Source organism: Rhinolophus ferrumequinum, chromosome 23 (assembly GCF_004115265.2).
Source record: "Rhinolophus ferrumequinum isolate MPI-CBG mRhiFer1 chromosome 23, mRhiFer1_v1.p, whole genome shotgun sequence".
NCBI lineage: Eukaryota > Metazoa > Chordata > Mammalia > Chiroptera > Rhinolophidae > Rhinolophus > Rhinolophus ferrumequinum.
In genome coordinates this window covers 6,607,380-6,751,558 of record NC_046306.1, presented here as the reverse complement: position 1 = coordinate 6,751,558, position 144,179 = coordinate 6,607,380, and the positions used below count along the sequence as shown (strand labels likewise).

The 144,179-nt window shown below is 43.3% G+C and overlaps 1 protein-coding gene across 14 annotated transcripts; it reads right to left on the bottom strand.

The window, feature by feature from the left end:
* Window positions 1-31,937: 31,937 nt before the first annotated feature.
* Window positions 31,938-116,268, bottom strand: BCAS1 (brain enriched myelin associated protein 1). 14 transcript variants are annotated; one of them, XM_033094930.1, is made up of 15 exons: window positions 116,011-116,264; window positions 107,063-107,139; window positions 104,650-104,722; window positions 89,667-90,238; window positions 73,290-73,445; window positions 72,245-72,289; window positions 69,690-69,824; window positions 67,210-67,263; window positions 63,650-63,826; window positions 58,414-58,455; window positions 52,112-52,285; window positions 45,132-45,197; window positions 42,779-43,042; window positions 38,847-38,917; window positions 31,941-35,762 (listed from the first exon to the last, which is right to left on the bottom strand). In XM_033094930.1, exons 2-15 carry the CDS (start codon window positions 107,132-107,134, stop codon window positions 35,690-35,692), a joined length of 1,974 nt encoding a protein of 657 aa, XP_032950821.1. In that variant the 5' UTR covers window positions 107,135-107,139; window positions 116,011-116,264; the 3' UTR covers window positions 31,941-35,689. The 14 variants fall into 14 exon arrangements, with proteins under 14 accessions (XP_032950829.1, XP_032950831.1, XP_032950824.1 ...); XM_033094933.1 differs by lacking the exon at window positions 45,132-45,197 and having other exon boundaries at window positions 31,939-35,762; window positions 116,011-116,268; XM_033094936.1 differs by lacking the exon at window positions 69,690-69,824 and having other exon boundaries at window positions 31,939-35,762; window positions 116,011-116,266.
* Window positions 116,269-144,179: the final 27,911 nt, after the last annotated feature.

The following is a 144,179-nucleotide window of genomic DNA, read 5'->3' as shown; positions in this document are numbered from 1 at the left end:
CTTAACATTATTAGTTATCAGGGAAATGCAATTAAAAAAACCACAAGGAGCTACAATTTCATACACATGAGAATTGTCAAAAACAACAACAAAGAAAGACAGTAGTAAGTGTTGGTGAAGGGAGGAGCAACCCGAACATTTACTAGGCTGTGTCAGTTAATGGCTGAAGGAAGTACAACTACTTTGGAGAACAGTTTGGCAGTTTCTTATACATTCTACTCCTAGGTTTGACCCAAGAGAAATGAAAACAAATGTCCACACAAAGACTTATGCATGAATGTTTACAGCAGCTTTATTCATAACAGCCACAAATTGGAAACAACCCAACCACAAAACACACTTTTTTCTTTCCCCCCTTCTCCCACCCCCCTCCCCCCACTCTGGATCAAGCCGTTGTTTCTCAGTCTAGTTGTGTAGCTCCCTGGCCCAGGCTGGTAATATGAGCCTTGTCCCCCCCCACCCCTGGCTGAGGCAGTTGGTCACCACTCACAAAATACACTTTTAAAAATAAGGTACACTCCTATGATAGAAGGCAACTGAGTCATAAAATGGAATGAACTACTGATGTACGCAACAGCATGGACGAATCTCAAAATAATGCAAAGGGAAAGAAAACAGACACAAAGGAGCACAGGCCATATGATGCTATTTACATGAAATTCTGGAAAAGGAGAATCTCATCTACAGCAACAGAAAGCAGATCAGTAGTTGCCTCTTGCGGGGGTGGGTGGTGTTCGTTGGGGTTGCCTAGAAAAGGGCATGGAGAGAATTTTCCGGAGGGAATGAACACATTCCATAATTTGTTTTGGGGGGATGGTCATTATTATGGGGTTGTATATAATTGTCAAAAGTGAGAACTAAAACACTTAAGATCTGTGCATTGTATTGTATGTCAGTTATACTGCCATTTAAATTATGGAGTGGAACAGCTGACGTTGAAAGGTAAGGAAATATCCCTGTAGAGATGGACAGTACTCGAAGTGTCAGCCTCTCCTTCTGTTCTTGATGAGCAAGGGAAAAGAAGAAACCAGGGTGCCCTGATGTCTGTCAGCTGCAAATGGCCAGAGGACTTATTTCCTGTTTTAACCAGAGCGCTCCTCTGAAGGAAATAACAGCAATCACTCTCTTAGCCCTGGAACTTGGACACTACAAAGCCACTTCCTGGCCTTGCAAAAGGACGGTATCCTCCACTCAGCTGGGATTGGGGTCCACCTGTTCCCTCGTGGAACCTGCTGGTGGCTGGGGCCCACCTCAGGGCTGTTACTCCCCATCTCTGACTGGCCAGAAGCCCACTCCTCCCAGTGGGTTGCAGAGACCCCGTGTGAGCACACCCCTTCCCGACTCGCAGGGGAGGTGGAGAAGCAGAAGCAGTGGGTGTTTTAGACTTAGTTTTATTTTTAGTGGGCGAGTGAAACAAAGCTGCCTCCATGAGACAAACTGTCAAGACCTCTGACTTCCTGATAAATCTGAGGTCAGAGTCTGAATCTCTCCTTGCTGTACGAGTTTCTAATGACTGCTGTAAAAAATTACCTCCACCTGAGTGTCTTGAAACACTATAAACGCATTATCTTACAGTTCTGGAGGTCAGATGTCCAATGCAGGCCTCGCAGTGTTAAAATCCAGGTGTTGGCAGGGCCGGGGGTCCTTCTGGGGGAAAACCCACTTCCTGCCTTTTCCAGCTTCAGAGGCTGCCTTCACCCGTTAGTTTGTGGCCCCTTCCTCCATGTTCAAAGCCAGCAAAGTCGGATCTGTGTGCTTTCCTCCTATAATCACATTTCCCCTGACTCCCCTTCTGCCTCTCTCTCCCACTTTTAAGGACCCCTGTGACTACATTGGGCCCACCTGGCTAATCCAGGATTGTCTTGCTACTTGAAGTCAGCTGATGAGCAGTCAAGGTGCTGCCTGCAACCAGAAATCCCCCTTGCCATTCAACGTAACGTAGTCACAAGTTTTGGAGACGAGGACATAGGCCTCTTTGGGGGGTCATTATTCTGCCAACTACACTCCCTGATGGTCAAGTCTGACTTCAACTCACAAGGTCCTCCCTCTCTTAAAATGGACCTGGATTGATAGTTTGGTGCTGAGAGTTACACGTTGTATAAATAATAACAGCAAAATAGCAACAGCAATAATTGTAATGATCACACAACGAGAACATGATAGACAGCAGGCACAGGGGACACACAGGGTCTCACTTGACCCTGCTAGGACCTCTATGGAGTAGAGATCATCCTCCTCATTACAGATGGGGAAACTGAGGCCCAGGCAGTATAAATAACCAGCCCAAGCCTGCTTGGCTCTTAAATGGCAGATCCAAGATGGGAACCCTAGTTTTTCTGACCTTAGCGTCTGTGGTCTTCATAGCAAAGGTCTTTTTTAAAATTTACTTTAAAAAAATTTTAAATTACAGTTGACATACAATATTATATTAGTTTCAGGTGTATAACATAGGGTTAGACATTGATATAATTTATGAAGTGATCACCGTGATCAGTCTAGTGCCCATCTGGCACCATAGATAGTTATTACAAGATTATTGACAATATTCCCTATGTTAACAGCAAACATCTTGACAACAAACCTCTACTACATTGCCAATCACACTTTCCCTGAGCAGGGACTTTATATGAAGATTAAAGATACTGTCTATGCAATGCCTAGCACATAAGAGAAACTAAGACATGGAACTTCTTTGGGGAGCTCAGAGGGTCGCTCTTTATACCTCTCCTGTTCCTTCCTCCTTCCCTCCCTCTCTCCCCTTCCTTCCTTCCTCCCTCCCTCCCCCCTCCCCCCCTGTTTCGCTCCCTCCCTCCCTCTTTCCTTTCTCCCATCCAAGACATCTTTTAAAGTGGATGCACTTGGTGTAATTGTGAACATCTAGGCTTGAAGATCAGGCTACCTGGGTTCGACTTCTAGTTTTCTCTGCTTCCGCTTGGGCCCCTATTATCTCTGGAAGCTTCCAATTCTTCCCCATTTGTAAAGATGGGTGTGTAATTACGCTTACTGTACCAAGCTGTTGGGAGGGCCAGAAACAATTAGGCATGGACACAACACGTGGCCCACTGTCATGACGAAGCCACAGCTGCGTGTCCGTTACGGAAGCAGGCAGTATCAGGAAAGAAAGGATGATCCTTGCTCACGAGGATCTCTCTTTCACCTCCCCCCTACCCCTCCTTCCACAAACACACCAGTCAATGACATAAAATGGGAAATTAGAAAGGACTGAAAGCTGGAGACCAAGACCGTTGATAACATGGTTCTTGTTTGTGGTTAGGAAATCCATGAAGGACGAGGTCAATGTGTACTCAGAGAAAGGAAGGATTCAGTAATAAAGAATGCAGGGTGAGTCACACAAACCGTCATTGTCTGCAGACCTTGAAGAGGCTCCCTGACCATCTCGCTGAGCTATTTTAATCACCAGATGTGGTTTGACCACAGCCTCTCTCACCCAGCTGCTCACCTGCGGACTTCACGATTTTCGCCATCTCTGTCACCGCCTTGTCCAGTAGTTACTTCATACTTTTCTTTAAATCAACCCACTACTTACACTTAGTTGCAGGTCACTGTAGTAAGTGGGACACTGATCTGCTTGCCTCAGATAGAAGCTGTGGGAATAAATACATGGCTGCTAAAAGTACTAACGAGTATTGTCCACACACGGCCTAATGTCATCCTGTACCCGACCAGTGGTCGGCATAACCTCCTTTGGGAGGCACCATTCTTTCGGAAAGAGCAGAGGATTCTGCACCGTGAGCTCCTTCATGCCTAATTTTTCTGTTTCTTGTCATTAGGATGGGACTGTTCTTCAAAATAGCCACCATTATTGCAAAAGGACTTATTATTGTGAGTGGAGAAGTTCACGTCCAGCAGCTCACTCAGTGCTCGAAAGGTTCCAGAATGACACATAATTATTACTGAGGTGGTATCGACGAGGAAACTGAGGCACAGAGAGGGGAAGTGCTTCTGCCCCATTACACAGCTCATGGCCGAAAGAGCAAGAATGTGAACCCAAACCCATCAGAATACAGAGCCTGGACTAGTGTGTATACAGGCTTTGCCTCTGCGCTATGCACTTTACAGGGGCTGAGAGCAATCAAATTAGCTGGGGCTTAAGAAGACGCACTGGGGGAAGAGACGAGACGGTATTTAATGGCCCTTAGTATGGGCCAGACACTCTGAAACACCTTTTCTATATTAACTCACCTTATCTTCACAGCAGCCTGTGCCGCAGGTCTTGTTATCATTCCCACTTTACAAATGAGGATGTTTGAGACACAGAATGTCATCAACTTGGCAGCTAGTAAATGGTGAACCTGGATTGGAACCCAAGGGGTCTGGCTCCAGAGCCTACGGACCCATAACCAATAAAGCCATCGAGGGAGGGCACGACTGTTTATGTCATGGCCTGTGACAGTTTCAACTCTGCAACTGAACATTTATTCGTAGGCCCCAGGTCTTCCCTAGCTCCTGCCAAGCCCCTCCATGCTTTCTTTCCTGTTTAAGATGGGATTCAGATGACCTTGGCCTTCTCAGAAATTAACCTGAGGCCAGGAGGTTGCACATCCATTCATTTATCTAATCGACGTCACGGATGCTACTTGATGCCAGGCGCTGTGCTCTGAGTCACAGGAACAAGAAAGCAGTTACGCGTGATGGCTCAGGGGGGAGATACTGCAGTCCTGCAGACCTTAGGTCCATGCCCGGCACTAGCATGTGTCATTGTGGCACTTTCGGTTGAAAAGTCTGAGCATCTTTTTCCTCAGCTGTAAAGTAAGATTACTACAACTGTCCATAACTTATTTTCCCCCCCTAGTTCAGTTCTTTGGAGAGAGTTCTTTTGGGTGTTTACTCAATACATCCTTTATTCACTTTATTTTGTTGAGTAGAAGAGCTTCATGATTCTTTTCAGATGGATGTTGTTGTTAGTTTGTTTTACTGACTGTAAAAGTAACGCAGGTTCATGATCCTATGTCCTCAAAGGGGCCAGATACATTTTGTAAGCCGGAACTTTTTCAGATTTGAGATGTGTTTTGTTTCCACTGAATCGCAAATAAAACATTACTATTTCTTCAGAGAAATATATGGATAGCACACCACCTGAGGTCATTACAGCCCTCACATAAACTCAGAGGAGTCCAGATTTGCTGTCAAATGAGCTTTGTGGATTTTGGAATTGCGGGTGAAGGATTATCAATGGGACCTGCACATGGTTATGGTGGAAAATTTGGAAAATTACAGAGAAGTACTAAAAAGAAAATAGTCACATTAACGAGAGGTAATTACTGAAATTTCCATGTATCTTTTCTAATCCATTAAATTATTTAATATTATCAAACAATAGTATATGTCAACTATGATATGTTCTAGGTCAGTGGTTCTCAACCAGGGGTGCTTTTGTCCCCCTAGGACACTTGGCAACATCTGGAGACATTTTGATTGTCACAACTGGGTCGGGGGAGGGATACTACTGACATCTAGGGAGTAGAAGTCAAGGATGCTAAACATCCTATAAGGCACAGGACAGTTCCCATAACCAAGAATTATCTAGCCCCAAATATCACTAGGGCCATGATGGAGAAAGCCAGGTCTAGGTTCTGGGCATACAGCAACGAACAAAACAATGACAAACTCATCTGCTTACTCTGCCTTTATAAAATGTGTAGGATATATAAATACAAATGTATGTTTTACAAATTTGGTAGTATTCAGTACATAGTTTTTTACTTAACACTGCTTCATGAACATTTTACAATATCATCCAAAATTCTTCACGTGCATGTTTTTATGCCTGTGAAATCTTCCTTCAGAGAGATGTGAAATTATTTTGTGAGCAGTTCCTTGATATCAATATTGATTTTTTTCCCCCATGTTCCCTGTCATTTAAAATAATTCCGTGATGAACGCCTTTCCGCTTATGTCATTGGTGGCGTCTCTGAGTGTTTCGTTAGATTCTAAGGCTTGGGATTCATTCTAGGAGTGAAATGATCGAGCCAAAATGGGCATAAACTTAAGACTATCCTTGATGTACATGAAATTGCTTTGCAAAAAGCTTGTCCCAAGTTTTACTTTGTGTAGGAGTTTACATTTAAACCTCAGGAGTCTTGTGGTATTGAGTAACAAACATAGCCCAGTTCAAGCTACCAATAACACATCTAGAAAATTCTGATGACTGGAAGAAGCCTTCAGAAAGAGCAGAGAAGTCTGTTGGGTTCAAGCTCAACTTGCCATCTGAACCTGAATGGACTGGGTGTATTTTCTCTCAGTTCAGTCCCGTGACACTCATTGTAGTCTAATCATCCCAGAATGCAAACAGACTGAATACAGTTCAAAGACTGGGTAACAAAACATAATTAAGAAGTGACTGACTTATGGGAAAAGATGAAAAGAGCTCCAAGTCTGAAAGCTGTGTGGCAGAAAACCCTGGAAGGAGGCGATCACCGTTTCCAGGCATTGCAATTCTGTAAATAAAAGGCTGGAAGAGGAACTTCTTGGTGGGGGGTAGGGGAGGGTTCAAAAGGTAATGGGATATCGCTGAACAATGAGAATTCCAGAGGGAAATCTCAAGAGGAAGCTTCCGTGTGGTTCTCTGTAAGAGGAATGTGTTGAGGAAACGATAGAATTCCTTTTAAAGAGCTTAGTAGGTGAAACAGCCAGGGCAATGATGGCCAACCTTTTTGAACAGCGCTTATCTTGACTCAAAAAAGGGGTTAATCGGAATAGCTACCTTATGAATTTGTTCTCAGAATCAAATAGAACAATGCCTAAATAACGTCCAGCTTAGGTCTGGGCACACAGACGGACTGGAATGAGAGAGGGGTAAAGAAGGAGTGTAGGTTTTGTTCTGGCTCTTCTCCCATGGCACGGGAGTTTGGGCAACTGTTTTCTCCACAAGCCTAAACTCCTTAAGTCCAAGGACCACATCTTGGCTTACAGGTATCCCAGTGTCTATGCCTCTGCACAAAGTGGGTGATTGATTATCTTGTAGGGTCTCGAAAAGCAGAGGTGGGGATGGAGATTTGGGTGCAGGCTGTTGAGCCAGAAGGGCAGGCAGGAGCAGGGGAGTGAGGGAAGCAGGACCAGGCAGGGGAAGAAGCGGAGCAGAGCTTTCTCTCAGCTGGAGTCTGGCACGAGCCTGGTCCTACAGGGTCGCTGAGCACACACTGCACCACTGCACCCGTCTCACCTGGAAGAAAGGGGCCAGCCTTCCAGACCCTGGGACAGTCAGTTACTGGCTGCGGGCCGTCCCCATTAAGGGTGAGGGACAAACTCTCTGGTGAATTGGCTCCTGTTGTGCTGAGGGCAACTTTGACAACAAGCAGCTGGGAGCTGTTAGCCTGCGGCAGCGTCAGCTACACGACAGCCCACGAGGGCGTCCTGCCCATAAGGGAGATCCAAGGGGGGACATAGAGAGTCTTCCACACAGCGCCCAATTATCGCTGGCTATGTAACAGCCTACGTGTTCTGCGGTTATGCTCTAAGCCACCCATGAAACACAGCTGGCTTATAGCAAAAAGCAGAGCCAAGGTGACTAAGCCATCATCTGTCACCCCAAAGACAAATTGTTTAGCTTAGAGGCTGAACCCAGGGATGGTGAGAACCTTGGTGGTGAGGCTCTCGTCCTGCAGGGACAGGAAGTGGCTTCTTTCCTAATGGCCTGTGGCATTTCCTTTGCCCAGAGGAGTGAGTGGCATCATCCAGATGATCTAACACTGTGCTTGGCACAAGTGGCAGTAAGGTCACTCTTAACACTTGCCTGGGGTTCTGATGTCTAGTGGAAGTGGGGTTGAATCCTAGCTCTGCCACTTTAGCCATGTGACCCTGAGTCAATGACTTAGCATCACTAAGCCTCAGTTTTCTCATCTGTAAAATGGCAATAGCAGTATTTCCTAACTCATAGTTTTTTCGTGAGGGTTAGAGTTAAGGCTTATAAGCGAGCAGTACAGTGCCTGGCACCAAATTAAGGTTTAAAACATGGTAGTTTTTATTTTTTTTAAAATCTTTTTTACTTTCTTTGTTGTGCCTTTTTTTTTTTTTTTGAGAAATGGTGTTGTCCAGTCAGTGCACTGTTTCTCAATTGTCACTTGCATGTGACTTTGGACTTTTGCCATATCTGTTAGCACCTGTACTGTTATGTACTTAATATACATTAACTGGCTCTAGAAAAAGAGAATCTTAAACGCTATAAATTTGCAAATAAGACCAGTGCAATCATGGTGCACGTGAACTGCCTGGCTGGCACAGGGTAAGTTTGCTGTAAGTAAGAGTCGTAATCACCATCTGCACTGATATTGAATGACTGCCAGTTTTGTCTCCTACCTGAGAATCTGCATTGACTACGTTTCATTCCTTTTAGAATCAAGTCTCTTGCACCCCCTCCATGCAGTGAGGTCACCTGCTTGCTCCTGCATGAGCTCATCGATGTATTCTTGCTTGGCTAGGAATTTTATGCACAAATATCAAGGGATTTTTTTTTTCTTTCTGTTAAATAACTTGGACTCTGACAGGTTACAAGGAAGTGGTTACTCAGACAAGTGTGCACAACTGATGGCAGGGAGCCGTGGAAATTCCCCTTCCTTGCCTAAAATAACTGGAACATGACAATATGAGCTTTGTCCAGGCTTGAAACAATATCCTTTCCAAGTGAATTTCGTACGGAAGTCCTTACTGATATATGGCGGTAGTTTTCACTGACAGTCTAGAAAAGGTTTAGTCATTCTGTGTTCCACAGCTAAAAGGGCCATTGTTAGTAACATACGTCCCAGAGGGGTGACATTTAAATATGTGGACGCGGTAATATTGGATTCACCTGACTTCTCCCTGCCCCTTATCCCATTTGATTTCTTTACTATCAGAACACAAAAATCCAATTCCGGAAATAGACGTGCTCTCCAGGGATTTGATTATTTTCATTGCCAGTCGGTTCATGACAGCCTTCCCCCCGACACTCCAAGCAGATTTTGAGGAAATGAGAGAAGGAAATGCCCAAATCCTCATGGTGAAACAAAGTTCAGAGTGGCTGAGTCAGGACAAATGTCTGTGAGTTCAAATTCCACTGCAGTTTTTAATCCCATGGCTTGAGCTGGGTCAGAAGGTCCATAATTAGAATGAGGGCAGGTGTCCAGTCTGTGTCTGACTCAGGATGGAAAGGTCTGGGGGGAGGGGTGTAGGAAAGGGTAAAGGGAGTCAAATATATGGTGATGGAAGGAGAACTGACTGTGGGTGGTGAACACACACAATGCAATATACAGATGATATGTTATGGAATCATACACTTGAAACCTGTATGATTTTATTAACCAATGTCACCCTAACAAATTAATAAAACCATCCTGAAAAAAAAAAGACCTGGGATTTGGTTTGGATGAATATCTTAACATTGAAATATTATTCTGACTATTGTAAATCTTACCTGGGACTTTTGTTAGAGCTATTGAGAAAAGGTATGTGTGTGTGTGTGTGTGTGTGTGTGTGTGTGTTTCCTTTGGACTCAGAATCCATGAAAATCATCTAGGCCTGAAACTATAGGTGATTGCTTTGCAGTGACATGGAGAGAGACTACCTGAAAATAATGCCACTTGGAGGAAAAGAGAGCCAAGAAACGGAGAATGACACGCCCCTGCTGATCATATTTGATACCTAGATCCAGCTATGCCTGAAGTCAGCAGTAAATTTGAATGCTTCGGTTACATAAGACGATAAATTCCTTTGTATTCTTAACCCAGATTGAGTGAAGTTGCTGTCACTGGCAACTAAAGTAGTGTTGGCTACTTTACACCGTCCTTCTGCTGACCTGACTCTGAATGGATAGGTACACACTTATCTTGGTTAATGACCAGACTTTTCAAAAGAGAAGATCCACCAGTCCAATAGCCTCGTCTATACTCAAGGTTGGACATTCATCCTAAGGACATGGCCTGTTTCAATTGCAGACAACTTATCCAAGGGGAATCAAACAGGTATTTTAATTGCTATTGAACAGCTTATGCACAACTCGGCATCAGTCAACGCTATAAAACGTTGCTATCTGTGATGGGCGCAAAGGATTTCTTTAACAAGCAATTCCCATCACAGAAGTGTAAACTCACCCCCCAAGTCACTGGTTGGCTAATAGTTCTTTACCCCCTTTGTGATGATCATTTATCCACATTTTGTGTTTATGACAAACACACACTCTCAAATATCTGTCCTTAATGATCTTCTACGTAATGCTCTGGCATGTCTGGTTTTGTCCCATGGGTTGGGTATAACCAGGTACCCATTTCCCGTGGCTGCCCACTGAGCAAGAAGAGTGAAGTAACAGAACCATCACTTGATGGGGACCCAAAGGAATTCAATGCGTGTCTGTGCCTTCGTCCTAGCCAGCAGCGTGACCTTGGGGAAGTCACGTCACCTCTCTGGATTTCTCCATCAATAAAACTGCAAGTGTTGGGTGATAGTCTTGTAAGTTCCTCCTACAACTTTATGATTATACCAGTTCCATGTGACTGGTCTAGGTATGAGGGCTACAGTGGTTGGAGAAAACAACAACACAACCTTCCACACATACCCAGTCCCTGCCTGGAGGGAGCTTACATTCTACATGAGGATGGAGAGGAGGAGGGGTGAGTGTGTGTGTGTGTGTGTGTAAGTGTGTGTGTGTAAGTGTGCTGACAATCAGCAAAAATGATACACATACAATGTCAGAGAGGGTGCATGTCATGCAGAACAATAGAGCTAGAGAAAGGTCAAGGAAGGCCTCTCCGGAGAGACGGCCATTAGCGCTTCCCTACTGATGCGATACTGTTTTAGCAGGACGCTGATAAAGGCTGTGCCATAGAGGTGAGTGGAGGACTCCGTGGGAAGAAGGGCCATTGAAGGATCTAATGGATACAGGAAATGACTCCCTGGTGAGTCAAGAACAGGAGAGGGGAAAGAAGAGAAAAGAGAGAGCAGTGATGATCAGAATTGGATTTCTGCAGCACTTCTGAGCATGCTTGAGTCAGGCAGGTCTGGATTTGAATCCTAACTCTAAATACTTACCAGCTGTGTGACCTTATGTCCCCTACCAATCTGATCCTTAGCCTCTTTTTCTGTAAGAGAGGATTAAAAGTCCCCCCTTGTGAGGGTGAAATGGGAGAATGTCTCTAAGGACAAAGCACAGAGCCAGGCGCACTAATAAATGCCCAACCTGTGATTAATATAATGCTTGCTAATATTTACTGAGCCTCAGCCAAGCCGTACTTCATCTGTATCACTTCCTCTCCCCCTGCCCCAGACAAGCCTAAGAGGCAGGCACTATTATGATCCCATTTTACAGAGGAGGAGGCTGAGAGAAGTGGTTGGGTCAAGGCATGAGTGTTAGTCATCACTATTATTTGTCCTCTGGCAACTCCAAAGGAGGTTACAGTGACCCAACAGCTTCACAAGAATGTCAGCAGGCAGGCGAAGGCTGCCGAGGCTGGCGCTTTTCTGGAGGTGGAAAGTAAAGAAATACCATCTTATACAGGAATGCATTTCTGCGTCCCACATGCATGTGTTTTATTGAGGTGTAATTTACCATTTACACAACACCATTCATCAATGTTGTCTTGTTTCAAATCCTGACAGATATATATATACAGTCACTTAACCGTCGCTGCAACCATGGCAATCGCTGATTTGTTTTCTGTCCCTATAGTTTTGCCTTCTTTAGAATTTCGTGCAAATGAATTGTACACTTCTTTCACTGAACATGTGCTTACTTGATATTGTGTCTTTTTCTTGAAGTATCTGTGTAAATATTTTGCCCATTAAAAAATTGTTTGGCTTCTTATTGAGTTGTAAGGAGTTCCTTATATATTCTGAACTTCCATCTGACACATATGCACTTTGCAAATATTTTGCCTGTTTGTGACCTGCTTTTTCCTTTTTCTTAATTGTGTCTCTTGAAGATCAAAAGTTTTAAATGTGTATGAGGACTAATCTGTCCATTGTTTTCTTTTGTACGGGCAATCTTGGATCCTAAGAACTATTTGCCTAAGCAAAGGTCACAGAAGTTCTTCTCCTATGTTCTTCTGGGAGTTTTGTAAATTCCTCTCTCACATTTAGGTCTATTAGCTCCATTTCAAATTAATATTTTATGTATACTGTGAAGAAAGGGTCAAGGGTCATTATTTTTGAACATGGATATCCAGTTTTTCCAGCATCATTGTGGAAAAGACTACCATTGTCCCATTAAATGAACTTGGCACCTTTTTATAAAATGAACTGATCATATCTGTGTGGGTATATGTCTGGGTGTTCTACTGGTCTATAATTTATCCTTCCACCAATAATCATACACTGTCTTGGTTACAGTAACTTTACAGTAAATCTCGAGGCTTCAGGTCATTGAAGCCTTCTAATTTTGTTCTTTTCAACATTCATTTATGGAGTACCAACTATGTATCCGGTCCTGCTTATTTGTTCACTGATTTATTCAAGAAATACATCTGGAGCATCTATTATGTGCCAGGCTTAGCTTTAGGTGCTGAGATACAGTGGCGATAAAAATATACACATTCCTCGCCCTTTCGGAGTTTAGAACCTATTGGGTGTGGGGCTGGGGAGCTGGGATGATGATCAGAAATACATATAACATTTGTCAGATATAAATTTTGTGTGCATAAGTGCTGTGCAGAGAAATAAAGCAACGGAAGGAGAGGAGTGTGGGAAGGGGTCTCAGAGGAGGTGAGAATTGAGCATAAGCCCACATCAGTGAAGGGATGAACTGTGCAACACATTCTCTTCAGGACAGAAGGGAAAAAAAGTGCCCAGAGCCTGAGCAGGGTGGGAAATGCCCAGCTGAGGTTTCTGCACTATCTTTGTACGGAAAAAACAATGTAAGTTTTAAAAAATTCCTCTTAGTGGTCATTTCTGTGAACAAAATAAATAAAGAGAGCTGCACAATATTTGAGGTGAGACCTAAATGAGGGAATAAAGGCAGTTATGGGAAGGACTTATCAAGAGCTTTCCAGGAGAGGGAACAGCAGGTGCAAAGGCCCTGAGGTAAGAAAGGGCTTGGCGTGTTTAAGAACCAAAAAAGCAGGCTAATATGGGAGAGTCTTTGAGATGAAATCCCACAGATAAGCAGAGACAGAATGCCCACAGGATTTTGTGACCTCGAGTAAAAGTTTCGATTCTATTCTTTGGGGCAATGGAAACCACAGAGAAGCTTTAAGGAGGAAGAGTAACAAGACTGTTTTCTGTTTTGAAAAGGCTGTGTGTGCTTCAGTGTGACTTAGTGGCCTGGACTGCAGAAACTTCTAGAGTCCTGAAAAACCATTGGCATGTGGCGGCGCCATCTGGCAGCTTCCTGTAAACCCCCAAATTTGGGAGAATTTATGAAAATTATAAAAAATTTGTGATAGTTGTACCTCACATTTTGACTGTTGAATTGTGTTGGGTGCAAACAGGAGCTTGTTCTATTACAATGAAGAATGAGTTTTGATACATGGGTGCGTGTGTGTGCGTGTGTTTGAAAGTCTTAACCTCACGAGTCATGAAGTGTATTTTCACATTTCAACTAAATGAACATTCTGTTTGTTGTTGATAGTCTTTCTCTGCCCTCCCACTCTTAAACACACTTTTTATTTGAAAATAATTTCAAATTGACCGAGAAAGTTGCAAATATAGAAATATTATAAAGAATACCTGTATACCTTTTATCAGATTTATCTATCAATAATATACTCTACTTGCTTGATCGTTTTGGTTTCTCTCTCTCTCTTTCTACACACACACACACACACACACACACACACACACACACTTATTTTCTGAATTATCTGTTGTTGTTATATTCATCATGGCCCTTTACTCCTAAATTCTCTCAATTTGTGTTTGCTAAGAATGAGGGTGGTCTCATACATACGCCCAGTAGACCTAACAATGTCATATATTTATACTAATGCAGGCCTTTGACCTAATTTATCATTCACACTCCCATTTCATCAGGTAACCATACACTATTATTTCCGACATGCCCCCCTCTAGTACAGGGTCTAGTCTAGGGGCAGGATTTGCGTTTAATATTGTTGCCTTTAACCTGGACCGTTTCCATGGCTTTTCTTTGTCTTTTGTGATATTAGCATTTTAGAAGAATACAGTACCGCCCCTGCCCCCCGTCCCATATAATAGAGTGTTTCTCATTTTGTGTTTGTCTGATGGTTCCTTGTGATTAGATAGAGGTTATGCATTCTTGGCTGGAATGTGGGGCATAGAGGATGTTTTATCCTTCTCAGGATATCACCTCTGGAGGCACATGATGTCTATCTGTCTGTCACTGGTGATATTAAATGTCCTCAAGCTTTTAGACAATGTTTGTGGATGACATGATGTTGGAGGAGGGAGGAAGAAAATTGCAAAAAACAAAGAGGCATATGACTCAGCACTAGTTCCGTTCCTGAGTCATCTGTGTTGCTGATTTCACCACCCAAAACAAGTTTTTGTATAATCACAGGGGTGGGCGAATACACACACACACACACACACACACACACGCACTCCACGCACAAATGCACAGACACAGACACAAGCTCAGTTCCACTTGCATTTTTTAAAAACTATCACCAAAATCCAAAATCCTACATTAGTACGTGGAGCATCGGAAGAAATAATTTGGAGAGATTTTCAAATTCTGCATTAAGACTTCACACATAATCATTGTTTCCTAATAACTGCTTGGGTCCTAAAGGATCTGGTGCTGTGGTTGGGAGGTTAGTAAGCACCAGCCAGGTGAACGCATTAGCTTAAAGCAGTGGTTTTCAGCCTTGTTAGTTCGTTCAATTCTGTTGGGTACGTTTAACTCCCGGTGCTGTGCAGACCCCACCCCAGATGCACTGAATCAGGACCTCTGAGGGTGGGCCTTGGGGATGGAAGAGTTTCAAAAACTATGCAGGAATGTCTAGTGTCCTGCCAAGGTAAAGAACCACCAGCTTCAAGGTATGATTCAAGAGCGTCGGGGATCCCCAAACGGTCCTTACCTTTTGGTCAAGGGCTCCGTTTAACAGAGAAAGCGTATTGAGCACTTGCTGTGTGTCGTACACATCCATAGGTTCTCTTTGCCTTCACTTTCTTGTCTCTGGGTAAAAAGCTCCCTGCTGCTCTCGGGCTAACCACCGGCCCCCCACGGCTCATGTGGTTTTGGGGGGCTGACCTGGAATTCTGACTTCAAGGCAGGGTAATGATTCCTAGGTTTGGCAAACTGATCAGTTCACGAAGGGTCTAAGTTGTTCAGAGGAGACATGAGCCAAGACTTTGCTGGAATGATTGGCAAAGAGATATTTTATTTTTGCTGGGGCTTAAAACTGAGAGAATGTAAATGTGCTATCATTACCAGGGGCTACTACAAAAAGGAGACCTATCCAAGAGTGAAGTCAACACAGAAGAAAGCAGAAAAAGAGAGGACCTCGGGGAACTATGGTTTGAGCCCCAGTCCTGGATCCAGCCATGCCTGAAGCTATGAACTCCTAGATCTTTAAGTCATATGAGCTACTCAATTCATCTTTTGCTTAAGTCACTTGGAGTTGAGGTCTAAGAAGCAGGTAAGACCAATCTTAGCCAAACGGCCTGTAACTTCACCTAAGGTGGGAAGTTATCAGAGGCAGGAAAACCTTCCAGAAGGAGGAGAGTTCAAATATTGGTTCTCTGGCGGGTGGCTGTGGGACGTCAGCATCATTGAGTCTCCCTGGGCTCCAGCTTCCTGTTCGGTCGGGGCAAGGGGTGGGATAATGGGGTCGGCCCCACAGGATTCAATTGCACGGCATGGTATGGCCCTTTGCAGTGGGTGGTTATTGATGCCACTTTTAGGAGCCTGTCTAAAATTCAAGAGGGCATTTGGGATGTCGATGGAGCAGGAGATATGGAGGTTTCTAAAATGAAAACTGTGCCTCCTCTGGCCACTGCTGCATCCACCCCGTTTGGGGCGTACGTGAGCAGGGCACGGGCAGGAGGTCTGGGCTCTCATTTGCAAGGCCCCTCTCTGTGCTCTGTCTCCCCTACCCCTCTCCTGTCCCCCAGCTTAGGCGGCAGCCATTGTTCCATCACCTTTGCCCCTGTTGCATGGTGTTCTCGCTCTACTCAGCCCTCACCCTCCTGGCCTGATGTGTAGTTGTCACTTTCGGTGATGCCTAATCTAATAGTTGTTGGCAGGTTGAGCCCTAACCGTTTGCAAGGCCATTTGAGACCTTAATGTACTGATGGGGTCCTCTCCCAAACCCCAAAGGAGGTTCAAAAGCAAAAATTGATTAAAGCCTAAAATAGAATTACATTTTTTGAAATGACACACATTATCTGCTACAACTCAGTTATTTTTTTTTTTGAGATGTTCTTTTTCTTTCAGGGGGAGGATAACCCCTACTGCCTCCACTGTGGGACTAGTTAGCTGCCTGTTGGGAAATTCTGCACTCAGCACCAGCCATTCAGCCAGCTCAACTGCCCTGGAGGTAAGTGTACCCACTGATGCCTGAGTTCCAGATGAAGAAGTGGAGACGCAGAGAGGTGAGGTGATTTGTCCATGGTCACATGGCTGCTCAGCTCTGGAAGCAGGATTTGATGCCAGGTCTTAATCTCCTGACCCCTCCCCCGTCCATCTATCTACCTACCTACCAATCTATCAATCATCTGTCTATTCATTTACCAATCTATCCATCTATCTACCTACCTATCAATTATCTATCTATCTATCTATCTATCTATCTATCTATCTATCTATCTATCTGTCATCCTTTATTTATGTATCTTACCCCTGACTTTGAACTTACGCAGGTCTGGTATTATATTTTCCATACAATGACCTTATTTGTCATCTAATCTAGGACACTTTGGGGAGTGAAAGGAGTCCCTGTTGGTACTGAGGTGTATGCTGGCTGCCGCAGGCACTCTGGGATGTGCGTGGGGGTGGCCAGGTATATATTTCTCCCTGCTCCTTAGCTCGTCACAAGAACGACAAAAAATTGTGTTGAGTGTGTTTTATTAACAGTCTCAGAGGAGGTGGTCGGTCAAGCTCCTTTGCTTTATTCAGAGAGAAACTGAATCACAAAGCGATGACTTACAAAATCACAGAGAGGAAGTCACAGGTGAGGTGGGGCCCAACCTCTCCCACCAGGTTCAGGTAGTGCAGAGCTCCCTCCCGCACGCATTTGTGTGCAGAAACTAATCTCCAGACTTCCTGAAGGGAGCTCGTGGCAAAGAAATAATAAAATACTAATAGCTGGTGTTCGCTGAACACATACCACGTGCCTCTGCTAAGCCCTTCACGTGCATCGTCTTATTTATTCCTCAAGGAAGGTGCAGTTATTACAGAAAAGGAAAACAAGGGTGCTGCAGACATATCACCTGCTGCTACGCAGCTGCCAGAGCCCAACAGAACGGCCACAGTCTGTTCTCTTCCGGAAAGGTTTAGTGGAGTAATACTGGGTGTTTGCCATTCAGAAGCCACTTCAAAGTTTTCTGGCAATCTCTAAAAGATGAACATCCATTGAGAAGGAGCTTTTTAATCTCATAAATATGTTCAATGCACCAAAACAGGCAAACAAAATAACGCAAACTCAACTTGCCTCAGCACCTCACCCCTTCGCAAATCACAAATGAGGCTTGGAAAGGAATTAGCTACACTGAGGAGCTGAGCGCAGGAATCAAGTCAGCTGGGACTTCAGCCCCCTTCTGGAGGGGAGGAGAAGGCTCCTGCAGAGGACAGGGCCAGGAGAATGAGGGGGAGGGAAAGGGGAGAGAGAGAAGGAGGGAGAGGGGGAGGAAGGAGCAGGAGGAGAGGGAGCGGGAGAGAATGAAACAGAGAGATGAAAAATTGGGGAGGAGGAGAGAGAGTGAGATAGCGAAATAGAGTGGGGGAGAAAGAAACGGAAATTGAGAGAGACAGATTGAGAGAGGGGGTGAAAGAGAAAGAGAGGCTGAGGGAGAAAGAGAGGCTGAGGGAGACAGATAGATGATCAGATAGATAGATAGATGCTAGATAGATAGATAGATAGATAGATAGATAGATAGATAGATAGATAGATGATAGACAGACAGATGGACAGACAGACAGGGAATGTTGACTCATGGTGTGGAGCAGAGCTGCCAAGTAAGCTGAACAAAAGTCCACCTCTGGTCCCTGTAGCCACCCTTTTCGAGTCACCACCATTTTGTTGCCTGGCAGGAGCGTGAGCTGCAGGGCTGTTTCCCGGGCCCCCACAAAGAGCAGTGCCATCATCAGGGGGTCCTTCCTGGGGGCAGCCCCGAAGTACTGCAGGCCGACTCGCTGGGCAGCACGGATTGTATCTAACAGAGGTTAGACCTCCTTTCTTAAGAGTTCTGCAAAATGGTGTCTGCCGGTGTTTACTCTGGAGGCTGCTGCGTCCCTAAGCCGAGTGGGAGCCAGCGTGCGGTTCCCTAACGAGCTGGCTGCCGGCCGGAATGGCTCTTATCTCCAAGTTTTGACGACATGTCCTTAAAGTGACCTATATTATCTAGTACCTCGTATTGCTGCTCACACAAAAAAAGTATCACTGGAAGGGAAAAAAAGAATCGCTAATGATTGTGTAAATATTCTTTCCTAAGAATATTAAACTCAGATGCCCTCTGCTGGGCGAGACAGGTAGGGGTGAAGGCCAGCGAGGGACCGCGCTGGTGGCCAGACGGCGGCGAGCTGAGATGCCCTGGAACAGAGGCTGTGCCTGGGATCATCAAGGAAATGCCACAGCGCGGCCTGCCTCCTTCATCCACGACCCACGGGCATCATTCGGGGCAAAGGGGCCAAGCTGAGCTCTGTCAGGCGAGGGGAAATAAAAAAACAAAACTGAAACTGCTTACAAGTAAATCATGCATTTTGGGAGAACTGACATTTCCTTCACCTGTTTTTCCCCCCACCCCCTTCTGTTACTAATATTGTTAGATTTGATAGGTGGGAGAGAATCAGGAAAAAAAAGGCAGAAGGATTGCTGACACTGTCAGCTTTTTCTTCAAGACAAAGGGTTTGGGGTCTCAGAAGTCCTGGCTGTGGGTGGCTCAGGGGGCTACGCAGAGACCGTGGCCAAGTTCATTTTCATTATTAAATTATATTTCCCAACCAGGACATTTTGAGACTGAAAGAGGGTGCTATTAATGATTACACCAGGTCAGTAGGTGTAATCAGAAGTATCCCAGGCAAGTGAGACTGTCTAGTCAGATTATACCAAAAGAACTTTCTGTGATGTTAAAAATTCTAGATCTGTGCTGTTCGATAGGGTAACCACTAGCCACTTGCGGCTATTGACCTTTTGAGATTGTGGCTAATGAAACTGAGACGAATTTGTAGCTTCCTTTAATTTTTGTTAATCTAAATTTAAACAATTGCATGTGTTTAGTGGCTAGCGTACTGGACAGTAGAGCTCTCTGGTTATATTAGTTATAGAAAAGACCAGAACCCTGGATGACAGCAGCTAAGGCCCCATGCATAGGACTGGCTCAGAGAGACCCTCAATGAGAATTGCTTGGACAAATAACTCAATAATCAAGTTACTATCATGTGTCTCCACCATGGCGGAAATTCACACCACTTCTCAGAGACTTCCAGGAACTTTGAGAAACACACCTTCGCTGGGAAGACCCAAGAGCCCAGTGACATTTCCCATCAAATGTCTAAGCCTAACTCCATGGCATGTGGCACTGGGACCAGCCAGCAGTCAGGAAGATTATTTGCCACTTGTTTTCACTACTTTCCTGGTACGGTCCTGAAAGCCAGCAGGGTTCCTGTCTCTTCAGAAAAGACCTCTTTCATTTGGGATGTCACCAGCAACTTTTAAAATCTCTCCAGTTGTCTCTTGGTGTTATAGATTGGGAAAGAGGCATTTTTGTTTCTAAGTTCCTTGGGTGACCTCATTCAGTCCCCAAACACCCGGTAGGGCTATACTGAATAGGGAGAGCCAATATGCTAACCAGTTATCTTGAGGTGTCCGAAAGAAATGATGAAAAACAGTATAGTTTGGGGAAATGTTTTCCAGCTTTCTTTCTGGTTTTAGCAACTGTGCTGGAAGAGATAAGATGCACATAGCTTTCATGGAGGCAGCGGGATCTCCAGGGGACATGAGGCAGGAGAAAGGAATCAGGCTGAAAACATCCAATCGTCACATGTTCACTGAGAAACTGATTACAATACAGCAAAGGGAGCTTTTTAAGGAAGGGCTCCTATGGGGACCTTTGGGGCAAAGAGTCAGTGGGCTCTGGGACAACTTGACTTCAACTGGATGGTATTTGAATAATCTGCCAGAGAGAAAACAGATATAGCACACACTGTCACATTTAGCGTTGAAACTCTCAGTTTGGTTATGAGTAATACTCAGTCATGCCCAGAGGTCAGGCCTACACTTACTCAGAAACAAATCGGGAATCGAAGCAATTATTCAGATATCCACAGATGTAGCTACTGGCCAGAGTTGCATCCCTAATTTAGCCCAGAAACAGTAACACTATTATAAGCTATTTGCGATTTGGGGAGCGATCTGGAATTTATTAAGGAAAGGAGATTACAGAAAAATCCAGAATGCCAACGGGAGTGCATTTGGATTGAGTCATACAAACAGAGTAAAGAAATTGAGGGCCTTTCACCACCCAAAGGAAATCTCTTGCTTTCAGACAAAATGGAAATAAAGATTCGGGTTTCCATTTTTCAGATGGTTCAGGTCTCCCCACGTCACTGTTTATTATATGCACAGTTGATAAATTTTATGTTGGTTTGCAATTGGGCCAATAAAGAGAAGACAGTAAAATAGCACATTAAGGATCCTGAGATACTACGAACAAAGTAATAGTATTTACAACAGTCCCTTAATTAGTCCCTTCCTGTAATTTCTGGTGGGCTAGCCAATTGGGGACATGTGTCCCCCTGCCCCAACCCTGTTGTTTCAAGTAGCTTTGAATAGAAGGCAATTCACTTCATTATAAGGGAAAACCCAAAGACCAGCAGCTTAAATAAGATTTATTTTTCCCATTCAGTAAGAAATCCAGAGGTAAGTGGCTGGCTGGTGGTGTCGTTATATGAACATTAAGGCCAGATTTTTTTTGGCCTTTTTCTCATAGTCATATAGCTTTTTAGAAAGCAGAAAAGGAGAAGGGAAAACGAGATCACCTGAGTGTTCGTCTGCCCTTTCCCCCATACACCTTTCAGGAGATTTTTGGGAAGTCCACCCAATGACTGTAACAGCTCCTTGGCCGGAGCCATATTAAATGGCTATGTCTACTCGCAAAGGACGCTGGGAAATGTAGTTTTAAAGCTGCGCCGCCTCAGTGACGTTGGTATTCTGTTAATAAGAAAGGAGGGAGGCTGGGTATGGCATCGAGGAGACTTTACCACTTCAAAGAATCTTAAAACAAAACAAATTAGAAATACGTTTTTTTCTTCTTTCCCCAAAATAATTCTAACTCATAAAGAAAATTGTCTTTATGAACACCTTTTATTTATAACTGAATTACCATGTAATATGATAATGATCATGCATATTATTAAACATGTATATATCAAGGAAGAAAACCAGTTAGTTAAGAGGTGTGTGGCTGTGTGTATTCTCCACGCAGCATGCTTACTGGATGGGTGATCTTCAGTACATTTCTCCTGAGGGTTTACATGAATTAAGGGTGACTGTCCGTCAGCAGTACAGTCTCCCTCTATTAGAATCTGACCTGAGTAGGGCACTCCTGAGAACTAAATAAAGAGCTTCAGTAGAAGTTTTTTAAACCTCAAAACGCACTGTCTAGAGCAAGTTCAATTTCATTAGCGATTTGAAGAGAGATGTATTGAGTCAAAGGGAAGACCTCTCTGAATGGAGTGTGTCTATCTTGATTTAAGTAATGAAAAGAGTCACTGCATTTGAGTGGTGGTTAGGTTCAGGTCTGAAACAATTTCTTTGTGAGTCAGCCATTATTAGTGGTAGAAAAAAGGAAAGGGGTGAAGGGAAGGGCTGGGGCCAGATCATGCAAGGTCTTACGTGCACATTAACAGGTTACATTTTAGCCTGTGGTTCAGAGGTTGCAAACTCTTTTAGGGCCAGGCAGTAACACATGTGCATGAGGCTGGCTGCGGTAAGGAAATAAAGAAGGGAGCAAAGCACCTAGTTCCCCAAGGCTACTGGGCTCCAGCCAATTGATTCTGTGTCAGACTGCAGGCCCAGTGCTGTCAGCTGGTCAGATCTTTCAGGAAATATTTAAATCCAGTATCTGAATGTTTATATGAAATCTGATTTGATAAGGTTGGATCAAATTTTATAATGCTGGGCCAAGTGCTGCTCAAATGTGGCCATTGTTGGCAACTTTGCTCTATGGGCAATGTGGCACTAATAAGGCTATCTGAGCAGGGGAGGGACATGGATACTTGCCCCTCCTTCCTTCTTCTTCTCTCTCTCCAACAGCCATGGGGAGACAATTCTACAATGGAGAGGAAGGTAATGCAAAGGTCGGGGGGGAGGTATCAACCAACGGCAGGAACTGGCCAGTTAGGATGCTACAGTCCCAGCCAGGATACAACTTGGTGAACACTGGAATTAATGGTATGATGTGGTCCATATATACAGTGGAATACTACTCTGCCATAAGGACAGATGAAATACTGCCATTTGTGACAACATGGATGGATCTGAAGAATATCATGCTAAGTGAAACACGTCCGACGGAAAATGATTTCATATGAGTTCACGCATATGTGGGATATAAAACTGAAAGCAACAAACCAACAAGACAAACAAACAACTCAGAGACACAGACAACAGTTTAGTGGTTACCAGAGGGAAAAGGGGGAGGTAGAAAAGGGTGAAGGGGATCAAATATATATGGCAACAGAAGGAGATTTGACTTTGGGTGGTGAACACACAATGTAATATACAGATGATATATTATGGAATTGTACGGAAGTGTATTTGAAACCTATGTAGTTTTATTAACCAATGTCATCCCAATAAATTTAATTGAAAAAAAAAAAGACAGTGGCACTGAGGATGGAAGGGTGGGCTGAATTCTGGAACACATTCTCAGGTTGAATCAAAGGATTAGTGATGGATGGGATAAGGGACAGGCCCAATTTAGGGAAAGGGGAATTTGAAGAAGGGAGTGATTTTTTTTTGAGGTAGAAGTTACCAACTGATATTTTGGCAGCTGAATCTGTCTCATCAGTGTGTTTTATGGACCACATGGGATTCATGTTTCTTTTAAACTTACTTCCAGCTATTCAAAAATGTAAGCATTTACATACAACTCTAGATTTCCAACATCTATTGAAAAAAATATACCTGAGAATATTAGGCATAGATTCCAATAAAGCTGGGGTTGGGGGTAGGGGTGGGGTTCAGGTGGTGGAAGAGAGAGTGTTTGTGAGGACTCACAGTGTTTTTTTTATTCTCCCATCTCCTGTAAGTACTTGAGTTTATGCCTCTGAGGGAGCCGGTGGTGCAAGCCATAGAAATATACAAGATCGCTCATTCAGAGCAGAATTCCAGGCTGCAACCACATTTCAGGACAGATAGAGGAGGGGAAGATTGCAAAGGAGACTTAGAAAAGATAGGCTGGGGGGATGAAAAAGCAACAGGAAGGAGCCATGGCATAAGAAATAGTAGCGGGTACTGCCCAGTACTACTAAAGAAATCGGTGAAGGGAGGGTTGACATAGGCCCATCATGTAAATCTGTGCTGCCACCTTGAGGGGGACTTTCAGTGCCCATTAAAGATAAAAGGAGAAAGTGCACACTCCGTGGCCTGGAGGTGCAGTGCTCTGTCGTTGCCTAGAGAAGTGAGATTCCCACAGAAGTGCGTGGAATATACTGCTCCTTGATGCACCCTTGTCTGTTAGTGACGTACTAGGAACACCCCAAGTGTTCAGCAAGAGAGTTCCAGGTAAATGGTACACCTGTACTGTGGAAACCCGAGGACCTGTTACAAAGAAGATACACTGAAAAACTTCCCAGCAAGGACCCCCCAGCTCACTTACAACAGTAGAGGTCCTCGTTGAAGGGAAAGTTTCCAAGATCAGGGATAAATGGTTAAAGTGGTTAAAAGGAAACTACCTTTTTGTTCAAGTTATTAATTATTTTAACCAGGAAAAGGCATTGCTGTATTACTTATGCAATTAAAAACTAATTGAAAGCATAGGACCCTGCATTTGGCATTTTGCAAGGACTTTCTCAGCGGAGAAGTGGGAGTGAAAAACAGATTACAGCATCCTGCGGAGTAAGTGGGAGGTAAAGAGTCAGAAATCCAGGCTAAAGGAAGGTTAAAGACAGGCTGCGGGGTAGAGGGAGAGCCCAGGGGAAGGTCTTTGTTGGTTTGCTTTTAACTAAGTGACTGAAAGGCTCAGTATCAGGGCATTTTGGCTTCTCCTTACAAGGCCCTGCTTTTACAATAGAGCACTGGGGTTTGCTTCTGAGCGGAGGTCACGTCTATGTTTTGCATCTTGACTCTTCTGATGTAGAAAAATTTAGACGGATTTTGATGATAAATTAAAATTGATTGGTGGGATAGGAGCACAATACCTGTGTAAAGCCGAAATATTCATATAGGGAAAATGCTGCTTGAAATAGGATAAAAGGGATGCCCACCAATGGAAAAATAATTAAATATATTATAATGACCGCTGGGGCAGACAATTAGGTGGTCATTAAAAATCATGTTTTTCAAGTTCTAAAATTTAAAACATAGGGAAATGCTGGTGATACAATGTTTGATTAAAAAATGCATGCTACAAGACTTTTTTATGCAGTTGAGTCCAATTGCACTTACAAAAATATGTATCTATGCATAAGGAAAAAGGAAAAAGCACTCAATTATTAACAGTGCTTCTCTCTGGCTGATGGGGAAATTGGTGATTTTATTTTTTGTGCATTTCTGTTGACACAACAATTTTCTATCGAAAACATTATTGCTTTTATAATTCCCCAAAGGAACCGTTTTTTAAGACTGTAGTTTGAAAATCATTTATAAGGGAAGACAGCCAAGGAAGGATTCCTGTTTGGCAAAGAATCAGGCAGGCAGGCCCAAAGCAGCCTTTTGGAGACTTTTATTTTTGCCTTTTATCCAAATGTCAAATGTCAGGCTTCCATATAGTTAAAAGGACCTAGAACTATGATAAACTTCCCCAATGCTGGGTGACAAACGTAAACTCCTCCCTCTCCCAACTCAAGGACTGTTGCATGTTCTTAAATTTACAAGAGAAAACACAGAACTCAGGCTGGAGCCATAAGCTGGCAACTGTTTTGGCCCGTTTTCTTAGGCTGCCCCTGAAAGTGTGATGTAATACACTGCTTCTTTACCCCACACCAAATCCCCTTCCTTTCCACCAACATGGCAGGAAGTTATGCAGCCCCATGATTAAGCCTGTAAACTTTAGAATCAAACAAACCCGTGTGGAATCCTTGCTTTTTTACTTAACAGCTCTGTGGCTTCCGGCATATTCTGTAACTTCTTTGTATTTCAGTTTTCTCATGTGTAAAGAAGGGGAGGAAGATTTCCCCACCTCATTGGGTTCCTCTGAAGATGAAATGGAATAAAATACGTAGAGTGGACATGTAACAGTCATTGACCTGGTAGCTTTGTTCTCAGGTTACTTAATTTTATTTTCTTCTCACCCTACCTTACAGCCGTCATTCATGGGATGAACACAGAAAGGACAGTTTGGGGAGAAAGATACTCTTGTTAACCTGCAGATTTTCCTGTGAAAAGCAAAGGCACCCAATTCCACGGGGGTATGATACCACGGGGAGCCAGTGACCCCATTTATTGGGCACTATGAGCTTCCAGGCAGAGTGCTTAAGGCCCCTTCAGGTACAGGACTGGGTTTCATACAGATTATATTATTCTGTCATGTTTTATTCAAATAAGACCTCAAAACATGCACTTCCTGCCACCTCTTAAGTAACCATGCTAATCTAAGCTACCATCTTCTCTCCGGAAAGGGCGATAGCCTTCTCCCCAGCTATTCTTCCCATGCGACATTGGAATCAACCAAAATAGGAGAAGAACCACTCTGGAGAGCGTAGCGTTATTATGTGTGGAAGCCCAGAGACTTTGGAGGCTGGGAGACTTGGGATGGAACCCTGCCCTGGTCAATTCTTAACTTACTTATAGTCACAAGGTAACAAGGGGCAAAGCAGCTTTTCAGGCCCACGGCTGCCTGACTCCAGCGACCCCACCCTGCACCACCAGGCTTGCAGTCGCCATCACTACTATGAGAAGTGGGTATCCATGTCCCGCCGCCTTCGTTGTAATTCGCCCTTTCTTCCTGCTTCCCCAGCACCACCAGGGAGAAATTTACCCCCACCCCCCCGAACACCTCATAAGCTGTCTGGGGTCCTGCTTCAGGAAACATAATACATAGCTGAACATCTTTCTCTGCAGCTTTGTCAAGCTAATCTTGGAATGAACCACAGATCTGATGCGATCTTTCCTTATGTTTATCTCTACTCAGGGTAAATTTGTCTCTGTTCACCAACACATCAAAATTTTTATTGATCTGTGTTGGGGAAGTTGTGGGTTTTAATACTTTTTTTTTTTTTTTGAAAGAGTGAAAAGCAATGCTTCAAATGAAAATAGGATCACCCCCAGGGTTTCATCATCCCGTGGAGTTCATTTTATTGCAACCTGATTTTAAGGAAGGTGTCCCATTTTGGGTTAATCTTTTTGGGCTCCCTTCTCAGCTAACTTAAAGGTTTGTCTTCGCATGTTTAATTCCATATTCTATGATTGTCTTAAGAAATTTTTTAAAAAGGCAGAAGATTGTGTAGAGAACTGTTTGCTACGGCGGTATGGTCTGTAGTAATTCTATGTATAAAGGCACAGCAAAAGAGAAGTGGCTTAGCCAAAGGCTGCACCTTGATACAATGCCGTATCCTGGAGCCATACCAATTATAATCATGTGGCTTATAACACAATGTAAGGGTAATGTGTATGTTATAATTATACTATAATATATTATAACACATATTATATCATATATTTATAACTCAAGTGTACAAAGTATAAAATAAAATAGTTTGCATTGAATTGGACCAACAGTATGGATTTTATTGAGTACCTGCTATATACCAGGCACTTTCATAACTATGAAATGAGCAAAATAAAAAACATTTGAAGGGGCTATGTAAAAATAAGATTGAGTCAGGGAGTTGGAATTATGATGGACTGTTTCACCTATATTGTCCCCTAACATTAAAAAAAAAGTTATAGGTTCATAATAAAAAAAAAAGGGAAAGAAATGTTTGAAACAGCATAATGATAAAAGTTGCAAATGCTAATTTTGTGCTGACTCAAACCCAAGCACTACCCTGAGCAGTCTGTACATGTTAATATTATCTGATTTACTTCTGTAATGGTGGTACTAGCCCTACCGTCACTCCCATGTTACAGTGGAGAAAGTGAGACACGATGTTTCAATGAAGCTCAATGTCTTAGAGCTAGTTTGTAGAACTGGTTCCAAAATGTTCTTGACTTCCATCCCAAACACATCACACAAGGGTACATAACCCATGCATGTGTGATTTCTTACAGTACTTCCTTGATATTTGGCCTTTGGAGTGGATGCCTCCTCAGCTATCTTGGAGTGGTCTCTGTTTCTCTTGTTTATCAAGCTCCCAGAGCCAGACTCACAGCTGATACTCAGGCCGTGGAAGAACCAGTCACACTCTGATAAAAGAGGCCAGCAATTGGGTTGAGGCTTTGTTTTTTCAGTAATATCTGTCAACTCCGTGGGACTTTCATGGAGTGTTTGTTCTGTGTTCCCACCATTCCAAATGGAAACAGATGATGCCAGCCCAGTTCATAAGACAAGCAGACACTTAAACTGAGAACAGGGTGATTAAAGCAGGAAATTATTTCACCCTGGGAATATTCTAAAAACCAAGTTTCAATAATTGCTTCATGTTCAGTTGGACACAGGTTCGCTCCCAAGTTGACTCACACATGTAAATAAATACTCCTGACTACCTTATGAGTGCTACACACACACAAGCACCTGTCTATCTTTCCAAAATGCTAACTGTGCAGCATGAGTTAGTCCCTGTTGATTTCAGAGCTCTGATTCCATCATCATCAACCTTGATTCCCCTTTCTCTCACACTCACATCCAACCTGACAGCAAATGCTGCCCACCTCATCTTCTAAATTAGAGACCTACTCTACAGGCTAGCATATGTCAGTTTTGGTAAATATTCTAGGTGCCGTTGAAAAAAGAATATATATTCTTCAGTTTTGGGTTGTTTGTTCTATAACTGTCAATTAATTCAAGCGTATAAATAGGATTGGTCAAATATTTTCTATTCCTACTGATTTATTATTGTTGATTTGTTTATTAGTTACTGATGGAGTACTATTAAAGTTTACCACTATCATCGTAGATTTCTTTATTTCTCCTTTTAGATGTAGTGGCTTCTGCTTTATATATATCAAGGCTATGTTAGCAAGTGTTTGTTGATTTAGAGTTGCTCTATCTTTCTGGTAGGACTGACCCTTTTTGTTATTATAAAATACCTCATCTATTATACTACTCCTTACCTTAAAATCTACTTCATCTGGTACTAGAATAATCAGCTTTTCTGTTGTTGTTGTTAGTGTGTGCATGCAATATTTTTTCCCACTCTTCTATTTGCATCCTTTCTGTATGCTTATATTTAAGATTTGCCTCTCGTAAGCAGAATATGATGGGTTTTTTAAAAATTTTTATTTAGTATGACAAACTGTCTTTTAATTGAAGTATTTAGTCCATTTACATTTAATGTAATTACTAACATAATACTAATATATTACTAGCTGTTTTTAATTAGTTCCATCTGCTATGAGTTCCCTTTTCTCTCCTTTATATTTTTTTTCAGTCATTCTGTTGCTCCTATTAGCTTCTTATTGTCATATTTTCTTTTCTTTCCTTTTTAAATTACCCTACAGAGTACAAGTATGATCCTTGACTTTTAAAGTCTAATAAAATTAGTGCTTTTAGAACTTCTCAGGCAACACAAGGAACTTGGGACATGTTTAATTTCCTTTTCTTTTTGCCTACATTTTGTGTTATTGCTGTCATATACTTTAATCCCACATATATTTTAAACCCCACAATAAATGATTATCTTTTAGTAAAGTCACTATTTATTTAGATTTCCCAACATATTTATCCTTCTGCTGCTCTTCCTAAATTTCTTTCCTAAATTTTTAGTGTTCCATCTGAGATCATTTTTTTTCTCCCTAAAGAACTTCCTTAGTCTTTTTTTAGTTAGAGGCTATTTGTAATGTATTCACTAAGATTTTGTCTTACATGCATTTATTTCATTTTAAATTTTGATGAATATTTTTTACTGGGTGTAGAATTATAGGTTGGCAGGTATTTTCTTTCAGCCCTTATATATATTTTTAAAGAGTTGTATCATTTGACTTCCATCAGTACTGCTGAAAAGTCACCTGCCAGTCTCCGTTTTGCTCTCCAGTGAAGTGGAAGTGGAGCATTGTGTCTGTTCTAGCATGCTTTCAGACCTTTTTCTTGCGGCGGGAGAAGGGTGTCTAGCTTTTGTAGTTGTTTTCAGTAGGCGAGATGGTCTGCAACTAGCTTTTTGGCTAATTTTCTAAAGAGAAGATTTACATACTACATGGCTTTGGTTTTCCCCAAAAGAGTAGCTGTAGTCTGGGGCCAAAGGAAAGATACAGGGGTCAGAATAGCACTTTTTGAAAATAAATGACCCCAGAACCTCAGAGATGGCAATATCCAATATCACATTTTATATTTCTCTTTATTGTGTTGTACTTCCCTGAAGTAAGTGAGCTTTAGAGATGTTAATCAACTTGTCCAATCTCGCACAGCTAGTACACTTACTGAGATTTGAATCCATGCCAGTAGACTCCAGAGTTGACACGTTTAGTAATTAATATTATCCATATTGCCTGTAATACATCATGAGGTATTCTATTCTAGTCCATTCCATCCCATCCCATCTCATTTCAATTTATATGCTGGATCAACATTAATGGTTTGGTCTCCAGTTTCGGATAAAAATCACTGCTAAAGATAATAAATTACCTTAAGGATTAATAAAGTATATAGCTCTGATTTGCCAGGGCAAGCTCAGAGAAAGTGAGAAGGAAGGGCAAAGGAAGCCACTTATTACTGTCTTTCAGGGACTTTAACAACAAACAGCTTTGGATCACCCACTTTAGATTCTCATGGCAGGAAGCCTCCAGTAGGTACTTTAACTCTCACCTGACATTGAGAAAGCAGGGAAGTTTTTTGCCTGTTCAGGAGCCCATCTTAGTTCTGTTTACACAGTACAGGGGCAGAGTAAGCACTCAACAAATGTTTGCTGCCTGAGTCAAATAAAGGGTCAGATGGGAACTCTCAGAGTCTTCTCTGCTCTAACATTCTCTGCTAAGGCCCCTGAATGAAGACTACACATTTCCCTCTAGGTCAGTATTGACAGCAAAAGAATATCCTCGAATGGTCATTTCTTCTAGAGTTGCTATCTTAGGCTGCTGTGGCACTGAGGGATTAAAGAAAAATGCCCCCACCCCCAATTCCACAATTTCCTGTCCTGTCTTGTGGTTGACTTAAAACATTTTCAACTCCCGCCTCCCTCTTTCTCACCATTTCTTCTTCGTGGTTAAAGAGGTTTATACATTTGCAAAGGAAATGATTAAGCAAATCCAGAGATCTTGGCTAAGGAACCTGACTTTTCAAGGCCCTGGATTTTAAGAGCTGAAGAAATCTGTATGATGAAGGGTTTGCACATGAGTTTTTAGCCTTAGTCAGGACTGGTGCATAATTTCCTGTTTTTGTATCCTCAAAACTGCTAAGCTACTTGTGAACAGCTGGCCAGCCAGGAGAGGGCGGGGGTGAGGGTTGCAGAGAGAGGGTTGGGAGCCAAGAAGGGAGGAGAAGGCTGTTGTTCCTTCAGTGCTGGCAGAACTTCTGTGAAAGTGGATTTTTTTTTAAATTTTTTTTTTAAGGCAATGAAGTAGAGACTAGAGGTAGATTCTAGACATTGGAGTCGCGGGTTTGAGTGGCAAAGAGGAGAAGAAACAAGTTTGAGCAGGAATTTTAATAGACTGCCAGATATTCGCAGAGCAGTTGAAGCTCCAAATGTTCCGATAAGAATGAACCTTTATTAGGCGCTTATTGTGTGCCAGGCATAGTGCTAAGTGCCTTACATGGAACGTATCATTAAATCCCCATGGCAACCCCATGAGGTGGATTCCACTATCACTTCCATTTTATGGATGTGAAAGTGAAGTCTGAAGACATTAAGTGATTTGGGATTCTAACCAAGGCCTTTTGGAGCCAGAGTCTGTATTCTGTTCTGAAGATAAAGGAGGTGACCGGGTTGTCCCTGGGACAATACGACACATGCTCATTGATTTAGATCCAGGGTAGGGGGGTGGGGCCCTAATTAAAGTTTCTCCCTGATTTTTTTTGTTTTTTTCTCAAAGCAGGGCTTCAGAATGTGCCAGCCTTTGCCGCTATACTTCTACCTCCTCTTCCCATGTTCCCCTTCAAACTGCGTTACCCAGGTTCCATTGCTAACTGGCTTCTGGTTAGGTTCAGCCAGGGGAGGGCACTGGCATCCAGATATATTTCTCACATCAGCAGAAAGGCAGTGCTTCTGGATAGCCCCCTCTGGTCCCAGGTACCCCCATGCAGCCCCCTCCTGGGGCTCCATTTCTCAGAGGGCATCCAGGTTCTCTGGCTAGGGTAACATCACGGCTCCCTTTTGTCTGTCTGGCCCTAATGGTAGCTGTGTCTTCTTTCTCTGTCTAATCTCTAGATGGCCTCCTTGTTACATGCTTGCCTTTTCAGCTCTTCCAGCACCTTTAAAACTCGTGTCCATATTGATTTCCCTCCTTTAAACTACTGGGCACGAGGCTAGGTTTTCCTGACAGGACCCTGAGTGAGACACACAGACGTTTATGTCTTAGACACAGACCCTGAGACAAGAACATGGATGCAGATAGTTTATTTTGGGAAGTGATCCCAGGAAGTACATAGGAGGGAGAGTGCATACATGAGTATGAAACTACTGTGGGCAGCTAGGGTTGGTTCCATCTTGCGGGGGACCCTTGTGGGAACATGTTGAGGACACCTCAAAATTGTCCCAGTGAGAGATGGGGAAGCTAAGATATTTATCTGCCATCTTCCATCCCTCATTGGTTGAGGGTTGCCCCGGGGATATAAAATGTCAGGCATTTCCAGGACATCCTGCAGATGGACTGAACAAGTTCCCACAGCCCTCTGGAAAAAGCCATCAAGAAGGAGAGCAAATAACCAGGGGTGGGGGTAGGGGGCCCTTTGAGGTGGGAAGCTCTCAGTGCTAAAGGTGAACTCAGAGGTGGGCTCAAGAGAAATGAGGCGCAGCAGCCACAGCCTCTGTTACTATGGCAACCTAATATTATACACAGATACAACCAAAGGAAGCCAAAGGCAGTCCCCTTCCCGGAAATTCGGCTACTTTAGAATGGGATGGGCACCAGGGCAAATCAGCGTTGTTTGTTGCTTCTCTCCTCCCTTCTTTCTCTTGCTTTCGATCAGCTAGCCAGTCAACTGATTACCAGGATGGGAAGAGACTAGGACACAGTCTAAGGGTGTCCCAAAGATTGGGTGGTCTTTCAGCCCATGATAAAAAACACAGACAGTCCATCTTGGGCAAATGCCATCCGTATCCCATCAAAAATGCTCAGGAAGCACTTAGCACTCACTAGGCACTATAGGTACAAGCTAGAAATCCATTGTCTCATTTACTCTTCTCAGTAACTCTCTAAGTACTATGATTATTCCCATCCTATGGAGGAACAAACTAAGGCTCTGAGGAATGAAGTAACTTGCTCAAGACCTCCCAGCCTTGGGTTACAGACGTGGGGGGATGGGCCAAATTCCACCTGCACATTTATGACCCTTGGAAATAGGCATTTACATATCCTCTTACGGGCGAAAGCCATGGAGAAGTTTTATGTAAGTGAGCATTTCTTACACTCTTTAAAGAGGTTAGAAAGAAAATGATTATACATTATCTAGTCAAGAGTTCGGGTCACTCAATGAACATTAGTGGAATTGAGTCTGTATTAAATCCTACCTGCAACCAAAACAAATCATACTCTGTCCCTCTCCAGCTCAAATCTCTCCCAGGACTCCCTACTTACTGCCCTTGGGAGAAAGTTTAAACTTCCTACTATGGGCTCCTTACCACACATCCTTGGTCTGGTCTGTGCCTCCTCTCCAGCTCCCACCATCTTATGTATCCTCGTCACAGCCTCACTCCAGCCATGCGGAACTACTTGCTTTTACATTCCTCTTCTGCTGGGAACCCCTCTGGCAAACTCTTATTCATTCTTTGTGAGTTAGCTCAACTGTCCCGACCTCACATAGCCAAACTCCATTCCCTGTGGTCTTGTGGCAGCGCCTTCCTCTGAGTTCCACAACACCCTGTATTTACGGCTCTTACATCATATTATTATTGTCTTTTTGCCTGCCTGTTTCTCCCACAAACATGAAAACATGACTTGAAGAGGTTAGGCTGAGTGTTCAACCTTGGCTCTGCCATGTGTGACCTTGGGCAAAACTGCTTTTCCTCTCTGAGCCTTAGTTTCCTCATCTGTAAAATGGGCAGAAAACAAGGTAATTCCTGTGACTCACAATATCTGGCATTCAGTCAGGTCCAGTGTGAGCTGCTACCTTTGCATCGTCAGGGCTGGTCTTTTTCAGTCCATGCTCAGTGAAGCGGTAGCTGTATCTAGATCAGTGGCGTTCAACTGCTTTCATGGATCAGAACCACCTGGAGGGCTTGCTAAAACACAGATTGCTGGGCCCTAGCCCCAGAGTTTTGGATCCACTGGGTCTGGAGTGGGGCCCAAGACTTTGCAGTTCTACCTAGTTCTCTCTCAGGTGGTACTGATGTTGGTCTGATGTTGATTGTTAGGAGGATGGCCACCTGGGAGGGGGACGATCTGATTAGAGGGACCAAATACTCGGGACTGAAATAAACTCACACTAGAGGCAAATCACTTCCCAGTGGATGTGGCCATAGAACGTTTATCTATCAATTTATCCGTTCGACCAATAGTTATTATGTATCTACCATGTCCAGGCCTTCTGTGATCCCAGCCCCCGGAAACAAAGATCAAGTTGGTTGGTTGGTTTTTCCACTCCTCTCAGCCCAGTGTTGGAAGAAGCTTAAGGTCCTTCCTAAACAATGGGCTAATAATAGTACCTACTTTGTGGAGTTGCCGCGAGCATGGGGGGAGTGGGAGCACAACCATTAGCCCTCTGGTTCTAGTTCTTTTCTTTGAACTGGACCACTTTCTAGAAGTTAATCAACAAACATTCCTAAGAACTGCTTCCGCCCAACCTCCCAGTTAGGCAATCAGAGAAAAAGGCCTGGCTGGAGATTGTAGAACCCCAGGTCCTGGAACTCCCTCATGTGGCCAGGTTTAAATAAAAACATCTCTCATGAGAGTCAATCACGTAAGCAGTAATCTTTGTCAGAAATGCAGCTGGGGGCCATTTTGTCAAGAAGTGATCCTTTGAGGGGAAAAAAAAAAAAGCCACACAGGTGCCTGCGCCTCCCCTCATAACAAAATATAACAAAGGAAGAAATTAAATTCAGTTAGGTGCATACAGCTTTAAATTAGATAATACATTCAAAAAGCATTCTATAAACCGTGAAGTGTGATAACCTAACGCATTATTATTATTACCCTTGTTTCAGTGAAGCTGCTTGGGTTGCTGCATCTGCTGTGGCTCCTTAAAGGGCCAGGGGATGGAGACGCTGGAATAAGTAGCTTTCTGGGGAAGAGAAACAGAGGCGAAAGGGTTAAACTTCCCAGAAAACCAATTTATGCAAAGGGTTGGATCCTCACCGGGATTCAGGCCTGCACTAAAGATCTGAATTACAAATTTACAGATTTTGCTGCTCAGTAAGTAATTTCTTTTCTCCCTAACGGAGCCCATACTTTCCAGCGGGTCAGGACCACTTTATTTTCACAGATAGAGTGAATACGGTCTAGACCACAGAGGAGCCTGATTCTACTCACCATGGGAACTGCCTTTTTAAGAAAAGGCTTAGAAAAGGGACATTGGGAGGATGGTTAAAAGCAACCCTTATCATCTTACGTTTCTGCAAAGCGCGTTCTCTGTGTTTGCAACGTTGGTGAGCTAATAATTGAAATCACTTTCCTTCTCTTTAAGGCAGGTAGGCTAGCTGATTTAATTTTTTAAAGCTTAAGATGAATTCGGGACTATCTGATATAAGAAATGACAGTTGTCAGGTCCAGTGTGTAGAAATCTGCTCCCTTCCAGGCTCTTTGAGAAGCAGCCAGCCCAGCGGGACTCCTGAAAGAGCCAGCAGACGGATTCTAGCCTCTTGGAATCTAATTTAAATCTGGACTGTTTGCAAACAAACAAGGACAATCCAGCTACAGTGTGTATGTGTGTGTGTGTGTGTGTGTGTGTGTGTGTAAATCCCTGATAATTTGTTTAAAGAGCAGGGGGTACAACAAAACACAAGAACTTCTTCACTTTCTTTCTCTTTCTCTTCCCTTTTGGCATTTCTTTGGGTATGTGTCCTCTTCCCCAAAATAATGAATTCATGAGGGATTTAATGGTTGCTGAGAACAACTGCACTTTTCAACGAATTCATTTATGCGTATCAGTCAAAAGTCACCATCAGCTGAAACTGGAAAGCAGAGTTTTTTTGCTTTTTGTTTTCCCAATGGCGGCCATTTCAGCTCAATAGCTCAATTCTTGGAAAAGGCCACTTCTTCTTGACATTGGAGAAGACACACTTCCCTGTGCACCTAAAAATAAATAAGTAAATATGTAAATGAGGACACAAATTGTAAAAGGTCACTTTTGCCCTTTCCCCCAGGTCTTAATTTCTCTTTCAGTTTCAGGGTGTTTTTAATGTTTTGCTGTGTGCAGTTTTGCTGTCCCGAATGGCATATCTGGGATCCATATTTTGAGGAACTTTAGTTTCTCTGTGAAACCTGTTCCAAGAGCTTTGCTGAGCTCACTTGGCGGGAGTTTCTGCTCTTTTTCACTCTAGGTCAGATTGAGGCATGGAAATTAGTATTTATTATAAATGCTCAGGAATAGGTCCCAACTCAAGAAAACAAACAAACAAAAAAACACACACACAAAAAAGAGAAAAACCCCGTAAAACAAAACCCACACAAAACTCGAAACTGGAGTTTTAGCTTGCTTCTTAGGCTACGACTGGATTTAGCATCCCCAAATAATTCAGTTTTTGAGTCTGCTCTGGCTTAAATTTTCTGGCCTTTAAAAACAAACAAGCAATTTCATTAAAAGATTGCTGTCTTTTTTGGCCAGGAGGATGGGAAACCAGTCACGGAAACTGTTGGCATGCTTTTCAGGGAAATTCTCAGCAAAAGAACCTCTTAAAAAAAACACAAAACTTTATTCCTCAGGAGGTGGGGGATGGGAGGTCTGCTGCATTAGTGACTCAGTCCTGTGTGTGTGTGTGGGGGGCATTTCTCATCAGGGCAAAAAGCCCCTGTGCCCAGTGAGGTGAAACTTGCAGATGATACTGTCCCCTTTCTCAATGGATTGGTGTGGCCTGGAGCTCACCAAAGGTCGCAGCAGGCAACCCCCCTGGTGTTTGGAGACAAAGGAATAACCAGCTGCCTGGTTTCCTTGAATCAACTCGGTGTTCTCTGATGACCCTGGCGGAGGGAAAGTCAACCCCCCCCACCATGGGCTTCCCCACAGGGCTTTTTCCCCCGATTCGTGCCAAGTTAAGTATTGGGACATGAAGTGGCATGAAGTCATTGTCAACTGGGTGAGTCACAGATCCTGAGTAATCTCCAGGTTTGGACAGGAGTTCTGAAGAAGCTCACTCAGCTGCAAGGAAAAGGTCTCTGGTCTTGATTTGAAACTGAGCCTTCAGCCCATCCAAGCTGGGAGCTGGCAGACACCAGCACTCAGGGGCCCCCTTATCTGGTTTTATCAAGTTATATATATATATATTTCCCTCCCTCCTCCAAACACATTTTCTAAACACCTTTTTGCCAAAGCCATGGTTTTATTTGTCTAAAGAGCAGACTTGGGAGAGTGTATTTAATTTTCCCTCCGATCAATGTGACGGATCCCACATGCGATGGATTTGTATGAACCAGTGTGTATGTGTGGATCTATATTAGTTCCATGTATCTATTTGTATGTGTGTGAATATGAATGTGAGCGTGCATTTGCCTGTTCCTGTATGCATGTATGTTTGTATGTATGAATGTGTGCTTGTGTGGTGTAAATACATATCTGAATCTGGGTGTGTGTATGTGTGTGTGTATCTGTAGTGGGCACTGCCCCTGCACTCATCCCCTAGCTGCTAAGGGATCCCACGACTCACCAACAAGGGTACAAAGGTTGGCCCCCTTGCCTCAGGCAGCACCCACTGTGTGCTACAGTTCATGCTGCAGAACCCCCTGGGAATGTGGAACTCCACTGCAGCTGAGCCCAACCCTTGCTCAGCTCCCTCCCGCCCTCTTCTTCTCCTCCTCCCTTTCCCCTGGGAGCTCTTGCTCAGTACATCCATGCATCAGAATCCCTGTGTCAGGCTCGGCTCTAGGCAGCCTGGTCCAAGCCAGTACATTTTTACGCGTGTGTGTATGTCTATGCAAATGCACACGTACACATTTGTATGTGTGTGTGGTGCCCACATACAAGGAAATCGAGGAGGAGCTGGGAGAGCAGGCAAGCTGGAGGAAAAGCACTGATTTTATACTGGGGGAAGATAAAGGAATCTCAGACATAGAGTGTGAGACACCTGCTTCAAGAGCGGAACAGTAAAAGATGCTTGAGGTGTAAATGTATTTCTTTTATTAAATCAGAAAAAGAAAGATACAGTGTACATGATATCAGTCAATCATATGCTACTTTTGAATTACATCTTAATAGACTCATGGTCCTATTTACTCCTCTGTACGCGTATTAAAGAAAACTCAGATATTTGAATAATCTTCTGTAAATGTTTATTAACAGGGGTTATGGGGAGGGTTTTATCAGAGCACATCCTGAGAACATTAGGAAATTACAGACAGACTTGAGGTAAGTGTCAGACAGAACAGATGAAGCAAGCCCCCCAGCCATCTGAGAAAATTAATGATGTGTGATTGCCGGGACACAACCTTTGTTAGGGATACAGGATTAAAATGGAGCCCCGGACGCCCCCTTGTGTTGCAAAATAAACCTGCAACTTCATTTATTTGTTTTGTTTTGTTTTTGAAGTTGTAATCCTCAACCTTGTCCCTGAGCCTCAGAAAGCAATTGTTTCCCCAAATCATTTCAAGCCCTCTCCAGTCAATCTTCTCCCTCTCCTCAGTAACTTTCAAGGGCCCTATTTGAAAAACAACTCTTATTCAATCCCCACACATTCCGTTCCCGGAAATTGGCAACCTCCCAACACAGAACCCATGTTCTCCCTCCTTGAAATGTGAACTTAAACAAACAGATTTTCATCTCTCCTCTTCAAGCTTAGAGGATGAGCCTATATTTACTACAAAGCTTAATTCCTTCCAGAAGGCATTGCTCTCCTGCACCCTACTCATCACTGCCATTTGTCATAACTTAACCAGAATGCATTCCTCCGTGCCCTCCTCCCCCACCCTGGGCAAACATCAACGCTTCCTGACTCGTTACCCTGCTAAACCATCCTCACAGTTATTTCCCAGGAAAGACTGGACCAGAGACGTAAATAATACACCTCAATATACAACAGCTCAGGCTTCATTTGTAGGCAGAATTTCATTTGATGGCCATCAGAAGGAAAGATATATACATGGAGTGGGTTTGGGGGAGGAGATGGAGTAGGGAGAAGGCATCATGGTGGCAGGAGGAGTTGGTGAGAACTCTAGCGATTTGTTTACTTGGATTTGCCAACTGGTCCAATGGATACGGGGTCTGTTTGCACTTGAGCATCCAACATCCGCTTTGGTCCCTGGAGAAAAACACAAAGAAGGTGCATCCTGTTGAAGATGTGTAATATCAACAGCAACCACTGCCATTTATTTAGCACTTACTCTGTACCAGGTGCTGTGTTCAAGAAATACACCTGACTCGTGGGTAGCGGATAAGAGAATGGTCTCCAATCAGACATCCAAGTTCAATGCCCCGTTTTATTACTGTCTAGCTCTCTGAAATCTGGGACAAGTAACTTAACTCTTTGTGCTTCAATTTCTTTATGTTTAAAAGGGGGGGTGATACAACTTATCTCAGAGGGCTGTTCTCAGATAAAGTGAGTTCATACTTGCAATGCACTTAGAACAGTACCTGGGGAGTTGAAAACCCTCAACAATTATAGCTCGCTCAGTCACCCTCTCTAATCACTTTCTAAACACACTTTTAATTTTTTTACAAAACGTATCACTGTCTGAAACAATGTTATGTGTCTAACGTCTGTCTCCACCAGAATGGAGGCTCTGTGTGATTGTCTGCTGTATCCTCCACACCTAGCAAGCGCCTGGCACACAATAGGTAGTCCTTTGTATGGACTGAATGCGGTTGGATAAACTCTATGAGTCAAGGACTATTATTACTGTTGTTATTATTATTTTACCTTTTCTGCCAAGTATAATTTGCAGACAATAACATTAACCCTTTTTGTGTACAGATCTATGATCTTTGGCCAACACAAGTAGTCATGTAACCACCACCAAAATCAAAATATAGAGCAATTCAATCACCTCCAAAACCTCCCTTGTCCCCGTGTAGGCAACCCCTTCCACTACCCGCCGACCCTGCAACCACTGATCTGTTCTCCATCCCTAGACTTTTGTCTTTTCCACGATGTCCTATCACACAGTGATATAGCTCTTGAGAATGGAATCACACAGTATATAGCTCTCGAGTCTCGCTTCTTTCATGTAGCAGAATGGATGTGAGATGCATCCATCTGGCTGCATGTATCAGGGATACAATTACGGTTGGCCCTATTTTACAGTATAGTGACTACAGTATAGTATAATATGAGATAGTATAGATCGTGTCGATAGTGTATATAGTACTTCGCTGTCCATACAGTAAAGTATACAGAGCACTGCCTATCGTATGGAGTAGAATATATAGTGTATATAGATAGGATAGTGTCGTGTAGGACAGCATAATGTAGGAGAGTGTATGTTGTATAGTATCTATACATATGCATATAGTGAAGTCTAGTATAGTGAGTATAGCATATATACAGTCAACATATATAGTACAGTGCACACGGTATAGTGCACCACGGTATTATATAGTGTATATAACACAGAGGGTAGAGTATGGTGTATATACCATAGAAATAGTAGAGAATGGTGCATATAGCAGTGTACAGTGTGGGTAGGCTAGTAGAATATACTACGGTAAAGGGTACATAGTACAGTATACACACACAGTGTCAGGTAACAGAATGTAGTAGAGTATACATAGTATACGATAATATACAGTATAGTATATCCATTTATCAAGCCTCTAACTATATGTAATACGCTGCGTTAGTCTTTGGGAACATCAAGATGACAGGACAACATGGCACGTGGAAAGCCTGGGCTCAGGAGTCAGCCATAACCGGGTTTGAGGACGGCTCTGCTCCTCTCAGGTGGTGTGACCTCTGATCAATTAACTCCTTGTCCTGTGAGCCTGCTGCCTCATCAGTCCACGCGTGGGACTGGTCTCACAGCTGGGATCACACCTGGTCCTCTCAGCACCCTGGACGTCGACTCCATTGTCACTTACAGAGCAAAGGAGGAAGCTCAGGGAGGGTAAGTCACTGCCATCGAGTTCCCCACTACGATGTAGTGGATCCAGCTTCTGTGTCCCACGTCCCCGAATCCTGAGCCGGCCTCCGCAGCGCTCAGCCATTCCCGACCACCCCGTTTCCACTGCCTGATGCAGTGATTAAATCACAAACTCCTCAGGACACGACAGTGTCTTATTCATGTCTATACCTTTACAACCTAGGGAGGGGCTGTAAAAGACTCACAACACAGTTATTTCCTCCTGACACATTACAACGTGCGAGGCGTTGTTCTAAGGACACTCTACACCATCTCATCTCATCTTCATGCTAACCCTGTGACATCGGTGCTATCCGCCCCATTGATAGAGCACCTGAAACTCAGAAAGGTGACTTGTCCAAGGTCACATGGCCACTAAGTGGTAAAGCTGGGTTCAAATCTAGGAACAAGCTTCTAGGTTTCTAGGGCCTGGACTGAGGCTGCTGTTTTAGTGTGAAAGGGGCCATAGACAATACGTAAATGAACGTATGTGGTTGTGTTCCAATACAACTTTATTTACAAAAACAAGTGGTGGGCCAATTTGGCCCATGGGCTGTAGTTTGCAAAGCCTTGGTCTAGCCTTGACATTACTGACACTTTAGGCTGAATACCTCTTCTTTGCAGGGGACTGTCCCATGCACTATAGGACATTTAGCAGCATCCCTGGTTCCCGCAATGTCCCAATAGCACCTACTCAAAGTTGTGACAATCAGGGTTGTCTCTGGACATTGCCAAATGTCTGCAAATCACGCCTGGAGTGGAACTACTGGTTAGATCCATCCTACTAGATCCTGGAATTTCATGGATAAGGAGACATGAAGAGAACACCCCAGGGCCCTCTGGCAAAAGAAACCGACAGCCACCAATAAAGAGAGGCACTGGAGCTCTAAGCTCAGAAGCTTTCTGGAATGCAACCCTCCCCACGCTAGACACCGCCCACTGCACCACGGCTTGGCAGGTAACGGCAGGCCATGTCCTCACACGCAGGCTCCCCTCACATGCCTGCCTTCTGCCTCCTCGCCCTTCCCACCCCTCCATCCTATACCTGACCGTCAGCTTCAGCCCACTTTCCCCTGAATCTGAGATCGGATTCTACTTGTTTCTCCTTTTGGTTTATGATTGGTCACCTTGCTTATCATCTGCGTAGTGACCCGTCAGACTCTCCTTGTTTTGTTGGCCAGGATTTACATGATCCCAAATATAATGACACATTTTCTAGTGTCGTATTTCACCCCATCCACCCTTTCATTCATTCAACACACACGTAAGGAGTGTCTACTATGTTCTAGCCACCATGCTGGGGAGGACCGCGCATCTGCCTGTGACAGGTAAGGTCACTGCCCTCCCAAAGCCAATAGTCTAGGGCAGGAGACAAAGAAGAACCAAATAGAAATAAAGAAGTGCAAAAGATTAATCATCTAATGTCTGGCCTCCACTCAGTCCCGACGGGGCTTCTCTGGAGGGAAGGACCTAAGTTTTAGTCACCTCTGTATACTCAGCCCCCAGGGTCAGGCTTAGAACAATTTCCCTGATTTAAATTCTCCAAGGCTCCCTCTGGCCATAGCCGAACATGGATGCTTCTTGTGCTCACCTGTCCCTGTCACCACCTCCCTGGCCTTGCATGCTCTTACCTCTCCAGCACAGCTTCCGCTGCGTGGCACACATTCGGCCTCCAGACCTCCCCTTACCACCGCCTCCCGCCAGCCAACCTAAGATCCCACATTTCCTCTGAGAAGCCTTCCTTGACGTTCCTCCTAAACCCAAGGCCAGGCCACGTCCTCACACGCAAGTTCCCCTCACATGCCTGCCTTCTGCTTCCTCGCCCTTCCCATCCATCCATCCTGTACGTGACCGTCAGCTCTAGACAGCAAGGCCCACGTCGGCCTGGCTCTCTGTGCCTGGCACAGCGCCTGGCACACAGCAGGTACTCCGTAAATATCATTTGACAAATGTCCCCCAGCCCCTAGGCAGTTGGTCCCCTTCCGAAGTGGGAGCCACACGCCTGGCCCCAGAGCCCAGGAAGGAGAGGTGAAGGGTCCACCTACCAGGCCCTTGAAGAAGCCCCCGAGGGACTGCCGCCGCTTCTCAGGTCTCTTTTGGGGCTTGTCTCCGCCCTGCAGTGAGTTCGCCTCCACCACAACCGGCTGGGCACATGGGGCCGGTTCTTTGGCTTCCTGCTTTTTGCTTTTCTGCTTGTTTATCTCAGCCGTCGCCTTCTTGTCCTTCGAGGAGCACTCTTTCCCCTTCTGGACTGCCCCGGCCGGCTCCGGCTCTGGTGGTGTGATGGCTTTCTCTGTGGAGTCTGTTGTCTATAGCAAGTTCAAACAAAATGCATTTTAGTGGCTGCAAGACAACTCTCAACAGCAGGTGAATAAATATGTTAAAACAGAGATGTTCACATGTTGGATGGTGTCTGCATTTTCAGGAGTCCTGGGTAAAATGAAAAAAGAGAAAAGAAAAATGTGCCAATACTTAATTATGGCACAAGGCCACAGTAGGGGACATTTAGTTATTTATCTAATGATTCATTAATTAATTTTGTTCATTCCCAGCAAGCATTCTTTCCCCCTTTTCTGGTACCAGAAGTTGGGTTTCCCTTGGGGAACCACTCTTCTTTTGCATGCATTCCTTGGCTTTTAGGCAAACTAAGTCCACCCCTGGACAAGGGCATGTGACTCAGGCCTGGCCAATCAGAGCATTGGATGTGAATGGGCTGCTGTGATTGGTTCAGGGTGGCCAAGCAAAGAAAAACTGAGCTAATCTCAGAACTTTGCTGAAACAACCGAATGAGAGTCCTGCTTCCTTTCCGTTGGGTTTGAAGATAAAAGCCTGGAGCTTCCAGGGCCACCGCGATTTCTAGAAAGAATGCTTGAAAAGCAAGCCAACACAGAGGAGAGCACAGCTGAGAGATGACGAGAGGGAGGGAGAAAGTGCCCCATACTGATGGCATTGCGTATGCCCCTGGAGCCAGCTGTTCCTGAAGCCCTCACAGGGGCATGCAGCTTTAAGAGGGTTTCTCCACTTGCAAATGCATGTGACTCTTTTCCTGGGGGTGGCTATTCTTTTCTTTATGTCTATCTTGATTTCTGGGGTGAAACTGCCCTTTTGTTTCTTGAAACAGTGATAAAAGATGATGATTGTTTTACTTTTAGTTTTGAACTTATACATTCTTTTGTGCTAAAGTGAAATAAATGTTTACAGTCCTATTTGGTTCCTACAATTTGGAGGGATGAGTCTGTAAAATCCAAAATTCTAGAAAATGCTGGGTAACTTACAGATAACAAAAAAAAAATCTATTAAGAAGTCAAAGCCTTTCACCCATACTTTACTTAAACCAAAAGCCCACCCCTTAGAAATAAGTGAGAAGACAGGAGATTGTCCAGTTCTGAGGCCTCCCGAGGTTGCAGCTCCCGGGGTGGGGGGCAGAATTCCTTGGAGAAAGAAGCATTAGACATCCGGTGTACCCCAAGAAGCTGTTCTGTAACAACATGTCCTGAATATCTGTCAGATCCCTGTTGCCAACATTGTAGCGAATGCTAAGATACAGATATCCAAGTACAGCCGACAGCCCCGAGCAGATACTCGCCTTAGAAGGAGCCAGAAATTCCCACCACAATGCTGCTTAGAAAGTCCGGAAACCAGTGACCCTGTTCAAACACCCCATTAACTGTTTCTGTTGTGTGGAAGATTTTAAGAGACAGTGAGTGGGTAAGAGTTTAGTGTCTGGAGTCAAAGGGAACTGGTGTGGTTCTAATTCCATCACATCCTTGCTGTGGGGCCTAGAATAAGTTGTTTGCTCTCTCAGCCTCTTCACCTGTATGGGGGTAATAAAAGAAATCATACTTCATGGTGTCGGGAGGATTGAATTAGCTAGCAATGGAAAGCCTATATGACACGGAGTTTGGCCCATGTGAAATGCCAAACATAAGGGGACCGATTGTCTTGGTGTATCTGGGAATAAGGGGGTTCCAGGACATCTGACTTACAGTTTTAAAACCAGGCAAGTCCTGGGCAAACTGTTCATCCTGGTTTCACACTGCCAGAGGTGACTCTTTCTGGGACACTGTGGGGACCTGAATGCCCGGTGCAGATGAGGCACTCAGGAAATACTTGTTGAATGGAGTCGCCCTGTGACATTTAGGTCAAGACTTGTAGGAGAGGAAGGAGAAGAAGGAAGAGCATGTGTGACAGCCTTGCAATAAGAAAGAGCTGAGGGACTGCGGCTCACTCACGCTTGTATCTGCAGAGCCCGAGTCAGTGCCTGATACACAGTAAATGCTTAACCTAGAGATGTTAATGAGTTGGCTGTTGTTGAGAATTGCATTGGAAATGAGGCTGGAGAGAGGCTAGAAGATGCCAGCTAAACCCACCACCGAACCAAATTTACAGGTCACTTACTTGGTATCTGGAGTCTTTCCCATTTATTTCTTCTGGGTGGGTGATCCCTCCATTCCCTTTCACTGACTAAAATAACAAACAGACAATGGCCTTTCAGCTACCATAAGCACAACAAAATGGAGAATGCAAAAGAAGTTCTGCAGTGGATGGCCATAGTCATTCATATTGAGATTTGGGATCGAGACAAATGAAGACCAACTGGAACTACGTTACTTATGAGACATACAATTTCCATGTGGTCTGTACCCAAAGTCTAATTAAATTCAAGTGTTGGCCTCCAAAAACAACAACAACAACAACAACAACAACTAAAGTCCTGAACCCTGGGGTTAGGTAATTCTGGGATGAATAAATGATGACGAAAATACTAACGTTGGAACCAGGAGGTGATCGAACATATTGAATGAATGAATCAGTGAACGCACAGGGGTCAAAAGGTACAAACTTCCAGTTATAAGATAAATAGGAACCAGGGATGTAAGGTATAGTTATCAGACTATAGTTACCACTGCTGGACGGTGTCAATGAAAGTTGTTGAGAAAGTAAATACGAAGAGTTCTCATCACAAGGAGAAAATTTTCCCCCATTTCTTTTTATTGGCTCTGTATGAGATGATGGATGTTAACTAAACTTATTGTGGTAATCATTTCACAATACACGGATATAAGCCAAACCTTTATGCGATACCCCTGAAACACACATAGTGATGTACTGTCAATTATATCTCAATAAAACTGGAAAAATATAAAAATGAAAATGGATACACTAACAATTAAACCATTGTTTAATTGTTAATTAAACCTTCCATTGGTGACTGCTAGTGGTAGTTGTTTTATTGTCTTTTTGCCCCCTAGTGGGGAGATGCGGTATGTTGAACTTTCCATTCCCCGCCTTTTAGCGCCCCCTTTGGCCAGTGGCATCACTGACAGGGCTACATGGAGTTGAATTCACTGCTTTGGCTCCTTAAACCCAGACACTAACGGTTCTACAGTTGTGATCGCAGGACCAGCAGCTTCAGCATCACCTGGGAACTTGTTATAACGTTTAGAAAAAGAAATGGACTCTCCTGGTTACTATTTCTCTCCCTACAACCAGCTCTGTCAGCCTCCCCATCTCACTCAAAGGTTTTGTCACTTGGGGATTTCATTTGGCCTCCAGAATTCAGGCTGTGTGGTAAGAGCCCTTCCTACTCAAACACGTTGCCCAGTGTCATTTAGAGTATAGTGGCATGTCCACATTAGTCAGCCTTTGGGGAACGTTGAATGGCAAACCACCAAATAACCAACCAAACAAAATGCCTTTTTCAGTGGGAGTCGTGCAGGGAATTTTTACCACCGTTGCCCCTTAAGAAACAGATTTTTTATCTTCCCTTTAGTTGTTTCCATTTGGTATCCCTTAGATATTCTGTCCGAGTAAGGTTTAAATTTGCTTTCTTTCTTTTCTTGTTGTTTCAATTACAGTTGACATTTAATATTATATTCGTTTTTCCCCCCTCCCTTTCTTTGCTCACCCCCGGAGAATTTGGATTGAATCAGAAGGCTCTCTCCCCAGCCATGGACCTAGGTTGGCATCCTGAAATCAGACCCTCAGGCTGTCAGGGAGATCATTGCAAAAAGTTCAACCTTTAAAAAGAAAACATGACTATCTCAAGCTTTTCTATGATTTTTCTCTGTTGTTCATTTTGAGGCATATAAACCTGTATTTATGCAAAGGTGACTGTAGGCTGAGCTTACCCTCGGCGTTTTATTAAGTCCATCTGAGGTCTTTTCAATGACAATCGTTATGAACAATTCCTCCCTCCCTCCCTTTCTGTCTTACCTCCTTCCCCCCTCCCTCCTTTGTTTTCTTCCTATCCCTCTTCTCTCATCTTGGCAGAGCCCTCTTTCAAAGTCAGATTAGAATAGTTCATGTTGGGCTCTGTGTTCAAGGGACCATGACCACAGAAGCTTATTTTTTCCAGCTGTCCAAAATAGCAGAGTTACTGTTGAAGGAGACTGAAATTCTCTCAGAGGCTATTTAATACTTTAAAGGACAGTCTGAAGACTATTAAGTAATTTCAGAGATTTCTCCAGTGCGACGATACTGGCAACTTCCTTCATGGAGTTTATTCTCATTCATGAGAGTGAAAGGGGAAACATGTCCGGGCACCAGCCTGCAGTGTGCAGATGGCATCTGGTTGTGACATCCAACCCTTGCATGTTAATAAAGTCATTTTCTATTCCTTTCGTTGTGTCACGCATTCCTATAGCTTGGTACTCTGAGGAATGTTTGAACCATATCCAATATACTCCTATATCTCTGAGATATCCAAAATTCTAGTGAAAATGTTTGGTGGTCAGTTCACATTTCTTTGAAAGGAATGAAATGTATTTTGATGGACATCTAATCGAACCTAAGTTGAGATGCAAAAGACAAAGAATTGGGATGATGTTTTAATTTAGTGTGAGCATATCAGCAAGACTGTTTACTAGATCAGCCTCATTACAACAAATTCAAGGAATAGGACCTGCTAGAAATTTCCAGGAGAAACAAAGGCTGTGTGTCCGAGTTTTGTGTTTTCCCAAGATCTTCATTTGAAATGGAATTGGGCAATTCAAACAAAATTATACAGCAGAGGTAAATCTCATTTTAGTGACAAGTATATTCAGAAAGCGATGTCCCAGCTTTATGTAAGTCATGTATTAATTCTCTCTTTTGCCTTGCAATTTCAGGTGGGTGTAATTTTAGGTAATTTCAGGTAAGCCCAACACACAGAAGTGATGTTTCCACAGAAAACATTACTACTGTGTAAGAGAATCACCAGAATGGAACTGTGGTTGTTCCACCTCCATTTACTCTCAAAGCAACCCAGCTGCCAGGAGCATGGGGAGCAGAATTAACAGGGGTATGAGAGTGAGCTTTAGAGTCAGCAGAAGTCCGAGTCTGAGTTCTGGCTTTGCCAGTGAGCAGCTCTCTGACCTTGAGCAGGTCGCGTCAACACTCCGAGTCTTCCTGCCTTCATCTGCGCGGTGGGGCAGGAAGAGGCCTTGTTTCCCAGGGTTTTTCTATTAATAATTGGGTTAATGCATGCCGTGCGCTTATCAGCACAGAGCCGGCCATGCCATTTGCATGTAACCAATAAGTGGTAGCTATTATTATCACTATTCATAACTGAGAACAGCCAATCACTATAGAATCCCTTTTAAGGGTAGATAAAAATGCAAGCCATTGGTGTAGACAGGAACTGCCCAAACAAATGCTCCTTTCAGAAATCTTTCTTGAAAGAGTAGCTCAGTATTCATACTTAAATACTCAGGGAAGAATTTGAGATCGAGAACTTTGGCTAGAGAACTCCTGTTTTGTTTTGTTTTTTTTTTTTATAACTATTATTATTATAATTATTATAAGCCACTGTCTATTTTTCCTCTCCAGATAGTAAATTTCAACAGGTTTTCTTAGATTTATCAGATTGAATGGAATCAACCCAAAACTCTGATTTCATAGCTGTCTCCTCTTTTGGGACTTTAATTTGCCCCATATTGAAGTTCACAGTCTTTCTTATCTAAGCCTGAGAATGTTATTCTAACAAAGAATTTCTTACAAAACTAGTGATCTAAAGAGCCTGGAGGAGGATTTAATGAAACAATGCATGTGACAATAGTTTGGAGGAGAAAAGCACTTTTCAAGTACAAGGTGTTATTAATATTGACAAATTATAAACCAAACCTATATGTGTATTTCTATCTACCACCTTAACGGTTTCATCTGCCTACCTGGTTTGTGGGTACCTGAACACAGCTCTCTACCCACTCACTTTATAAAAATATACTCGCACTTCAACTATCCAATTTCTTGACATACAGTTGAATGAATGCACAGAAGAATCTCTCTCTCTCTCTCTCTCTCTCTCTCTCTCTCTCTCTTTTTAGGGCATGACAGATGACTTAGCTGTCCCTTGCAATTATGTTGAAAGACTGTAGGAGCCCATAGGGTTTTTGTGAAGTGGTATATCTACACGTGCAGAATGCAAAGTAAGGGCTTATGTGACTCTGTTTTTTTTCCCCCCTGAAATACAATTATTTGAAATATGCTTTCTATTTTTACTTTTATGAGGTCAATTTCTGGAAAGAAAAGGATTTTTTTAGAAATGAACGGGGCAATGCATTTCTTTTTTTCTAAAGTCAACCAAGAGTTCCTCTGCAATGGGATGGTAGATACCTCATCTGAAGGAAACTTAAAGAAGGCAAAGATTAGAAGGTAGGAAAATCAATGATCTGATGAATAGAGACATAGATCACAAAACAAGGGTGACGTACTTGAAATTGAGTGTTCTATTGCATCAATTATTTTTAAAAAGCTGTATTTTGCGAAGAATATCTAAAATCAATTGAAACATGCCCTTATTTGGCTCAAAAAAAAAGAAAAAAAAAAAAGAAAAAATCCCATTGTGATAGGCCAGATGCTGTGTCTAGTTTCAAGCCCTTAGAGTTTTTTTTTTTTCTTTCTTGCATAAATACAAAAAGTCTTTAAATTGGTTGGGAAGCTATGACATGTTACCTGAATGTGTTTCCTGAAAATAACTGCTGAAGCTGACTTCCAGGAGTCTGCACTGTGGGGATATTTAACACAGCTGCATGAAAGTAGGGGTCCAGGGAGGTTCCTGCAGGTTCGTGGAGCGGCTGAGATCATGTGTGTGAGACACGTGGTGCGAGCTCACTGGATATGGCATAGAGTTAAAAATAAATGCCTGCTTCCCTCCTTTGGCTTTATTCTCCATGAGGACAAGCACCATATCCATTTCTGCCCACTGTTGTATACCCTAGTGCCTGGAATATAGTGGGTGCTCAATAATTGTTGAGGAAGTGAAGGCGTGAATGAAATGGAACAGGTTGGAAACAAACCAAGTAGAGCAAGGGTTAATCAGAGGATGATAAATCCAGAGACCGGGATTCCATGGAGTTGTGATAAAGAATGAGGCGGCTCTCTGTCAGGGGTTGCAAACTCAAATACCCACAGGGGTAGGGCCAGTAACAGCAATGAATGAACTGGGCTGGGTGTGACAATAGGGAGCGGTGGGGATTGCGGTGAACTAGGAAACCCATGTCTTTTGTGGATTTCAATGAATCACAATGGTAATATAAAGTTATAATGAAAACGGAACAGAATGCAAGACAAGAATCATTAGGATAATTGGAATTTCAGGAGAAATCCCAACAATCATGGAAGCTTTGGAATTTGACCATTAAAAGGAATAATGGTCACACTCCCAGGCATCACCGTTGTGATGTGATTGTTGTAATGTGATTGTTGTAAAAAGAACAATGCCCATTAGGAGGCTTGACACTATGAATCCACTGAGGATTGATTCGGGAAAATGTATCCTTTTCTACCTCTATCCCTCGCCTATGGAAAATCAATTCCAAAGGACTCTTAGGTTTCCAAGCTTGTTCCCCTAACAGTTCAGACTTAGTCCAGTTTCTACTGCTAGAAAATATCGCCAAGCAACATGTGATGGATAACTCTGGAGGATGAATTTATATAATATGGGACCTCATTAGAATTTAAGGGTTTGTTTGGAATGGATGCAATGGGTGGTTTAGATGTCTTTCATTCTTTATTTGGAGTCTCTTATATTTTCCTCTCTCTTAAATAAAGACATCTCAGGTTGGTTACTTGAAAGAGGAAGTCATCCTGTTTGCTTTTCTTTTTTTGGGGGGATCTCTCAACTCCACTCCGCAATAGGAAAGGTGGACCACCCTCAATGTTATGATGAGCTATTTGGGGATCCCATCTGAAATGTAGATGGTTTGCCAGAAATAGGCCAAATGTCCTTTTCATTCCTGACACCATGTAAAAATTGGTTTAAAAATCTCAAATCTTGATCCCCATTTTTAATGCCAAATTGCAGAGTAAATGGTCAGGAATCCAGATGGGCTTCCAGCCATACAGGCTGCCCACTAGTTACTTTGTGTATCTTATTCCATGAGAACCCAACAATAAAAGAAATTATTCCTGTCAACAATTTCTAACAGAGTTATTTCTAATATGCCTCAATTCCCACTGAGAAGGGTTTTATTTTGTTTTGCGGACTAGAAAGTATTCCTTAACAGGTTGGGCCTGTGAAAATAGAGTTGCTTTCTCAAAGGATTAAATTCCCAAATACTTCTGAAAATAAAGGCACCCTAGAATTAAATTCTTGTTTTTCATTAAAAGAGAATTAAACCAATGATCTTTTACATGAATTTTGTTTTTTTTTTTTGGTTTTCCAACTGATTTGGGTTTTATTTCATTATATTAACTTCCTGGATATTTAGATAGTTAATATACATGACTCTTCATAGACACCAAAAGATGTCTTCCCATATTTTTTTCCATGCTACACAAACTAAAAGCATGGCAAATTCAACAACTAAGTTACACCTATGCATTACTAGAAAATTATGTTGTCATTCCCTTATCTGAATGATCTAAAAGTCAGCTTTGTCCAAGTTTGTGGCACTCACATGTCACCTTCAGAATTTTCCAATATCAACATATCACTTTGACTATTTATTGCTTAATCCTTTAATAAATGCCTATGTTATTTATGTAAATAAATGTATTTTCAAAGGAAACGGCATATAATTACCATAGTAAAAAAAAAAAGGAGTATCATTTGTCATAAACAGAAGGAACCTTTAAAAATAAATAAAATTAAAAGCAAACAATAATACTAACTTCTAGGTAGATAACGTTGTCTGCTAAAACTCAAGACCCAAGGCCAGCTCTTTCTTCGTTACAAAGGAGTTAGTCAGGGTTAAAGAAAGGTTAAGGAATATTAGCAATAAACTGAGACTTTCTCTGTGATTGAATCGGAAGCACAAAAAGGAATTTTCTCACTGCACAATTCATATTCCATACTACCTACAATGACATCTCATGCCACCTGTGACACCGGTCATTATTCTCGGAAGCTGATCTAGGTTTTTCAGTTTTTTCTGTGCCAGAAGCAAGTGGCTTACCATTTGTCTGAGAAATGCCATCAGGGAGTTTCTCGATGACTTGCGGTCTTCTCTCTTGAGTTTGACTTCCGTGGGTTCTGGAGTGGCAGCTCCTTCTTCGTTGAGATCCACTGTTTGTAAGGCGGAGGCTACTTCCTCGGACTTTATAACCTCTACTGGTGATTCACACACCACCTGGATTATTTTACCCAGGAATAAGACAGTGAAAAAAACCCAAAAAACATTCCTCCAAAACACGTTTTATGAAGTGGGGTCCTGGCTGCCCCTTTGTCCACATATTTGCTATCAGTTTGAATCTCTGACCATTTCCACAGAGGCCCATCTTCAAGATGGACCATTCGTGTCATCGAATGTGCTCTCAAACAGCCAATTTCTGAACAACTGCCAAATAGACTGACCTGGAAGTGGCAAAATTCCTGCCCTATGAAGGCACAAGGCTTAGACAGGAAGTCCCATTTGGGGACTGCCCCCTCAGAGCATGCTCCAAACCCCTTCCATTCCAGTAGGCCTGTCTCTTTGGTTTGTGTGACAATCCGGAGTAGTCACTCCCTTAAGAGTCCAACCTTAGAGACGGCGACCATGACACCTTTCATTCCACATCCTACTTGTCCTGCGACTGTGGAGAAACTGTCCTCTATGCAGACGGGATAGTGTGAAAGTCACTCGGCTTAACAGTTAACTCGCTTCCCCACCTCACCCCAGACCAGTCATTTGCTATGGCTGCTTAACTGAAGTTCATGCTTTCAGAAGAAAAATGACCTTCGCAAGAAAGCTCTGGTTAAGTTGCTTATAGTTCCTGCGAAGTAACTAGTGAACTCAGTGCCTGGTGAATGTCTGTTGTGGGGTAAGGCTAGCCAGCCACGGGCGCAAAGACGCGAGGTCTGGTTCAGTTGCATTCGGATCTTAAGACGTGACCCGTTGCAGTGACTCCCTGCATTTGTGCTGTGCCTCAGTCACATCTGGGACAATTTCTGCATGGGCATTGGTTCCTGCAACAGGACAGAGTGAAGTGGCCTGGAGAGGGTTTTATAACTTCCTTTCTGTTTGTTTCCTCAGGCAGGGATGGGTCAACCACTACCAAATCCATCGCAGGGTCTGTTTAGATATGGCCCCTGTGCTACGAATGGATTTTACGAGTGGGTTGTTAAAAAAACAGCCTAAAAGATGAAAAGCATCCAACAGAGACTGTATGCGGCCTGCAAAATCTAATATATCGACTCTCTGGCCCTTGACCTAACAATCCCGCCATTCCCTGTCTCACAGGAATGCACTCTTGAGCGCAAGGCACCTCGGCGCTTGTTTTTCCTGGCGCCAGCCCCAACTCAGCTGCTTCAGAATCTCGGTTGTGCTGTCAGGGAGTAGGGAAGGGAACTTATTTCCACAAACACAGTGTGCTTGTGGACAAACCATCCGTCCACAATATACCCTTCATACAGAATATACTATCGGTTTGCAAATGACCCAAAGGATCCGCATTGGGAAGGACCCTTCATCTCTGTTAACTGTCAACTGAAAACCAGAAGCTGACTCTGCCCACTCCCGAATCAGGAGGAGGGAACACCCCAAAACAGAGCTGTTAAATTGCAGCTGTCTCTCCCCACCTTCCGTGTGTTAAAATATTGACACGACGTCGAACATTTTCACTTTATAAACAAAGATCTAGCATGGGGAGGTAGAGTCAAGAGTCCCCAGGAGGCCAGGCAGGTGATGGCAGCAGACATTGATCAGAGACAAGACGAAATGGTGATCAAGAGGACAAGAGGACCATGGTGATCAAAAGTCAAGGTGCCCCATCGAAAGACATTCAGGTCAAATAAAACACGTTCGTGTGGAGGCTGCTGCTGCTGGCCTGCCAGCCTGTGACCCAAGCCTCTCTTTAGGAATCCAGGCTGAGGCTGGAGCCTAACAAGAGACGGGATTGGCAGTCAAACGTGGACATGGCCTGACACATCTAGGCCTGACTTAATCCAGTTGTATTTCTGAAAAAATAACCTTCAGCCCCAAGAGTCCCGGGGTAAGGCTGGAATGTAGGCAGTCTGACATAGTGATCGTGAGCGTAGCTTCGAGCGCCAGCCTGCCTTGGTCTAACTCTTGATTCTACCTACCCCTTCCAGGGGCTCTGAACCGAGGGTCCCCACTCTGTGCCTATGTTTTCTCATTTCTCAATGGGAAGAGTAGACACATGAGAAAGTTGTTGTCAGAGTCAAATCAGGCAATGCATGGGGAGTCTCTAGAACAGTGCCCGACACACTGTCTGCACTCAGTTAATACTACTGGTTGTTAGTTGTGCCATTAGGAGATCTATTTACTCCGTGGGCATGTGTTATCTGGAATCACCACAATGTCTCTAAGAAGCCAGACTCTTTCTATGCTTTGGCTCTGTTCTCCCTGGCATGCTAGATTTTCATCCTTTTATTTGCTATCTCATGGATATAAAGTAGCTGCCACAAGTCCAGACATCACACCCTCAAACAAATGCCCTAAGAAGGAAGGAAGGTCACAACCAAAGATTAGCTCCAAACGAACCTCTGTATTTTGATCCCCTACTTCAGGGTACATTTCATTGGTCCAAAGTAGGTTTTGTTTTTATCCCTAGACTAATTATTGGTGAAGAACATGGGATTATTGGTTTTGACTGATCACGATCAAATACTTTGGTAAGTATTTGATCAATATCATAGTAAGTATTTGATCAAATATTTGGTATTTCATCAAATATTATAGTAAGTGCCAACCTTATCTGAGATGACGGGAAAAAAGGTGGAGGCATGAGACATGGCCCTTAGGTAGGTAATGAAAGAGTCTGACTCACTGACTCTGGGTTCAGAATTATTCTGTCTCTGAAGCCGCAAATTCTTGTTTTGTGTGTATAAGAGCTGGGAGGGAAAATTACTCACATAATAAAATGATCAGATTGTATGGCAATACGTTTATAAATCAACTTCATTGGATTGCCAATAGTTCTCTTGCTGGGCCTTTCCAAATGTTGACAGATGTCAACTTATAAATCCCAGGACAGACTCCATTCTTCAAAAAATAAAATAAAATAAAATAAATGACTCCCATCTACTCCTATATATGCTGTCAGGCCAAGAAGCTGGCTTTCAGCAGCCAAGGAAAATTCACTGACACCCAGTGTGGAAACCCAGAAAGATCTGAGCTAAATTGGGAGCTGATTTGCTCATACAGACATAAGAATTTGATTTTTATTTGGATCAAATTTTCCCGATTTCCTTCCAGGCCACGGCTTTGGAAAAAGTTATTCTTTATTTAGAATATATGATTGCATCTGCATATTTTAATGGACATAATTAAAGACAGCTTTAACTATAATTTAGAATGAAATTCCCTTTGCTTGATTTCAGTAGGGGTTATTAGATGTTGCAGGAAGATACATATTTTGGCAAAATACAGTTTCCCTTTTTGCCCCAAATATTATGCCTTACTTACTGTTAAATTTGGCTTATACAGTTTTTACCGGATCTGTGAGTTTTGGAAACTGACGTGTAACAAGATAGATTTCTTCCACTTAAACTTCATGCATGACATAATAATACTGATATTAAAAAGTTTTATTTTAGAATCATTTTTAGATTCTTTCCGATTTGATTTATAACATGACTGATGACAGAGACCTGGTAGCGATTTTATTTTTCTACCCAGTAACTCTTGCCCCTCATTCTCTTCACAGAACTCCAGTTTTGCTTTGGGGGAATAATCCTCCCTAACTTTAAAACTGCGTATTTGGATGAAGCCAGTTGAGCATGAAACCAGTCAACATGATCTAGCTCCTTGACCCTGTAGGTTTGGGGATGGCAGTACGTGGCCAATTGTGTTATTTTCCTGGTTATTCACTCCCTTTCTGTAAAATAATTACACATCCATGCCCATGGCTGTGTGTCTTGCGTTGGCGAATGGAATGTGAACAGATATGATGGAAACTATGATTGAGTGAAAGTTTTTGGAGCCGTTGCACGATTCCCCTATGGCGGTATTTCCTCTCTGCCACTTCAGCTGCATGTCCTTGTCAAAGGGCTGCTTCAGTCTAGATTTCAGCAGGAAGAGGCCATAAGGACCACCCAGAGCCAACTTACGGCTGACATGCAGCATGAGTAAGGGAAAAAAAAGAATCTTTGCTGTTGAAAGCCAGTGAAACTTGGGGCTTGGTTGTTACTGCAACATAGCCTGGCCGAAGCTGACTGACAGAGCATGTGAACCCATGTGAGCCAACGAAAGAGAACAAATTCCAGGACCTGTACGGCTGCTACTCAATAAATCTCTCCTTTACCCTCCACTGGGTGATGTGCTATTGGAAAGCTGAGCATAGAGCCAAACCAGGAAAGCTGGGCCAAGGGAGAGCCCTGAACCAAGATTTATTTAAAACCAATTCTACTTCCTACTGATGATGGCCAATAAAAACCATTTTATTTTTAATCCAGGTTAAGTTGGGTTTTCTTTTACTTGCAACTGGGAGGTTACTTACTAAGAGAGATAAACAATAGAACTACTTATTTCCTTGATTTTATAGATCATTGGGAAGACTTTTTCCTCCATTAGTTAGAACATTAACTCAATTAACCAACAGAGAAAACATTTTCAGATTACAACTGGAGGATTAGATAACTTCTGTAGTCGAGATAAATAGATTTTACTCTGAAAAGACCAGAAGCTCATTCTAGGAAAGTGCTCAACTTCCATGGGCTTCAAAAGTCGTATTTTTCATTTCCTGAAAAAACTTTGAGAAACACTGAAATCACTCTGTCCTTTGCTTTGTATTGACAGATAGATTGCTTTTTGAAACCTGTGGTAGAGAAATTTAACAGAATAACTCAACCATATTTTAGCCAGAAGAAGTTGCTTATTAACCAACTTACAATATGTTTAAAAACACCTAATTGTCCTGTTTGGAAGGCTTAGCGTCCTATGCGCTGTTTTGAGTAATGCCATCTCTCTTACTTGGGAGGAGAAAATTGTTTCATATATGCCTTCACTCCACGTGGGCATGGAGTCACTGGTGAGATGCATAATTTCCCGAGGAAATGTAATCACTGATTACTGGGAAGCCCTCATTCACAATGTGACGACTCCTATGCGTGCACGGTGACTGCAGGGGACGCCAAACTTTTCCTGCAAAGGGCTCTGTTGCAACCACTCAACTCTGACTCAACTCTGTCATTGTGAGGAACCCAGCCATATACGTGATATGTAAAGGAAAGAGTGTGGCTGTGTTCTAATAAAACTTTATTCATAAACACTGAAATTTCAAATTTGTATAATTTTCAAGTGTTATGAAATATTATTTTTCTTTTGATTTTTTTCCCAACTATTGAAAATGTAAAAACCTTTCTTAGCTAGTGGGCCATACAAACACAGGTGATGGGCCGGAACTGGCCCATGAGCTGTAGTTTGCTGACCTCTGAATTACTGAATTCTTCCTATGCTTCACGCGCTGACATTACGTGCATTATTCGTTTAATTCTCACAAGAACCCTAAGGGGTAGATAAAATTATTATTATTTTTTTTTAATTATTCTCTTATTATTATTATGTAATGTACCTCTTTATCCCTGGAACTATTTCTTGTTTTCAGTTTTTATTTTTTTTTAAGGAGGGCACAGCCTACAGTGGCCCATGCGGGGACTGAATCAGCAACCTTGGTGCTACCAGCACCACACTCTAACCAACTGAGCTACCCCTAGATAAAATTATTATGACCATGAATGCACCGTCTTGAAAAGTTTGACCATCGCTCTAGAAGATTAAAGACTCCAAAAGACAGTGAGACTCAACCCATGGCTCTCAGGGGTAGACTCATGGAGTCTGCTCTCCAGCCTGAAATCAGCAGTCTCAGTATCTATTGCAGCAAGATGCTTTCATGCCCGACGCAACTCCCTGTCCTGCGTACCACCCACAGTTAGTAGAGAATCTGGGTTGTCATGGAAATGAAAGTGAAAGAAGCAACCAAAGTAGAGTGAAGCAGAGGGTGCAGCATCCTTGTCCCGTAAGGAAGTATAAAGAGGTTCTTATGTTTAGTAGACTCTTTCAACCCCTAAATAATAACAAATTGTTGAAGTGTATGCTGTGATTCTGCATTGAGTTTGCACTCATTCAATGGGCATCGCAAACGTTCACCCAAAGTCGTTTCCCATGGGTCCCTAATCATATATACGGGTGAAAGAGTCTACAGCAGATGAATAAACTTGGAGCATGCAAGAACACAGGACTTCAGAGCTGAAATGCCCTGGGGTCCAACATGCAGAAGATGAGAATGGAATGATTCTGTCATTTAAGGCATAACTTACATCGTCCTCTGCACCTGTGGGGACTGAATCCTCTTTAACTGACTAAAGGGAAGATAAAAACAAAAGCAAGAGTCAGAATGTTACAGGAACCCGGGCTAACAGCCTTGTGTCACCATTCCTGGACATTGCTTGTGTGTACCTTGACCCAAAAAGAATTTGAGGGAGGCCTACATAAGTGTAAACAGTATAGTAAGATAATATAAATGATGCAGTTTCAAATGCAACAAAGGGAAAATTAACACGCAGATGCAGTCAGGAGAGGAGTCGCTACCGAAAACAAACCACAGTCTTGGGTGTGATTAAGGAACACGTTTACCTTGACATTTTCGGGTAGCTGATGCACGGAGGGAAATATGGTCGATCACGCAATACACAGGCACCGCTAGGTAAAAACAAAGGACCCGCTCAGGAAAATTCTGGTAACAGGTGCAGAGAAATGTATCCCACGGTCCTCACAAAGCAAGCAGGCACTGTGTAATAAGCAGGACCCTCAACCTTATCCTGGCCATAGCACAGTGGTAAGCATCAGAAGCTGCTTCTTACGTCAGCTCTCAATGGGCACCATTTCATCGTGCCAACGTTCAGTGCAGCGAAAACACTTCTCTGGGGGCCAGTGGGCTGGGGTCCAACATATCGAACTTCAAACACTGTTACAGTCCTGTCCAGAATAGGAGAGGAGTTATCCCAATGCTATCAAAAGTCAATGCCCCAATCATTATTGGTCTGCCGAGCTCCAGCTTTGGAGCTTATCTTAGCATCTTTCCTGCAGTCGTTCTTAAACTTTTTTGGGTGGTGGTGGTGGTGGTGTTCGCAGACCGCTTTGAGGGACTCACTTGACAGATCTGGACTGTCTTCCCACAAAAGGAAATAAGAACAAAATATTTTGCAGATGATTTCAAGGTGTTCACAGACGCCCGCATCTCTTCTCTTGGATTCCAGCTTCAGAAGTCTTCCCTATACCTCATTTGTTCCAAGTCTTGCCTTTATTTCTACCTTTGAAACATCCAGTGAAAAGGGGTAAAAAGGAACTGATATTTGCAAATACATCTTCTGCACTTGGCACGTTGTATCATTTTTCACTGAAAGTAGCCCCAAATGGTAAGTATGGAGATCCTCATTTACTCAGTGAGAAATGGACGTACAGAGAGGGGAAGTCACTTGTTCAAGGTGGGACAGCTAGAAAATGGTGGAAATAGTTCTAAAAGCCACGTGTTCCCCCTTCTGCCAGGATGACTTGACGAATCAGAAGCACAGTGTTTTGGTGACCGTGAGTGTCTTTCTCCACTACCAGACGTGCTTTTTCTCTAGACGAGATCTTCCACATGGATCATTTCTTTCTATTTATCTTCTTCTCATACTGAAGCTTACCTGTGCATGAACATGTCCCTGAAAAGGATCGTGGGTTTTCTGGATGCTTCTGATGGTCAAGAAATCACAGAGCATTCAGAAGTGTAGCTTTCTCAGAATTACATCCCTTCTGTCTGAGACCAGTTGCATGCTACTTAATGTTATGAACAGGTAAAGAATTAAACAATATTTTAAAAGCCAGACCTCCTCAAACCTCAGCCACAGAAGTTTCATGTGTCAGTATACTGTCTACACCAGGCTGAGAAACCCCTTCCACCATTTAAGAATAGCAATTGTAGTTTTTCAAAGCCTCTCGCCTGTCCCCCTTGGTTGTAATGAGATTAGTTTGTATCTCTGGCTTCCCGTCTCTGGAAAGCTCTTGGCCATTGATTGCTCACTGAATCCCAAAGGACAGTGGGAACTTGACGTAGGTGAGGATGAGAGAGCAGCAGGCGCTCCTTCTGGACACCGATGTTTCCGTCATTTCATTATGGTTTCAGACTTCCAGATCTTTCTGGTGTTTCAAAAATTGGCATTATGAATACTGTCTGTTCCAAGAGAAATTGCAGTTTCACATTTTAAAGTTATACTACCCAGCAAAACATTCTTTATTTTCGGAATTAGTCCAGTTGAGCATTTCTCAAACTTCACTAATTTGCCCACCACTGTCACGATTCTTGACCTGTCCAGGGACCACCTGGATTGACTTGATATTTTTCTTTACATTGACTACCTTTTTACTCAAATAAATATACTTTCAAAGGAAGCATTTTATCATCATAGTGAATGCAGAATCAGCATTCGTGCTGCAAATAGAAGTATGCATTAAAACAACGGCAATGCGTAAAGGAAAAATGCTTATTAAGCTCTAATTATTTTTTAAGCCTTTATAACAAGGGAGACCAGCAAGTGTTAGCAGAGTGAGAAATGCCTATTAATATTGAGAAGAGACTTTCTTCTTACTGCCATCAGAGGAACTGGGCTAGAATGGAAAAGGGGATAACTTCGTACTAGGTGACTGATTATATTTGTAGGACTGTGTCCACGAAACACACAAAATCATTTGGCACATTTTTGTACATTTACACATGGGCCTATGGTGTGCATAACCTTTATGTCAGTGGTGGCTGAAATATCCAACTAGTATAAGGACCCAAAGATGGGTAATGAGGGGCCAGACTTCTGTTCCCTTTTAGCGTTTGATCCATGGAAGGGCAAACCTCATTGGAACCCAAGTCTAGAGCGTGTTGGACTGTGGGTTTGTTAGTGGAGATATCAGAATTTTCTAGTGTTTCTGTGTCTTTTTCAAAAAAGCTTTACAGGAATGATTTTATAACCCAAACTTATTCTAATTGAAAGTAAACAAGGGTCTCCATTGTGTTTCCTCCTTGAACATAAGCTCCCCCATGAGACTGCCAGCTGATCTGCTGACTGCTGTTCTTTCAATGCCTAGTATGTAACACAAAGTATTTAGCATTAAAAAAAAATCAGTACAAAGAACATGAAAAGATACTATCGAATGGGTGACTCTTCCCTATTTGACTTCCGTATAGACCTATTCTTTCGGATTGGATGAAAGACAAGATTAACAAGTGATTTGGTTTTCAAATTCTCTTAACTGCATTATTTTTGTAATGTACTAAAGAAATAAAGCCAGATAATGGTGACAAAACAGCGAAACTGAAATAAATGAAATTTCTTTCATTGGGAAAATAAATGTCGTGTGGTTCTGCCCTTTATTTTCAATGGGAATAGCTTGAATTTCAAAGACCCAACTTACTCTTGATAGATCGCAAAGGTAAGGAAAGATAAAGTACTTGAGCCTTAGTAGCTTAGAAGCGTCCCCAAACTGGATGGGACAGAAAGATAAAGCAGTGGATGTGGTTTGTGTCTCAACCCCCCTGAGTACAAGGAAGTCAATGACCTAGGAAACAGCGACTGTTCACTGGCTACTTTTGCGCTTGGCACAGTGTTACCGGCATTATTTCCTTTCATCTTCACTTCATTTCCACGACAGGCATCCTATTATTATTTGCATATTATACATTAGGAAACTGAGGCTCATCAAGGTGGACTGGGACTCAAAGTCAGATCTGTCTGACAACAAGCTTGTAACTCTTAGGTAAGCGTTCCTCAACGTGCAGTCATTTGTCGACCTCCTGTGTGGTTGGTTTTGGCCATGTTGTATGCGGCAGTCATAGCAGTGGTGGAAATGTGCCACTCAGGTTTCCCTGCACGGACAGCCTCGGATGGCCATGACCTTGGCATCCACTAGAGTGTGGTGATGCTGAGGGCAGCTCCCAGCCAACGACTGAGCGCGGGGGGTGCTGGCTGTGTCTGGCCACCGTAGGGCTCCTGGAACGGGCGGGCTCTGCAGTGGGACTTCCCTCTGCCTCAGTCCTCCATCTCCGTCTTCCTCCCTGCCCTCCCAGCACAGCGGTCAGACCCTCACTGTGGTGGGCAGGCTCCCTCCCTACCTACCCCTACACCCTCCCCTTTGTCCTTCTCTCTCATTTTCCTCCCATAAATCTCCTGCACATCCATTCTGTCTTGGTATCTGCTTCTTGGAGGACCCACATTCTACCATGAGTCACTTCACATCATTATTTACTTCATATCATATCTGTACCATTATTTATGTAACGCTTTCCTTTTAATTGGGTTACTTTTTAAAACTAAATACATACAGTCTCGCCTTCAGCAAGATCTACATTAAATGAAGTGTAATGTGCCAGTTCTATTTTTCCTAATACACTTGAAATTTATATATATGCGTACACTCATATATGTATATATATGATAACTTAAATATAAATATTTAAATATGGGTCACCTAACTCATCTACTTTGTCACCAATGTATGCACATCACTCTCTTGAAAATTGTTCTCTGCATTAGATTGCTGATCAAAGATTTTTCAAAACAAGTAAGCAGCGGTTGGTGAGGAAAGAGGATCAGAACAGAATGCCAAATGACATCATCCAACGTATGATGATTAAGTATTGGAATTTGTGTTCTGGGCAGACCCTAGAAGGAACATTTCTGTACAACATGAAACACACAAGAAAGAGTTTCAGAAATCCAGCCCGACTATGGATAAGAGAATAAAACTAACATCACAGTGGCATTGGTTTTGTGTGCCAACTGGCGTGGATTTTGATGAAATGACTAAATTAGATGTTTCCAGCTCTATAAATTACATCCCATTGCCTCACCCCCAACTTCTTGCTCATCTTTGGGCCACATTTAAAACAGGCAAGAGTTCTGAAGGCAGCTGGGATTTACTGATGATCAAGGAATACGTCTCAGAATTACTCAGCCCCACCCAAACCATTTCCTTGCACCACACCTTAATTCTAGATGGGAAAACAATCAGATGGTGGTTTGAATTTTCCTATCACGGGCCACGCTGTATGCTAGCTCTGGTGGTGAACTGGTGGACACCTTGCTTTTCCAGAAGGGGAGTGAAGCCTAATGGTTCTTGATGACTGATTATCTCTGGCTGGGGACCCAGAAATAGGGAGCCCAGGGGTAGTTCATCTTACCAGGGTGAGAGCACTCAGAGGAAACCAAGAGGAATAAATACTGATGACTTAAGAAAGATACTGAAATTGTGAAATACCACAGCCCTTTGTCACGAATCGGAGTAATTCCAAGAATGAAAAATTCTAGTTGTTCATTTCCTTTACTTTGCCACGAAACACATGTTTGTGACATGATAGGCCTTTCGTTCTTCCCAGGAGTAAATTCGGAGGCTCCAACTCCATGCCTCGTGAAGTCATTTTGGAGAAGACAAAGAAACTCCATACACCACTGAGTACATCAAAGAAATCATTTTTTCAAGTCATCTAGCCCTAATTATTCTCTACGTCTTGAAAACGGGACTTACCTTTTTCCAGAACAGTTTGCTCAGGGGCAGAGAGGTGGGTCCCCCCTTTTCCTTGGCTCCTTCCTTTGCTGTTTCGGTGGATGGAGGATTCTTTGCTGCTCCTTGGGTCTCCTGGGGTACAAAGTTGGCTTTGTCTGACTTGAGGTTGTCGGAAGTGGCTGGTGACTTTTCAGCACTCTATAGAGTTAAACAAATTCAAAATGATCTCCAGATTTCAGAAGTGAAGGATCTCTTTTTATTAACATGGACTGGGGTTATGCTTGTTGATTATCATCTTCATAATTTTCTGTATTTTCCAAGTATTCTACTATGAATGTGGGTTTGTGTTAAAATTTTCCTTTTGGAAAAACTATCTATAGAACCACTACTTGTCATGTTCATGTAAGTGACACATTAGGATTCAAGGTGATCGCAAGAGGCACTTTGCTGTTAGATTAGTAATTTGTACCAAGGCCATTGATCTTCAAATGATTTTGATCATGTTCTCATCACTCAAAACATCTTGAACATGAACCTCCAATCCATGCATATTTGTTTATAGTACAAAGATGTATTGTGTTACTAATCCAAATTCAAAATTAAAGAAGGGTGAAAATAAATATAATTTAAAATAGAAGTTCTCCAACTTTCCTCCCATACCCTGGAGATCACTCATCTAGGCTCTAAAGTAAGTAGAAGACAGATAGATTGGAGCTCAGAGATGGGATCTTGAATTGGAAGAGCACCACAAACCCTGGCTCTTCCCTTTTAGATGCAGCCTCTACATTTAAATGAGATGTAATTGATTTAAAACGTCAAATATTATTCATTCGGCCCCTGTTCTCTGTCTCTCTTTCCTTCCTTCTCTCCCTTCTCTCTCCCTCTCTCTTTCACTCTTTCTTCCTTATTCCTCCCTTTCCCTCTCTCCCAACTTCTCCTCTCTCTGTCTCCCCCTCTGAGTGGCCACGCTGAGGTCCAATTCCAGGACCTCTGATTTCCTCGTTGCGACTGGCCTGTTACCCTCTGCCACCTCCTGACTCATGGGATAAAGGAAGAGTTGGGAGCATTCTAGTCTCCATTGATCTTGACACGAGTGACTATTGGCATGACAATTTTTAACACCAGGTTCATCTGACCTAACCTCTTCATCTTAAGCACTTTTGCTTTAGGATTTTTACACCAGGGAGCATGTGACACAAACCCTTTAAGTCCCAGGGAATTTGGACTACGTTTTCTGAGTAAAAAAACAAATCTGGCAGTAAACATGGGGTGTGAAAAAATTTTTGGAAGTTTTGTAGTATTTTTGAAGTCAGAAAAAGTCTTCGAGACCATCTGGTCCAACACCTGAATTTTCACGATGGGGAAACTGAGGCCCACGGTGCCCAACATTAATTAAGGGCCACAGCGTGACCTCAGATCTGGGCTTCCGGCTCCTCCTAGTGCTCTTTCCACATAGCACGTCGCCTCTCCAAAAGGTGTTTGCAAAATCACCGTGAATTTGACTATTTGAAGTAAGACACAACATTTTCTATGCTGAGTTGTTTGATACTAAGGAGGAATCATTGACTGAGCAGACTGTACGAGTTCCACTGAGAAGTGTACAAAACTGCCTGGACTTAAAAGAACCTCTGCATTTTATAAACAGTGAAATCAAAAGGGCTGAACTCATCAGTTTCTGTACTTGCACATGTCCAAATGGTCTTGGGCCAGCACCTGGTGCTGGCTTAGCTCTAAACGATAGTTAAATTAAAGAGGACTGATTCAAGGGGAAGTGGGCTCCACCAAGTACCTTGTTTTCTTTTTCAAAACATATGAGAAAGTATAATTTATTCATAAAAAATGCATCGCATGCCTCCTATGATAAGGACTCAGTGTTGGGGTTATACACTCTCCTGGAGAGAAAGATGCTGAACAAATAATTCCACAAAAAAAAATAAAAATTAAAATTTCAACTGTGATAAGTGCTATGAGGTGAGGGAAGAGGACGGGAGGACCTGGTGTTCAAATGAAGCTAAACCAGGGACTTAGACTCAGTCTTGACAATTTGGGAAGGCTTTACTGAGAAAGAGGTACAGTGCTCTGATCTGGAGGGCGACTGGAAATTAACTGGAGAAGAAAGCGTGTCCCATGACAGGGGACAACATGCCCTAACGGCCTTTGACAAGCACCTTGAGGAATGGGACGGAAGCACAAAGAGCAAGGAGTGGCCAAGCGTGGTCACCTCCCCAAATCAACCTCCTCTTCTGCTTTCCCGGGAGGGTTCCCATTGCCCGGAGTCCATTTTCGATGAAGAACCTGGAAATTGGGCTGACCTCCTTTCCACTTCAAAGAAAGGGGCTGGTTTAAGCCAATCATTTACCCTGCTAATTCCTCACTGGAGATGGTCCATTACCTACTGATCCTGTGCGGTTTTGATTTAAAATCTGTTGCTTGGCTTCTTACCCTGGAGATGCTGTGATCTGTCCAACTCACACCTTCCCCTTCGTAGGGCACAGCCTACGCAACCAAAGCCACCTGGGGGTACAGGAAAAGCCCCCCGGGTTCTGGAGTTCTAGAAATTCTCCAGGACATGTCCAGTTTACTTAATCCATCACACACCTCTGGCTTGGCTGGTTTTCCCCAATTCCTTTTGCTTCCGTCTGCTTCTTCTCTCTCTGCCCAGTCCCCTTGGACCATAGTCCGCTCTTCAAGACACAATTTCCAACTTTTATCTTTGATTTAATAACAACAATTAAAGGTACCAGTGCCGGGCACTGTTCTAAGCCACTGAATGCTTTAACAACAGTCCTATAAGGAAGGAACTAATTGTTATGTCTGTTTTACAATTAGGGAAATTTGGGTCCTAGGTGGTTAAATTATGTGCCCACGTTTGTACTAATAAGGGGGTGGCGTTGATACCTGCATTCAGGGAGTCTGATACCCAAACCCAAACTCTTAATAACTACTCTATACTATGCTGCCTCCAATGAATAAATGTCTCCCCACTACCCACCAACGGGTGGAACAGTCTACACCATGCATTCTCAACAAGGGCAATATCACCTCCAAGGTGGGGACAGTTGGAGGTCATACTGCCCTTGCTCTTGGCAGGGGAGGCCATGAAAAATATTAGATATTAACACTGTCTTTGACCACAGTACATAAACAGAGATAGCTGCTGTATTAAATGTCACCAACAAACATTAATTTGTCTTTTTTCTTCCTGTACACCCACTTCCTTACTTCCCAAAGAGGTGCCCCAAATAGCGTTCTGCCAGCGTGAACTAAATTAATACTCATTGCATTACAAAGGAGATTATAAAAACTCCCTCAGTATCTTTTGGAGTCTGTCTCATGGATAGGGTTGTCAGCTTTAACAAATAACAATGAGAATACAGGATGCCCTGTTAAATTTGAATTTCAGATCAACAAAGAATAATTTTGTAGCGTAAGTAGGTCCTAAATATTGCCTACGACATACTTACATGTATGTTAAAAATTATTTGCTATTTATCTGAAATTTGAATTTAACTGGGTGTCTGCATTTCATCTGGCAACCCGACCCATGAAATTCTAAAGTATTCGAGTTGGAGATCGCTTACCAGATGACTTTCTTTACCTTCTCCACAATAAGTTTCTCTTGTGTTCACATTTGGCTGTGGGAGAGGGAAGTGTTAGTAAGATGTAAACATTACACCAAGAACCAAAAAACAATGAATGTGTGGCAGAGCTTATGAATCACGTGAGTCCTCTGCTAACATTTCAGCTGCCTTACAGAGCAGGTGGGCGTTGGGAAAACCTGAGTGGGGAGAGGGGCATTTCTGGGCCTTGTGTGCATGTTGTCATGTCCAGTGTTTACAGGACATGTGAAAAAGTCTGATTCTGAGGCATTGCACGTGATGTGGCCAAACAAAAAGGATTCAGATTCAGCTAACGAAAGCTGACACCCTTATTATGTATCACAATTAACTAATTTCATTTATTAATCCCAGGCTTCTCCACATTTTTAAACTAAGAAAATTAGTTTTACAAGAAGGAAAATTGAGACTCAGAGAAATGGAGCTACGCATTAACCAGAATCAGTAATGCCGATTTTTTTCTTTTCTTTTCTTTTTTTTTTTTTTAAGAGCAAAAGTAGAAGATAATGTTTTATCCTTATATTTGCTTGGATTTCTTCCTTTCTGTCCTAGTTACAATGAAATCAGGGAGCGTGACAATCACACCTCCTATAGTCACACCACAAGGTTCACTGATAGAATCTGGCTGGTAAGTTTTAAGAGCCCTATTTTCCTATCTTTTTGAACAAAAGAATAACTAAGTGAAGAAAATAAAGAAACTAGCCTAGACATGGAGGCAAGAGCCAATGAGATCCAAACTGCTACATAAATGAAAATGAAGAACATTAGGAAATTGTCCCCGTACTCTATTTTTATGTGAAAAATAGAATGAAAGTAACTCAAGGGCAAAACCCAAAAGTCCTCTGGCTGGTATTACAGAATCCCAGAAAGGGATGCTTCCTCTCCAACTTCCCAGTAGTTCCAGAATCCTATGCGACCCCAACAGGATGTGAGGCCAATGATTTGGGGAAGTCCTAGAAATATTGAACTTGGGTGGTTCACTTAAGAAGTAGGGAAGAGATTCTGTGCGTGAAATGAGTATCGTAATGAAATACAGATCTGGGGCTGGGGAAAGTCATACACTTCTTAAACTTTCAAGGACCCCGACTCACAGAAGCCCCAAGAGGGCTTCCAGCTGGATTCCTTTGTTCCAGATCGATGTCATGTTTCAGGAGCAGTTATCAAATTGTCTACCACATACAGTACCATAACTTTTATTTTCACCTTCCCATTGCAATACCTACCCCTTTCTCTCTTTATAGAACAAGAGAAGCCTGTATGGAAATTGAAGAGTGGCTTCATGACAGTTTGTTTATGCAGATATAGATTCACCCAGTGGAACTTTCTATGGAGCTTTTATTTGCGTCCACAATCCTGGGACTGTCACATCCAGCTGGGGAAGTTTTTTTTTAAATCAGTTCATTCAACTAAGGGGAGAATGGTTGATATTTTAGACAAACTTCTAAGCATGCTGGACCAATGCAGGGGTTCTTTTAATTGATGGTTTCAGACAATCACTGGTGTCTTCTCAGACATGGAAGAGTGAAATCTCCAAAACCGACTCCGAGGTTACCCTCCTTCTCAAGGGAATGGAAGGAAGTAGGACTTCCTCTGCCTTCGTTCATTGTTTTGTTCTGCCTGAATTTTTAGGTGGGTTCAGTACAAGCTTAGTTAATATTGGGAATGGATGGAGCAGACCACAGAAAGATAAAATGGTTATCTTGAGGTTAGAAGAGTATTTCCCCAAATGTGGAAAGCATACCATTGAAGGAGGGTATCAGAAAAGGTTTTACACTGTACAGAGGTATGACACCAAATCACATTCAAATAGTGAAAACACTTTTCCTTTTTCAACTCTCATTTAATCCCTCTAAGAACCTTCTGGCGGAAACTTTGGTCTGGTGCTGGTACGTCTTTACCATTTCTCTACTGCTGGCTAATTGCCTTTTGATAAAGCTTGAAAGGGCCTTAAATTCAGAGCTTAACACAAACAAGGGAACTCTAATGTAGTATCTTTTATTTTTTATTAGCCATATTAATAGTTACCTTCCTCTTATGATGATTCTGGCTTTCTATGTATGATGTAATATAAAGTCTCTTTTCAAGATGCCCTTCAGTAAGGAAAAGGTCCACTTCAATATAAAAATATCAAGTAAATAATAGTATATATGACAAAAAGGATGAACATGGTATGTATACTTTCAACATTTGGAGAAATCCTGAGTTAGAAGAGTAATTTCAGAACCCTGGTCCTGAAACTCGTCTGAGATATTTATAACTTTGGAGACTTGTTTTTTTTAATTACTGAAATTTGATTTATAGACTCTTTAATTCCCCTTTAATGATTTCAACCACCCAAGGCTCTGTCTTCACTGACATGGAGCTGGGTGGATACGGAATGGCACGTGTATCATGTGGTGAAGACCAGGGTTCTTTTTTCCCTCCTAGTTTAACAAGATACAGACCTTATGCCTAAAGAATTTTCTAAAGGTGAATCCCAGCCTGGGGCTATGCAGGTGCTTCTTCTTGGTGCCTTTAGCCTGGATCTCAGATGTCTTCTGGCCAGCTTGTCCATCACAGACACTTTCTATTTTGGGTGCCTTTTGGGCAACAGCAGTCACAGCTTAGAACTTTGTTTTTAAACAAAATCCATTTCTTTCTGTTGTTTTTCAGTGCATGAAAACACTTGGACAATTAACTGTTGGTGTATCACCCCATTCCCCAACCACAAGACATCATATAAATGTTTATCTTTTTGAAACTCTCAAAGTTGACTTGCTAAAGAGCATACTCGTAGTCCATTTCAGGTACACATTGATTTTCAACATGGTGACCTATTTAAATGACCCAGGTTAACACAACTCCATTTGCTGAAGACAATGACAGGGCATTTAAACACTGTCTATATGACATAGGGAAAAAATTCAGGTGAAAAAATCTAAAAAATCCAAAAGATAATACAGTCCCTCCTCGATAGTTTTAAATATCTACATGATCTTGTCACATGGGAAAGAAACAAAAAAAATACCTGAAGACAAACAATTCATTTTTGCTTCCTGGAATCAAGGCAAATACTGCCACGGAGTGACTTTCATGCTCTCACTGATCTCCTTTTTTCCGGATTATAAACTTCAGGGAAGCAGTATCCCCACAAAAATGTCAACTGACTTCTAGATGGGCAGATCTCCCAGGCAAAAGAAGTTTCTAGTATGAGCCAGTCCACTGAGCCAAAGTGGGGGAGAGATTGGGACTGAAAATAACCCAGCCACAACCATTCAGAATTGTTGACTCAAGTTACAAATGGTGGGGGATTTTGTGAGGGGCATGTCGTATACTAAAAATTGCCCAGGGCCAAATGGGAAGAAGGACAAATGGGGTAGACATGTCAAAAGTGTGATTCCAAGCACTTCAGTAGAATAAAGATGTTAAAAAAGCAAGGTATGAGGACCAGGTTCATAGAAAGAGGTCTGTTTGTGGGTGTTATGGACAACCTACATTCACAAAATCCTCTTTTGAGCCCCAGCTTCACCACCCGTGACCCCACAGCTCTTTGGGCCAGAGCAATGAGATTTTATCAGCCAGCTCAGTTCAGTTGGGACCGCATTCTGGGTGGAGGAAGAGTTTTGGTGTATGAGCAGCTGAAGAGAGTGAGAGCAACAGAGCACTTGGGAGGCCACAAAACACACCCACATACCCCACTATTTATAGCCTATGGTGCTGACTATGTGACCTCAAATAATGCAAAACGCAAGACTAAAAGAGAAACATTGGACCCAACCGTTCATTGAACTTGACCCTAGCTGCCTTGTAGCAAATTAATAAATTTATAGGCAAAGGCATGTAGCTGTCTCAGATATATATATTGTTTTCAATAAAAGAAAAATGTTCTAGAGGAAGCAGTCAATATAATACAAATGTAAGCATGGTGTTCAGTCTGTCTTGCAGTGATTATGGAAATAGGGATCACCTACGTTGGAATAACAGCTCCAGGGTTTACCAAGCATTGTCACACCTTCATTCAATGTTGGGTTGGGGAGATAGAATTTTTACTGTCCCAATATTACAGATGTGGAGATTTGGGTTGAGCCAGGTTAGGATTACACAGCTAGCAAGCAGCAGGACTAGAGCTCAAAAGTGGGTCTTCTGAGACAAATTCCAGAATCCTTTTCACAACGTAGGCCCTTCAAATATGGGTAGCAGATGTATCGGCTGGTCAAGCCATTTATTTGGTCCCAATGTCTTTGGAAGCACTTTCACTTATCAAAAGAAGGACGCGAGACACTTATCTGTCACCAAGTTAAAATCTCCTCACAATTCCTACGAAATTTAAACCATGTGCTCCACTAGAGATAATCAGTTCTGTCAAGTGTAAAGGGAGAACGTCTCTAGAGAGTAGTCATTCCAAACAAAATTTATTTTCAAGAGAATTGGCTGAATTTCCAGGATGACAGTGAAAAAACCCAGGCGCGCTAGGGCATCCTAACCCCTCTACACGTTCCTTCATTGGGCAAGTATCCACTGGTGACTATTTCATTTCACCAAATAATTGCCTTGGCAGTGTAGATTTATTTTTTTCAAGTTGCATGAAAAACAAAGAACATATATATGTATTTAAAACCAAAAAGTATAGAAGCCTTTACTTCTACCACTTTAAATTGAGTCTTACTTCTTCCTCATTTCCAGCAGCTAATTTTTACTACATTCTCGGGGTTTCTCCACAACGAAAAAGATTAAGATGACAGAGAATTATTCGTATTCTGTTCTTACTCTATATAAGAAATTAGTTATTGCGACATTATTTAACCGGGATTGGCAAATATTTCAAGCTTCCCACTGAAATTTTCACTAAAATACCACTATGTAAATGACACAGTTAACGCCAATCTAACAGCACCAGTAAATTACTAAATATGGATACATGTGCACATGTATACATATGTACACACACAAAGAAGCAGAAACAAATCCAAATCCAATTCAATCCATAAACCCAAACATAAACACACTTCAAACTACCTACCGTGTCTTCCAGATCTTTTTTTGTTTCAGTTTTGTTAGGTGAAACCTTCAAAGATTGAGAAAAGCAAATGTTAAAAATCATAGCTCTTTAGGGTGATTTTATTTCATAGGTACATAATTTTTTAGGGTGGTTCAATTCACTATACAGATAAAAAATGTAATCAGAAGTCCTTTTAGGACAGAAGAAACCCACAGACTTCTGGGATACTTAGGCATACAAAAGCTAACAAAAATTATTTTTTTTTTGGTTATAAAAATACTTTTTATATTTTTTATAAAAATATACAAAATATAAAAAATATTTTATAATGAAATGCAGCAGATCTTATACATTCACCAGGAGTTTGACCACATTCAAAATTGTCTCCTGGAAGGCCACAGATTTCCCATCAGTTCTGCCACTAATCCAAACGAATGCACAACCCTTTGGTGTTTGTGGCACATTCTACTGTCTTATTTGGTTTTATCTTTTGAAGTTAGTTTTGGTCTTTGGAAATAGCCCAGACACACTTGGGCTTAATCTGCTTAATTATGCATTCACTCACCAGCCCAGTTTTGAATGTCTGGCATGTGCCAGGCCATGGGCTGTGCCCTAAGGAGTCAGAGATGAGCAAGCAATGCAAGACGTGGGTCCCTACCTCCATCCATTAAAATGGTAGACTTAGATGGAACAGGATAGAAAGTGGTTTCTACAGTTTTATTTGTCATGTGAGTGGCAAATCTGCTTCGATAGGTCAATGATTGAGGAGGTATTCCCTGATTATTTTCATGATCAACGACCAACCAATCGCAATAGAGTTCCATTACGACACAGCTCACGTTACAGTTTGGGCACCCACTGTGCATAGCTCTGAAGTCTCCCTCATGGAAAGCCTGGGTTAACACAATTCCCTTACAAAACACATCTTGTCGCTGTTCTCAGCTGCGTCCCAGCTGTATCATGGTGATACCCGATTCCAACCAAGGACACTCAAGTGTGTATTATTCGTAGAATAACAACACTTTTGAGCAATAGAATTGAGGGGAAAAGGCAGGAAATGACTTACCAGTGTTTTAAAGAAGCTCATGATGGAGTTATTATTCTCGGATATGTCTGTTGTCTGGAGGTCCTCCTTTGCGGTCTCCGGTTCTTCAGAGTCCCCGGGGATAGCACAACCCACAGGCGTGGTGTCCTGTCCTTCTTTGCCCTTGTCAACTATGTCCTAGGAGCAAAACAGAGTTTTCACAGTTGCAAGTTGTTGCATGCGGACTCTCAAAGCAATATTTTCGCTTCACACCCCTTTCTCCTTGACCCTCTAATTCCAGCCATATTTCTCCGGCCCACGAGTGTGTAGAACAATCAGGAGCTTATAAGAATCACTTTTCCTCCCCCTCCCCCTCTCTCTACATATTCAGCATTTGCAATTAGTTGCAAAGACATTGTTTGGAGCCAGAGGGTAACAAACATAGCCATGCACGTTGCATTCCAAACAGAAACCCTTTTCTCCCAATTCTGCAAAGAGGCTGTATATGCCAATAGTCTCCATCTTTGTGGTCTCCAAGTCCAATGATTTGTACGTGATCCCCAGAGACGTGTCTATTTCGGTCCCTACAAGCTTCACAATGGCGAATCATATCAACAAAAAAAAAGCATTTACATTTAAAACAATAACTCCATTGTTGGAATACAACTTAAGACATAAAGAAGGAAGCAGATCTAGCTGTATGGCAATGGGAAGATGTCCATTGTGTGGACAAAACAAAACAAAAACAAAAACAACTTGTTACAAATAGCCCCATCTCATTTAAATAAAATTTATTTCCATCCAGTCATCTATTAAGTAGTCAAACGGAGTAGTCAAACGGTACATATTTATTGAATGCCTGCTGTGGACTCCCTGCTCCCTGCTCAGAAGTAGTATTCCAACCGTATCCATTGGGATACGGTTGCCCATTGGTGCAAGGAAGGTGATATAAGGACTGCTTTTCTCCTAACTCACCCCAGAGGATAGATGCAGTCAGAATCGGACCTCCTTTCCCATCTCCACTCCCAGGACCTAAGGTCAACCTATGGTCATCTCACCACCTCGTGACTACAATGGCCCCCTGGTCTGTCTACTTGGGCTCTTGGACCCTTCAATCCATCATTTACTCAGCACACCCCGCCCTCCCACTCCTTACCACCCTTCAAAGGCTTCCTGTGTCCCATGGAGTCAGTTCCAAACTCCAATACAGGGTCTCCAATGTCTTACAGGGTCTGGCAAGGTCTATGTCTCTACCTCTCTCCTTCACGTTATTGTCTCTGGCCACCATTCTTCATGAGTTTTTCAAACACACCCCAACCTAGCTCTCACCTCAAGGCTTTCTGTCTGGCACATTACTCCTCTCTATCTGCCTGTGGTTAATTTCCATTCATCCTTCAAGTCTTAAGTGTCACCTCTCTTCCCTTCATTATCGTCTCTACCATTGTACCTTGTCCTTTCTCCATCTCAGCTATTACAACATTTTTCTTTACTTGCTCAGTATCTGCCCTTTTCCTCATCCCCACCCAACTGTCATCTTGACAAAGACAGGTTACTTCAACTTTGCCCACTGTTGTTTCTTTAGTATCTAGATTAGGGAGTCCACAGCAGGCATTCAATAAATATGTACCATTTGACTGCTTAATAGATGACTGGGTGGAAATAAATTTTATTTAAATGAGATGGGGCTATTTGTAACAAGTTGGTTTTTTGTTTTGTTTTGTCCAATGGCCATCTTCCCATTGCCATACAGCTAGATCTGCTTCCTTCTTTATGTCTTAAGTAGAATTCCATTGTCCGGTTGTATTTATAACATTATTTATTGTCTAATATCCTTATTTATGGGCATTTATGGTGCTTATGGTCTTACCTTTAGGATGCTATAAGCAGTGTTAAAATTGTCCTCCCACACTTCTATTTTTAATCGATCCTGTGTATCTATATTTCTTTTGGGTAAATTCCCGGAAGTAAAATTTCTGAGTCAAGAAGTATGCAAATTTAATAACTTTATAAGAATTCTCACAAAAAAGGGAAGATTTCACTACGAAGACCCTCTAGGTACATCCTGGGATCTGAAAAGCTGTTTGGTTCATTGGTAGGGGCGGCAGGTGGTATATAAAATACTTCCTGGGGACTGTGGATTTGCAGTGCAGAGTTTGGTCTGGAGATGGGTAGAGTGAGGGAGAGCTGACTTGCAGACTGCCCAAATATAAATAAACCAATAAATCTAACATGTGACTCAGGTAGTGAAGAGTGTAAGGGACAAACTGAAGAAGATGAGGGAACAGACAGTAACCAGGGAGCTGCTACTTTAGACAATGGGCAAAGTACTCCGAGAGGTTGTGTGGGAGGGTGGGGGAGGCATCTATTCTGGGAGGCCCGACCGGGAGGCGGGGCCAGCTGCTCCGAGCCACTCTGGTTTCACAGCCCACAGCACCACCCCAGTACTCATCACCACATAGGGAAGGTTCCGTGTCTAGGTTGCCCTGCTCCCAGACTGGGTGTTTCCTAAGCAGAGCAAGAGGCACTGATTCTTCTCTGAGATCCCAGGGCTAAACACACAGGGAACATTCACCACACTTCTTGGAAATGACATGGAATATAATGACGTCAACTGAAAGGAAATGAACTGGTAGGATGCCAGGCGGTCGGCAGGCACCAGGTTGTCATCAGTGAAAACCTGCCACAATGCATCTCCTCTGAATAAGGGAGAGGGCCGTTAGTGCTTCTTCACCCAGGACAAGAGCTCTGGCTGGAACTCCCTCTGCCATGGGGCACCTTCTCCAGCCACCTGAGGATGCTGTGCTCTATTTCCCTGGTTTTCCAGGTGCAGCTATGTCTCAAGACTTTGACAGCAACTGAGGGATGACAAGACGTGCTGGCTCAGCGCACGGCGGTGGTTTGTTTACCTGGGGGCCCTCCTGAGTGAGAGTTCCATGGCCTTTCACATTGAAATCCTCAGCTTGAACTTGAGACCCTTTCCTTGAAACACTTTTTTCTTCTTAGACTGACTTTTAAAAAAAGAACGTAAGACTTCTGCTTCCAGGAAAATGGCAAATACACACTGTTCCTTACTATTCCACTAAGCACCATGGGAAATCCCCAATATCACATAGGAAAAAAACACAAAAGGACTCTGAAAGGTGGAGAGGAGAAGGCAGACTAGCTGGGGACCTGAGGAACAACATGGTGGTGGATTCCCCTGGCTTTTCTTTTGGCCTCGTACATCCTGACTTGGAGCTGAAGGGGCCGGCAACCTGAAAATACCAATGGGCACAGACAAAAAAAATCCTCTCAAAAAGCCTGCTCTCAATCAAAGGGCCCAGAAAGGACCAGTCTAGCAACATAAAACTCTCAGATAATAACTGCTTTGTGTCAGCCAAACACCAACTATGTGAATCTACAATAATTTCAAGATTAAAAAGATTTTAAAAAGAATTATAGGGTAGTGATGCAAAAAGGAAAAATGAATAACCATTAAAAAGCCTGGAATAGGTAAATAAAGCAGCATGTGGTATTAACATGTGAGATTTACCTATTTTGCAGCCATGAATTCTTTAAGGAATATGAAATAAGAAGGAAAAATATTCATGATAATAATAAAAATGACCAACCTTTGTGTGTTAGGCTCAGTACTCAGCTAGTTAAGATTTCATATTAATTCTTATAATGGTTCCATGAAGTACGTACTATTTGTAATTTCATTTGCACCGATGAATCAATTGATGAGTGAAAAGAATAAATAACTTGCCTGTGGTCACAGAGGAGAGCTTGGATTTGACCTCAATCCAATTTGGCCCAAATGATTTCAGAGGCAAAAAGCATTTTTTAAGCACCACGCTGCATTGTGTCTGCCATCTCCCTTCTTTCAGGTAATCAAACATCATCTTCTCACCAAAGGTTTTCTGTTTTAATTTCCCTTGTCTCTATGTCCATTTTCGTCATCATCGACAGACAACACATTTTACCCAAAGACATAGGAATTTAGTGTGTGATAAAGATGACACCTCAAGTCCATCAAAGTGAAGAAGGAATTTCTAACAAAAGATGTAGGGAAACAGGGTGGCCATGTGGAAAAAAAAAAATTAACTTGTGATCGTTCAACCCCATGTCAGGATAAAATCCACATGGATAAAAACACTAGAAGAAAACATGGAAAAAAATTTGAATAATTTAGGATTAAGAAGGTTTTTGTAACCTTGACTTAAAATCCAGAAATTATGAACAGAAAGATAGAGTGGAAAAAATCCAAGTGTTTGAAAACATTCAGTTGGGAAGCTGGGGTAAGAAAGAAGCAGGAACTCTCTCAGACATTGCAGAATGAAGTGTAAATTAATTCAGTCCTGATAGAGGGGTGAAATTTTGGCATTATCTACCAACATTTAAAAAGAGAATGTATCCTTTTACCCAGCAATTTCACGTCTAAGAGTTAATGCTATACCTCAATTCACATGTGTCTGAAATAACAAATGCACCAGGTTATTCATTGCAGTGAGGTAACAACAAATGTTTGGATACCAGCCACATATCATGAATAGGGTCCTGGTTAAATAAATTATGGTACGTCCATTCAGTGGAAAACTGCAAGGGTTACAAATGAGGAAGCTATTCAGATATAGAAAGCAGTGTTAACCGAAAAAGGTACAGACTAGAACAGAGTGTTTATTATATTACCTTTTGTGCAAAAAGAAAAAGAAAGAACTTACGCTTGTATTTGCTTGTGTATGCCCAAAGAAACCCTAGAAGGATACATTTAAAAATACAAGCAGCAATTATCTATTGGGGGGTGGAGGGGTGCCCTGGTAGACAAATATACCATTTTATAATTTCTTATTTTGTTCTTAATTTTCATTAAAAATTAAAACGAAAACAAAATGTGGGCAACTAATTCCAAATTTAAAAAAAACATCCAGAGGACCGAACTAAACACAGTTGGGAAAATTATGCAGCCTGAGGCCACCAGTTTATGGCTTATGCCTTAAATGTTGGGTTATTTGTAGGATCTTTGTCCGTAACTACACATATGGTTTTGCTATTCGCATCAGGCCTTCAGATCATTCTCAGCAAACAGAAATTTTAGACAGATGCACAAACGTTCTCCAGGAAATGTCTGGAAACTTCTTTTAAGCAAACAGGTGTTCATGGTGTCAGTTTGTTTTTCATCTGTGCAGAAGAAGCCTATATTTTCTTCCTTTTTGTTGGCTTCAAAGGGCACCCAGACAGGAACACTAGTTCAGTGATCATAATTTGTCATGTTGAAAAATAATGCCGCCTTATCATAATTTCATTGTCTATAATAAAACCCATATGGAACTTTCAACTGCAAATTGTCAACTGGATTTCAGACTCCTTGAAGGAAAGTCGCCGTTGTCAATGTGAAAATGTAAGTTAAGGCAGGATGATCAAGGGTGAAACAAAACAAAACAAAAAACCTTGTCTGGAACAATCTGTGATGAACGTCTACCTCATCTTGATTTCCCCATGGATGGTACATCACTGGTTTCGTTTTGAATTTTTGTACCAAGAATCAGTTGAATGCAGGAAAACTTGTCTGAGAAACATGGAACGGTACACAAACCCATCGCTCCACTCCTTTCCATCTGTTAGAAATTTGAGCCACATGCTGCCTGAAATAAAAAGGAAAGCTCTGTTTCCTCTCCCACTTGGATGCCCTAGCGGCACAAAGAGCATCATTTGCTAGGTGACAATGGTCTCCAGAGAATCATTAAGTTTTTACTGTACTTCTTCTGAGAGCATTATCCCCTGCACAGAACCACCATTAGATGTAGGAGGAAAAAATGGCACTGGGTTAATTCTTGGTGATAGAATTTACCTACAATGTGCCTAGAAGGGAAGGCAAATTAGTAAACAGACAGGAAGGAACTCCCAGACCAAATTCTCCTAAAAATGTTTTGTGGTGGAACTTGAACATTTCCTAAGAAGACTGGGATTTTTTCTTTTTTTTTTTTTAGACTTGGCTTTACTACCAAGGTGAAATCTACCTAAGGAGGGTCCCTCACTGTAGTTAATGTTGTCTTTTTATTTTCCCCATTATTCCTGTCCAATTCACGTCAACTGATAAAGATGGATTCACATCTTTTAACCCTTTGGCAAAATGAACACAAATAGCACAACCATCAGAAATGCTAGTTATGAAAAGTTGCCCAAAACTGCCCATCCATATCAAAATTTCTTTCCCATCGCCTACTGGAGATTACTACACACTAGCTATAAATATATTTTTAAAAGTCAGTGTTATTTCTGAACAAGGAGTTGCCACACAAGCTCTGGATTGCATAGTTTGGGAATTATTGCCAGCGAAATTAACCTCTTGTTGAAGCTGTGACTAGCTGCCTACAGCCATTTCTGAAGAACTCAGGATGCCTCAAGCCTCGTAGCGCTCCCCTAGTGGAGAAATCAGGAAATTACCTAGATTGTAGATTTGGGGGTTTTTGTTTTTGACTTAGGTAGGCAATAGATTGTACTTTTTCCTTTTACACAAAAGAGAAAATATAGATGAGCAAAGAGTAAAAACACAATGCACCCATTATCCTATTACTGAAAGAAACTACTACTAACAATTTGCATTTTTTCATCCTACTGCCCTTTGGATGGAAGAATGACTATGGATGGGCAGGAGGGCAGATAGCCAGGTCGGCATCATTGTTACCCAAAAGGGATCATCCTGCATATACTATTTAAACACCCGCTCTTCTTGTTTAACACTATATTATGGCTGTCTTCACAGGTCAGTAATTCTATTTCTCTGTCATCCCGGTTTCTGAGATCCAGTGTACCCTAACAGTAAAAAAAAAGCCATCCTATTGGATCTTATAGGTCTTCCCATCTTCTCTCTTGCAATGCTGCAATTTTAAAAAAGAAGCCTTGTGCATAAAATTTTGCTCATTTTCGCAGTAAATTCCTACACATCAAATTGCTCGTTCCAAAAACATGCGTGTTTTAGGACTTTAAAATTGTATCACTGCCCAATTGCCATGGTTGAAAACAAGCGTCCTTGTGACCCAGGTGGTTAATTAAGAAATTACCAGAGACTTCAGAGGGCAAGGAAAATATAAAAATAACGTAAAAATATTGAAACGTGAAATCTAGATTTCCATTGCCTTCTGGCATGTTTTATGAGGGGAGAATTTAAGCTGCACGACACAGATCTAAAAATGCTCCAATTACCCATTTTCCCTCCTCTTTTCAGAAGAGGGTTCACATCGTTCTTTTATCTGCGTGTGCTAATTGAATCAAGCTAGGCTGGACCAATTATCTAGTATGATGCTCTTTTTTGTAAGCTATAAGATCAGCACCTGTTTTAATTCTCTGTAGACATAACCTCAGGATGCTAAAAATTCCCCTCTCGGCAGAAGTCCAACACTGGGCCTTTACATCGTAGGGCCTCACTAGCTTACGGTATTGACTGATGCAGAGATGTTTTAAGATTAAATAAACCAGTTGTTTATTAGTCATAGATGGAGGGTGGAAAGAAATCTATCAAAGAAAGCAACTCACACCTGCTTCTTATAAAAATGGGTTTTTCATTTTCTCTCTCAGCAACTCCTGCACTTGGGGGGTAAGTGAATTTGTCAAGTTGATTTCCAATGGCAAATGAAATGTGGATAGAGAATTAAGCAATAAAATGTTTTTCCTTGCTTCTTTTCTTCCTCTTCTCCTTCTCCTTCTCCGTTTCTTTCTTCGGCAGCAGTCATTACTTTGGGGATATTCCTAAGGACCTACAAGTGGGTACACTCTTAAACAAAGCCCATTATGTAGGATATAAAATGGAAAACTACATTTGCTGAGAGCAAAGAGTGGGTGGAGAGTGATTCTCAGGGTAAGTGACATGGGGCCAAAGGGATTTGTGGAAGATTCTTCTGCTCCATGATTAGTTCCAGCAGGTACTGATAATGGCATTTCACATTTATTAGAGGGAAAATACTCAATATTAAAAAAAGATGACTTCAAAATACAAAAGCTAATAATCCACAGCCTAGAACGTGTTTGTCATCTGTTTAATAAACATTTCCCAGTAGTGAGAAAACTGTTTTCAATGCCAGCAAAATTAGGCTGCAGACTTTCTAAGAATGATTTGGCCTTGTGCAAAGAAAAAAAAAATCATTTTTCCTGAATTTTTAGATTAGACCAAACTCCTTCCTGATGCTACCCCCTCCATAATTTGAATTATCAGCCTCATCTCCACTCTACTTTCTATTTCAAAACTGTTTATTTCACACATAATCTTTTCTATACGTTGGAACTATTTGCTTGTTTATAAATTTACTTGTTTATTGTTTATAGAATGAAAGCTCCCATGAGGTACATCGTTCTAGCCACCCTAGAACCTAAAATCATTCCTCACACAAAGAAAGCACTCAGATGTTTGTTGAATGAATAAATGAAAGTATTCATGTCTGCTACTTATTGTTCAATGCTTGACTCTCAGGCTGGATTTATAGTTTATTAACCAGATGGTCACTTAAGTAGCTTCAAATTGTTGTAAGTGCTGTGAAGGAAGTAAAGTGTCTGTAATGGAAATATTTAACTTTACTCTCAACTCTACCACAAGAACATTACAATACAAGTGTGTTAATGAAGGACAGCTCCCATGGTGCCCTGCTGGGAATCAGTGGAGGGATGGGAACTGGGTGAACTGGAGAGTGAATGTCCCAGCTTAAGGGTGAGCGTAACACATCCCACCTGAGAAGACAGGACAAAACTTCCCATTTTTCAGAAATGTCTGAATTAGGGGGTTGTATTGAAATCTCAGAAGTTTAAAATATCATTGGCTTTGCCAATTTAAAAATATTGTCAACTAATTAAAATATTATTTAAAACATGGTGAAGGTCAAAGAAAACCTATCCGTGGTTTGATGCATCCTACAAGAAGCATTTTCCAACTTTGGTCTGTATGCCTGGCTCAGAATTTCCTCAAAGAACTGTTCCTTGAAAGACAGATATGTCAAACTGGCTAGACAGCTACTAGTTATTTGAATAATTAAGTTTGAGAAACACTCAGCTAAACAATGTGAAGCGGGCATGCTTGCTGCAGGACTTCTCAGAGCCTTTACTAGACTGGAATAGTGGAAAATACAGTTGGAAAACCAGGTTGTAGAGACCCTTAACCATCAGACTAAGAAACTAAGACTTGTGGGTGGGCATGGGCTTTTAGAGTCTAATGTTTCTAACATTATTTTACAACTCCTGCCCCCCCCTTTTTTTCTTTTTTGAGAAAATAACCAGCCTGTAAGAAGAGTATTGCTTTGTGAATGCTTTGTTTCATGTGTATATATGTATATCAGGTCAAGATGTAAAATTGAATTCTTGCTGTGGGTCACAGTCAAGTTAAAAAGCTAGTGAAATAAGTATATTTAAATAGATTACACTGTAGCAGCCTCCGTTAGCTTCATTCACTTAAAATTACTTCCCGATATAAAGTTGGATCGAAAAAATGTGTCTGGTTTCTATCCGTGGCCTGTCATCTTTCCTGGAAGAGCCTGTTTTCCACTGGAGACACTTTCCAAGCTTTCCTTCTACCTCAACATAGGCATGTGACTCAGTTTCTTCTATGGGTAATTCTTAGGAAACCCCGGGGGCCGGCCCAGTGGCTCAGGCAGTTGGAGCTCCGTGCTCCTAACGCAGAAGGCTGCCGGTTCGATTCCCATATAGGCCAGTGCCAGATGGCTCAGTTGGTTGGAGCGCGTCCTCTCAACCACAAGGTTGCCGGTTCAACTCCCACAAGGGACGGTGGGCTGTACCCCCTGGAACTAGCAACGGCAACTGGACCTGAGCTGAGCTGCGCCCTCCACAACTAAGACTGAAAGGACAACAACTTGAAGCTGAACGGCACCCTCCACAACTAAGATTGAAAGGACAACAACTTGACTTGGAAAAAGTCCTGGAAGTACACACTGTTCCCCAATAAAAATCCTGTTCTCCTTCCCCAATAAAATCTTAAAAAAAAAATCTTAGGAAATCCTTCTTTCATTTGCTAGAACATTGAGACTATATACACTATGGCGGCCATCTGAAAACCCCAAGGGCCAAGCCCATGAGCCAATACACAGAGGACACTGGAGAAGACTGAAGCATCTGGGGCAGTGAAGGTACTGAACCAGCCTAGATCACCGCACCTCTAGACTTCTTACTCTGTGCAAGAAATAGTACATTCACCTCATTAACTAAGCCACTAGTGATGGGTGATTTTTGTTTTTTGTTTTTTTCACCCGTAGCCAAAGGCACCCTAAATGATATAGAACTCAAACTGCATCAGGCTGTAAGACCATTCATCTACTTCATAATTCTTTACTTCTAAGTTTCTGACAATTTAGAAAGTATACTGTTTTATTTAGCATCACCACTTCCGACCGACTGCCTGTTTCGTCTTCTACCCTTACAATAGCCCCTTGGGCAGGTAGTCTCTTCCTTTTGCGGATGAAAACACCACGTTTTGAAATGACTGAGTACAACAGGCTTTGGCGACTGATGGATCTTGGTCCTGGTTCTGCCCTTAATTTAGCTGTGTGGCCTTGGACGAGTAACTTAACTTCCCTGAGCACCAGCTTCCTCATCTGTTAAATGGCAATAATGATTTCTACTTTGTTGTGCTGTCACAAGAATCAAAGCAGATAAGGTATGCAAAAAAAAAAAAATCCTTCCTTTATCGCCTGGAAATAATAAACTATTAAAAAGTAGGGCAATTATTATTATTTGACTCCACCACAAAACTAGTAAGTGGCAGAATTTGAACTCGTACCCAAGTCACTCAGGCTTCTAACACCGGCATGTCATCTCTGCTGCTGTAAACATTTCATATCAAATGTTTCTTAGTGCTCAATTCATGCGATTCATTAAAGATATACTCTTACTACTGAAAACTGCTTACTCCACAACTTGTATAATTTAAGATGGAGTTTCTCTTTGTACTGACAAAGTCTTTTGGGTGCATAGTTCTCTTTACCTGTTAAAATGGCATGGCCGGTGGCCCTAAGGTAAACAAAACAAAATAAAAAAACCACAGATTATAATTCACTTGCCTTCTAATGTTGTAATTAGGTGATTCTTTCTTCATTTTTAATTGGAGATTAACTTAGCGTTTACAATTTTCCACTTACTAACATTTTTGAGTAGCACTTCCTCAAATTAACAGTATTCCATTTTGCATAGTTGCATAGTTGTAACCTGATGGCACAACTTTCAAATAATTGGTAAAAACAAAATCTTGAGCGGTGAACCTATGGAGTTGGACAATTCTTTTTTCAGCTGTGCAACTTGGAATAAGTGACTTGGTTTTCTTGGGGCTTTGATTTCTTCAAGTATAAGATGGTAAAAAGATAGGAATTGCCTCGTAAGTTTTGATGTTTCAATGAGATGATTTCCTTCAAAGTGATTTTATCCCAGAATTTGACTTAACATATAGCATACAGAAAATATACTAGAGGGAGTCATGTCATCAGAAACCACCCAGGAGTGAGGACATCTGGTCAGCTTCCCGGATTTGGCACTTGAAAGTGAAGTAAATTTTTGATAAACAGAGGAAGAAAGAGATACAGGCGGAGACAGTACTGGGAAGCAGATGGCATCTGCACGGGTCATATGTTGGCCCTGTTGATTGGAGAAATGTAAGGGAATAGTGGAAAACACAGAGGAAAACCAGAGGAAAGGTTCTAGAGACCCTTAACCATCAGACTAAGAAACTAGGACTTGTGGGCGGGCATGGGCTTTTAGAATCTAATGTTCCTAAAATTATTTTATGACTCCTGCCCCCCCCTTTTTTTTTTACCCAAATTAGGATTTCCACCTTTGGTTATGTAGCTTTCAAATTAGATTCAATTGTGCTATCTCAGTGAGTTTTGATGGAGGACCATAAAAGGGAAGAATAAAGAGACTGAAATGTGGAGTGATAGGGAGAAAAACCACGATACTGATAATAGTTAAATTTTCTTTGTCTTAACATGCAACATCTCTGTGTTAAGTACTTCACGTGGCTTACCTTATTTAATTTTCACAAGTGTGAATGATGTGATAATGTGCTGGATGCTATTATTATCCCCATTTTACAGATGAAGAAACTGAGGCTCAGAGAGGCTGAGTAACTTGGACAGAGTCACGCAGCCAGTAGGTGACAGAGGCAGAGCTGACACCAAGGCTACGTGACTGCAGTGCTTATGTTTTGTTGACTACGTACAGAGAGAAGGACTCTGAAGATCTTGATTCTTTCATTCCAATTCTACCACTGAATAGCAAGCAGTGTCAGGATGGAGTTGTCATTAACTGAGATGAAGAGGCTGGGGACTAAATAGATGGGCATTCTGTTGTTAGGAGTGAATACAGAGCTCAGCTTTGGACATATTGAGGTTGAGATGCTCAGTGAGCACTCGGATGGAGACATAAGAATACAAGCAGACACACAGGAGAGGCAGCTGGAATGTTTAAGTCTGGACTTCAGGTCTTGGTTAGAGATATAAATTTGGGACTTGTCAGTAGATAGCTGTCTTTAAACCTCTGGGACTGGTGGAGATTTCCAAGGAAGTAAAGGTAGTTAGAGAAGACCTGTAAGAGCTGATCTCTGGGGGACTCCAACGTGTAGAGGGTAAGATCCAGCAAAGGAGATGAACGGACAGTAGCCAGGGAGGTGGAAAGACCTGGAGACCACGTGAGGAAGGTGTTTCAAGGAGGAGGGGGTGGCCCACTGTGTCAGACGTGACTAGCAGGTCCAGTAGGGGCCCTAAGGACTGAGTCATATCTGACTTGGCAGCTGCCCTGAGGGGTTGGGGGAGGGGCGACATCCTGGCAACTTTGACAAGAGCAGTGTCTGTGGAGGACAAAAGCCTGAATGGAGTGTGCTCAAGAGAGAAAAGGAAAGGAGGAAGCAAAAACACTGAGTATTTTTCTTAATATCTGTAGTCTGAATGAGCTTGCAGGTCAATGCACTTAGCACCATCTTCCTTTAAAAAACGATGTCTCGTACTAAATTATGTGACCTTTGGAGGACTAGGACCGCGGCTTGTCTTTCAAACGCCTTGTACAAGGATGGTGTTTAACTAGCAACTGCAGAATTTAATTAAACTTTTCAGAGAAAAGGAATATTCCTGTTTAAATCTCATGAATCCATGCTTGGCAACACTGAAAGCACCTCCTCCTGCCCCCAACACAATGACATTTCTGGAAGTACTACTGGTTGACAACAGAAATTTAGTGGGTTTTTTTTTTGTTTTTTTTTTTTAAGCAGTAAAGGTCAAATTTTCATGATGTGACCAATTTTTTCCCCGGTGAATCCTCAATGCATATCTTATAGCTCTGGTTCAGTTGTTGCGAGGAGAGAAAAATTAAAAAAAAAAAAAAAAATCTTATCCTTGCCAACATGCTGGTTTGTGTGAATCACACAGCTCAGTGAAACCTTTCAGGCATATAATTTATCTTTTCTTTGGCCTACGTAGTAAATGCTTCATTTGTTCATGAATTCTGGCCTTGTTTTAATTATGCTATGCTCTGAATGTAGTTTTCTAAGGCACAAAAATAAGATTGTCGTTCTGAAAACACAGAAGATTTGTGTGTTTCCCCCCAGAATGAAATGGTGGCATCTTTCTCCCAATTCACAGCTCTGTGGGTTTGTGGTTGGAATTCCAATCCATTTAGGAGCATGCAGTGAAATTGGGGGGTGTGGGGAAGGTTTATGTGGGTGGGAGGGGAGGGCCAGCTGACACAACTGAGTCCAAGGCGTGATTTACCCAAAGAATTCTGAATCGATACATTGATGGCCATTTATGCATAATGTGGTTACTTCCCCCAAGTAGGCCATTGATTGGGAACTTTTATTCGTGTTAGTTTCCGAGGGCTGGATTCTCTTATTACACTTACAGAACAATTGCTTTTTTTTCCTTTTGCCCAAAATACAGAACTGTGCAGCCAGAAATCAGATAAGAAACCTTAACCATCAAAAGGCTGTTTTTTGTTTTTTTTGTGTGTGAAAAATCTTTGTAGACCTATGCATTTGAATATCCACAAGTGCATAGACTGAAGGAGAAAGGATTGGCTATTTCATAACTTGTCTGTGTTTTATATGCATATCGTGCAGAGTGGGCTCTCAGTATTTCAAATTCCAATGTTAGGACCAACGAAGAATGGAAATTGGTAATGGAACAAAGACAGATGCAAATTTCCTTAGTGAATCTAAGGGAGCTAACTCAGAAAAGAAGCCGAGTTATAATTTTGGGGTCTTCTGAGCAGTGACTACAACTTTAAAACTTCTCCCACTGGTTTAACCATATTAGATACCCGCCATGTTCCCAACGGAGGTCCCCATCGTCTGACTCCAATCTTATTTTGAAACTCATTCCGCTCAGAGTGAGGTGTTCTCCTGAAGAGTCTTCAAATGAAAAAGCTGAGTTGATAAAGTACAACTCTAAACTTTTTCTGCATGTTTCTTAAAACAGAAATGGATTGAGTTGTTGGGGTTTTCTGGTTCAATGCATACGTGCCAGTTGGTAATCAGATGCTGAACTGGTTTTCTTAATTAAGGGGGGGATTTGGATGAGCCACTGGACACTGGTCCAAAGATGGGTCACGTGCAGTCCTTCATTTTCTTCCCACAAATACCTCAGTCTTTTCCTACCTCAGGCAATGGGTGGCTTTGGATGACCATGTAAGCAACACGTGTGACTATTGAATAAATCACAATCTCAGAATGGCCTTAAGAGCCCATGAACAAAAATGGGAACTCAACCAGAGTTTTGTCACTAAGCGTAAGGTAGTACACAGTTTCTCAAATCCTCATGAATATTGATGACCAGCTTATACCTCAAAGACTAGTAACTTTCTGCTCCAGGTTTATACATCGATGGACTGTTCCCTGGGCCAGGTAGGCTAATTCTCCTGCGTCTGAGCATCCTCTCCAACACCCGGCCTCCCCCAGCAGAACACCTTGCATAATAATTGTGGGGGTTTTTTTGTACGTCTTCTCTGCTGGACCGCAAACTCCCTGAGGACAGGCAGGCTCTGTCCTGTCTACCCCTGCGGCTTTGCCTTACCTGTGCAGTGTCACCCTCAGTAAAGATTTGATGCCTGGATATATTGGAAGACTTACTTCGAATTACACAGAAAACAATTCAATTGGCCCCTGAACCTGGTTCATTTCGGGGAAGTGAACATTTCAAGGGTAATTTTCTTAAACTTTTGAAACAAAATTTGAAAATCAGCTCTTGGAGTCAAAATGTACAGAAATAGCAAAAACGCTGATACGAAGAGCGTAAACACACAAGCCTCATTATCTTCCCCCCATTTTAACTGTCCAGAATTCTCAGCTGGTGTCTAATATTCACAATATAATTCTTGACACTACGCTGGACGCATTAAAACCAGAGATGAATGTGATACACATTTCCCTTAAGGAAAATAACATGTGTGCGTCATTTAGAGCAGAGCCTGGCACGTTGTAAGTGCTCAATAAATGACAGCCGGTGTTATTATTAGCAACTTGGCAATACAGTTAGTTGTTATTAAGACAAAAATACATCGACAGCCATGACATACAACCATATAATAAAAAACTGAGCCTGTTCTAAGTTTTCTTCCTGGTTCTAACCTCAACGAGCGGCACTTGACTTTAATCCCCAAATTTTGAAAAATACTATTATTGAAAAGTCCATTCACTAAGGAAACTAGTGCCTTAAAATACAATGTCTTCACTTTATTTCCATCTTCATTCAAGGAGCTCTATTCTTGGCTGGGAATACAAACAAACTTTCTCAAAAGAAAACGCTCTTTTTAGGATCAAAAGAACTTGCCTTTCTCTGTGCAGGAACAAAAAAGCAACTGATTCTGGCTACCTCCTTAAAAAAAAAAAAATCTAGTCTTTACAAAGGTATCACTCCAGGTTGTTGAAAAATAATTAGTACATAAAAAAGCCTGCCCAGAGCTGTAAAAGCTCTTTATTTAAACCCACACTTTAGTGCAAAATATAAAGATCAATCCAGGCTATTAAAAGTCAGAAATGAAATGTGTCCCAAGGAAAGCCTATAAACACACTGAATGTGAAACAAGCTACTGAGACCGGACAGTACATTTTCGTCTTTCAGGAACCGTATTTATTCTGCTAATGCCGTTCCCTCCAGACTCCATTGATCACAGAGGCTACCTGTCTAGCTTCACCTTTGATAAATGGAAGGACGGATTCATCTGTATGTAACTCGCCTCCTCTTGGCTTTTACATAAAACAGATGCCACAGCTGTTATTGTTCTGTCAACAGATGTTTCTGCCCATCCTAACATGGGGAGACACGACAGTACAATATGCTATTTAGTCTAGAGGGGTCGAGGGCCTGGTACCTTGTCAGGGCCCCTGGGGGGTGTCAGAGCAAGCCTTAGTGCCCCCTGAGCTTGCCTGAGGAACAAAACGGGCTGTCCTTTTTCAGCACTTACCCTCTCTGCAGGTGCATCATCAGCTCGCCCGGATAATCCAGGAATTGCGTCGGCCTGGTCCTGACACTCCACACTTGTGGCTTCCTGTTGGTGGCCAACGGGTGCCTTTTCCCGTCCCTTGTCCAGTTTGAAGAGTTTGTCAAAAAAGCCGGAGTCCTTAGGCTTGGAGGGGGCTACTCCCCCTGACTCAGGTGGGAGAGGCGCTGGTCCCCAAGCGGCAGAGAAGCCCTGGTTTTGGGCCGGGGTCTGGCCGGGGGTTTTATCTGGGTCGTGGCCCCGTGCAGCTGCTACCGGAAGGGCCATGCTCTCACTCGGTTCTTTGTTCCCTAGAGCGTTATTGGAGCTGACATCAAGCTTTAGTGATCCAGGGGATGAATCCGTGGCTTGGTCTCCAGTACGCCCTGGTACGGCCCGAGAGAGTGTCAAGAAAAAACGAGATTTAGCAGCTGGTGCCTGGGGCTTGGCCTCTTTCCCAAGATTCTGTCCGTTGGCCTCCGCGACAGTGCTTATCTCCATTGTCTTGGGGGAAGAAGTGGCCACATTATCTTCCTTGACACTTATTCCCAAATCGACTGTAAACACAAACATAAACAGCCGTTATTCAACCACAGTAGGAAACTCAAGGGTGGCTAATGGACTCCCCATGTTTTATATACAAAGGCCGCAAAGCTAACTGGTGCTCTGTTGTTCTCCGGTCACCCTGCAAAGCAGGAGTTCCTTATCTAGATGTCTTCTGACCCTGCTCTTCCTCAGAGAGAGGAACAGAGGGCTGATGAGGATGGAAGCCAATGACTAGAAGGCACTCACCAGGCGCTGGACCAGTGAGTGACGAGTTACTCGTTTTCTTTTATTGCCACAAGAAACCTGTGAGAAGCAAATGGTCCTGACTTCAACCGGGAGTCAGTCGAGTGGTTAGGAGCTTGGGTTCTCCGTCTAGGACAATGCTCCTCGCCTTGGGGCTCTGGACATTTGGGCCACACCCTCCTTTGTTGTGTTGTGCCCTGTAGGGTGTGTGGCAGCGACCTGGGCTCCACCCATCAGATGCCAGTAGCATTCCTGGGTTGTGACAACCAAAAATGTCTCCAGACTTTGACAAATGTCCCCTGGGGGGCAACAGTCACTCACATTTGAGAACCACTGAGCTAGGATATCTATCTGAATCCAAGTTACTCACCTAGTCTGTGCATCAATTGTCTGGTAAAACGAGGCAAATATTGTGTTAATATTCTTGGAGCACATAGAATAGTGCCTGGAATCTAGAAAGTGCTCAAGAAATGTCATGATGGGTAGCTATTGTCCTGACACCTGAATGAGAAAACCCACAGCCAGAGAGGTTGGACGGTTCCCACAACTGCCCAGGGGGTTGGTACGTAAAAGGATCTGGTGATGATCTGAAATCTGTTCAGAAGATTGAAAGATTTTCAAAAGCAATACTCAGAAAGCTTCCATGTTGAAGGAGGGAAGAGCAGATGCCCACACAAACAGGCAAATTAGGCCTCAGGCCTGCGTGGAACGGGAGGCGGAGGGTTACCTGCCAAAGCCGGTGTGTGTGAAGCCGACTCTGCTTCCGGCATCCACCTGTTTCGTTTTGACCTCTGCACTGACCTAATTCAACTGCCTTCTTTGCTAGGTCCCCTTTATAAAGCGGTGCAATATTCAGGGGGAAAGAAAGATCTACTACTAACGTTGGAATCACAGTTCAAGATCAAGTTTCCTCCTTGCTGCTAAGCTGTGTGACCTTGGGCGAGTCTCTAAGCATCTTTGAATTTCCTCAGACGTAAAATGGAAATAATAGTAGCTCCCTCTCAGGGTTGCTGCGATGTTTACAGGGGAAAACTTGCCACAGGCTGGCACACGGCCTTTTCCATAGTAGGTGCTTAAGAATTGACAGATACTGTGATTATTTTGAAGGTTTCTCCCATGCCTTTGCCAATATCACATTCTGCTTTATATACTTGTGTAAATGTGTAATATCTGTTTGCAGGAAGACACAGAAAGAGGAGAAAAGGGAGGATCTTTTTGTCTGTTCATGTTGTCCATTAATATGAAGTGGGAAATACATAAACACACACGCACACACCCCACATCCATGAACAATTGTTTCTGCCAAACTCTAGTATTTCCCAGTGTCTAGAGTCAGGAATAGACAAACAATGGGGGAGAGAGAGCTGGATTCTTGTGCAGAATGCCGCCCCAAGTCTCCCCATTGAGTCCTGAGAAACAGAGAAGAAATGCTACAGGAGACCAGTGGCAAGTACCCGAGTCTCCACAGACACTCGAACCACAAGGAAATCACGCAGCAGAAACACTGGCTATGTCTTGTAGCTCTTCTTAACTTTTTTTCTGCTGTCCAGGAATTCATAATCATGGTCAATATTATACTCAGGGATGGAGGGATAGAGGGAAGGAGAGTGTGGGAATAAGGAAGTGATAGATGGATGTGTCAGGGTGCCAAGTAAGCAGTGGAAGTGTCAGAGTGAATATAAATGAATTGTGGGGATGGTCCATGCCAGGAGAAGAGTAAATGGTTGACAAAAAGGGAGAGACTAAGATTCAAAACAAGGAAGGGCTTTTCAAAATGCCCAGAGCCTCAACCGATCTCTTTCAGTCTTTTTCCTCTCTTCCTCACTCTCTGGCTGAAAACCAGAGAAGTAGTGGTAATTCAGAGTGTTACAGCCATAGGAAACATCTCTGCTAAAAATCTTCCCTTGGACAGACTTTTTGAAAAGTGCCAATACATTGCTCTGATAAAGGATAGATTCGTTACATCTGGTATCTAGACTGGACTTCAATGCATTTAGAGATTACGGCAGAAGCAAAACATAGCTCTTGATATCAGAGAATGGGTAAAGTGTTTACGATACCTTGTAAGAACTAGAAGAACTTCTTTGATGGGACGTCCCCATCTAAGAAGTGAAATCCTGCCCCCCCAAACTAAGTGCAGACCCGAGTCCCTCACCTGGAGCTTCTATTCCCCTTGCTAAAATGCTCACCACCCAGGTGGGCACATGACCTAAGCAATATTAATCAAAAGAAATCCTGTGACTTTTGCTGAACGTAATTAGGACAGAGTCGCACTCTTTGTGCTTGGGTTGGCAAACCAGTAGGGGGTATATCTGGAGGTGGTGGCCCTGGCCATTACATTTGGAAGTGCATGCCTGGGAACCAACACAGATTACAGCAGAGCCCAGAGATCCAGCCCGATGACAGCATTTGGACACTTGGATCAAGCTGTGCCTGAAGTCTGTGGAATTACCATTACATGAGCCAACCAAAAATTTCTTTTCCACTTATGCTAGTTTAAATTAAGTACATATTCAGCGACTTGGAGAGAATTTTAGGGACTTAGTCAGTACCTACTTCACTTGTCAATTAGTAGCAATCAATCTTCTCCTTGGGAAGTTGTCTCCAGGTTCTACAAGTCTGTCTATGAGGCATGTAGGGTTGGAGAAAGCAAGGTAAAGAGAATGAAATGGGAGGAAGTGAATTCTAAGGAGCTGGACAGAAATAAAAAAACACCCACCAATGCTTTGTCTTCTCAGTAAAAGCAAAGGAAAACATTCACTTGGGGAAAAGAGATTACAGTCATTTGAGAACTTAAACATTACAAAGAAGCAAAATATGTTCTAAAACATAAACTTACACACACACATCCAGTCTGTGTGAATGAGTGGGAAAGAAACCCATTGGACTTATTGATTTTATACTCTTGCAAAGATGGAGATAGTTTACACGATTTCCTCAAGTTATTTTGGAAAGACTAAAAATTTCCTTCCAGATGACCAGAACTAAGCTTTCAGTTCCTATGAAAATCTTGGGAGAAGCCCATCTGGAATCTGGTTTCAATAAAAATTTTCTCATAAAGCAGACACACAGATGACATCCAAAGAGTTCTACTTTCCATGAAAAAAAAATATGTAAGAGTTTAAGGAAGATAAAAAGAAATCAAGTAAGAATGCAGATGGCAGCTCCCAAATTGTTAGGAGAGTTGAAAATTTCGATGTCTTTAGTGCAGAAAACATATTTTGTATTGTGTGTGTGGTTTTTGTTTTTAAGAAACTCGTTGTACCTAGACACATGACTGAGAGCTTATCAGTGGCATCTTCGTGTAATTGTTAAAGAACCTAGATTGCAGATCAGAAGGACCTGGGTTTAACTCCTAATTCCTCATGTATTAAATAAGTGACCTGACCAAGTTACTTCTAATCTCTGTGCCTCAATTTGATTATAAAACGGGCAAGAAAATAACAGTGCCTTCTTCAAAAGGTGCTTGTGAAGATTAAATGACATATTTCCTATAAAGTGCTTAACACAGCAGCTGGTGTGTGGTGGGTCTTCAGTAAACATTGGTTGTTTTGTAACATTTATATATTATTATTATAATTATTCATTTTATTATTAATATATGTCCAAATATCCATCGTAAGAAAAGGAATTATTCCAATGGTTTAACCTACAAACTTGAATACTCTGGAAAGACGTCTTTAAATAGTCATGACATGAATTAATTTATCCTCAGAAATCTAAGAATCTGGGCCAGAGAAGTTTCAGGGATGCTTATTTTCCAACCACCCAGTATTCTTAGTCAAAACAAGTGCTTCCTCAGAGTTCTAATTATATATTTAAAAAACATACACAGTTTGTATTACAATATTCAGAATTTCTGAGGATTGTCTTTTTCTTTGTTTTGTTTTGTTTTTGTCATGTGCCAAAGCTAAAATTTTCACTTAGTACAACTGTAAAAACAATACCTAGTGTTCATGTTATGCTTCCCGCGTGCCAAGCATTATGGTAAATGCTGTATGTAACAAGAAGCATTTTATTTAGGTATTAGGGCAAACCTACAGATTAGGTATTATTATCACTCCCATTTGACAGGAGAGGAAACTGAGGCTCTGAAGTAAAGTCACTTTTCTAATGTCACCCAGCTCATAAGTGATGGAGTCAGGATTTGAACCCGTGTTTGCCTGATTCCAAAGCTCAAAGTCCTAACAACATGTAGAAGAAGACGCGAGAACAGAAGAGAGGGAATGAAGCCGACGCCATTTGGTTAATAGAATCAGTAGATTTTCAAGGAAAAAACAGAAAAAAACATGTACAAAAGGAAAAAAGAACCTGTGTTTTCTCATATCTGGGAACATATTGGTATGCGATTTCTCAAAAAAACCCTAAAAATTAAATCGTGCCATTTACCTGCATAAAACTATCCAAAGAGAGCCTCTGCACAATAAAATCAAGTCCAGACTCTCCCGTGGACCACCGCTCATGCCGCGTTCTTCCTTTCACCTCTCCACATGCCACCCCGGTTCCCACCTGAAGCCCTTGGTACTAGTTGTGCTTTCCACCTGGTCCTGCTTTTTCTAAGATCTCCCCAGGGGCACACTGGGGAGTCACGGTCTCTGAATCCCTCCCACTGACCCCATTCACTCTGGTTCTACAGAGAATTCCTCAGCCTCTGAAGAGATCTCATGAATTCATGGTTTACTTGTTTGCTCCCCACTAGAACGTAAGCCCCCAGTGGACAGAGACTTGGTCTGTTTGGATTTCAGCTGCATCCTCAGTGTCTCCAGCAGTGCTTGGCATGTGACAGGCTTAAGTCGGGGGACTTGATTGGGGCTGGCAAGCCCTGCGTGACCCCCACCGTGAACCTAACAGCTAACAGCGGCAGAGTGGCGACCTTTGTAATAACGGTGATGGCGGAGATGGGGTTCTTTTCTTCGGAGAATTCATTATCCAAATCCTCCCAGTTCTTAAAAGTTAAAGAGGGAAGCAGAACCTGGCATCAGAATTTTATTCACAAATGAAAATGATTCCCCACTCAAACACTCGGTGTGTCAAAATCCTGTTCAGTCTGGACAAGGATAAATAAAGTGGAAATGCAACGCACATCCACTGCAAATCTTGTAAAAGATGCAGGAGGTTGTGGAGTCATGTGAACTAACGGAGGGGATCACGCACATGGCTGTTGCTGCACCAGGATCTGGCAGAATTTAAAACAGTTCGTCAAAGGGGAAGGGAAAAGAGATGACGACACACTAAGATCTTCCAAAGAGAATTATGTTTAGATATCAAAGGATTACCATAGGCCCTTGGGAAAAACTGATGAAGACCTCCAAAAGTTCTGCCAAAACGACCCTTGTGCGGGCACACTGGGGAGTCAAATTACACTTTAAATCACTGTGGTTTTCTGTGTTGTGCAAATGCATTTGTTGTTTCAAAGGTCTTGAAACAAGGATTCGTGTGGCAGGTACGTATGGCTTGGAGAAGATGTTGGATTTGGAAATTTCACAGAATGATCAGATTTCAGATGCTTTCTTTTCATCTCACTGTAAGAAAACCAGAAATCTTTGCCAAAACTTTGTAGCACACAAGAAAGGAAGGAATGGATTTTACGGGGAAGGAGAGGGGAAGACTTCTCAACAACCAGATTGATACAACATGTATTTACGTTGTATCAAGTTAGTTGTCACATAGTTACACGGTAACATAGTTCGTGATGAAAATGCTGGGTTCAGATGTGACAAAAGGCTCACCCCATGCGCGCGGAGACAGCGTTCTCTAAGGTCAGCGTTCTCTAAGGTCAGCGGTAATTGTCAGTCACTGTGGGGGTCACCTGTGCTGGTGACACTCATGATTTCCACTCTCCTTCTTACTCACATATTTCCTATCATTCCCACATTCTACAAAAGTCTGGAACATACCAAGATAGTTCAAATGCAAAACCAACCTTTGCTCCAACATGAGCAAATATTGTCACTCAGAGACACATTAGATGTTTGATTTTGTTTCTCGTTTTCCCCCTCAGCTTGACAATAATACACATTTAACCTGTGTCTGCTACCCAAAACGATTAATCTCTCAACCCCTTTCTTTCTCTGTCTCCACACTCTTCCCTTATTGCAGTATAACTAATATCTGCAACCCAGTGGGGCTTATCAAACTTGTCCACGTTCACACAAACACAGACAAGCATTCGGAGGCACGTACAGAGATTGCATGTATTCTTGCTGGTTTTTATAAAAATTGGATTATATTAGACATAATTTGTTATTACTTTTATGTATCATGGCTATGAATTGAATGTTTGTGTCCCCTCAAAATTCGTACACTGAAATCCGAAACCCCACTGTGACGGTGTTAGGAGGTGGGGCCTTTGGGAGGTGCGTAGGCCATGAGGGTGGGGCCCTCACGCATGGGATTCGTGCCCTTATAAAAGAGACCCCCAGAGAATTCTCTTGTCCCTTCTCCATGTGAAGACATAGTGAAAAGACAGCTGACTGTGAACCAGGAAGAGGGCCTTTACTAAACTGTAAGTCTGCTGGTACCTTGATCTTGGACTTCCAGCCTCCAGAACTGTGAGAAATAACTGGTCATTGTTTAAGCCACCTGCTCTATGGTATGTTTGTTGTACAAGCCTGAATAAAATAAGAAAATCCTAGTTAGCCCTCCTGGTCAATATATTCAACTCTATCTTATCTTTTTTATTGCTGCATAGTATTCCTTAGTATGGATATCCCAAAAGATATTTTAGCCATTACCAACGAACGTTCTCACCATTTCCAAATTGTTTTTCCATTTCCACTACAAGCAATGCTGGGATAAATTTCCATGTTCAAACACCATAAGCTAGTGCTATATTTCTGTAGAATCAGAGGCACAGATGTGTAATTGCTGCACCCAAATCAATGTGCATTTAATTTTTAAAAACAGACACTGCCAGATTACTTTCCAAAAAAAGGCTCTAGAAATTCACATTTCCAGCAGCCATGTGATAGAGTGAGAGTGTTTCTGTCTCACCCCCAAAGGTGGCAGGGATATGAAGCAGCAAAAACACTGGACACATATGCAATACCAAGCACATTTTAAATGGTGAAGAACTTACCAGGGAAGGCCATGTGTTATTCTATCAGTGTTGTCAGCTGCGAGGCACCAAAGGTAAGCTTTGGAGACAGGAGTGGGGATAGGTTGAATGCATACCACACAGAACACGGCTGAAGAGTGACTATTATTAGTTTGCAATTCCAGAGCACTGAGAGTAGCTAGCCAGAAAGTAGTAGGAGGCAAGGGGCTCAGAGGAAAAGGATGGGAAAGTAGAGGCTAAGCTTTGGACCATGGTTGCTTGCTGCTAGTGCTGGGCTTGGGGCTTCTCATCAAGAGTTACAGGGCACAGTGAAACCAGAGGCTGCTTGTTTGGGGTTTGTGAAACTTTGAGAGATTTTTGGAAAGGCAGAAGCATGAGCCAAGGCAGTCTGTTCGTATGGAAAAGGCACTGGAAGAGGCTTAGGTGTGTCTGCAAGTTGGGTGGGGTGGGGTCTCAGGGAATCACCAGGGCGGAGCAAATGAATGGTGTTAGCCAGGGAAATGGAGACTCAGATGTGGCATCCACCTGTGTCTGCATGAAGGGGAAGGGCTCAACAAAGGAAGCAAATGGCACCTGCTTGGACAGAGCTGCTCCTCCAGCCCTTGCTCTGAAGCCAGACAATCCAGATCTTCCCCATATGTCACTGGCGCCTTTTGAGCTGCTGTCCCAGTGCTGGAGGGCAGAATGACTGAGTTCATCAGCAGGTAAGTCTGTGCGTGGGCCCTTTAAGAGGAATGCCTGGGACTCCAGTCGCTCTCCACCTCACTCAGCCAGAATCTCTGCCAGTTGTCATAACAGCCAGTGGTAATGGGGACTTCTCTCCCTGGCACTGGAACACTGGGCTGGGGAGCCTGGTGTGTGGCTGGGACTCCTCACTCTTCCTGGGGGGACTTCCACAGTCGAGATAATCCTCCTGATTTTTTCCCCCGTCTTCCGCCTCCCCTCCCCCACTCTGGTTCAAGCTGTTTCTTAATCTAGTTGTACAGGACACAGCTTCCTGGCCTATGCTGGTATTATGAGCCTTGTGCTCCCCCCTGGCTGAGACAATCAGTCGCCAGTCGTTGGTCGGCTGCTCATGGCAGCTCTCGCCTGCTGCCGGCCACTCACATTGGCCACTGGCCACTTATGGCAGCACACAGCAGCCCATGGCCGCTCACACTGGCTGCTGGCCACTCACTCTGGCTGCTAGCCACTTACACTGGCCACTGGCCTCTCCCGACAGCACACAGTAGCCTGTGGCAGCACATGGCAGCTCATGCCGACCTCCAGCTGCTCACAGCAGCCCAGCTCCAGGGAGAGCCATTTTTCACAATCTTAGCTGTAGAGGGCGCAGCTCACTGGCCCATGTGGGAATTGAACTGGTGACCTCTGCGTTAGGAGCATGGTGCTCCAACCACCTGAGCCACTGGGCCAGCGCCCTCCTGATTTTTAACAGTCATATGCAGTGTGGGACGATCCCGTTCTGCATCTCTGCCCCTCCTAACAGTCTCAAGGTGGCTTCTTCTTTCTGTCCTTAGAGGTAGGAGTTCGATTCAGCTAGACTAGGTAATTCTCAATGTGGTTGTTCCGTAGTTTAGTTGTGATTTTGATGTGGTCATGAGAGGAGGCCATTACTGGACCTCTTGAATGGTACTTTTTTAAAGGGTGAATTTTATGGCATGTAAGTTATATCTCAATTTTGAAAAAGAAGACATTATATAAACAAACATCAACACATTGAGGGGGGAATGAGCACAAAACATGAGCAAATAGTTCACAGAAAAATAAAAACAGCTGGCCTTTAAGCATATGAAAAGATGTTCAACCTCCCGAATAGTAAAATGCAAGCAAAATAAAATTATGAGACTTAGCTTTTCACCTATCAAACTGGAGAAAAGAGAGAGATATTGGGTGACTTGTAGTGTGGAGCGGGTATGGAAAAGAGCAGCGCATATATGGTTGGCAGGAATCTAATTTGACAGTCTGGAGGGTAATATGTATATATGTATAAATTCACAAACTCTGGGAGCTCTAGAATAGGGTGACATACTTCTAGAATGTTACCCTATAAATATAATAGCACGGAGGCACAAAGATACATATGAATGACATGATTTGCTGGATTACTGTTACTGTGACAAAAGACTAGAGACAACCTAACCTCTTATCAGTAGGGGTCAGGTTAAATAAATCATCATTTGTCTATTCAGTGACGTGCTCCGCAGGTATTAACATTCTCCAAGACATACAGTAAGTAAAAAAAAAAAAAAAAGCTGTGTTCAACTGTATGCACAATGTGTTCTCATTTGTTTTAAACAAATGGTGTCAAGAGGTAGAGGGGAGGATTTAAAAATATCCATGCTTAGAATACCTCTGGCCACAAGAAACTGTAAAGAGTGCTTGCTTCTAAGGAAGGAAATTTAGAGACCTGCATCGGGGAGCAGTTAGAGTCAGGGTAGGGATGTTTTCCCTGCCCTTATTGATGCTATTGAGAAGGTTTACTATGTTTATGTACTCAGCCCCATCCCATCCTGTGTCACTTTAACACTTACAAATAATGCAAAGAAAAAATAAATGGAGAGGTCTAGAAATGAGAGGTGGGATTTAAAGAACATTTGACCTAGTTCCGGTTTTGCCCGGGGCTGACCCAGCAGTGGTGGCCATCTCTGTAACTAATGAACATGCACCTCTGAGAGGAGGGGTTTGCCAAGCCACAGGGGCTCTGCATCCTGCAGCGAGTGGCATGACCTCTGGGGCACCTCCATAGTCCAGAGTTTTACCCTCTGCTCAGCAAACTTAGAAACTCGTATTTTTTTTTTAAGTTACCGGGAGTCGAAATACTTCTCAGAGGTAATTTTTAAAATAACTCATGAATTAACCACATGGGCAGTTTATTGGTTCCGGAGGAGACAATAGAGCTGTAAAGGGGATGGGCCACTGGTGACCTCCCATCCACTTGGTCCCGCCCTGTGGGAACATACATGGGGGCACATTATCATGAGCAGGATGCCTGGTGAGCTCAGAAGCCAAGCGAGCATACTTAGAATTGGCTATAAGATTTAATTTTCCCCCCTTTCTTTCTACCCCCCCCCCCCCCCCCGCACCGCCCCACTCTGGTTCAAGCCATTGTTTCTCTGCCTAGTTGTGTAGGACACAGCTCTCTGGCCCTTGCTGGTATTATGAGCCTTGTGCTCCCCCTGTCAGAGGCAGTCAGTTGCCAGTCCTTAGTCGAGGGCTCCTGGCAGCACACAGCAGCCCACGCCCACCTCTGGCTGCTCAGGGCAGCTCAGCTCCAGGAAGAGCTGTTGTTCACAATCTTAGCTGTAGAGGGCGCAGCTCACTGGCCCATGTGGGAATCAAACCAGCGATCTCAGTGTTAGGAGCACAGTGCTCCAACCACCTGGACCACTGGGCACGCCCAGATTTAAATATTTAACGCTTCAAGCTGTGATAACCTGCGGATGGTGGTAATGGTGGTGATGTGATGTTGAAAAAAAGCTGTCTTTGTAAAGAGATGTGAAGTAGGGAAAAATACTTTACAGTACCAGAGGTTGGCAACTAGGAGATCTGCTGATGTGGCCAGCACAGTGTTTAAACTTTTTTGCATTGGGAAATTTCATTTGAAAATCATCAAATTGGGTTTTCACAGAAATAACCTTCTAGTCCACTGAGGGATTCTCACAGGGCAGCCATGCCTGGAGCTGAGGTTAGCCCTCCAGACACAGAGAGTTTCCAGTTCTCTACAGCCCCATGTCTCCCAGGGTACATGACATGTCTCAGAAGCAGAGATCCTCACGCCTGAGGGAGTGTCTGAACCTCCTGGAGGGCTCATGAGAACAAATGAAGGCCCCTACCCAAGTGTTTCTGATTCAGGAGGTCTGGGCTGTGGCCCCAGAATCTGCAGGTCTAACTACCATATTTCCCCGAAAATAAGCCCTAGCATGATTTTTCAGGATGACATCCCCGAACATAAGCCCTAATGAGTCTTTTGGAGCAAACCTTAATATAAGACCTGGTCTTTTTTTCGGAAAAACACAGTAGTTGGTAGATGGGATGCTGGTTTAGGACCACTCTGAGAATCACTGATACACATCATAGCTTTTGAAGCTACAAAAAGAGCCTGGCTCTGCTTATATTTTCCATCTCGTTTCCAGAAATGTTTGATCTTTGAGGTATGCTTTGAACATATCAGATCTCTCCTGCTGATACATTGCTGTAATTGTCAAACTTACAGAACTTTGGAGGGCACCTTACCATGTCTTTGGTCTCACTGATTTATTATTTTTTATTTTTGTTAAATGGGAAGTGTTGCTCAATTCTTCCCAGTTTGATAAAAGAATGTGAAAAGCAGGCATTGAGAAAATGTCCACTCTAGGATTAGAACTGTGAGGGGAAGTGTTTCTTCCACTTTGAGATCTGGTTAAAATGCACCCTGCAGGTCTCCAAGCCCTGCCCTCTCCTCTGGCCCCACCCCAAAGCCTCCCCTCTTCCTTAGTGAGAAGGTGATTGCAGGGTTTTCCTCAATAGCAGATGTGCCCTTTTAACCGTGTTTGTGTTATGGGAGAAGAGAATGTTAATTACATCATCACAGTATTATCTACGCTCTCAGAGAGCGTGGGTTTTTGCTATTACTTGCCATATATCTCCTGTGGGTCTTTTGTAAAAAACTAAACTGGAGAACAATTATAATCCTGGTGGGTAAAAGCCTTTTCAGGTATTTCCTTCCCAGACTCTCTAGGCTTAGCTTTTACCCTCTCCTTTTTGGGTGAAAAAGGTGAGCGGTGGCTGCTATTACCCCACCTTACAGGTTGGAAAAGTGATTGCTGAGTCTGAATAGGGGGTGTGGCCTCGGTCCCAACAAGGGACCACCTAGGAGGCTAGGTGGAATAGCACATTCTCTTTCTAGGATGATTAGCTTGGTCTGGCCCGAAGTGGGTGTGCCGGACTACATGTGCCTTGTAACTGCATGCTCTCAGAACCACTGGAGATTTAGTTTCTCACTTATAATTCACCACTGTCCTTGTGTGAGCAAAACACACAGGGACCCGTGCATTCAGCTGGAGGGGTGAGGCACTATGTAGGCTCTCAGGCCTGAGCCACCTCAAAGATTGTCTGATTCAATGAGAGGCAGTCCAGTCACACAACCCACCGTGGGGGGGAGTTCAGGAAGTGACAGTGACTCTCTCCTGAGGTCTCCCTCTCCTAGGCTGTGTACAGATGCCATGGAACAGTATGACACAATAGCTAAGGGATGCCATCTCTTCATGAAACACCTTCCTGTGACCTCACTTTCCTCCCCCACACCCCCAGGGTATTCAGACAAAGCAATGGAATTGGGTGAGCAAAATACACCCCTCTCAAATAGGAGGTGATTTTTTTCATAGAAATGATAGTGAGTTTCTTTTGACAATATTGATTTTCTTGAAGACTTCATTGAACCTTGACAGGATTTTAAAATCAGATCTATCTGGTTGAAGTATTTACATACAATAAAATTCTCCAACTTTCTTAGCACAACTCAGTGGGTTTTGACAAATGATACAGGCGTATAACCACCACCATAATCAAGAAAGAAAACCTTTCCATAATCCCCAAAGTTCCCTCGTGTCCCTTTAAATAACCGTCCTTCATCCACCCCTGTCCCTGATTGGAGAAACCCAGCTGGTGTCGTCGAATTCTTGGTATGGAAAACCTACTCCTCTGGTGTCAGAAGTGGTGTGAGTAGTAGTGTTGAGAAGGGAAACAGAAAGGTGGTTTTTTCTTACACTAGGAAATTCTAAAACCTCTGAGATGATTCATCTCCTCATTGTTCAGGATATGAAACTGCAGCCCAGAAACTCACACGTAACTGACAGCAACCATCATATAACAATGACAGCTAATCATACAGAGCACTTACTATGTGCCAGGCATGGAAATGTGGGCTTTTATTATATCTCATACTACGTTGTATGTACTTTTATCATCCCACTTTACAGACAAGAAGGCTGAGATTCAGAGAGGTTAAGTAACTGGCTCAAGGTCACACAGCTGGTAGGTGGCAAAGCCACAGCCAGATTCCAGAGCTCTTATGCTCAACAACTGGGCTGAGCCTAAGAACTGCTTCTTCTTATATAATTTATAATTTATATATATATTCTTCACATAGTAGGGCCCAGCCACTTTTGATGCATTGAATTTATAGTCTTATGCCCCAGGATAAAAATCAAGTAGATAAATATCTTATTCAGTTTTAAAACTGCCCTCATATCAGGACATTTCTATTGTTTCATATACTTTCTCAGTTTCTGAGGAATGCCTGAGTGCTGGGTAAGATGTAATATGCTTCATGAATGATCTCCTTTAATCCTCCCAGCAATTCTTTGAGGTAGGTTTTCTTATCCCCACTTTAGATATGAGAAAACTGAGGCTGAGAAAGTCAAATGACTTGCTCCAGGTCACACAGCTAGTAAGTTGCAAAGGAGGGATTTTACCTAGGTCTGTCTGACTTCAAATGGCAAACGCGCAGTGTTTTCTCTCAATTGCTTTCATCTGATCTGCTCTAAATCCATAGCCTCTTCCATCTGTCATTCATACTCAGAAGAGATGAGTGTTGTTAAGAGTGGAATTGTATACCCTCCCCCCCAAGAAGATGAAGTCCTAATCCCCAGTACCTGTGACCTCATTTGGAAATAGGGTCTTTGCAGATGACCATGTGAAATGAGGCCAAGTAAGGTGGACCCCCAATCCAGCGTGACTGTGTTGTTATTAAAAGGGACAATGTGGACACAGAGACAGAAACGCACAGAAGGAAGAGGCTGTGAAGACACAGAGGGAACAGCATCTAGAAGCCAAGGAATACCTAAGGCTATGAGAAGCCAGGATGGAGTCAGGGCACAGATTCCCCCTCAGAATTCTCAGAAGGCTCCCACTCTGCCGTCACACTGATTTCAGACCTCTGGTCCCAGCACTGGGAGACAGTAAATATCTGCTACGTGAGCCACCCAGTTTGTGACATTTGGTGAGGGCAGCCCCGGGAAACCAACACAGGTGTTTGCAGAGCTTGCTCGTGGCTTCCACCCCTCCCTGGTGTCTGGCCATCAGCAGGATTGCAGTCCCTTCCCCCCCAGCGAGGAGCAGCCTGCTTCCCCACGCGACACTGACCTTCCTCGTACAGTTGAACCGTGTAGGTCGATATGATCATCCCGTTTTGAGAACTCTCACCCCCGGATGACACCTGCAATAGAACATGGGCCAATAGCAGTCAAGTCTTTCGGCAAAACCAGAAGAACTCGAGGCTGCAAGGGTAGGTACCTCACAAAACTGAGCTGTGTGTTTAGAGACGGCCCCGGGCTCTCTCACGCATTCCAGGGACTGGATTCCCCAGGTCACCGAGGACACTTCCTTGTTGAGGCTTCGGCTCAGGCGCCCCACACGCACAGGCAGGCAGGGAGGACCTGGTCCTACGGATGGGACGCCCAGGCTAACTGGGGCACTTGTCTGATCAGTGGGGAATGAGGATTCAGCACGCTGACTCCCAAACCTGGGAGTCCTGCACATACAGGCACGGTCAGCCAGGACTTCCGTCAGCAGACGTGACAGACACAGGAAGCTCATTGTGGCTTTTCTTCTGCTCCACACCCACCCCCTCCACCTTCTCTGTTACCACCTCTTTCCAAATTTAGGCCACTGCCCTGATTTTTGTTCTCTTTGGTGATTGATTGCAGATAGTAAACAAAGATTTATATATATGTATGTATATTTATGCACACAAATACAAGCGCATATGTACATACATACACATACATGCACATGGAAAGAAAAATGTTGCAAAAGAATATATGTTCTAAAAACGTCATTTTAATAAGAAAATATTCTAAATTATACCACTAATAGTTAACATTATTTGCATATTAATTGTATGCTATTTTCTTTGCATATTATCTTATTTTGCTAACTCTATTAATAGTATAATATATGTTAATGAGTATGGAGAAATATTAAAAACTAAAAGACTATATAGCAACCTCCTAAAGGTAGGAACCTCCTGGGGGAATATGGAAGACTTTTCCCTTCATTATGATCTTGTAATAGATTTAATTGTTTAAAATAAGCCTGTGTTCTTGAATTTATCTTTAACTCTACCAAAAAGGCACAAAATCTAAACATCATGCGGCCATTTGACCCCAAGGTCATGAATGGCTTTCCTGGGCCAGTACTTGGTATGCAAATCTGGTTTATTTGGCTCACAGAATTTTTAAAAGTATTTTGGAATCAGTTGCTAATATCAACACTGTTTTCCAGCTCCTTTTGAAAAGTATGACTCTGGAACAGTCTGAGGGTATATGTTGGCTAGAGCCAGCAGCCTTCCTTCCAGTGGGCCCCACCCAACTGTGGCACTCATTTTTGTGATTGCCTCTCCCCTGGAGGCCAGAGGCTCCGAGACTTGGAGTCATTTGGGGAGTTGGAGAAACTGCTGATGCCTGTGCCCACACCCAGAGGTTTTGTTTTGTTGTTCCTGGGGGCTAGTCATTCGGAGTTTTAAAAGCATCCCAGGTAATTCCAATATGCAGTCAGGTCTGATACCTGCTGTGAGTTTTCAGCCCATTTCCTGAAATCCAGCCTTCCATTCTGAGCAGGAGTTCCTTCTCTGACATGATTACTATTAGTTTGTAGGTATTCTCTTCCTCTTACAGGGATTTCCATGTTTAACTGGGTTCCAAGTCTTAAGCTGAATTGATCTCAGAAACACTGACAGTGGATATTGAGACTTCCTGCCACCTGGTAACAGAAGAGCTAAGGAGAAGCATTTGGGGGTCCTGAGGCTCCAGAACAGTCTTTAAAAAGAGGGCTTCCTAAACTTGAAGTCCATCCCTTGGCTGCACACGCTACAGCTGGGGAGCTTTCAAAGTACGGGCACCTGCTCTCCCTCCCACACACAGATTCTGAGGTAACTGGTCTGGGGTGCAGCTCCAGCACCGCAAGTTTTCACAGTTTGTCAGATGACTGTAGTTTGCAGCCACGGCTGTGAGCTACTGATCTAAACCTGGGTTTCTCACCCTCCACACGCTGACATTTTGGGCCAGGTCCTTCTTTGTTGTGGGGGGCTGTTCTGTGCATTGCAGGATATTTAGCAGCAGAGGTCATATTTACCTGACCTCTACCCACTAGACCAGCAGCACCACCTGAGTTGTGACAACCAGAAATGTCTCCAGACATTGCCAAGTGTCCCCTGGTGGGGACGGGCAAAATCACCCACTGTAAGGAATCACGGGTCCAAACCCCCCTGGGAGTAGGTACCAAACCGGCTCCACAGGAATCACCTTGGAGGTTTTTAAAGACACAGGATCCACAGACTCCCAGCCCTGCAATTCCCGATTCAGTGAGTCTTAGGTGGGGCCAGCATTTTCAACAAGCTCCGTGATGGATTCTGGGGGTTTGACTACAACTGAACAACCCATGGGAAGGGCAGCTCATCATTCATCATGTCTGTGAGGAGCACTGAGCAGCCCGTTCATTCTGCTGTCACCCCCAGCTCTGTCCTCTAGTAGCTCCCCAGTGACCGTAACTACGCTACCTTGTACGTGTCTGTTTCTGAATCGTTCTCTTGGTCTTCGACTCTTTGTGGAACACTCATTTGGTTCCCCATTGTTCCTGCAATGGAGAGAGAATGAGAGAGAGAGAGAAATTAAAACCCAAGACAAACATAAGTCTTAACTCCTACCTGTGAAGGCCATCTGAAGAGAGCTACAAGGCATATGAGGTCTGACAATTACGTTCGCAAACTTGTTGCCACGATGTTGCAAACCTTTTTTGCTATCAGAGGGATTATTCATTATGGATTTGTATCAACTGGACAAACAGTTAACCAAGTTTACTATTTGGAAGTGCTGAAAAGGCTGCATGAAAAAGTTAGACGACCTGAACTTTTCGCCCACAATTCATGGCTCTTGCATCACGACAATGCACCAGCTCACAGGGCACTGTTTGTGAGGAAGTTTTTAGCCAGTAAACAAATAACTGTATTAGAACACCCTCCCTACTCACCTGATCTGGTCCCCAAAGACTTCTTTCTTTACCTGAAGACAAAGGAAATATTGAAAGGAAGACATTTTGATGACATTTAGGACATCAAGGGTAATATGACAACAGCTCTGATAGCCATTCTAGAAAAAGTTCTAAAATTGCTTTGAAGGGTAGACTAAGCTCTGGCATCAGTGCATAGCTTCTCAAGGGGATTACTTCAAAGGTGACAGTAGTGATATTCAGCAATGAGTTAGGTGGCACTTTTTCTAGGATGTATTTGCAAACATAATGGTCAGAGTTCCGTATGTGTACTCCCACCAGCCCAGGGTAGACCAACTGTTTAATTTCATTTTAGGGAGTGAGAGGAGATCTTGGACTCACTATTCAAAGTCAAATGTAGCCCCAATTTTCAATTGCAGGTCATTGCTGGGGGCAAATAGTTATCATCATGAAAAGTGTATTTAGTGTAGGTAACGTTTTCTTCCCTCTTAGCTGGTCACAGCTATTAAATCAAGGAGATATTAGGATGAGGAGACTTAAAATAATGCTTAGAATTTTTAGTATTCTCTGATCCTCTAACTTAATTAAGTCTCCTGTTAAAACCCTTCCTAGCACTGGCATTTTTTTTTTCATAGCATTCAGCACTACTTGTAATTATAAACTTATCTGGCTATATTTTCATTCCTTCATTGATTCAACAAATATATGCAGAGCAACAAATATATAACAGCTCTGCCCCTTATGCTGTGCTAGGCACTAGGGTTACAACTGTAAATTAAAGAGTCAAGTCCCCCGACCTTCCAGAGCTGCAATCTAGGAGGTGGACAAATAAACAAATAGACAAGAAATCCAGAAACAAGGCCATTTCTGATGACAAGACAGCCTGAGGCAGTGGCTATGGACAGAAAGCCGAGAGCCACACAACCTGGGCTTGAACCCTCTTCCTGCCCCTCATCACTGTGTGTCCTTGGATGAGTGAGTTAGCCTCTCTGTGCCTTACAGCACTGCTACAAGGACTCAATGAGGTAATGCTTGTAAAGTGATTAGAATAATGTCTAGCTCATAATAAGCCATATTTGATATTTGTTAAACACAACACATAGGGTTCAATGCTGTGAATAGAAGTAAATTAGTAACATAGGAAGAGGGGACATGGTAGAGGGCGCGAGGTGGCAGTGCTAGGTAGGATGGTTCTGGGATGGAATAACAATTGACCCAGACTTGGAGGGCAAAAGAGAATATTGAACTTCTGTGTCCCTTTCCCAAAAAATTGTCAGCAGCATAAGGGCAGGATTGTCTGTCTGTCTTTATCCACCGTCTCTCCTGTTCTCAGCATTACATTTGCACTTATCAGGTGCTAATTATTGCTTATTGATTGAATGGAAGGAATAATCATTGATGACTATCTGCTCTGGTGGCTTTCAGAATACAAGCCAGGACTTTTGCTTTTTGGTTGAAAGCAGCCGGTGCACCTCCAAGGATTTCCATGGGCCTCTCGCCTGCAGAATGAATTTTTATGTCCTGGTAATTGACACACCGACTAATTAGATATTACAGAGGCCGAAAAAGGGTCATAGATCTCACCACCTGCTCTCTTGGGGGAATTTGGTAGAGAACAGACTCTGGGGGTTTATATGTTTTCTAATCACACCATGCGATAAAGCTGAGCTGTGCGAGAACAGGACACTGGTTATCTTGCAATATTTTCTATTTATAAAACCCTGATGTACATAGTTACAATTGATCCTCACTCCATCTACACATGGGACATTATGAATATAATATTGAATCTTTAAGACCAGGGTCAGCAAGTGACAGCTGTGGGAGAAATCCAGCCAACCTCCTGTTTCAGTACGGCGCGTGAGCTCAGAATGGGTTTTACATTTATAAGCGGTTGGAAAAAAAAAAATCAGACTCATGGATTGTGACACATAATAATTACATGAAATTCAAACGTTGGTACTGATAAATGAACTTTTATTGAAAGACAGCCATGCACATTCGTTTCTGTGTCGTCTGCGTCTGGCTGCTTTCATGCTGCAAGGGCAGCGTTGGGTAGTTATAGCACAGACCGTACGGCCTGCAACGCCTAAGATATTCACTGTCTGGCCCTTTCCAGAAGTTTATCCAGATCTCCCTGGGTAATGTATACCCATTTTGAAAATAAGGGGATTGAGGCAGCTGAGAAATTAAATGTTACTCGTAGTAGGACTGACCAGGATGCGAACCTACTGTGTATAAAAGTAATAACAACAACGACTCTTACAACCATCATAATGATAAAATAGAAATAGCAATAGCACGACAACAAATTTGATGAGTGCTTACCATGTGTTGAGAAACTGTTCTCAGAGCGTTAGTCATAGTAAACTAATTTAGCCCTCACAGCAAATCAACAAGGCAGTAAGTAGTTCCATCATTCCAATTTTACAGATGAGAAAACCGAGGTTCCTAGATTAAATGCCTTGAGCAAAGCCACATGTACAAATATAGGCATACTGGACTGTGTTTCCATCGAAATCCAGCTTTTTATACAATTAAAATGTATTTACCAGTGGGTCACAAACTTTGAAAGCTCCTTTATTAGTTGATTTAATTTCAGTCCCAGTTGGGGGCCAGTTTCAATAAAAATGTCTGAGGTTAGGAAAAATCTTTGGGCTGGGAGAAGTGTGACATGTGCAGGCAAAAGAGAAAGTTTTTCATCCCTCCGCGTTGGGGTTACATGACCCTGCTCATTGCACATTTTAAGTGGCCTGTCAGGACGTCAGGGCCACGGGGGCACAAAGAAGAAAAAGCCATTTATTTGCATGTCTTTGACAGCGAGGACCTGGATTCACATAATATTGCTTTCCGCCAGCAGTGATAATATACGTGTTGTGAAATTGTCCCTGCCTTTCCTTCAAGTTTACTGAAGACCAGGATTTTTATGGGCCAAAACCCAAAAGGTTACTGCCACCTACTGGCTGAAATCAGTCTCAGCAGAAATGAATATATCCCGCCTACAGGTGGAGGTCAAAATGTCTGGCGAGGTCAAAGGAAACGCTTTTACCTTTAGCAGCTAAACCTTCAGTTACAAGTTGGCAACAGCATGGCAAGTCTTTTAATGCCCCAAAGGTAGGACCACTAATAAAACAATAATGATAATCACATCGGACGTGTATGTAGAGCTTGTCAGGTGTCAGCCACGTGCTGAATGAAGGCTCCAGGTAGAGAGCAGTGTAGCCTGTAGGGTAAGAATGGGGGTTCTGGAGACGAACCCCAAGTTTGGAATGAGTGACCCTGCGCAAGTTACTGAAGGTTGCTGGCCCTCAGTTTCCTCTTCTGTAAAGTGGGGGATAATTATAGCTCCCACTGTAAGAGGTGGTGTGACAATGAACTATATGGGAGGTGCCCTGAAGAGGCCCTGGCATATGATAAGTGCCCTGATTAGGCTTGTCATTATTACTATCACTGATATTTTCAGTCAGTGTCCCCCAGATTTGCCTGATAGTGATAATCACCTGAGGAACCTGGCAGTACTTTCGATGACCGCCAACAAGTCAGGTCAGGGCCCTGGATCTGTAGTTGTAGCGAATACACCGGTGATTCTCACAGTTGGGCACATATGGAAAATACCGCCTGGTGACCATCTGTCCAGGGTGTCCCGGGAATGAGGGTGTTGTGGGACGCAGGACCTTTATGTGGGAAAGTGCCGGGCAAACCAGGATAGGATGATCATCCTCTAAGCAGCTCAAGGATTCTGTGAGGTAAGTGCTCTATTTATCCCCATTGAAAAGATGGCAAAACTGAGGCTCAAGGTGGTTCAGACAATAATTTCTGTGATGTTTTTCTCTGGTCTCCAACAGATGAGAAAAATAAGCCAGACAGAGGATTTTTCATCCAGGAAAATACATTCGTTTGAAAGAGCTAGCTTGTATTTTGAAAAGGACAAAGTTTGACGGTGATGTCAAAATGCCCTTTTTTTCATGAGCCCATGGTGTTAGTTGTTTTGTTTTTATGACCTTATTTGACATTGAGCGCAAGCTGCCATATGGCAGAGGGTTTTGTTTTTGAAATTGGAGTCAGGTCTGTGGCCCTAGCATTTTGAGAATGTGGGGGAAGTCTTTCGCTGGGGCTGGGATGGGGGTTGGTCACTCCCCGGCTCTGTCCTTGAGGCCGGTCCTCAGATGGGGCCACACGTAAGAATCACCAAGGAGGTTTAAGTGCCTGTGCTCAGGCCCCAGCCAGACTGATTCTATCAGATTCTCTAGGGCTCGGGCCTGGGCGTTGGTCTGTTTTCAGGATCTCTAGGTGATTTCCATGACAGCCAAGGTTGAGAGCTGCCGTCTCGGATATTTTGGGGTGAGCAAGCGTCCCCTAGCCAGGGGTCTTTCCTGGGTGCCACCTACCCTGACACAGAGAACCAGGCTGGCCATGCTCAGATGCAGGCAGGGCCCACAAAGCATGGTCGGCCCAGACATCCGAAAACTTTCCCAACCCTTTCGGGGCCTTCTGGGTGGTCAGACTGCGGATGAGGACAAACCTCCCGGGTCTCCAGCTTTCCTTCCCTGAGAATGGGCGTGCAGGGCTCCTGGACAGCCTCACCTTTCTGCGTGGCTGTGGAGAAGTGAGGCCCCCATGCCCCAGGGAGGAGGGCAGAGGGCTGCCTGAGTCGGGAGCAATCTCTCTCCCTTTCTTGTCTGGGCACCCCCTTTCCTCTGAGGAAAAGAGCTCTGGAGTGAGATAGGCCTCCATAAACCCCACGATGGGAAGGCTTTGAGGGAAGCACTGTGCACCCTCCAAACACATGTTTCTTGTGGAAAATGACAGTATTCATAATGATAAACATTTTGGAGTGTTTTCTGTGAGTCGTGCATGTATTGGCTTCCCTGGTCCTTGCAACAACCCTCTGGTTTGGATGCTATTATTTCCTCAATTTGCTGATGAGAAGCTGAGGCACAGAGAGGTTGTGGCACGTACATAGCACAGTGCTTATGGGGAAGGTTAAATGAGATGGGTGTGTGCCTGGCATGGAGTGAGTACCTGACAAATGGCAGAGAGAGAGAGAGAGAGAGAGAGAGAGAGAGAGAGAGAGAGATGTAATGTCTGTACTGTTTGGCCCCAACTCTCCAGAGCTATATATTACTATTTCATATTTTAGATCTTGTCCTATTCCTTGATGTGACATTATTATATTACAATGTTCTCTTTAGAAATACGCTTCTCTTTGTTTCTGATTCACAATAATGCAAAAGCAGTGTTTCTCGAATGGGGAAGGGGGACATTGCCCCTCAGGGATCAGTTAGAAATGTCTGGAGACCTTTTTGATTGTCACGACTCAGGGTGGGGACAGGTACTGGCATCTCATGGGTACGGGGTAGTGATGCCGCTGAATATCCCAGGGTGCACAGGACGGGCCCCCAGCACAGAATGGTGTGGCCCCAAGTGTCACTAGGGCCAAGGCGTAGGGACCCTGTTTTCCAGGGGCTGGACTTAGTGATTTTTCTCCAGTGCCCCTAGGGACCTCCATTTCTGAAGAGCTGGTTAGAGAACTAGTCCATGGTGGCGACACAGAGCATACCCTCCCGCCTGAGTTCAAATCCAGGCTCTGGCCAGCTGTGTGTGGAAGCCTCCACCCCTGGTCTGCAAGGCGAGGGCTGAGAGGGCCATCACAGATCCATCCTCATTAGTGTTCTGGGAGGGTGAGAAGGATGCAGTCCAGGTGGTATTTAGCCCAGTGGCTTTTTCACACCAATGACTGTGTTCGTGTTGTCCCATTTTAGTTACAGGTTAATCATAAACACCCTCCTGGAAACAGATGTAACAGCACACACGGTACAAGGTGCCCCAGAGAAAGAGCAGTCCTGCAGCCGCCTTGCCAGCCGGCAGCCAAATGACTGTCCAATGGAAGGTCCTCGGAGGGTGGAATGGTGGCAGAATTAGTCACCGAGTAAACAGAAACACCTTTGATCAATGCAGTGGAATGTAGGCAAACTGTGAGCCCTCCTCACCACCCAGCTGAAGGCAGTGCCAACATGGCCAGGCTGGCACACCCAGCAGAACAAGCCCTCTGCCCCCCAACTCAAAAGGCAAGGCTGATATAAATAAAGAGAACAGACCTGTTCTGCCAGGTCCCATAATCCTGCATCTCCCCTTGTTCCCCAGCACGGTGCTGGGAAAATGGTAGAGGCTACGAGGGCAGCCATGCCCAGGGGTACAGGCTGCCTCCTGCACAAGTGGACATGCGAGGACTGAAGTCCACCCGTCACTGTGCTCCCTAAGCCCTGCGCCCTGCGCCCTGCGCCCTGGCGGGGGACTGTGTGAGCCCAGAGGGAGGGGTGGCCTTATCACAGTGGAGCTGGGTGTTGTAGGAATGCTTGGTAATTGATGTCTCGCTGGCAACACTCAATTGTGTTTGTATAAATGGTGGATGTTCCTAGAAGGCTTAGATTTCACTATCTTCTTCTTAGTGTTGCACCAAACATTTTAAAGCTAATAGTGGTAGCAGGTAACATCAACTGAAGGCTTACTCGGAGCCAGGCGGGCCAGGATTAGGGTAGGGCAAGCAAAGCACCAAGGTGCAAAATGCAAGAGGCAATTTCTCGCGGTTGGGCCGGTGCAGAATCCACACCTGAGAATGAGTGTCTCTCTGCATTTTCTCCCCAAGGTGCCTCTCTTGCTTCACCCTAGTCCTGGCCCTGGGACCTGACACTTCCATTGTCTCCGTTTTCTTTACAGCAGCCATTACTTCCCCATTATGCAGATAAAGAAACTGAGGCCAGTGATGTAATCCCCTCACCCCTAGCATGTAAAGTCCATGAGGGCAGGCAGCTTGCTTGTCCTCCTTGCATATAGTGAGCCCTCAATTCACATTTGGCGATTAAATGGATAAAGCAGAGCAATCATCCCCAGAACAGGAAACTATGAAGAGGCAGAGAGCTAAATTGGGCCTGTTTCCATGTGACTCAGGCACTCAAACCCTTAACCGCTTTGGGCCCAGCTCTGGGCAGAGGTGAAAGAAGCTGCCGACACTGACACTCAACAGTGTATAACAGTGGAGCCTGAGTGGACTAGTGTCCTCGAGCTCCTTAGGCCTTTCCATCCATCTCCCGGGCATCCCCTGGCACCAGACACCGGTCTCAATGGGCTCTAAAGGGCCCAATGTGCTCCATGCCTTTTTCCTAAAAAGACCACCTTTCCCAAATTTCAGAATTCTTGGGAAAAAGCAATCATCCACGATTGGGGACATTGGCTTGTTAGCCACTCTCCTTAAATTGAAAACTACCTTGCCGTGCCCACTCCCCTGGTTTTTATTTAAGGGGAAAGCAGGATATATACACCCCAGACTTGAAGTCAGCAGGGTGTGGACGAGGGTGGGTATATGAGGCACTCAGCAAGCAGGACCCAGAAAACTCAGCCATCAAGGTGAATAAACTATTTTTTAGCACGGCATTTAAAATCACCAAAATGAATGCTGTTACTGACCCTGTCTTAACACATTCTATCCATCGTAGATCTACTGGCATTACTTTAAAAAATGTTTCAATATTGCCTTACAATATAATTTACCTTGATGACTGAGTTTTTTTGGGTGTCCCTGAAATTCTGCACCCGCGATGAGCGCCTCACTCATGTCACTCAAATCCGGATCCTGATTGGATCCCAGCTCCACGATCTCCTTTCCGTGAGACCCGGGAGGCTTTCCTCCCCCTCCCCCACCCCAGGCCCCCAGCTTCACCTTCCTAATTGTAAAATGGCGATGATGATAACAGCAGCAACAATAACAGCTAACATTTATTAAGAACGTAGGCATTGGTCCTCTCAGCCCTCATGAACTTCACTTTGCTCTTGGTACTATTCTTATGCCCATTTTGTAGATGGGAAAACTGAAGCCCCAGAGCACCCACCCTCTAACCACCACGACTCTTCCAGGCAGGAATAGGTTCTCCAGAGGGCAATGCAAATTTTTGGAGTCGTGCCCCTGGGATTTGAATCCAGTACTATATCAATGGGTAGCCTCGAACGTGAAATAAGACAATTTATGGAAAGACCCAGATTCACAAAAGGCACACAAAGAACCCTCCCTGTCTCCTCCACTTCCTTAGACAGTGCCCCTTGGCACAGACTCAAAGTCAGCTTTACCATGGGGCATTCTTGTCCTGACAGTGGTCCCCAAATTGCATAGCTTCTGCTGATCCCCCCAAGTTTTATACTATAAATGACCTTCAATGGTTCCATGCAAATAGGAGCTATTTCTGTTGCTTTGTACCTGACACTGCCCACATTGTCCCTTAATCCTTATATAACCCTTTTAGGTGAGGCTATCATTGGGTCCATCTCACAGATGGTGAAACTGAGGCTTACAGACACCCAAGGCCACACAGTAAATCAATGGCAGAGCTGGGGTCCAACTCACCCGTCTCTGATCTCCAGCTTCTATGTTTCACTGCCTGCCACAAACAATAAACCCCACCAACAATAAACCCTCATGCCGTGCTTCAAGGATCTGGAAGAGGTTACCTGTCGAGCCCCTGGTGGGAGTGTCTTCAGCCCCCTGGTGTCACCTGGAGCTGCTCCGGCACAGGGTACCTTGTCCCCAGCTGGTACTGTCCAGTAGCAGGCTGTCAACTGAGCAGGGTTCCCTGCTTTTTGCTTCCTCATCTGGAGCCTGCCGGTTGAATACACAGGGCAGGGCAAACACAAGTCTGGGAGGGGCCCTCCTGTCCCCTGACTGCCCTAGGGAAGCAGGTGCTCTTCCTGGATTCAGGGGCTGTCCTCGGCTCTCCAATAGAAGCCGAGCACCTGATGGCTCTCATGCTATGCCTCCCTGGCACTCCAGGCATCCTGTCCAGTGCCCCTCACCCACCGCAGCCGCTCAGGTTGACCTGGTAGCTAATTCCCTTCCCTGGTAACCATGGGTCATGGTCAGAGCAGGGAAAACACGTTCTGTGAGGTTTTGCCGTTCAGTCTGCCTTTCGCCGGCATTTACCCCAGAACACCACCTCCACCACCACCTGACCACCCAACTGGAAGGAACTAGCGTCTCCCCCGCCGCCCCGCCCCCACTCACATAAACATCACTCCCAAAGGGCTTTGGACACCAGACAGCAGGTAACCTGAGGGTGGCTCATTGCTCCAGAGACCGGGCATGGCCTTGGAAAGGGCATTCTTTTCATCTGCAGGCTAGAAATTCAAGACAGGCTGTTTGATTCATTTGATTCCAGCAAGGATATGTATTGAAGTGTCTCACAAGGACCTATGCAATACAGTCTGAGAGCATAGGTTAAAAATAGCAAAAGGAGATAGAAAAATAAGAGTGGGCACATCAATGGAACCAAGGTCCTAAATGGATGTGCATGTTGCTTCACAGACTTGCGCTGAAGATATGGCTTTGAGCTTCCTGACAGCCAGTGCGAAAAGGGAAACGTGGTAAATTTTGCTATTTAGTGTTCTTGAGAAACCATTTAGGAGCAATGCTAACTAGTAATTATTATGGCTTTATTCATTAATATGCACGTCTAAGCACCTGTCGTGAATACTTGTTGAACGCAGGTTGTATATAGGCCTGGGTTTAGAGAGAGGATGAAGGAGGTCCTCTCCCCACCCTCCTGGGCTCATAATTGAACAGAATCCTACAAATCAACCTGGAACCACAGAGTGTGATCCTCATTATGAAACCAAAGCCAAGGCTGCTGAGAGAAACAGGGAGAGCCAGAGAAGGCTCCTTTCAGAGAGCAACATGTATGGGACAAAAATACTATTTAAATAAACACTGAATTCACAGTTGAATGCACCACAGTTAGGGCTATAAGCTCAATTCCAGCTCAGTGCTGTCCCTTTAAGTCTGGAATGGCACAAACCCAATGATTAAGCAGCTGTCAGTCACACACACTGCGCTGATGTGAGCACAGAGGCAGCCTGGCCTGCAAGTTCAAGAGCTCAGGCTGCAGCCCTGGGTTCAAACTGTGACTCTACTGAGAAGCTGTGTAACTGTCAGCCAGCTACCTTACCTCCCGAAGTCCCTGTCGCCTGCCTTGGCTGGGAGCGGCTTTGTGTTTATTTTTGTATCCCCGACTCCAAGCATCCTGCAAAACGAGATGGCCGGCCTCCTGCCACAGAGTAGGTGCTCGGACCAGCACTTCCTGATTGGACTGGCTCACTGAATTATTTGTGACAATAACGGCCACGGCCATGGCATTTCCCTCTTTGCAAAGCATTTTGCATCTGTCCTTCTCTGTCATGTCCACACAGGAATTAGGGTTTTTGCAGAAGAAATATGAGGTTGAGGGATACGAGTGGCTTGGGCCACTAAGGGACGCCGTTCCGGTAGGTCACCTAGCAGCGTGTCTGGAGTACTACAGATTCTCATCAAGTGTTAACTTAGTCAGTGGTAATGGTGGGGCACAGTTGGTGACACGATTTGCAGGACTCAGTGCAAAAGGAAAGCCTCTTGTTCTAAAAGCAGGGAAAACTACTGCTGACGGCACTAAAATACATACACAGCTTTTTCCTTTCTTCCACCTCTCTCTCTCTCTCTCTCTCTCTCTCTCTCTCTCTCTCTCTCTCTCTCTCTCTCTCCCTCTCTCCCTCTCTCTCCCTCTCCCCTCATGTCTTTTTGCTATTCAAAGTCATTCTAAGTGAAGAAAAATTAAAATTTTAAATAATTAGCATAAATGTTAGCACTTATCTGTACAGTATGCAATGCCAGTTTTAAATGCAATGAACTCACATGAAACCACATAGCTCGTATTTTGTTCTTACTAAAACCGAGGGCATCGCACACAAACAGACTTAATCATTCTTACTTCACCTCTCGACACTCACCTGGTCTAACCAAACCCTCCACCTCTAGCTGATTGATGAGTAAGGAAGGGCTGAAAGGAAAAGAGGCTATGGGGTGGCCCCATCTTTTCCTTTCTTTGTCATCCTTTCCAGCACAGTGGCTATTAGAGGTGACCTGATGACAAAGGACACGAGAAGGTTCTTCAGTTGTTCCTGTTTCTTAGCATGCATTGCCTTCTTTCTGCATTTAAGACAATTTCTGATTTGAATGGCAAGCGTGGCTTCTCATGGCTGTCAGTGGCCCACAATTCACTAGTAGATGTGACACACCTTATCCTCACGTTCAGGCTTGCTGACCGCCCACCCATTGTGGGTGCACTGGAATTCTCTGCCTATGGGACATCGTAAACGCCACATGTGAGTGAGGTGGCAGCAGACAGTGGACATGTATGTTGCGTGTATCTTTCATGCTTACGCACATGCCTCGTTGTCCACAAGTTTGACCCCCCTTTTATTTAATTAGGCTTCTCTCCTCGCCATTGCGCTCTAGTAACGACTCATTAGTCTTTTAAATGTCTCCATAGTCTTGCCTTTTCCAGAAGGTCATATTGTTGGGATCGTACAGTCGGTACGATCAGGTTGGCTTCTTTCACTTAGTGATAGGCGTTTAAAGTTCCTCTACGTCTTTTTGTGTCTGGACACTCATTTCTTTTCAGCACTGAATACTATCCCAGTGTCTGGATGGAGCACAGTTTATCCACTCACCTACCGAGGGGCATCTTGGTTACTCCCAAATTTTGACAATTCTAAACAAAGCTGCTATCGACATCCGTGTGCAGGGGTTTGTGTGGATATAAGTTTTCAGCTCCTTTGGGTAAACACCAACGAGCATGACTGCTGCAGCGTATAGTAAGAGTGTGTTCAGGTTTATAAGACACCGCCACACTGTCTTCAAAGTGTCTGTACCATTTTGCATTCCCACCAACAATGAGTGAGAGTTCCTGTGTCTTCATCGCTTTGTGAGACGCATCTGGTGTTGTCAGTGTTCGCACTGGACATCCTGATAGGTTGTCCCATCAGATTTTACTCCCACAACACAAGTTCAAAGATAAAATTATGAAGAACTCCAAGACGGTGACCACAGATCTTTAAACCCAGCTCAGAGCCCCAGCTGGAAGCAGCAGTAAGTCCCTGGAAGTACGAACTTGTCGGAGGAAGAATTTCCTTCCTCGAGTCCACATGGTAGGAGTTCACTAAGAATAGTCTCTCTTGGCCATACATAACTTTAGGTGGTGTTCATCATCACATCTCCTGACTAGGTTTGCTTCTTAATCTTCTCGTTTTATGGTCTCCACCCTTCTTCAAATATTGACACACTCATGAAGCTGGCAGCTGCTATCAACCTGTTTCCCTGGACTGCAGCAGGTGGCTGTGCCAAAAAGGGTCATTGGAAATCGGAAGTCTCTCTAGCACCCTATTCTAGTCCCCCCCACCCCCACCAGCCTTGCAGACACTCCTTCCACCTACATGCAGGCGTCTCACTCTGTTTGATCACTGAGCCAGAGGCGGGCACGTCCCAGACATTCCACGTTGGTCATGCCCATCCTGCTTTGGCCAAGACAGCAAATCTAATATTCACCCTTGTCTTGTTGTGTGCCCCCATCTCTTAGCATTTCCAGATCACTTTCTTGTACATTATCCAATATGCTCTTTTTAATCCTATGACATACAAAGTCTGACAAGTTTGTGAACCCATCCTAGAAAAGGTGCTACATACCTCATTGCTGAATATCACTATGGTTACCTTCGAAGTCCTCCCCTTGGGAAGCTATGCACCCACGCCAGTGCCTAGTCCACACTTCAGAGCAATTTTGGAACTCTTTTTCTGGAATGGCCATCAGAGCTGTTGTCGTATTACGCTTGATGTCCTGAATGTCATCAAAATGGCTTCCTTTCAGTATTTCTTTATCTTCAGTAAAGAAAGCAGTCATTGGGGGCCAGCTCATGTGAGTAGAGAGGGTGTTCCAATACAGTTACTTGTTTACTGGCTACAAACTCCCTCACAGACAGCGCCGTGTGAGCTGGTGCATTGTCGTGATGCAAGAGCCATGAATTGTTGGTGGAAAGTTCAGGTCATCTCACTTATTCATGTAGCCTTTTCAGCACTTCCAAATAGTAAACTTGGTTAACTGTTTGTCCAGTTGGTACAAATTCATAATGAATAATCCCTCTGATATCAAAAAAGGTTAGCAACATCATTGCAACAAGTTCACGAACTTAATTATCCGACCTCGTAAGAAGTATCTATCTGGGTAAAGAGGAAACAGAGGCTCAGAGAAGACACATATCTTACCCCAAATCAAACCCTGGACTGACGCTGGAGTCAGTCTCTCAAGGCCAAACCCAGAGCCCAGCCTGGTTATGAACCCAGGCTCTGGAGTCACACAACCTGAAAAAGAAACTTGACTTCTGCAGCTGATTAGCTGTGTGACCTTGGGCAGGTGGCTTTCCCTTTCTGTGCTTCAGTTTTATCATCTGTAGAATGGGGATCTTGGCAGCACCCAAATCATGGAGTCCTTGTGGGAATTCAATGAGATCATTCACAGAAATTACTTAGCACAGTGCCTGGCACACAGTACGCTTAATAAAATGACACAGCCACTAATGGGTAGGGTTGGGGTTTAAACACACACCATCCGACTTCAGCACCTGCACTCTTAACTACATTTTCAGTACCCCTATATAAAAATATAACATATACATACATGCATAAATACAAAACCCACAAGTACATATAATTAAAGGGAAAGGAAAAAAATAGTGACAAAACCCACACATGCTCTAAAAACCACACGCAGACTGTACTGAATGTCGATTGCTTGACTCTGCTCGTCTACCTGAAATCTCCGATTCTGAGTCACATTTTGAATGTAAGCAGTATTTTAGGAATTACACGGGTGCATCGCATGCCCCAGTGAGACAGTCTGATCCTCCATCCTTGCAAAACACAGGGCAGGGAAACACAGCTTCAGTTCAGAGCACTTTCTTTTTTCCGTCAGTCCCGCCTGCCCCTGGAGGTAAAGCCTGGAGATCGGCATATACTGCTGTCGCCTACAAAGGTCCCATGTGCCATTTCCCCTCATCCAGAACCATGGTTTCCGTCATTTAATGCTGTTTATTGACCTCTAGGAGGGGGTCGGCCATTAGCAGAGTGGTTGAGAGTGGGGTCCTGGCATCAGACCCCACTTTGGTGGCTCGTGGTGTTGAGTACAATACGGTGTTAGGCTTGGATCCTGGTTCTGCCTCAGACTAGCCACGGGAATGTGGGCAAGTCCCTTACACTCCCAGGGACTAAGTGTCCTCGCTGTCACACAGGGATCGATGCCTAATGTATATAAAGTGTTTAGCTCCCTGCCTGGTGCATAACTTGTAACCAGCAGAGGGGAGGCCCTGGTTATTATACCTATTGACAAGATTGTGGCGTGGAAAGGTAGAGTTTTTGCGACGTTGACACTGTTGAACTTGGGGCTGCGTCATTCTCTGAGGCGTGACCGTCCTGTGCACTGTAGGATGTTCAGCAGCATTTCTGGCCTCACTGAATGCCAGCAGCACCGCCCTCCCGCAGCTGTGACAACCCCAAATATCCCTGGACATTGCCGAATGACCCCTCGGGCACAAAAGCGCCCCAGCTGAGAACCACTGGAGAAGAAGGATGGGTGAGAGCTTGGTGACCGCTTTGCAGGGTACGCACGGCCTATAAAAGCTGAAAACCGAGGCTAAGAGGCTTGGAGGATGGAGGGCAGAAGTTCCAGGAAGGGAAGGAGGCGGAGAAATAAGAGCATAGCGGGCTCTGGGGCTCCCAGGCCGCTCAGCGGGAACATAGGACGGAGTGACTATAGTTGTATTACCACTGTCCACACCAGAGAGTAAGGCTGTGAATTTGGCCAGGGCCAGACTGGGAAAGTCTGATTGTCACACAAGCAATTTTGGGCTTTATCCTGAAGGGCCATCCAAGGTGTTTACACTGCAGGGGAATTTGTAGTTGTTTTACCAGATAAAATAATGAAATTCTCACACATGCCACAACACGGATGAACCCTGAAGACATTATGCTAAGTGAAATAAGTCAGATATGAAAGGACAAATGTTGTATGATTCCACTTATATGAGATACGAAGAACAGTCAAATGTATAGAGACAGAAAGTAGAACGGTGGTTGTCAGGAACTGGGGGGATGGGGACAGAGATAAGTTTGGGAAAATAAAACAGTTCTAGGGATGAATGGTGGGGATGGTTGCATAGCAATATCAATGTATTTAATGCCACTGAACCGTGCACTTAAAATGGTTAGAATGAGAAATTTCATGTTCAGTACATATCATTGCAATAAGAAAATACAGGATGCCTGTTAAATTTGAATTTCAGATAAAACAGCGAATAATTTCTTTAGTATAAGCATGTCCCAGTTATTCCATAGGTGTAGCAGGAATATGTCCCATTCACTATTTTGGACCTACTTATGCTAAACAATTATTTATTGTTTATCTGAAATTCAAACCTAATTGGGTGTCCTGTACTTTTATTTGTTAATTCTGGCAACCATAGCTTGGGGTTATTTCTGAGGATGGATTGGAGGGGAAGGGAATGGTGGCAGACAAGCCAGTTCAGATGTATTTAGCCACAAGGAGCAGGAACCTGGCTGACAGTGGCCTAGATGTAAGGACAGTTTTGTTTAATTAACAGGAAAACCACAGGAAGGTGCTGCCATGGCTGGTACAGCAACTCAACAGTGTCTTCGAGACTCGGTGTCTTTAGACTCTTAGCAAAGAGTCTCAATAGATGCTAGATATTTTTATTAGGTGTGGCTCACTTTTCTGTGATCCAATCTTTTTCAGAGAAAGAATTCCCGCCACTTTGTGTTCTCAGTTTGGAAAGAGACGGACCACATTAGCTTCTATGTGACAGCCCCGCTGGGAAAGCAGATCTCGACCTCATAGAGCCTAGCCTAGATGGGGACACAGCCAATTTTTCAAGCATGACAGGGTAAGGGAGCTCACCCAATCTAACCCCTCTGATTTTGCAAGTCTGGGCTCCAACACTAGCTTCATGGTGGTCTCCCCACCTCCATGCTTATTCAGAATCTACAGGGATAAACGCCATAGGAGGGCCACACAGCACAGATGGGGGAGGCACCGAGAAAGAAGACAAATCTATACAGATCAGGGCGGAAACCAAACCCGTTAGACTCCCACAGTTTTAGTCATTTGGTTCTCTCTCTTGTAATCATTAGAATCTACGGCTTCCCTGCCCACCTCTGTGCTTGGGGGTGGCAAAAGGAGAGGAATCTATTTCCCACCATTTTCCAAACTTGTCCCAGATTTCATTATGCTGAACACGGGGTAAGATAAAGTTGTATAAATATTGCAGTCTTATCAATGTACGCTGCTAACAGGGAGACTTGGGTCAGGAGGCTGTTTTAAATTAGAAGCATCTGTAAATACTTCTGCAAATAGAGTTGGAAATAGGGCCTTATGAAGTGCTAATAGTTTCCCCTCGTCATGTGAATTCTCACGGGGTTTTCTTTCTCACAGCAAATGAAACAGGAGGCAGAAAATACAGACTCAAGGGCAGCTCTCGGTGTGTCTTGCTTTCTTTTCTGCATTTGGGAAGGTGGATGGGGTTTCCTGAGCAGGAGAGTCAGAAAACAACCTCAGTTTTACCTCTGTATCAGAGCAAGCCTGAGCTCAAGACAGAAGTCAACCAGAGAGTTCTTTATGTGGGTGCTTCCAGAACAGAGTAAAGGTTACTGTGTCAGGGAGACACAGGCAGTGGCTGTATTATGGCCCTGTGGGTGGAAGAGGCATTTGTAGCCCCAGTAGCTACCCACCTCTAGTCTAATATGACAGGCATGGATATGTTGATGTCAAATATTTCACTTTATTAATATTAGCACCTCAGAAACAAGATGATTTTTTTTTCAAGGCAGTTTCTGTAGTTTGCTTTCCCCTTCCTGGTCAATTGGCTTATTCCCATCAACATGGGGAAAGTGTGTGAGTCTTCAGGAAAATTCCTCCACTTTCCCAGAATGCATCCCATGACAGCCCAGAGCGAATTTGCACATGAGCCTGACGAATGGGTTTGCAAATGACAAGTGGATCCGACTCTCACAGCCAGAGGAGCAGAGAGCCAAGTGCCAGCTGCGTTTATGCGGGCCTGGGTGGTGTGTAGACCCGTCCTTTCTTCTTGTAGCGGTTAGCTTAGCATCGATCCAGTGTGAAGGCCATCCACAATGTCTCAACTAGAGCCTGCATGAGATGAAGAAGTATTGAGAGGGTCCCTCTAGGAGGCTCCAGAGTCAAACAGAGGGACAGGGTTTCTAAGCCCTGCTCCGGCATTGCCTAGCCTCGTGGCTGCAGGGGAGGCCCTGCCCAGACCGCCCCTCCAGCACTGAGGGCTCGGTCCCCAGCTTCTGGAAGGGCTGGCTGAGGGTAGCTCTTTCTCTGGAAGCTGCCATCTCCCCAGGTCCTGCCCTTCCCTGGGCAGTCAGCCTACAATGACCGGTGGGTACAGAGATATAAAGACCTGGTCATTTGCTTCATGAGGACAGGTCTGGAATACGACCCAACCCTTGAGCGCCCATCAGACGGACTGAGGGCTTGGTGGAGACAATACTGCAGTGTCTACCTTCTCCCTCCACCCAGTCCGACTTCCTTCCCTCCCTCCCAAGTGTAGGTTTACAAGAACACACCCTGATAACTTCCCTGCAGGAGATTATCTCCACCTCAGAGGCTGCCTCCTATGGAACCAAACCATGACAATGGCCTTAGAAAAAGTGATTTTTTTAAAATTGAAACACACATGGAAAAAAGTTCAATACACAATTCCAAAGCGTATCCAAACAAACGCAGAACAAAAGGGTGGAGCTGTCCCTCCAGCTTCCCTAGGCTTCCACCCTGGAGCCATACACTTTCTTGTGCATAATTTAAGACAGTGATTCTCAAACTGTGATCCAGGAACCTAGGGGTGTCTCTGACCCTTTCAGAGAATCCAAGAGGTCGTGCTATCTTCACAGCAATACTGAAATGCTGTTTGCCTTTTCCTTTCGCATCCTCTCACAGAGAGAATAAAGGGTGCATTGCGCTAGTTTCAGGATTCACACTGCAAACATAAGAAACTATCACTTGTCGAGTTTTGGTGTAGTATCATGGCACGCTTTATTATTTGAGCTGGCTATTAAAATACTTCTTCCTTTCCAACCACATAATGGTGTGGGGCTGGTTTTTCATTATCTATTTTAACCAAAACAACATATGGAAACATACTGAATGCAGAAGCAGATATGAGAATGCAGCTATTCCATTAAGGCAGAAATTAAAGAGATTTGCAAAAATCTCTTTAACCATATCATATTTTGTTCTTTTTCTTTCTTTCTTTTTTTTTTTTCTGTTTTGGAACAATCCAAATATTGTTGGGAACTATTGGAAAAATAGCCATTCTTCATTAAAATGTTATTTTTGTTAACGTGGAATGAATGGGTTTATTACCAAGACTTTAACATGAATTTATGAATAAATATTTTTAAAATTCTTCGTTTTAATTCTAATATGGTAAATATTGATAGATCTAATCCACATAAATAAAAGCACTTTGGGGTCCTTGGTAATTTTTAACAGTGTAAGGGGTTCTAGAGAAAAAACTTGAAAACTGCTCCTTTTATTTCTCATTACACAAGGAATAGATGTTTCTTATAAAACATATAGAGAGCTAACAATAAAAGGAATAATACCATGTTTCCCCGAAAATAAAACCTAACCAGAAAATAAACCCTACCATGATTTTTCAGGATGACATCCCCTGAACAGAAGCCCTAATGCGTCTTTTGGAGCAAATCATTTTTTTTTTTTTTTTTTTTTTTTAGTTAAAGTTTATTGGGGTGACAATTGTTAGTAAAGTTACATAGATTTCAGGTGTACAATTCTGTGTTACATCATCTATAAATCCCATTGTGTGGTCACCACCCAGAGTCAGTTCTCCTTCCATCACCATATATTTGATCCTCTTTACCCTCATCTACCACCCCCTCCCTTACCTGGAGCAAATCCTAATATAAGACCTGGTCTTATTTTCGGGGAAACACATTAAATCTATAATCCTATCACTAAGAAATACTCTCTTTTGGTATTTCTCTCCTCCCACATCAACGTCACACATATATTAGTGATTCTGAAATACTGTGTTGTAGCCAAGACTTTTTATTTATTTTTTTTACCATTATATACAGTGGCAAATAGTAAAAGGGGTCTGGGAGCTCCTTTGAGCGGCTCTTTCCCAGAGGAAGGAACTACCTGGTCATGTTGTACCTTTAAATGTCTGACATATTTTGCTATTATCAACACGACAGAGATAAATATCTTTGCAGCAATATTTTTGCAGTCATTTCCTAAAGTTTTCCCTTGGAAGTATTTCCTAGATGTTAAAGCGTTGGGGAAAAAAAGGGCCATCATGTTTCAAAGGCATTCTGTTACACGTGGCCAAATTCCGTTCCAACTAAATGTCCCAGGGGCTGGGTCTCTATCACTCTAATCTGTATTTCCAGGTGGATGGATGGATGGATGAATGAATCAGTGTGTCAAAGGAACAGTTTCTCTGTATCCAGGTTAAAACTGGGCATTAGCAGCTAAAACGTTATATTGTATTTGCTTAGTAAGAAAAGATGGCCTCTCATCAGTATTCTGTCTTGTAATTTTTCCCCCTTTGTGACGTGAGGTTGACATTGTTGTCACGTGTTTATCGGACACTTGTCTTTATTCTCTGTCAACTGCCCAAACCATCGACTCTTGACACCCAATTCCTTTCATCTTCCAGCACAGGGCTCCTTACTGATTAGTTTTCACTACTGAACTAGGGCAGAGGGGAAAAAATAAAGGGCGTGAGGGGCACAATCGTGGTGCTTAATCTTCCATGATGTTGTTAGAGGGAAGAGTGTTTTTAAGATCGGGAGTTAATTGCCAGCATTTAATAATCAGGGAACCGTGTATAAACATTCGCAGTTCTAACTTCTCATTAAAAAATGCAAGGGTTTGCCAATATTCTGTCATCACAATTGATTGGCACTGGATATTGGCTCCACCTTTGAAAGGGATCGTGTTCCTCAGTTTACCTGGGTCCCTACCATCCCCTCTCTGGCCCCACATTGCAGCAGCGTCTGGCCATTTATGCTCAACCTTGTGCTGCCATTTTTCTTAGGGTAAATTTACAAAAGCCACGAATGGCTTCTGATGCCCAGGTATTTATCAAAAGTACAAAAAAGGAGAGTAGGGCACCTCATGTCTCCATGAAAATGTGAAAGTGTCCTTGTGAAAATAGTATTACATATGTCTTATTATGTTACTAAATGTAATGTAATTTAATGTTATGTATTTAATATATAACGAGTATATATAAATATAGTAGCACAGAATTAATGTGCAAAGTGTGTCTGTATTTAACAGAAATGTAATTTTTTGAATCCAATATATAACTTATTTTTTTAAAAAAAAACACACACATAAACTCTGAAAAATGCCCAGACACTCGGCATCCAGCTCTTTTTAGATGGAGAGTTGAAACCAGTGTGTGTATTAGGTGCCCTGGGTGTTTCAGACCCTGTAGACACTGGAGTGTGTGAGTCCTGACAAGGCTGTCAAGTGGTATTTATCCATCCTCTGTTACACTTGGACAGAAGTCTTAAGCTGAGCTCTGTGAGTGTTTTTCCTTCCCTCAGGAAAAGGAGATTTCCCAACTCACTAGCTGTGTGGGTTATCTTTGCCTCTCTGGAGAGCTATAGCTGAGAGAATGAGAAGCCGTCTCTGGAAAGCAATAACGTATACTGCTCTGATGGATTAGAACAGAAACTTAGGAAAAAAATAGGGCAAGTTCTTCATAGGTGGATCTCAACATTATCCATGTGGCTGTACTTGTTTTCTCTCCCCCTTTCGTGCAGGGTTTTCCAAACTTCAGTTATTCACTTACGATTTTGCCATCCCCTCCATGCTAAAATTTTATGTACATATTTTCTTTAAATTTGACTCACAAGTTTAGTTCACAGATTTTTAAAAATTGAATATGACTACAACAAAAGGAAAACTGGTATTATTTCCCACAAATAAAAGGTTAACGTTAAAAAAATAAGGTAACAAATATAAAGAAAGATCTTACATTGCAGCTCGATTCTGTTGCCTGCCTAAGATTCCTGCCTAAGTCCTGCTCTCTCTGTTAAAAGACGTTCAAGAAATTCTAGCATCAAACGAAGCCATTCTCCTTGACACTATGAGAAACATTAGTTCATAATTGAAAGCAAGTTGCACAGGGAATAACTTTCTCATCTTCTTAGTTGGTGATTTGATGTTATTTAAAAGCCCACTTTATATGCAACATAAGATTTTCTTCTCTATCACCACTGGTAAGTATTCCATAATTTGTGAAATGCTACCCCAGTGTGCTATTAATCATTTACTAATTGAGTTGAAAATATTTGTATTGCTACTTGTGTGACTTCCACCCTATCAGCCACTGTATCAGCCTAGTTTTGATTGAACGATTACTACACTATTGCTATTTTTCTTAAATCCTGACACAACTCTTTGAACTAATCTTTCATACTGTTTTCCAATCATTCCTATGCCCCATTTTACAGATGAGAAAAGAGAGGCCAAGCTTCTCACAACTAGTAAGCGATAAAATTGAAATTCAAACGCAGATCTGATACTACTTGCAAGAGTCTGAGGTTATTTACCCTTCAAACCAACCAGCAACTTGGTTTGAAAACTAATGTTTTGCCCCCATAACTTAAGAAACCAAGAGTGGTCCAGTAGCTTTCTCATGTCAGAAAGCCAGGATAGAAAACTCCCTATAAGTGTTATTTTCCCTTAACAAGAAGGGGAGGTATCGTTTCTGCCTCTTAGGATCAATCATAGATGTGATCCACACGAAATTGTATTTTAATCCAGGTGAAATCTGGTTAAAATTAGCAACTAGACCATCTTGAAGGAGAACAAGAGTCCCAAAATAAGACAACTTCTGTTCTGAGAAAGGGGAAGTGTGGCTCGGTCCTTCTTCCCCAAAATGGATGTACAGAATTTTATGGACTAATTATAGTGGGAGAAGACTTGATTTCTTTGAATTCCAGAAGATGGAAACTTCTGTCACTCCTGTACCAGCTACCTCCTATGGCCATCTATCCATCCATTCAATCATTCTCTCAACCATCGATTCACCCATTTACTTACCCATCCATCCAAGTATGGTCCATTCACCCAACCATCCACCCACCCAGCCAGCCATCATCCCTTTATCCATCCATCCAGCTAGCCAGCCAACCATGCATCCACCTATTCATCTATCATCCATCCATCCATTCATCCATCCATCATTTATCCAACTATCCTTCTTGACTTCCGATATTTATTAAGCACTTATCATGTGCGAGGCACTGTGCTAAATGCTAAGATAGGAAACAGACCAATAGAGGGAAAGACGTGTATAAACTGAAGAGAAAAAAAAAAGAGTTCCAATAGGAGTGGACAGAGGGGAAATATGCCCTATCTCACCCTGAGGTGGGAAGCAAAGACTTCCCCAAAAAAAAAATCATATACATGAGTTGAATAAAAAGTGGCATTGGTCAGGCAGAAGCTAGGGTCTGGGCGAAAGTTCTTTCCAGCACAGAGAGCCACACGTGCAAAGGTCGTGCACGTAGGAAGCTTCAGTAGCACACTGCTGGTATATAAGGCCCCAGATTTTGGGTTCTGGGGGGACTGCCTCACCCTCAGCTGATCTTCCTGGATATTCAGATTCTCGCGTGGACTCTCTCTGCCTAAGGACTTGAATTTTTATGTGTGTTTGCCTTCGGATGTTGGCTGAATCTTGGTCAATATTGTCTCAGTTCATTTGGCACCAGGATGAAGTGCCACAGTATTACTCAGAGCAATTAACCTTTAGTGTTCAGCCCAGCATAGCCACCGTCTCCCTGTCGAATAAGACACTGGGCTCTTCTTCAGCTCATTTCTCCTGGCCCAGGGCTGTTGGTAGACATTTAATGCAGAATTATTTTGCCTGCAGACAAATGGGGTGGAGGTCTCTCGGATGTCTGAGGTTGAACCAGCACAGGGCTTGCTTTTCGTCTTTTTGACATTCCCATGGAGGCTGTCATCCACCCCCAGCTGTTTTATGGTGAGGCTGTGGGTCTGAAAACCAGTATCTGTTTTCTTCACTCTTTTGTAAAGGACACAATTTTACAGCATGACAGTACATCTCAATAAGTCTGTGGGCATCTCAAGCCTTTCACTCCCCAAACACTATAGTTCCTGACATTGGTCTCATTTGTAAACTTAAGAAAAAGTGGCTTTGGACTTGCTGTGTGATCTTGGGCAAGTTGCTTAACTTCTCTGGGTTTCAGTTTTCTCCACCTGTAAAAAGGAGGATGATAATGATACCTACCTCATGACATTTTTATGAGGATCACACAAGTTAATATTTGAAGTGTTCAGAACAGTTCCTGGCATAGAATGAGCATAGAAATATTTGTTAAATGTAATAAAAAATAGATATGTGATATAGGACAGTGGTTAGGAGAAAAAGTGCAGGAGCTAGGCAGATTTGGGTTCTAAGGTGGGTTCTGCTACCTCCTAGCTGTGTAGCCTTGGGCAAGTTACTTCATCTCTCTGGTACTCAGTTTACTCACTGCTAACATGGGGGTAATAATAGTCCCTCCGTTTGAGGGTTGTATGCGGTTGAAATGAGATAGTGCATGCAGCCCTCTAATAAATGATGGCAGTTTTGCTCAGTGTTGTCATTATTCCTCAACCTAAGCCTTAATTCAGTTGGCCCACGTCAAGGCTTCCAAAATCCGATGTGTAAAAGCCGAGAGAACCTCCGTGTCCTTGCGGTTGTAACCTCGTTCACATCCTGGAGCACCCGCTCTGTGATGGGGTTCTTTGTCGGGCGCCGAGGGCACTTGGATTCATCTTGACAACAGTCCTGATCTTAAAAAACCATGGATTCTGAGTCTTGGTGACCTTGATTCTGAGCAAGGCGACCCAAGCCGAAGGGACAAAGATAGCATTTGAACCCAGTCTGCCTCCCGCCTAACCCCTGACGTGCCCCTTGGTGGCCCTGGAATCAGACAAAGGTGGGTTTGAATCCTGTCTGTACCATTTACCAGCTGTGTGACCAACGGTGAGTCCTTTCGCTCCCTCCAGCCTCCAGCCCCTCTTCTGTGAACATGAAGAACGAAAGCAGTTACTCTTAGGGATTTGGTGAAGACATAGTGAGACAGGGCAGGGAAAGCATGCCGCACCGTGCCTGGCACACAGTAAGCGCTTCATTGGTGTTTGCAATGGTCGAATTTGTGATTGGTAATTTTCACTCCTCATGATTCAGCACGTTCGCAGTGTTGCTCTAAGTTCCCAAAAGAAGAGAGAGGAGGAGAGTTTTGAAAACTGGGGCCCACCGTTTGCTCAGCCTATCGTGTCATTCGTGATGACACATTTATTGGGGCTGATTTCCTGGGAATCATATTTTTTCTTGTCTCAGTTACAGCGTGTAAACACTCATAAAAGGACTCTGCCTTGTCTGAAACCAGGAACAGCTGGGCACAGCGTGTGTAAGGCGTGTCTGCAACAATCCCACATACTTGCCACCACATTTGTTCTCCAAAGAGCAGCTTTGGATCCTTGACAATTATCTATTACTAAAAGGAATGTGTTTTGGGCACTGGATCTTCCCCCATCGGTTTTCTCCTCCTGTAACTGTGGAATCATAAGAGAGTGGCTAGAATCCACGAGAGCCGTCCAGTGGTGTATCAGTCAGGGTCAAAGGGAAACAGATGACATAGGTAAAGGAGGAGAATTCCAAAGAAGGTTCATCTCCTACAAGATGGATTTCCAAGGTGCGGGTGGGGACAAGAATGGCATGGAAACAAACCCAAGGGTAGCAGCCCCGGGCCGAGAGAGGAAGAGAGTGGGAGAAAGCTGGTGAGAATGGTGACTTTCGGTAGACGGAACGAGCCAGCCTCCTCCCTTTCTCTGATTTCCTACCTGGTACCTCCATTGGCCAAACCCAACCCGAAGCCCAAGGGTAGAGTACTACATCACGTGTGTGTTGACATAGTCCCCACAGACTGGCCCTGGGAGGAGAAGCACAGATGGGGAGGGGTGGGAAGTGGGCCAGCGCCAGGAGAGATGAGCTAATGATCTGCCTGGGTTGGAAGGCACTGCATGCAGACGCTGGTCCTATGAGACCGATTGTATTACCGATCCACTGTTGAGTTAGCAGCTCCAGGTACCAATTAAAGTTGGCCAAATCTTCTAAGATGAAAATATCAGGCAGCATTCCAATCCACACCATATCATTCTCAAGAAGTATATTACAAAGCTCAGATAACAGAGTGATTGACTAAAGTAAAATCCATCTTATTATTCACCTCTGGATTAACTTTTCCTCCATTCCCTCTGTAAACAGGCGATTCTTTCTTTCTTTCTTTCTTTTTTTCCGCACACACACACAGCCTGGAAAAAACACTGAAGATGCCCCAGCAGCTGTCAGCTCCTAGGGGTTGGTTATTCCAAGGTCTGGGCACCTTTGTTCCCACCTACTGAATTTTATGCTTACCAGGACTCATTGGGTTTGTTCCCATACCTGCTTATGCCAGTAGCACCCATTAATAATAATTAAAATAAATAATAAATAATTTTGGAAATGATAAGGATGAAAATAAGGAGAGTTGTTCCTTTGGAGAAAAGTTAGTTCAATTTCTCTGGGGGAAAAAGCTCAGTAAAGGTCAACTTTAAAAAAACAATTGCTGTCAGATTAGTTGGCAACAGTGAATTATGGGAAAAACATAAGAATCTACAATAATCTATTTATAATTTATGGTCCTTAGTCCCAGATTTCCCCCCATTCAAGCTAACAGCCAGGCTTTTAAGTTCTCGCTGTGGGGGAATTTTTCCAGAAGGACAGAAGCTTCTGCTCTGACGTCACTTGCTAAAGCCTTGGTACCATCCTAGAATCTCTGACATCCTTTTCCATGTATCCCCAAACTTTCTCATTCCCTTTCCCTCTTGTACCTCAGGGCCACCTGGAAAACTGTCTTTATTGGCCTTTTAACACTACCAAGGGTGGGACATGCCCTCACTTCTGCCCAATTGCTGCTTTATACCAAGAGGGAACTGAGAACATTTGGCGTAAAAACGTCCGTCTTCTCAGCTCGCTTAGAATCTTCTATCCGCGTCCTGTGATGTTCGAGACTTTTTCTTTCCATGCCCTTCTCTCCACTAGACAGTCAGCCCCATGAATACGTTTCAGGCATTTTGGTCCCCTCATTGTCTAGCCTCCTCTGGGACGTTCTAGATGGTCAATACATGCGTGCGGAATTATCCCAAAAGTTTTTGAAGAGTATTGTTGGAGACACAAATGGACCCAAAGACTTTTCATGGGTAAGTAATACCTTATTGTCCCAACTCTTTAAACTTGAAGAAGCTCTGGGGGCTAAGCTTGTTGAAGGTCAAGTCTGAATAAGTGAACAGGCAAAGGCAGAAAAGATCGAGACACTGTCAGGCCAAGGAAGTCAGTATCCTCACGTGTGTTCAGACTTTTCCTCCTAATGACTTATTTTTAACCTCTTTGCCTGAAAGATGTAATAGACCTCTAAGGAATACTCTTGGCTGCAAGTAGCAGAATGCCCAACAAAGAGCGGTTTACACCAGAAGTCCACTAACTTATTACTTGAGAAGTCAACAGATTTTCAGCCCCAGAGATGATACCGAACGTTAATAATGTCGTCAAGGAAAGTACATCTTTCCACTGAACTGTCCTCAAAACATTGGCTTTTGTCCTTGGACTTATTATCTTGTGGTTGTACTGATCCTGACATGGCAGCATCCAAAGTATGAAAGAGTGTCTTCTTTGTGTGGCTCTCTCTGATGTGGGCAGGGGAATATTTCCAAGAATCCCCAAGAGAGCTCCCCTTCCCTCATTGATTAGACATGAGCCAACTGGGTGAATTGCCGACCGGCAGACAAATTCCTGGCAAATTGTCACATGTTGCTACGTGTTCCAAAGCAATGGAAGCAACCGTGGTTCATTGCCTACGGATGAATGAACCTCTGTCTAGAAAAATAAACAGGGTCCCGTTTGCAGAGAAGAGGGGAACCAACAGTGTCTGCTGCAAGTTACTTGTTGCCATGGCATATCTCAAATATCGAGACATTTACTTTCAGTGTAGGAGTTTTGAAATCATAAGAGGTCCCTCAAAAAAATGAGTCCAACTATCTGGGTTCAGTTTTTGTACTCCCCTGCGATGTAAATTCTGTGACTCAGGATCAAAGGGAGAAGTTCTGAAACATTCAAGGGACAGCATTTAGGTTTTTCTTGGGAGATGGAGGAGCTCAGAGGGTCCCAGGAGGGAAGCTGCCCTGGTGGTTGACAAAGGGGAAGTGATTCCATCTGGGTAGATAGAGGGCGATGTTCCAAACCAAGAAAGGGCAACACTTCTTTTGGGGGGTACTGTTTCTGTGAGTGCCAGGGGCCAGCGCCAGCCTTGCTCGCGTGTCCGGTAGGGGTGGTGGCTGTGGGATGCGAGCAGAGGTTCTAAGAGTAGCAACGAGGGTCTCGGCCCCGAGCCTGTGGTCAGGGTAAACATGTGTCGAGAGGAGCATTTCTGAGCCCACTTGAAGCATCCGGGAAGAAAAGCAGGTCGGGAATTGAGGTAATTAGCAGAAACAGCACTTATAACCTTATAGTGACTCCTTAGGGATTCACTGAAACTCCACTGGAGCCCTGGTTTCCCATCCCTGGAAAACAGGGGTTATAATAGCAGCTAGTGCATAGGTAGGATTAAACAATGTACTATGTTTAGCACAGTACACAGGAGCACAATACAGTTAATAAATAGTAGCTATAGTCATATGATTATTTTCTAATATTACATGATGATAAAAAGAGCTGAGACCCTATAACCAGGACTGAGACTGCATTTCTCAGCAATCAAGGAAGTGGGTGAACATTTGCCGCTGGATTCATTTGATAAAGAAGAGAAAAGACAAGATGTGACATTTCTTGAATCTGAACGTGGCATGGCAGTTTCCCACGCATTACATCAGGGAATTAACTGATGAGGGTTCATGTCCCTGTAGAGATCATGCTTTGTTAAGAGCGCACGCCTTTTGACTCGACCACCAACGATGTCCCAGCTGCAACGGTCACACCTCATCTGGCTGTCACACTATCCTCTGTACACTGAACTAGACATATTGCGCTTTAGGAAGCCTGTCTATCACCTAGCAGTCTATCTGTCCATCTACCCATCTATTGATCCACCTAATCTAATACTTCATATGTGACATGTACCACAGCATTACATCATTTAAAAGCCTCGTAGGCAACAACAGAGGCTTTCACGCTTTTCTGATGTTCACTCACAATGAAGACATACATTTCCTATTAGGAGCCTGTTCATAGAAACGCACGCAGGCACGCACACACACTCACACCTAGAAAAAAAAAACCGTGTATACTTACTCTATGTAATACATTCTATTTCGATTATATTCTACTGTATTCTATCCTGGTCCATTAAAAAATATGTATCTTGTGAATCACAATATGGATTTGTGAACCACAATTATGAATCATTAGCAGATGGAATTGTTATCCTTAGATAACAGAATAGAGGATCAGGCAGGTTGCAGAAGAGGCCTGAAGAATCCCTGCCCGTCAGAGTCAGACTGGAACTGGACCCAGCACATGGCGCTGCCCCCACAGGAGAGCCCAGCTTAGAGCCCAGATGGAGGGCAGTCCAGTCCCGCCCACCTGTCCCAGCTGGGCTGCAATTGGCGTGCTCCAAGCCACCCTCCCAGGGATTAAATTTCCATAGGTCCCTAGTAATAATTGGATTATTTTAAGGCTACTCAGGTCATTTCAGTGAGCACCTAGCAGGGGAGGCATGTCAGGCTCTCTTCTTATTTTGGTGGGGGCTGAGATTGCAGTTTTGCTAGTTTGCTGGGGCTTTTGTAACCAGGGAAGAGCAAATACTATGTACAAGCAAAAACACAAAGCATATCACAGAAAGCATGTGTGCACAACACAGCATTCTATCAATGGCAGTATTGTTTCCCTCTTCCCCAGCTGGCTCACAAGGATGTAATTCCACTGTATAACCGCGGTGGGGAGAAAAAGAGATGGCGTGTGCTTTCCTGATTTTGTCTGGACCCATCCGCTTTCTCTCACCCTTCCTCGAGGAGAGTGGAACGATACCCGCCACTGAATGAGCTTTGTAGCTTGAATCTACGTCTGCTTTAATAATTCTAGCTTTTCTGTTTATGTATAATTAGTTAAACATCCTGGATCGTAAGGTCATCCTCTAAATTGGAAGGCTGCCTTATATTCATATCTATGGCATAAAAAGCCCAAAGAATACAGTCAAATTGAATTTTCTCCTCCTGAGTGAATTGAAGAATTTATGAATTCTAAGTGGTTTCTCCATACGAACAATTTATTCTTGGAGTCAGAGAGCTGTCCGTCATGAATCATGGAGGAGAGAGACCATCCTCCACTAGGCAGAGTCCATTTTCTTCTTAGGAAGCAGCACTAAGAATTCATGGTTTGTTTGTCTGTTTCCTGACAGGGAAAAAAACGCTCACCTTTTTCACAGTATAAACTCCCAACCCACATAGTTAGAAAATAAATAACAAAAACCACCTATTGATTCCAAGACTTGAAATTGCCCCTGTTCCTATTTGACGTGTGTAAGAACTTTAGGAAACTTACTAATATTATCATGACTTTTCCAGAGGCCTCTGTGTGTCCCGCTGTGAAATGGGTAACAGTTCATTCTTTCAGAGAAAGGTCCATGTTCTCAAAGAAAATGATCAAGTGCCAAACTGATAACTAGCATTGAGATTCACAGTTCTTCATTTAAAAATGATACGTCATGCCTCATCAGAGCAATCATTGTAGCTCGTTATAATACTGGTACTGATTGGATACTTGCTATGTGAGAGGCATCTTGTCAGATTCTGACATGAAATATCTCATTGAATCCCCATAATGACCATATCAGATAGGGAATGATATTAACCCCTCTTTTCAGATGACCAAACTGGGGTTCAGTGAGGTTAATAACACTGCCCCAGGTTACACGACCTACAGACATCATTGCCAGGAGAAGAATGCAGGTCCCAGGCTCCTGAGGGAAGGCCTCACCCCTTCACCCAAAACATGGTGGGGGGTCACTGGTGGAGAGCTAGATGCTTTTAGACATCACACAAGTGAGTTCTGTGTATTTCCAATGAACAGATCAAACAAGAAGTGTATCAGGAAATGTCATACACAGTTTGACAGATATTACTGAAGAAAAGGACAAATAAGAACAAAATGAAAATGAATGCATTACAGAAAAAGCACTGAGTAAATAATAATCCAGGTAGTACATGTCAAAAATTTTAATAGTTTATTTGAATGACTGGAAAATAATTTTTAAATGGTAGAATAAAGACTGTGAGAGGCCTTTGATTATATATACTGGGGGTGCCAAAAAAATGTATACACGTTTTAAGAAAGGAGAAAACTGTATTAAAATTGTAATACTCAATATATACCGATAACAAAAGATAAATACAAGTCACATTTGACTTCTGCAATTACAAGAGGTGCTCCGTGGTTCCCACCAGCGTCCAGACACTTCTGATTATGGCGAACTACTGCTTGAGCAACGTTGACCAAAGGGTCCACTTGCATATATATTTTTTGGCACTCCCAGTATATATTTTAATGAGTTAAGTCATTATTTCTAGAGTCATAGCCCCCCAAATATAACTCAGTGCTGGAGATCTGGTATTTTACCATCAGTAAATGCTGCTGAAAGTATCATCTGGCCGAAGCAGCCCAAGTGACCTTGCTGATCTGTCACCAAGTTGCTGTGTGACTCTAGGCAAATCGCATCACCTCTCTGGGCTCCAGGTGGTTTTCTTCTTATCAAATGAAGGGGGTGGAAAAGTTTGGATCTAAAGCATATTCCAGTGCTAAATTTCCAGGTAGGGGGCAGTTAATTACTCTAAAATATGTTTATTGAGCACATCCTCCAGCTATTTTTGCGGCAGCACAGCAGGGAACTCTGGGGGCAGACTACCTGGTTTGAATTCTGTCTCCACCACTTGTTTTTGCTGTGTGACTTGAAGGAGGCTGCTTAGATTTCCTGCACCTCAGTTTCCCATAGGAAGCCTGGGAGCAGTAGCATTCATACACAGAAATTGTGGGTGTGCTGATCTGACACACTGCAAATGTTAGCAAATATTCGCTATGACTTTTTTTAATATTAGTTTCAGGTGTACAAAACAATGTAATAGTTAGACATTTATGGCCCTCACAAAGTGATAACCCCCGTCCCCCAATCTACTACCCCTCTAACATCGCACACAGCCGTTATGTTTCCACTGTATTCCTTATGCTGTGCTCCACTTCCTGTAAATATATATATTCATTATATATATTCATTATTATTCATTATGATATTAATTATTGTTCAGCTTCAGCTTCAGGTGTACACTGCAGTGATCAGGCATCTACACAGTCCTTGAAGTGGTCTCCCTAATAAGACAAGTGTCCATTGGACACCCTACAAAATCTTTACAGCATTATTGATTATGTTCCCCAAACACTTTTATTTCTCTGTGCCAGGCACTGTTCAGGAGAGAATCAGGGGACTGATTTCTTATCCGCACAATTCATGTTTATTCTCTAAAGGAAGAAAGGCGAGGGGGATGGTAGTTACTGTGGAGCGTCCCATTATGTTTGCCAGGATAAACTGGCAACGAGCCATTTTTGCCCAGGACGTTGCACATGCTTTGCACTTCCTGAGACAACCAGCAGGTGGCGGCGTTGCATTGTATTTAAGATCGTCAGGGCCCCGTTACTCCTCCAGCCCTGGGGGTTTGTGAAACAATAAATAATTGTCTTTTTTTCCTCCTTTATCAACACCAGGAATCGTTAGCATCCAGAATAAACAAGCTTAGCTCTTTGTCACTTAACGCGGTAGAAATATCAGAAAAAGTTCTGCAAGTTAGAGCACCGGTGCTCAAAATGTCAGCATCATTTGCATCACCCGAGGGACTTGTTAAAAACGCAAAATTTCCAGCCCTACGTTTGTGGGGCTGAATCGGAAAGGCTGGGGGTGGGGGTTGGTGGGGGCGCTCAGGGCTCGCAGTTTTCACAAGCCCAAAGGGTGATCGGGGCATTTGGGTTGGAGAACCACCGTGCCAGAGCAAGGCGGCACTCAGGTCTCGGTTTTGACTCCAAATGTGAGACGGGAAAGACGTGTTTGTTGAGTCCAGGGACCGAGCAGTTTCGACACCACTGTGGGGGTTTCAGAAGCACAGTCTCTTAGACCCAGACGTGCTGGATCATAATTTGCATTTTTAACCAGATCTGTAGATTCTGGACAATCTCTTCCCTCCTCTTCTATTTCCTTCTCCCCCTCCTCTCCCACTCCTTTCCCTTTGCTATCCCCACTTCTCACTTTTCAGCAACAACGCCGACTGTGAACCCCTAAAGGAGTTCTGGCTGCTAAGAAGGAAAAGGACCAACGGAGGGAGAAAAAAGAATTTTCCACGGCCTACTCTGGAAAAACTTGCTTGCGAACTTTGTTCCTCACTTTTAAACACCATCTGATTTCGCCCCCAAGGAGGGTGGGCACGAACCGATGGAGTCAAGAGTCTCTGCCACCCTCCAAAGCTGTGTGGTTCCCTAGTAATCATGTGCATCAGAATCTTCTGGGGGGGCTTGTTAACATGGTTTCTGATTCGGTGGGTCTGGAGTGAGCCTGAGAATTCATATTTCTATCAAGTTCCCAGATGCCGGAGGCTGCTGGTCCACGGACCACACTCACATTAGATTCTAAATCATCCTGGGGATGCTGAGTTGGGAGAAGAAACTGCCCACAGGTGAAAACTGGTGAAGTCAAAAAAGAGCAGCAGATACAGAGGGAGGAAAGGATGGAGAGAAAAGTGAAGCTTTTGTCTGTGAAGCTTTTGGACGTGGAGACTTCCACCCTTGAGTGTTCTCCCCTCCTCTTGGTCTGCAGCTCACGGCACACGCTGTCTTGTGTTGTATGTTTAGCCCCTCAGAAGGAATAGAATCTTCTCCAGGCCCCAGGGGGGTGAAATATGATTGGTCTACATCGTGATTCTGCTTGGGCAATGACTGGTTGTAGTAAATCAGGGCCCCAAGTACTAGCAACGGATGGCACAGTCAAAATAAAGCGATTTAGGCGCTTATTTAAACTAGACTATTTATAGAGGGGTGAATATATGAGGTCCAAGGCTTAGTGAGGTAACCATAGACTAGTAACGAGCTGTTACCTCCCCCAGGCCAAAGGGAACAGGAGAGTCTTAAGAGAATTTATGAGAGTCAGGTAGGGGGGGACCCCCTGGGGAAGAGCAACGCCGTTTGGTTAAAGTCCACAGCCAGCCTGGGGTCATGTCCAGGGTGGAAGTCAGGGGGTTCATCCCCCTCCCCCAGAACTGTTCTCTCCCTCTGACCTTCTGCTGGGATCCCCATTGGCTGAAACCAGTCAGGAACTATGGGAACCCTGAAGTCCTCACAGGTAGCCTTACAGGTAGCCTTACAGGTAGTCCTTACAGGTAGCCATACAGGTAGTCCTTACAGGTAGCCTTACTGCTCTCCATAGGGTGTTGAAGAGCAGAATGTGGACCTGGTGGGCAAATGGGAGACATCCAGCTCACAGGTCTAGGGGTCGGTAGGTGACCCATTCTAGCTAATAAGCTATATGGGACAGTCTGCTGGGTGCTTCAGGGAGAGATTTTCTTCCTGGACTGTTATAGGAAGAAGGATCTTTCCTCTCCTTCCTGCTTGGGACGCTGTTGAGAGGATGTCCTTTTGGGACTTCTGCAGCCACCCGTGAGTGTGAGGGGAATGCCAAGAGAACTGCAAAGAATGCGTAGGTGAGGTCAGCAGGTGGAGAAGGGATGGGGTAGATGAGGTGGGATCTTGTTTGAATGTCTCCTGCTTTCGTCCACCTGGGATTAATCTCTCCATCCTCTCCGCTTGCTGGTCCCTGTCTGTCTCACACTGTAGCATTCGTGATGCAGAGACAAACCGTACATCCCTCTTACCCCCTTGACTGAATTCCCTCTTTGTGGTAGTGAAATCTGTGTAAAATATCTTGCGTTATAATGAAATTATTTTTTGATGGAAGATTGTGTTTCTTGTGTTCTTTGGCAGACTGTGACTCCTTTCTGGACTGAATCGTCATCATCACCGTTATCATCATCATGAGAATCCAATCCATAATCGATTTCCTATGACACAGACTGTACCATGTGAGAAAAGAGCCTGGGCTCTGTGTCATGTGGACCTGAGCTCAAATACTTTGTACCTTGCACACTATCTGTGTCCTTCAGATACCCTTCTTGAGTTCTCTGAGCAAATTAGGATACTAATGCTGTCTTCAACAAATTAATGTGAGGATTACCTGTGTGTAATACATCCTCACACAAAAACCCACCGACGCTCCTCACAAAAGGGTTCCCTTTTCCTCTACCCCCATTTGCCTTCTCACTAGAGATACCGAAAAGCCCCAAGACAAACCTTGGGGCTTAGACAACTAACACAATTTGGAAACCCAAGGTGAGCGAAGCCTCGCCACCTCAGATGGAGAAGTGGTGACTGTGAGTATACTGTATCCAGTGTCAAGCTGAGTGAATCGACAGCAAGTGAAAACAGTCGTATATTGTGGCATTAATCACTAGGATAAGCATAAAAGATGAGAGTGAGCAGATGTTTTGAAAATTCCAGGCAGGCAACTCCCGCAGAAACAGGGTCAGCCTCTGACAAGCGCTGAGCTTTCTTTTGACCTTTGGATGGTAGTTGCCAGTCTGCTTTCCTTCTGCAGATGTGGAGCTGCGAGCCTGGCTCTGCTTCCCGATAAGGGATGTAGTCCAGCTGGCAGTGTGACACATCCCCACACAGGGTCACTGAGGCTTTTTGAGTAATCATTTTTTCCAGGTCACTCTGGTCACCGAGGGCATAGGTGGTGGAGTGCCCCAGCCTGGAACTGGTCTAGATTGACAGTGATGGAAAAGCATTCCCACTGCCAGCGTCAAGGGTAGAAATGCCAGCTGGTTGGGGCATTGCCAGGAAAACGAAGTAGATGATACCAGGAGACAAGGACCACCAGGCTCATAAAAGGAGAAACAACTGCCATGTACTGAAGATCACTTATGGGCCAAGCATTCTGCCAGGTGCTCCTTTGGCAGATGAGGAAACTGAGTCTCAAAGAGGTTCCATAACTGGGACGTGGTGGCACCAGGATGCAAGTCCAGACCTGGCACGAAACTCAAGTTGCTTCTACTACCATGTTTCCCCGAAAATAAGACCTAGCCAGACAATCATCCTAGCCACCTAATGCATCTTTTGGAGCAAAAATTAATATAAGACCCAGTCTTATTTTGCTATAAGACTGGGTATAATATAATATAATATAATGTAATATAATATAATATCAGGTCTTATATTAATTTTTGCTCCAAAAGATGCATTAGAGCTGATTGTCTGGCTAGGTCTTATTTTTGGGGAAACCGGGTATATGTTGATGCTAAGAACTGCTGAGAAGATGGCAATAACATAGTTTAGAAAATCCCTGAAATTTGAAGAAGGGTAGGATTTTTGGAACAAGATCCAGGCTGTGCCTTTAACTTTCATGAAACTTGAAATTGATTTACTCTCCCTGAGCCTTTATCTACCCTGTAAATTGACACGATGTTCTCTTTGCGTGGCAGAATAACTAACAAACAATTGTGAAGTTCTTTCCTCTTCTAGAGCACTATTGTATGTCTTGCTAACCATCACTAATAAACAGGCTATGCCAGTTTGGTGCCATACATGAAAGGAGCAGGGCTTTCGAAGGGGCAGATGCCAACTCTGCTGGTTTTCTCAATAAACCTCAGTTAGTTCATCTATAAAATGGGGATAATAACCTCCAGGCTGTAAGAATGAAATTAATGATTTAAGTCAATTAGTTCAGTCCTTAGCAGGGACTCAATAGATGGTGATTATAATAGTATTAGCATAGAAGAGGAGGGAGAAAGCAATTGTCTCTAACCGCAGATGCCGAGCTCTGTAAGAAATGTGACATCTTTTCTGGGCAGTGGTTGGTGCGAAGGTTAGGTTAGCTCTTATTTTCCAGAAAGAGAAATGGTGGCATGATGGAGAAAGCATTACATCCTGTATTGGAGACCGCTGTCCACCATCTGCCCACTTGCTTCTGGGCCTCAGTCTTTCCGTGTGTAAAGTAAGAAGTTTCTTTAGATCTTTGACCCCTTAGATGAGTGAGGTCTGTGGCATATTTGTTCCCGAGGGTCAGCATAAGAGTCTTAGTCATTAAAGCTTGCTGTGATCCAATTAGTTAGAGAAATGAGGTGCTAAGCAAGCAAGACATGTTTTATAATCATTATGGGACTTCTCAGAGCCTTGAATGTGCCAAGAGCGGGTGTGGTAGACGATACTCCTATTTCCCAAAGTCATTTGGAAGACATGCTGGAACCATTGTACTCTATCATCTCTGAAGCTCCTCTAGACCCGGAGTTCTAGAATTCTGATATTTGTGTCATGTAGGATGGCTGGTGCATTGGAGGACAGCAACAAAATTGTTCTAGCTATGACTTACGGTTGTTGATAAGGCAGTCTCTTGACCTTTTCTCTCTGGAGACATACGCAGTTCTTCAGTGATTTCTCCCTCTTTTGAACCAGTTGGACCTGTTCAGTTGTATCCCTTGTTCCCATGGGTTTTAATGGTCTTGTATTCTGAGTATAGTGAAGATGGTTACAAACCAGCCTCAATATTAGCACAGTCTTGCACT

Excerpts from the sequence above, each read along its gene's own strand:
- BCAS1 (XM_033094930.1), bottom strand. The coding sequence starts at position 107,134 with ATGGGGAACCAAATGAGTGTTCCACAAAGAGTCGAAGACCAAGAGAAC. Across the intron at positions 69,825-72,244 it reads AAAAAGATCTGGAAGACACG|GCACCCAAAATAGAAAGTGT; the intron begins GTAGGTAGTTTG and ends GTTGCCCAAAAG. Across the intron at positions 43,043-45,131 it reads GGAAAGACTCCAGATACCAA|ACAACAGACTCCACAGAGAA; the intron begins GTAAGTGACCTG and ends AACTTGCTATAG.